The sequence below is a fragment of the Thalassophryne amazonica genome, chromosome 12, assembly GCF_902500255.1.
Source record: "Thalassophryne amazonica chromosome 12, fThaAma1.1, whole genome shotgun sequence".
In the NCBI taxonomy this organism is placed as follows: domain Eukaryota; kingdom Metazoa; phylum Chordata; class Actinopteri; order Batrachoidiformes; family Batrachoididae; genus Thalassophryne; species Thalassophryne amazonica.
In genome coordinates, this window is record NC_047114.1 from 12648816 (window position 1) to 12792994 (window position 144179).

The 144179-nt window shown below is 42.6% G+C and overlaps 2 protein-coding genes and 1 long non-coding RNA gene across 4 annotated transcripts; 2 read left to right on the forward strand and 1 right to left on the reverse strand.

Annotated features, from left to right (window-relative positions):
• Window positions 1–24732: 24732 nt before the first annotated feature.
• Window positions 24733–97783, reverse strand: retreg1 (reticulophagy regulator 1). Of its 2 annotated transcripts, XM_034183362.1 has the most exons (9): window positions 97623–97783; window positions 94538–94644; window positions 79114–79144; window positions 31927–32044; window positions 31499–31583; window positions 31296–31418; window positions 28856–28926; window positions 27545–27668; window positions 24733–25478 (listed from the first exon to the last, which is right to left on the reverse strand). In XM_034183362.1, the coding sequence occupies exons 1-9, from the start codon at window positions 97748–97750 to the stop codon at window positions 25015–25017; spliced, it is 1251 nt and encodes a 416-aa protein (XP_034039253.1). In that variant the 5' UTR covers window positions 97751–97783; the 3' UTR covers window positions 24733–25014. The 2 variants fall into 2 exon arrangements, with proteins under 2 accessions (XP_034039253.1, XP_034039254.1); XM_034183363.1 differs by lacking the exons at window positions 79114–79144; window positions 94538–94644; window positions 97623–97783 and adding an exon at window positions 50492–50702.
• Window positions 97784–105087: 7304 nt separating this feature from the next.
• Window positions 105088–107717, forward strand: LOC117522297. Its single transcript, XR_004564192.1, has 3 exons — window positions 105088–105315; window positions 107130–107134; window positions 107706–107717. It is a non-coding gene; the product is annotated as an uncharacterized LOC117522297 (long non-coding RNA).
• A 23567-nt stretch (window positions 107718–131284) lies between these two features.
• On the forward strand, window positions 131285–132188 carry rnf182 (ring finger protein 182). The gene has a single exon (XM_034183774.1). The coding sequence runs from the start codon at window positions 131285–131287 to the stop codon at window positions 132128–132130; it is 846 nt and encodes a 281-aa protein (XP_034039665.1). The 3' UTR covers window positions 132131–132188.
• Window positions 132189–144179: the final 11991 nt, after the last annotated feature.

The window sequence follows — 144179 nt, forward strand, 5'->3', positions numbered from 1 at the left end:
TCACAGGAACACTCTCTCTCTCTCTCTCTCTCTCTCTCTCTCTCTCTCTCACGAACACTTTCTCTCTCTCTCTCTCATTCTCACAGGAACACTCTCTCTCTCTCTCTCATTCTCACAGGAACACACACTCTCTCTCTCTCTCTCTCTCTCTCACACGAACACTTTCTCTCTCTCATTCTCACAGGAACACTCTCTCTCTCTCTCTCTCTCTCTCTCTCTCTCACACGAACACACTCTCTCTTTCTCTCTCTCTCTCTCATTCTCACAGGAACACTCTCTCTCTCTCTCTCTCTCTCTCTCTCACACGAACACTTTCTCATTCTCACAGGAACACTCTCTCTCTCTCTCTCTCTCTCTCTCTCTCTCTCCCACGAACACTTTCTCTCTCTCTCTCATTCTCACAGGAACACTTTCTCTCTCTCTCTCTCTTTCTCCCACGCTCTCACACACACACTCACACACACACACACACAAACATTTTCTCTCTCTCTCTCTCTCTTGGAAGGTGGTGTGAACGTTGTAGTATGTACATAATGTTCTTTTGTCAATTGAAGAATTTTTCCGTATTTTGAAAGAGTGTAAATTTGGTGATATAGTTTGATGTACTATGTGTGTAATTGGTGTCAAATGGTGAAATGTTCTTTGCTCAAGAACTTGAGTGTTGTATTTGATACTGTTCCTTTCCAAAGTAGAAGTGGGGCCTAATATAGCTGTAAATGGTTAACTTTATCTGTAAAAGTGCTGATTTTGAGAAGGACATGAAATGATTATTGTGGAATTGTAGTAATTTTCCGACTGTTCACTTGAATGCCTGTACTGGACAAGGCAAGGGAATCTATTGGCACAGCAGCCCCACCAAGACTGTTTTTCACCAGCTGCCACTGGATTTACATTCATTGCATATTTGTAATAATTAACATTCAAAACAAATATGTGGAGACATTTTCACAAAGCATTTGTGAGTCTTTACTTGAGTCTTTTAAAAGTGGCAAGGAAGCAAAATATGACTGTATTTCAATTTTAAACAGCAGAAGGGATGGTTTTCTACATTGCCATTTACTTTTATGTATGTGGTATTTACCTGTAATTGTAACAATATTACAGAGTCTCGTTATCTCTTTTGGCATTTTGTCTATACCATAAAGAATTTCTTCCAAATTTAGTTGCTGTTGTATGGCTGGGGGGCCTGGCTGCCTTTTTGTTTCTGTCTTTTGTTTTTCCTTCCAGGTGGCTTGCATTTGGGACTGAGTGGCTGTGTTGCTGAGGTTATCAGGACCTCACCCTGATCACCTGCGGCTCGTCAGGACTCACAGCTGAGGTGCATCTATATGGATTGGAACATGGTGGCATTTAAGACTGGAGTATACAGTGTGTATTTGCCAGAGACCCGACCTTGTGACCAGACGGGTGAGATCGTCGTCTCGGGAGCCATCTCATCATCAGTGGATGCAGAGAACGTCCAGGGTTTGATGCACGGTCTGTGAAAGAGGAGGGGGTGAGGTCTCACGCTCGTCAGCACACTTCCTGAGGTACGTTAGATTTTGTGACTAACATTTATACAGTCAGTAAATGTGGTGTCCCTCACACCTTTTTATATTGAGCTGTATGTTAGTCATGTATCGGCTTCCACTGCAGTGGAGTTTTGTGAACTGGATGTTCCATGCCTGCAGGTTGGGAAGCTGATTAGTAATCAAGCCAGGAAGTGTTTGCTATTTGTACACCTTTAAGTGTTCTCTCTGTGTGTAGAGTGTGGACTCACATAATGGTTCCTTCTTTCACAGACTCGGTTTGTTGCGGCCACCTGGGGGGTGTCGGCGGGGTCCTTGGGTCCGAACAGCTTCTGGCTCCGGACCGTTAGCACTGCTGGGAGCGCACCACGCCAGACCGACTTTCTTTTGTTATTTTTTGTATCACTGTTATGTATTAAATTCAGTTAGCCTTTGTACCGTGCTCTGCTTATTTCATACTGGGTCCTTCAAACGCTGGTCGGTTCTCCGAGCTGCGTCCGACACATAACAGTTGCAGTATTTTGTCTGTTTTGATTTGCATCCACCTTTTAACGTCATTCCAAAAGGATTTTGGAACAGGAGAAAAACAGATGTTCAACTGTTTCCTCCTCTTGAGAGCAAAAGCCACACAGCTCCACCTCAAACCCAAACCTTTTTTTCAATACATTTGCAACTGGGTAATAACCATGCAAAATTTTAAACTGCATTTCTTTAATTTTAGGAGGTACTGGCCATTTCAAAAACTTCATATAGTTGTTTGTAATTTTGTCTTCCCTTTTGTAAAATCTTGTACTTCTATCCAAATCGTGAAATAGTTTATGTTCAAATATTTGATTCATCACTTTATTATTCATATTTTTATCTTTAAGGTAACTTTATATGGTAACAGTGTTTGTTCTTTATGATAATTTAAATACTTTTGAATCATGTTTAATAAAGCAATAGGTATAGCTTTACAAACTCTGTTAAATTCCCTATTAGAACTTTTTGTACTAAATTTTGACTCAAACGCTGACAAACTAAGAAAGTGACCATCTATATCTAAAATATATGTGACAAATATATCTTTTTCATACCATTTCTGAATAAACGTTTTCTTGTTAGACGTAATGATTCTATTGTTCCACAAGGTGGAGCCATGTGGCGTGAAATTATGTTTAAATATCATCTTCCAAAAGTGCAGAACTTGTTTATGATATTCAAATAACTTTATATGAACTCCATAATATGACCTAAATTGTCATCCTCACGACGGGGAGACACTTCGCCCTCAGCATCCTTTTTAATGTGCTTAAACTCCAGATGATGTCATGCTGGGCAGCTGCAGTTCTCTATATGTCCTTGTGCGCCCAAACCATGATGATACACTCTGACCACATCCATTTCTAATGGGGAAATGTATCACACTGTCTCCTGGTTTGTTGACTAATAGCCAACATTTATGTGTCAAGACAATATTGAATAACTGAGTGCACATTTTACAAATTGTGGCCATGTTTAAGTAGATCGTGTTTATTCTTTTCAAACAAATTAACAGTTTTAGATTGTTATATTTTACTCGCTTGCAGAAGCTGAATGTTTCAACATGTGATGTTCCATTCATTCTTTTGTTAGTCGTTTTCTCGTCTTTATTTTGTCTTGAAAGGAAACCACTGCCTCTTGTATCTTGATCTGAGTTCCTTGTCATTCATTGTTTAATCTTATCCATGCTGTGACTGTAGCAATTTCATACTGACCTCCATGTGCTTTACTTACATGTTTCTTTTTTAAATCCCTACACAGGTGAATGTAAAACCGACTTCTTTTCCTTTTGTGGCCTTGAATAATTTCATTTATTAAATCTTGAAGATTCTTTAGATACAACACAAAACTGGCTGCACAAAATCCATTTATTTGGACTGTTTCGTGCAACAAAGTGATGTGTTCTGGAGACAGTGTGGAGATTTCTTTTATGGAACAACAAATAATTTAAACTCTAAACTGGAACATTTTCTGAAGGCCTTTTTTTTATAGATCAGAGCCACAGTTTTTCACTTTACATATGGCAAATATGGACAAAAATGTGGTTTCTAAACTCCTTTAGGCCGCATTAGCTGCAAGCAACAGATGCAAAATGACAACTTGCCATTCATTTTCAATCACAGTGGGTGTTTTGTGGCACCCAACCGACAAAGGTCACTCTGCCTCCACCTACGGGGGCCAAAACAGAACCAAAGTCTATCTTATGCAAATACTGAACAAAGCAACACCACAACTGTCAGTCAGAGTGAACATGCAGCGTGACGTCAGCTGGTTGTTCCCTCGAAAAATAATCTAACATGGAGGAAAACAGTCCAAAACTGCTTATTTCTGTATAAATGTAACATGTTTCTCATTTTATCACACAGTTGGTTTTGTTGCTTGATGGGCGTTCCCTCGGTGTGCCCCCTACATCTCCAGAAGATGTCTTGTAAATCACTTCAGAGCTGTTATCTGGTTACAAAAACAGCATTTTTAGATTTACTTCTTACTAACTTTGATAAAATGAGAAACATATTAGATTTATACAGAAATAAGCAGTTTTGGAGTGTTTTCCTCCAACTGTGTGTCGCTGTTGTTTGTAGCTAATATGACCACAGAATAAGGCCTCACTCTCACTGTCTCCGATGCACTTACCGAGTCTGCGGGCTCAGTAAGCACCGCAGCAGGCCACTCACACCACCCCCCTGTCTGCTGTGCGGAGCTGCAGTCAACTCCGGCAACAGGTCCAGAGACTGCACTTGCTGTTTTGATGCGGAGCGCTCCGGCAGCTAGCAAGGATACACTTCTTGCAGAAAAATCCACAGTGCTGCAGGGTTTCGGTAACCGCAATCGCAGAGCTCCGTGGCCACTGAGAGAGCTTTGTATGTTTTTAATGACTTGGATTCTCTGCGGGTCCCACATCCATACCCCGCAACGGTAACACCGGGGGCAGTGTGAGCAAAGGTCCAAGTCTTTGGGTCCTGGTGCTGCCCGTCTTGCTGTATGGTTGTGAATCTTTGACGCAAACCAGTGACCTAAGACAGCTACTGGATGTATTTGGTATTATGTGCTTTTGAAGGATCTTTGGGTACTCCTGGAATGACTTTGTATCAAACAAGCAGTTACTACTACAGGGCCATATATAGGAATATGAAGGGGGGGTTCAAATCCTTCAGTTGGGGGTCCAGTGGGCCGCAGGGCCCCCGGTGGGGTCGAGGGGCAACGCCCTCGTGGAGGGCTCAGGGGGGAAAAGCCCCCCGAAGCAGAAGCTTTTTGAGGATTTCGAGGGGTAAAAAGCTACATAAATTTAATTTGAAACCCAAAATGTATCATTTTAGGAAATACATTTTTATATACAAATAGTCCTTTCTTGGGATTGGATCAGTTGCCATAAGAACCATCCAGGAAGAACCAAGATAACATTAATGCAAACTTTATACCTGCCTGTCGGTTGCGAATGACGCAACCGACAGGCGTGAAAAAACTCACGCATGCGCACGAAGGTTCAAGCTTGGCTGATGCAAGCGCACATGATTCAAATCCATATAGTTTTTGCAAAAAATAAAAAGGTCGGATAGTTTTCTAACAGACCTCGTATTTAGTGGTATTAATATTCGCGTTTACATTATGAATATGTACGTATATGTACGTTATGTATTAAAATAGCGGTATTTAATTTGGCGACCTTGTTTAACTCACGAAATTCGTATAATAAATCCCACGCAGATATTTGCACCTTTACAGTATTTGCAACAGGAAGGAGAAGCTCCCTTTATTTCTCAGCTTATACATACAAACATGTTTTTACAAACCAGACAAGTGTAATTGTGTGTCTACATGGGTATTTACAAGCCTACTAATCTGTTTGATATCAGAGGAGGATAGGGACCAGGGAGCAAAAATTCTCAACCCCCATGGGAAACGTTTATCTACCAGTTTCCCCTTTCATCACTTAAGGGATTACTCTGGCAGAGGAAATTCAATTCAATTCAATTCAATTTTATTTATATAGCGCCAAATCACAACAAACAGTTGCCCCAAGGTGCTTTATATTGTAAGACAGCCATACAATAATTACGTAAAAACCCCAAAGGTCAAAACGACCCCCTGTGAGCAAGCACTTGGCGACAGTGGGAAGGAAAAACTCCCTTTTAACAGGAAGAAACCTCCAGCAGAACCAGGCTCAGGGAGGGGCAGTCTTCTGCTGGGACTGGTTGGGGCTGAGGGAGAGAACCAGGAAAAAGACATGCTGTGGAGGGGAGCAGAGATCAATCACTAATGATTAAATGCAGAGTGGTGCATACAGAGCAAAAAGAGAAAGAAACACTCAGTGCATTATGGGAACCCCCCAGCAGTCTAAGTCTATAGCAGCATAACTAAGGGATGGTTCAGGGTCACCTGATCCAGCCCTAACTATAAGCTTTAGCAAAAAGGAAAGTTTTAAGCCTAATCTTAAAAGTAGAGAGGGTGTCTGTCTCCCTGATCTGAATTGGGAGCTGGTTCCACAGGAGAGGAGCCTGAAAGCTGAAGGCTCTGCCTCCCATTCTACTCTTACAAACCCTAGGAACTACAAGTAAGCCTGCAGTCTGAGAGCGAAGCGCTCTATTGGGGTGATATGGTACTATGAGGTCCCTAAGATAAGAAAGGACCTGATTATTCAAAACCTTATAAGTAAGAAGAAGAATTTTAAATTCTATTCTAGAATTAACAGGAAGCCAATGAAGAGAGGTCAATATGGGTGAGATATGCTCTCTCATTCTAGTCCCCGTCAGTACTCTAGCTGCAGAATTTTGAATTAACTGAAGGCTTTTCAGGGAACTTTTAGGACAACCTGATAATAATGAATTACAATAGTCCAGCCTAGAGGAAATAAATGCATGAATTAGTTTTTCAGCATCACTCTGAGACAAGACCTTTCTAATTTTAGAGATATTGCGTAAATGCAAAAAAGCAGTCTTACATATTTGTTTAATATGCGCTTTGAATGACATATCCTGATCAAAAATGACTCCAAGATTTCTCACAGTATTACTAGAGGTCAGGGTAATGCCATCCAGAGTAAGGACCTGGTTAGACACCATGTTTCTAAGATTTGTGGGGCCAAGTACAATAACTTCAGTTTTATCTGAGTTTAAAAGCAGGAAATTAGAGGTCATCCATGTCCTTATGTCTGTAAGACAATCCTGCAGTTTAGCTAATTGGTGTGTGTCCTCTGGCTTCATGGATAGATAAAGCTGGGTATCATCTGCGTAACAATGAAAATTTAAGCAATGCCGTCTAATAATACTGCCTAAGGGAAGCATGTATAAAGTGAATAAAATTGGTCCTAGTACAGAACCTTGTGGAACTCCATAATTAACCTTAGTCTGTGAAGAAGATTCCCCATTTACATGAACAAATTGTAATCTATTAGATAAATATGATTCAAACCACCGCAGCGCAGTGCCTTTAATACCTATGGCATGCTCTAATCTCTGTAATAAAATTTTATGGTCAACAGTATCAAAAGCAGCACTGAGGTCTAACAGAACAAGCACAGAGATGAGTCCACTGTCTGAGGCCATAAGAAGATCATTTGTAACCTTCACTAATGCTGTTTCTGTACTATGATGAATTCTAAAACCTGACTGAAACTCTTCAAATAGACCATTCCTCTGCAGATGATCAGTTAACTATTTTACAACTACCCTTTCAAGAAATTTTGAGAGAAAAGGAAGGTTGGAGATTGGCCTATAATTAGCTAAGATAGCTGGGTCAAGTGATGGCTTTTTAAGTAATGATTTAATTACTGCCACCTTAAAAGCCTGTGGTACATAGCCAACTAATAAAGATAGATTGATCATATTTAAGATCGAAGCATTAAATAATGGTAGGGCTTCCTTGAGCAGCCTGGTAGGAATGGGGTCCAATAGACATGTTGATGGTTTGGATGAAGTAACTAATGAAAATAACTCAGACAGAACAATCTGAGAGAAAGAGTCTAACCAAATACCGGCATCACTGAAAGCAGCCAAAGATAACGATACTTCTTTGGGATGGTTATGAGTAATTTTTTCTCTAATAGTTAAAATTTTATTAGCAAAGAAAGTCATGAAGTCATTACTAGTTAAAGTTAAAGGAATACTCGGCTCAATAGAGCTCTGACTCTTTGTCAGCCTGGCTACAGTGCTGAAAAGAAACCTGGGGTTGTTCTTATTTTCTTCAATTAGTGATGAGTAGTAAGATGTCCTAGCTTTACGGAGGGCTTTTTTATAGAGCAACAGACTCTTTTTCCAGGCTAAGTGAAGATCTTCTAAATTAGTGAGACGCCATTTCCTCTCCAACTTACGGGTTATCTGCTTTAAGCTGCGAGTTTGTGAGTTATACCACGGAGTCAGGCACTTCTGATTTAAAGCTCTCTTTTTCAGAGGAGCTACAGCATCCAAAGTTGTCTTCAATGAGGATGTAAAACTATTGACGACATACTCTATCTCACTTACAGAGTTTAGGTAGCTACTCTGCACTGTGTTGGTATATGGCATTAGAGAACATAAAGAAGGAATCATATCCTTAAACCTAGTTACAGCGCTTTCTGAAAGACTTCTAGTGTAATGAAACATATTCCCCACTGCTGGGTAGTCCATCAGAGTAAATGTAAATGTTATTAAGAAATGATCAGACAGAAGGGAGTTTTCAGGGAATACTGTTAAGTCTTCAATTTCCATACCATAAGTCAGAACAAGATCTAAGATATGATTAAAGTGGTGGGTGGACTCATTTACATTTTGAGCAAAGCCAATTGAGTCTAATAATAGATTAAATGCAGTGTTGAGGCTGTCATTCTCAGCATCTGTGTGGATGTTAAAATCGCCCACTATAATTATCTTATCTGAGCTAAGCACTAAGTCAGACAAAAGGTCTGAAAATTCACAGAGAAACTCAGTAACGACCAGGTGGACGATAGATAATAACAAATAAAACTGGTTTTTGGGACTTCCAATTTGGATGGACAAGACTAAGAGTCAAGCTTTCAAATGAATTAAAGCTCTGTCTGGGTTTTTGATTAATTAATAAGCTGGAATGTAAGATTGCTGCTAATCCTCCGCCTCGGCCCGTGCTACGAGCATTCTGGCAGTTAGTGTGACTCGGGGGTGTTGACTCATGTAAACTAACATAGTCATCCTGCTGTAACCAGGTTTCTGTAAGGCAGAATAAATCAATATGTTGATCAATTATTATATAATTTACTAACAGGGACTTAGAAGAGAGAGACCTAATGTTTAATAGACCACATTTAACTGTTTTAGTCTGTGGTGCAGTTGAAGGTGCTATATTATTTTTTCTTTTTGAATTTTTATGCTTAAATAGATTTTTGCTGGTTATTGGTGGTCTAGGAGCAGGCACCGTCTCTACGGGGATGGGGTAATGAGGGGATGGCAGGGTGAGAGAAGCTGCAGAGAGGTGTGTAAGACTACAACTCTGCTTCCTGGTCCCAACCCTGGATAGTCACGGTTTGGAGGATTTAAGAAAATTGGCCAGATTTCTATAAATGAGAGCTGCTCCATCCAAAGACCAGGTTTTCCCCAGAAGCTTTGCCAATTATCTATGAAGCCCACCTCATTTTTTGGACACCACTCAGACAGCCAGCAATTCAAGGAGAACATGCGGCTAAACATGTCACTCCCGGTCTGATTGGGGAGGGGCCCAGAGAAAACTACAGAGTCCGACATTGTTTTTGCAAAGTTACACACCGATTCAATGTTAATTTTAGTGACCTCCGATTGGCGTAACCGGGTGTCATTACTGCCGACGTGAATTACAATGTTACCAAATTTACGCTTAGCCTTAGCCAGCAGTTTCAAATTTCCTTCAATGTCGCCTGCTCTGGCCCCTGGAAGACAATTGACTATGGTTGCTGGTGTCGCTAACTTCACATTTCTCAAAACAGAGTCGCCAATAACCAGAGTTTGATCCTCGGCGGGTGTGTCGTCGAGTGGGGAAAAACGGTTAGAAATGTGAACGGGTTGGCGGTGTACACAGGGCTTCTGTTTAGGGCTACGCTTCCTCCTCACAGTCACCCAGTCGGCCTGCTTTCCCGGCTGCTCGGGATCTGCCAGAGGGAAACTAATGGCGGCTAAGCTACCTTGGTCCGCACCGACTACAGGGGCCTGGCTAGCTGTAGAATTTTCCACGGTGCGGAGCCGAGTCTAACGATACCCAAAAGGAACTGGTTCTCGATACCCATCCCTCGTCGCAAGTGTTGCAAATAGCAAATTTCGTGTCTATTTTTGACACTGCAAAAAAAGTCCAGACCGGCGAAGCCATTTTGAAACTACACATGCTCTTGACTGGGCGTGTCATGACAGGACCAAGCGCTCCCTGCGCTACTGCCTGCACTGTTGTGATCGGTCCTTTTGATCGGTGCATTTTGCCGATCACCGATCAAACCGATCAAGGCGTGATCGGCCGATAATGATCGGCGCCCGATCGATCAGTGCACCTCTAATTTCAATTTAATTTCAATTTAAACTGCTTATAAAGTGCCAAATCACAACAAAATCTAAATATACTAAAACAAATACATCACAATTGTACAGTTGTGATAATTGTACAATTGTGATGTATTTGTTTTAGTATATATAGTCATGGACATGATGAATATTGTTACCTGCTGGACTGTTCCTAATTTTGGTAGACATATTATGTGTGCAAGAGACCAAGTGGAAAGGAAGTAAGAGCAGGAGCATCGGCGGTGGGTACAAGTTGTTGTACCATGGTGAGGACAGGAAGAGAAATGGTGTTGGGGTCATTTTAAAGGAAGAGTATGTTAAAAGTGTGTTGGAGGATAAGCGAGTGTCTGACAGGGTGATGAGTGTGAAGTTGGAAATTGAAGGGGTGATGATGAATATCATCAGTGCATATGCCCCACAGGTAGGTTGTGAGATGAAGGAGAAAGAAGATTTCTGGAGTGTGTTAGATGAGGTGGTGGAGAGTGTGTCCAAGCATGAAAGAGTGGTGATAGGAGCAGACTTCAATGGGCATGTTGGTGAAGGGAACAGAGGTGATGAGGAAGTAATGGGTAGATATGGTATCAAGGATAGGAATGGGGAAGGACAGATGGTAGTTGATTTTGCAAAAAGGATGGAAATGGCTGTGGTGAATACCTACTTTAAGAAAAGGGAGGAGCACAGAGTGACATATAAGAGTGGAGGAAGGTGCTCACAGGTGGACTACATTCTTTATAGGAGATGCAAGCTAAAAGAAATCACAGACTGTAAGGTGGTAGCAGGAGACAGTGTCAGTAGACAGCATAGGATGGTTGTTTGTAGGATGACTTTAGAGGTAAAGAAGAAGAGAGTGAGAGCTCAACAAAGGATCAGATGGTGGAAGCTGAAGGAGGAAGACTGTTGTGTGAAATTTAGCGAGCAGGTGAGAAAAGCACTGGTTGGAGGGGAAGCAATTTTGGACAACTGGAAAAGTACTGCAGATGTGGTGAGGGAGACAGCTAGGGCAGTACTGGGTATGACATCTGGACAGTGGAAGGAAGACAAGGAGACTTGGTGGTGGAATGAAGAGCTCCAGGAAAGCATAAGGAGAAAGAGGCTGGCGAAAAAGTTTTGGGATAGTCGGAGAGATGAAGAAAGTAGACAGGAGTACAAGGAGATGCGGCGTAAGGCGAGAAGAGAAGTGGCAAAAGCAAAGGAAAAGGCATATTGCGAGCTGTACAAGAAGTTGAATAGTAAGGAAGGAGAAAAGGACTTGTACCGATTGGCCAGACAAAGGGACAGAGCTGGAAAGGATGTGCAGCAGGTTAGGGTGGTAAAAGATGCACATGGTAATGTGCTGACAAGTGAGGAGTGTGTGCTGAGAAGGTGGAGGGAATATTTTGAAGAGCTGATGAATAAAGAAAATGAGCGAGAGAAAAGGCTGGATGATGTGGTGCGAGTAAATCAGGAAGTACAAGAGATTAGCAAGGAAGAAATGAGGGCTGCTTTGAAGAGGATGAAGAGTGGAAAGGCAGTTGGTCCAGATGACATTCCAGTGGAGGCATGGAAATGTCTAGGAGAGATGGCAGTAGAGTTTCTAACCAGATTGTTTAATAAAATCTTAGAAAGTGAGGGGATGCCTGAGGAGTGGAGACGAAGTGTGCTGGTTCCTGTTTTCAAGAACAAGGGTGATGTGCAGAGCTGCAGTAACTACAGAGGCATAAAGCTGATCAGCCACAGCATGAAGTTATGGGAAAGAGTAGTAGAAGCTAGGCTTAGAAAACAGGTGAAGATCTGTGAGCAGCAATATGGTTTCATGCCGAGAAAGAGCACTACAGATGCAATGTTTGCTTTGAGAATACTGTTGGAAAAGTACAGAGAAGGACAGAAAGAGTTACATTGTGTGTTTGTGGACTTAGAAAAAGCTTATGATAGGGTGCCAAGAGAAGAGTTGTGGTATTGTATGAGGAAGTCTGGAGTGGCAGAGAAGTATGTTAGGGTAGTGCAGGACATGTACAAGAATAGTGTGACAGTGGTGAGATGCGCAGTCGGAATGACAGACTCATTCAAGGTGGAGGTGGGATTACACCAAGGATCAGCTCTGAGTCCTTTCTTGTTTGCAGTGGTGATTGACAGGTTGACGGATGAGATCAGACAGGAGTCCCCATGGACTATGATGTTTGCAGATGACATTGTGATCTGTAGTGAGAGTAGAGAGCAAGTTGAGTCTAGTCTGGAGAAGTGGAGATATGCTTTGGAGAGAAGGGGAATGAAAGTCAGTAGAAGCAAGACTGAGTACATGTGTGTGAATGAGAGGGAGCCCAGTGGTATAGTGCAGTTACAAGGAGCAGAAGTGGTGAAAGTAGATGAGTTTAAATATTTGGGGTCAACTGTTCAAAGTAATGGACAGTGTGGTAGAGAGGTGAAGAAGAGAGTGCAGGCAGAGTGGAGTGGGTGGAGAAAGGTGGCAGGAGTGATTTGTGACCGAAGAATATCAGCAAGAGTGAAGGGGAAAGTTTACAAAACAGTAGTGAGACCAGCTATGCTGTACGGCTTAGAGACGGTGGCACTAACAAAAAGACAGGAGGCAGAGCTGGAGGTGGCAGAGCTGAAGATGTTGAGATTCTCTTTGGGAGTGACAAGAATGGGCAAGATTAGGAATGAACATATCAGAGGGACAGCTCAGGTGGGACGGTTTGGAGACAAAGTCAGAGAGGCGAGATTGAGATGGTTTGGACATGTGCAGAGGAGGGACCCAGGGTATATAGGGAGAAGGATGCTGAGGATGGATCCACCAGGCTGGAGGAGAAGAGGGAGACCAAAGAGGAGGTTCATGGATGTGCTGAGAGAGGACATGCAGGTGGTTGGTGTGACAGAGGAAGATACAGAGGACAGGGTGAGATGGAAATGATTGATCTGCTGTGGCGACCCCTAACGGGAACAGCCGAAAGACAAAGATGATCAATGGAAAATGTCTTCTGTGAACTGTCTGTATCTCAATATGTTATTATTAAGAATATATGCAGTCCTATTTTTTATTGATTTTATCAACTAAAAAAAAAAAAATCATATATAGATTCAGGTATAATTGAAAGATTTTGGCAATAAATTTGATCCTGTTTACAGTCAATTTTTGTTATAGTGTTTTTTAGGACATCATATTTATAAAAAGTGTTCACTATGGTCCATGAAGTATTATAAATATATTAAAAGAAGTGTGATAGTGTATGTTGCACAAGAATGAAAGATTATTGAATAACGAGACGCGTATGATTTTTATTTTATCATTGGGCAAAAATGCATCTGTCAGATTTTCACTCTGGATCCAGCCCTGGTGTGGTAGGCCGAATAATCCATCAATCAAATCCTTTCAGGGTGCAGGAGAGACTCAGGAACTGAATAACAGGCTAAAGGTCAAACGTCAGGCGGCAGACAACTCCCAGAACAAACAGAGTTGGTGCAGAAACAGACCGACCAAGAAACCCTGCAGAACACAAAACTTTAACAAACTGACAGCCTCCTCGGTAAAAACAGCTGCCTTAAAAAGCTGAGGCCTGATGTGACAAGATGCAGGTGCACATGGTCAGAAGCTGCACCAAGACTACCAGAGGTCAATCATGACAAAACAGACCAAATGAACGACGGTGAAAAAAATGTCCTCGTTGGTGGAGGTTAAAAAAAAAACTACCAAACTAATTGTTCGTGGCAGTTGTACATGGATGGGGAGAAATGTAGCAGGTCCTGTTTCACTGTCATTTCTGGGAAACACACACTTCGTGCCCTGAAGTGGTGCTGTGGTGACGCCTGTGTTGGAACATTACATTTGTTTTGATTCTTATAATTTTACAACCCTGACTGTCAAAAGCGGATGATTTATGTTATATTAATCAGCTCACCTATTATTTATAGAATAAGTTTCTAATTAATATATAGGCTGTGGGTGGAGAGACTCAGTCCAACAAGCTATATTCTATCTCTGAAGTCTTCCCATTTTCAATTTTATTCACAAATGCACTGACCCGTATTTACATTTGACCATAAAAATCCCTCAGATTCATGGCAGATCTCTCCTGAAAGCTGTTAAACTTTGTTGGAATGATATAATTTAATACATACGTGACCTTTGATGGGCACCAAAGTCTGTTTAATTTTACATCAACAAGGACAAGCTTTTAATTATTTTGATTCCAGACCCTTTTTACAAGTTCCAATTACTTGACAGCAGACTATACTCTTATTTACAGGACTGATAGCCTTTATTGCACAGCAACAAGCAAGTGCGAAGTTAGAAAACATAATTCGGGATTCTTTATATTAAAATTTCAAAAATTATCACCCTTAAACTCAAACCCAGAGCAAATCTCTACAATTTGTTAAAAATTAAATAAAATGATCAAAGCCAAGATGATGGCTTGCATCAGTAATGGGACCCTTTGGCATAACACACACAAATCATCAGTTTTATTGCCAGTTTTCTACCCATGTGTGTATGAGAGAGACAGAGGTAAGCTGGTGTGGCATGCATATGGCAGACCTGGTGTTGCCGACTGACTGTGAAAATTTGGTGGCTTATAATAGAAAGTAAAAGTTAGTTAAGCTGGGCAGACACTGTACGATATTTTCAATCGTTGTACTTGGCTCCAGCTCAAACTGTGCGACAAAACCGCAGGGTTTAAAAGTTCAGAGCGCATGATTCATGTTCTCACACTGTACGGCCCGATGCTCTGATGCGATCTGACTGTTCACATTGTACGTTCAAAAACCACACGTCGGGAAGCAAAATGTAACAGAAGCTTTTTTTTTTCTTTAAAAAAAAAATTTATTTCATGCCTATCAGCGCGCACAGTGAGTGAAATCAGGTGGGGGGAGATTGAGCGCAAATGCGCGCGCGCACACAGCAGGCAGTAACATGATTCATGAGAGGGTGGTAAAAAAGAAAACAAACATTCATAACAGGTGTTGCTACTTACACTGTTGTATAAATAAACTATATTTCATACGGAGTCTTATACAGCTGTGCTCATCTGTCGTAAATCCTGTTGTCTGCTGTGTGTGCGCGCGCGCATATACGTTCAGTCTCCCACCACCTGATTCCACTCACTGTGCGCGCTGATAGGCATGAACTTTAATATGATATTAGGTTATTGCAAGGGAACGCAATAAAAAAAATACACAAGACTTACATGAGATCACTGTTTGCTCTCTCCGATGTTTGCACATGCACAGTGCGCAAGGTAATCAGTGCACAGACGCTTGCAGCGCTGCTTCAACAGCATGGAACCCTCACGAGTCATGACCAAAATATCAAACAGGTTTGATTTTTATCGGACCATATGATTCCCCATTGGAAGGTGGTCGTGAGATGTTAAACGCAGCTCATTACTCCACGTAGAATGCACGATGCAGGATGCACAATTAAGATGAAACTTGGCGCGATCCAAAATATTCTCGCACGACTGAAAAATCGTCTGAAAAAGGGCCAAAACTCGCAGTGTAAACCTAGCCTTAGTTAAAACAAGAACAGTATTGTTAACTCACCAGTAGACCGCTGGCGTACAGTGTGAGACCCTGAATCATGCGCTCTGAACTTTTAAACCCTGCGGTTTTGTCTCACAGTTTGAGCTGGAGCCAAGTACAGCAATTGAAAATATCGTACAGTGTATGCCCAGCTTAAGTCAGTGAAGTCTGTAAATAGCTGGAAGAGATGGTACTGTACTACAAATGTTAATACGGCTGACATCCGGGCATATCAGGCATGTAACCTGTTATTCCCGGCCCTATTTACCATTTCCCTCTTTGCTCTATCTTCTTGAAAAAATATCTGTGAGCTTTGCACACTTGGCAGCATCTTCCTCCAAAGCTTTTCTTTTTCTTAATCTATCGTTTTCAGCTCCACCTGGCTTTTTTCTGTCCATCTTTTCATTCACGGGACACTCCTCCTATACTTGCTAGTAGTGCAAGTCCCATCTGAGCGCACCGGGTTTGATTGGACTGAACTAACTGTAATGAATGTATAGGGGTGTTAAACGTGTAATGGTATGTCCCTACCTTAGGCTTTGGAAAAGATAACAGTGTTGCAAAAGAAGCAGTCTTAAGTTGTTTTCTTGTGAATTTTTGTGATTGTAAAACATTTATAACACTTAATGTCTTCTCTTTAAGATACAGCAGCCCAAGTGTCTTTCACATCAGGCGTGATCAGACGCTACAAATTCGCGGGGGTCGCGTGGCGATGGACGCGCCTCCTTCGCCCGGTGTGTCGCTCTGCTTGCGTGGACTTTCGCTGCGAAAATTCGCCCCGGTGCGTCATCAAATAGGAGGAGCTTCCATTCCGCTCGGCGTCAAGTCATCATGACGGACCTTGATCACACGGAGCGAGTTGTTGTGAAAAGCTCCCAATACAGAGAGTATTATTATTTGCTGCAGGAGCTGCGTCTGGATGACAACCGCTTTCAGCGGTCCATCCGCCTCTGCAGGACCCAGTTTGAGGACCAACTGTCCCGTTCACACGCGCACATGTAAACAATAAAAAAAAAAAAAGAAAGAAACTCCGCTGCTTGCTGCAGCTCGCTCTTCCCCCAAAAAACTCTGGCATAATTGTGTTTAGAAACCAGTCACCATTTGTTTTATTATACATCTGTGTAGTTAATTAATAAAATATTCTCCACACAGATGATTCGCTCGCGCGGCGCGCACGTAAAAAAAAGAAAGAAACTCTGCGGCTTGCTGTGAGGCTGCTCCTCGCTCTTTCCCCAAAAAAACTGTCATAATTGTCTTTAGAAACCAGTCACCATTTGCTTATTATACATCTGTGTAGTTAAGTAAAATAATCTCCATGGATGATTCCCTCGCGCGCGCACGTGAAATAAAAAGAAACTCCGCTCGCGCTGCTGTGGGGCTGCTGCTCGCTCCAAAAACTCTCTCATAATTGTGAAATAAAGGAAAAAAGTGACATAAGTCCTGCTCACAGGCTGCTACCAGATACAGGACATGTTCACATCTTCAGTCAAACTCCAGACATCTCCACGTCACTACATATCCAGTACCTGATTGGTCATCGCGGCGCGACGAGACAAAAAAGTTCAGATTTTTCAACTTGGGGAGGAGGGCAACACGACTTGACGCGACGCAATATCATATTACAAACGCGCAAAACGCTCAAAATCGCTTCACTCGCGTCGCGTCCATCGCGTCGCGTTGCGCGGTTTGGCGCCAAAACGCGTCCTTACATAGGGATTTTACATGGCAACCTGTGGCTGCAGTCGCTCGTGTCGCCCGGTGGTGGTCATATATGTATGCATATATTAACACCCCCTCACAACGGCCCCAGGTTGGACCAGCCCACTGGGAAAACTCCCGAGTCCCGACTCCCGATTACACAGCACGCGGTAGGTGGTGGCTACAGTACACCAGGGTCAGTGCGAGGTCCGACTACGAATGAGTAAGATACCCAAATGACCACAGACCAGAAAATAAGTTTTTACGTTGCCGGCTTATTACTTATAGACACAGTTGACATACAATTGACAAAGATTTCAATATCTCAGAGAAATGTAATAACTGTTCCCATTCCGTTCAATTGCTTTTTGATTTAAACCTTGTATTTGGCTTTAAAAGGATATTAATTTCAACATGGGTTGTTTTATTCTGGTTTCTCCTTTCAATCTATCAGAGTTATCCTGCGTGTGTGTGTTATCTCCAGAATCAAACATAACAGAATTATCTGGTCACATAACATCACATTGACGCATGCATTGTCAGGTATTTTGAAGGCCATCGTGATACACTGTAAAAAATGACTTGTTTTTACAGGGAAACACTGGCAGCTGTGGTTACCAGGGAATTCCTGTAAAAATGCAGCAGCACAGTAGATAACATTACAGAAATAATATGTATATGGATTTACAGTGAATGAACCATGGCTGACTCACATTAAACAAACTGTTAAATCTACAAACAAGAGCTCTCTTTTTTTGTACATTTAACTGCTGTATTGTTTTACAGGAATTCCCTGGTAACCAGCTGCCAGTGTTTCCCTGTAAAAACAAGTCTTTTTTTTTTACAGTGTATGGTCTAAAATATGAATGTTGTCTTCAAAGGTGTGTCCTTTTTCCTGGTCCTCCTGTGTTGATCCGTTTTTACTTGTTGAGCAGCTGTTTGGTCTGGAGTTTCTCAGAAATTCCAAACATATACATAATTACAGTTTTATTCCTTTTGTTCTTCTTTCCTTGGAGCCGTTTTCACAAAGGTCCACTTTTGATGATTAATTTTAGAAACAAAGAAGCATTGTCTGAGACACATACACACATTTCATCATTATTAATTTTGGCAAAGTTGAAGCTATAATTATGTTGTGGGACAAAAGGACACAAACTGAGAACAGATTATTGATGAACATCATTTTAATGACATTCTTGAGTTTCTGTTACATTCTGAACCAGAGTGAGTGGATTCTTCACTGTAACTGCATCATATCAGCAGAAGGAAAATGAAGAAATCAACAGTTTTAACGAGATATTCTGTATTTAGAGAAACCTGAATTTGCCTCAAGTTGTTCTTTGGCAGATGGAAGACTTCTTTGTTTTGTGCAGTTTATTTTATATCAGTTAGACTCAACATCAGTCAGTCCAACAATCAAATACTACATCATCATCTTTCTGCTCACAGAACAGGAGCACAAGTCTCTTGTGTTAGACGGTGCCAAAAATGCCTTCCAGTGTTAAAAAATAGCAGTTACCAATTATTCAGTGGGGCCAAAAACTACTTTATATCAACTTATATACCTTTTTCTTTATAGTGCAGTAAGTAAACCAATGTTCATAAAAAATAAGTATGCGCACCTTCAGTTTACTTGATATTGAACAGTACTTATTTAAGTTATATTTTAAATGTACTTTACTTATACTGACAAGTGAACAGAAAAATCGAAGTATACCTGGTCATTATTCCCATATACCTGTCATTATACTGACAGGTATATGGGAAAGTCCAGGTATAGTTGTCTTGTATGTGTCTCATCTAGTAGTTAGCAAGGCAGAAACTTCGAACAAGAATATTCTTGGTTCGAGTGCCTGTCAGAGCAGAACATCAACTATTTTCAAAAAATAAAACTGGGCAACAAGTACGACTAAATTCACGTACAGTGAAGTATAAAATAATACAAGTTGTGCACTCAAACTTTATTTCTCTTACACTTAAAGTATGCTTTAATAAAGTACGAGGGCTGTCAATAAAGTATAGGTCTTTTTTATTTTTTTCAAAAACTATATGGATTTCATTCATATGTTTTTACGTCAGACATGCTTGAACACTCGTGCGCATGCATGCGTGAGTTTTTCCACGCCTGTCGGTGACGTCATTCACCTGTGAGCACTCCTTGTGGGAGGAGTCGTCCAGCCCCTCGTCGGAATTCCTTTGTCTGAGAAGTTGCTGAGAGATTGGCGCTTTGTTTGATCAAAATTTTTTCTAAACCTGTGAGACACATCGAAGTGGACACGGTTCAAAAAATTAAGCTGGTTTTCGGTGAAAATTTTAACGGCTGATGAGAGATTTTGAGGTGATTCTGTCGCTTTAAGGACTTCCCACGGAACGGGACGTCGTGCAGCGCTCCCGGGCGCCGTCGTCAGCCTGTTTCAAGTTGAAAACCTCCACATTTCAGGCTCTATTGATCCAGGACATCGTGAGAGAACAGAGAAGTTTCAGAAGAAGTCGGTTTCAGCATTTTATCCGGATATTCCACTGTTAAAGGAGATTTTTTTAATGAAAGACGTGCGGACGGATTGCAGCGTCGGCTCGCAGCCGCCGCGACGCTCCGCCACAGGAAAAACACCTCTGTTGGAAGCCTTAAGGACAAGTTGGAACATGTCCAGCTGTTAAACAATTTCTCATATACTCACTCCACTGAAAGCCATCAAAAGCCGCCTGGATTTTACAAATGGCTATCAACACGGAGGTGTTTTTCCTGTGCCGCCGCACCGCGCCGGCTGCGTCCCGATGCGCGGACCCGTCTGCACGTCTTTCATTTAAAAAATCTCCTTTAACAGTGGAATATCCGGATAAAATGCTGAAAGCGACTTCTTCTGAAACTTCTCTGTTCTCTCACGACGTCCTGGATTAATAGAGCCTGAAATGTGGAGGTTTTCAGCTTGAACAGGCTGACGACGGCGCCTGGGACCACTGCGCAACGTCCCGTTCCGTGGGAAGTCCTTAAAGCGACAGTATCACCTCAAAATCTCTCATCAGCCGTTAAAATTTTCACTGAAAACCAGCTTAATTTTTCGAACCGTGTCCACTTTGATGTGTCTCACAGGTTTAGAAAAAATTTTGATCAAACAAAGCGCCAGTATCTCAGCAAGTTCTCAGACAAAGGAATTCCGACGAGGGGCTGGACGACTCCTCCCACAAGGAGTGCTCACAGGCGAATGACGTCACCGACAGGCGTGGAAAAACTCACGCATGCATGCGCACGAGGGTTCAAGCATGTCTGACGTAAAAACATATGAATGAAATCCATATAGTTTTTGAAAAAAATAAAAAAGACCTATACTTTATTGACAGCCCTCGTACAGCGTGGTCCAATTTAGTCCGAACAAGTATTGCATTAGTTCACTTCCAAGTATAAAGAGGAAATAAACTGAGGTTTACTTAAGCTAATTTAATTAAATAAACTTTAAGTGTACTTATTTTGGAAGAGGGAGACTGTGACATGTCAAACTTTTTCTGCCACTTCAAGTCTGGCTCACAATGGCAGCAGGCCAAGCAGCTCATTCCACACCTCCCTATCCTTGGCCAAACCCTGTAATTCTTCCCAGGGGATCCTGAGGTGCTCCTAAACCAGCTGGGAGATATAATCCCTCCAGCATGTCCAAGGTCTTCCCCGGGGACTCCTTCCAGGTGGATGTGCCTGGAAGACTGTTGTAGGATCAGTCTGGTCTCTTCCTGGTTTTCTCTCCTCCTTCCTGCGTCTTCCTGCCAGTGGAGCTGATCATCACCTGCACCTTTGGCTGTGACACACCTACTTCAGTGGCATGCTTGTTTATGCCTCAGCTAAACTAGAGGACGCCGCAAGATCTTTCCACGTGTCCGGAGTGGTGTGTTGGCCTCCAGAAGTAGTTTCTAATCTACGCTGCATTGTTTCCCTGATCCGTTTCCCATTTCAAGTTTGAATTTAATTTGTACGTCTTTTTGTGCAATCCGCAGCCACCACCAGCTCCACTGGCCCGCCTGGCTCACCTCAATTACAACCCGTCCTCCAGTGTCTTCACCTCTGGGCCTCCATCACATCTTTAGAGCATTATCTTCACTGTTAAAATAAAGCACCTGTGTCACTGCATAATTCTGTCTGCTCCAGATCCCGATGTTACCACAACAGAAAAACCTCTTTAGGAAGAAGACTTGGGGGAATCCTCACCAGGGTCCTCGCGTACAAAGACCTGTGTGGATTTCCTACTGAAACATTGCATACAGGGGCGTAGGTTTGCATATGGATCATAGGGACAAGTCACAACCATTATTTTGGGATGGCAAAATAGTCCCTACCATTATTTAGCATTTTTGTTTATATAACAAAATCTTTCACTATTTTTTTTTTGCGAACTCGATACTATAATTTTAGTCGTCACGTTTTGTGTTTTCGACGTGCCAGAGTGACAGGGTTACCCATGTTGCAATTTCATTGGCTCACGTTCTTCTCACATGGACGTAAACAAAGCGCATCTCGTGGCAGGCAGTGCTTCATTTGTAAAGTGGGAGGTCCCGGAGCGCAGAGGATGGGTGGCTCCGGTGCAGTGTTGCCAGATGTACGATAATTATCGTATTTGTATGTACGATCAATAATGGGAAAAAATCCAATATGTACGATAATTTCAGTTGGTTGCCCAAACACGCATCTCTCTCTGACACCCAAGAATCATTTTGCAGGCGTTGCACTCAGGCGGCATCAAAGACACAACACACACAGCTTTGGCCGCCCGGGACGTCATTTGAAAGCCCGCCCCCTCTCATACAAAGTAATGAGTTCCATCCAATCTTTACAGTGACAGGAAGATTCCCCAACCAACATCTTCTTTTTTTTTTTTTAAACTTTATTTCAACAAATGCAACAACAAACGAACAAAACACAAGAGCAAAGAGATATACAAGAAAAATAAAAAAAAGTTCAAGTTCCTTATGGAGGTGTCAACATTTTTTCTGTGTTCAACAAAATCTGCACAAGTGGCATCGGATGACGACAGCGACCTCAAGGTTGAATTCGACTCTTTCTAGTCTGGTAATTAACACGTTTGTGTCCCTTCACAGAAAAAAAAAAAAAATCTTTCTAGTAGTGCGTTCTAGTTTCCCCATTACTATAATTACTGTTTAAAAATGTGACATAAAATTCTTTGGAAATTAAAAAAAAACCGCTAAAATAGCTACGTTGTATGCGTTTTGTTTGTGTACGATCATTTCTTCCAAAATACGATAATTTTGAGGTTTTGGTACGATAGTTTCATATTTCATATCTGGCAACACTGCTCCGGTGCAGAAAAACAAGAAGGGCGGGGCTTGCGAACAATGCTGTGCACACTTAAAATAAACTGCACACCCACACACACCACTAACATCCTGCCTTTTCCTCAGAAATTACTACATTTATGTTTGTTGTCTGTCTCTGTACGTTTTTGTCACTTTTGCGCTCTTTTTCATACTTTTGCCTCGTTTCAAAAGTCACCGAACGCACTTTACCGTAATATATGCAACATATAGCATGCTGTTGGAAAGCACGGGTTCTTGGCTTGCTGTCAGTGTTAAATTTTTCAGAGTGAGGGCTTACATGAGAACTTACGGTAATGAGAATCAGCGGCGCATTAGTGTGAAACTTCCGTGTTTTTCCTCTGCGTTATGACATCACAGGCTTCGTTTTACCGTAATACACCATATATATCATTGGAAATCCCTTTTTTTTCTTTTTTTTTTAACTAGGTTGCCAGATACCTACAACTGCATTATTGATGAAGAGAATAAATTATACATCTTGATTGAAAAAACTTTTTTTTTTTGTTAGCTCCACAAGTATTTTTTTTGTTGTCTTGTTCTCTCAGGTGTAGGCCTATCGAATAGATTCGTGATTTTGGGTGCAATTTTGTTATTTAAGCTATTTGTTTGTTTGCCTACACGCTTAATATTGTAAATAAAGTGTTAAATTATTCAGCATTATGTCGTCATATGTTATGTATTATGCTGTACTTGTGCGTCTAATGGTATGAGTGGGTTAGGGGGTGGTGGTGGTGGGCAGAGGGGCCGGGGGGGTGGTATTGTCCCCACCAAAGCTGAGACCAAACCTACGCCCTTGCATACACCAAAACCCAGAAACTGGTGTAAACACAAAAATTTCCAGGGGCCTCATGTACAAAGGGTGCATATGCACAAAAACATGGCACACATCCATCTCCACGCCAACAATCAGATGTATCAAAAATGGTATGACTGTGGAAATGTGTGGCGCGTCAAGCAAAAATCCTGGCTGGCGTACCGCACGTTTCTACAGCTATTGTCCCTCTGATGACACGTAGAGGTGATGCTGACAATTAACACACCCACGTTTGCAATTATATGGGAGTAAAAGCACGCGCAAAGTGATGCATAAAATGGCACTAACAGTGGTGACGGTGCCTTTACAGCAATATGTGTGCAGTTAAAAGCTCCGATTAACAGCTGTGCTTTAATGATGGAATGTGATGTACCTGGATGACATTGGAATGACTGCGTTCCACACACCTGGTGGCTCAGCTCAAGGTTCACTTGCACATTTCTGACCAATTGGTCAGCTCCCACTGGAGTGCCCCTGTTGCCAGGACGCCCAGCGTGGTCAGCACCTGTGTTGGCACAGACAACCCCTGGCTCCTCGCCGTATTGCGCTCTGGACCGGCCGCAGTTCTGCACACAATTCCAGTGACACTGGCCTTGGTGTTCAAAATCGGTTCATGAGCCAATTATTGTCATTTGCAAGTAACTCCTTACACTCCCTGAATACACGCTCACCTCAGATTGCACCATTTACAAGGTCCTCTAACGACACTAATGCAGCCACTGTTAGTGCCATTTTCCTCATCACTTTGTGCATGCTTTTATATCCACCCATATAATTACAAACATGGGTGTGTTAAGTGTTCATAAGTGTGTATCTGATGTGCACATCACGATGACTTCATGTTTTCACATTAACGGTTCCTAGCATCACCTTTACATGTCGGCAGTTGACCAATAGCTGTAGAAACGTGCGTACACCTGCCAGGATTTTTGCGTGACGCACCGCACATGTTCCCAGTCATTTCAGTTTTGATACATCTGAATGTTGGAGTGGAGACAGACGGAAAGGAGCCACCTCAGCTCCATTACCATTTTCCATCACTTGTCAGGTTGCTGCGAGTTGTAAACTAGTAAAAATACTTATACTGTGGAAAATACATCATTATTTCACACAGCTTCACATGGAACATTATGAACTGCAACTTACTGTGCATTCTTACAGCTTCAGTAATAAAAACAAATTCAGATAGAATCAAAAACCCAAAACTTTAAAACAGAGATTCTGCTCATAACAAACTGATGGGGAGAAGAAAATTCTGGTTTGAAGTTCTGCCTGTAAACAATGACGGTTTTCTGCTGAATTGCTCATAGTGATTTTATGTTGTTACTTCAGCTACTTATTAAAGTGACTTTGATATGTTGGGTAAATTTAGAAACTTCTGGATGGTGTGAAATATTTGACAGGAATCGGTTCGGCACTCACTGGGATCTGATGATCTGCGACATTAATGTTCAAAATAATCAAAAAGTTTACCTGGAAAAACAAGTTTAAAAAAACCTTCTCTGACAAACATAATCACAGCAATTGTATAAAAACAAAAAGGGGTCCTGAACCCGTGGATGATTGTCACACTCTTGTAGACTGACAGGCGTTCAAATCGATGCTTTGCAGGACAAGCAACAGAAACATTTTTGTCCTCTTGGGTAAAACCTCCCTCTCCTCCACCTGGATTCCCTCCCACCCCATGTGGACTTGGTCAGCGGCGTTTGAGGATTTTGTAGAAGAATCCGGCAGAAGATTCTGTGTCAGTCTTGACCTGCTCTCCCAGTTCCAGCTTCTCCTCCAGGTGGTCCAGCTCCGACTGATCCAGCAGCTCAAAGTCCTCGACCTCGCTGTCCGACTCTGCCGCTGGGTCCAGTGGCAACAGCCTGATGCATTCTGGGAGTGCAGACTGCCCTGTGACTCCAGCAGCTGCCTCTATTCTCTCCTGTATGGCGGCTGTGACTGCAGCCGCGATGGCGTCGCTCGCCACCTGGTTGACTAATTCAAGGGCTTTGTCAGAGATCTGACGTTTGCAGGCCGGCGGCTGCTGGAAGTGAGGAGAAGGTGAGAGAAGACCGAGGCTGAAGTCATCGTCATCGTCACCGTTGGTCAGCGAACCGTTGTCAAGTGAGGGGAATTCTGGCAGGCCACCGGCAAACACTTCTTCTTTGTCAAGATCTGCGCCATCGAGTGAAAAAGACAAACAAAAACCCAAATCACAGTCCCAACAGCGCCACCATGAGACACAGTGCTTAGTTAACTTATTTTACAACCTTAATCATCCAAACATTATTAACAGTTAAGCTCCAATGGGAACAGAGAACCGGTTCAATTTGAGATCCAGTTCCAAATTTTTCAAGCGGTTTGAATCATCTGCTTCATATTAATTCCTCTGATCAATGCTGGTATGTTTTTCTGACAGTTACTGACATCAAACGTTGCTGCACAGACAGCCTCTGCAGGCTGAGATTTTTCACACGGATAACTGATTAGGAATCAAGAAGGGAATCCATAAAGAACCAGACTGACGTATTAATCCATAATGTCATCAGTGTTGATAAAAGTCTTATCAATTCCGATTCGTGTTCATGGTACCTGGAAGAGAAACCGTGTTTTTGTTTGTTGATTTTTACAAAGTGCTTTGAGTGCTGTACGGAGTGAAGGCAGAGACTGGGTATGAATGCCGGCGTTCCTCAGGGATGTGTTGTACAAAGTTGACAGTTCAATGCTTGCATTGACAGAGTGTTGGGTCGGGTTGTGGAGACCAGGATCTTAGGTGCTTTTATTAGCGAGGAACGGTTTACTGACCTTGACTTGGTACACGATGCTGTAATCTTTGTGGAACAAGTGGATATCCTGATTACAGTGGTTGAGCAGCAGAGTGTGAAATCAGAGTCTCTGGGTTTGTGATTGTCCTGGATCAAGACTAAGATCCAGACTTTTAATGACTTCTTGGACTCGGTATGGTGGTGAAAGTGTTGAACTTGAAGAGACATTCAATCATCTCAGCAGCGACGTTCAGAGACACCTGTGAAGATTTTGTGGAGTCCAGAGATCACAGGTGTTTGGTGATGCTGATATCTTTGATATCAGGAGAACGATGGTCCTTAGGGTCCTGGAGCTTCCTATCTTACTGTATGGATGTGAGATTTGTACTCTAACCAGTGATGACTGGATGTCTTTGGTCCCAGGTCACTCTTGAGGATCCTTTGGTTCTGCTGGAGTGACTTCATGTCTCATAGTTACTTCAGGAGACTAAGCTGAGGACTATCACTTTCTCTGTGCATGATCCTGCACATAGGTGGAGTTGATGGCCCCTGTGGCTGGAGAAGGCCAAGGGGACGCTCACATTTCTCCTGGCTGTGACTGATAGACAGCTATTTTGGAGAGTTGGGGATAGACCAACTACCTGTCTGGGTGGTTGGCATCCAGGATCCAAGATATGGATGCAGCAAATCACAACACCAGACCTCACAATGCAAGTGGTCCTCCTCGTCCCAGTCTCTCTCAGTAACCACTTGTTTGATACAAAGTCATTCCAGTTGTAAAGATCCTTCAGCACTTTGTACCAAAGACATCCAGTCATTGCCTTCGGTCACTGGTTAATGTCCAAGATTCAGAACCATACAGCAAGACGGGCAGCACCAGGACCTTAAAGACTGGGACCTTTGTTAGCCTGCAAAGTCATCGGCATCCCCAAAAACCTCTGTCCAGTGAGCTTATGACTCCATAAGTTGTGCCCAGGCATCTCTACATCTGAACGCCTGAGGATCCAGAGACATGTACGTCACTGCTGAGATAAGTGAATGTCTCTACACTACAAGAACATCTCAATTATTTAATTTAAACTCTGTTGTGGTGGAGCACAGAGACAAAATTATACACCTCAAAAATAAATGATATTGCTGTCCAAATACTTATGGACCTGAAAACATTTGATATTTAGATTTTTGATCTATTGATATTGGTTGTTAAATGCTTATTTCTGTTGCTTATGTTCAGCAGTTTGGAATTTTCTGAAGGAGCAGTGTGACACGAATAAAATTATTATTGAACTGCTCCTTCCTTTTCTGGGGTGAGCTGCTGCCCTGAGTGAAGGAGCCGAGGATTACTGGGGTTCTGTGTTGGAATGTGGGATAGCAAGGTGGGCGGAACAGCGGCAGCAGCAACGTGTGCGTTTTGTTTCTAGACTGTTGGGAAAATTCTGAGCTTCCTTTAGGATTCCATGAAGCTATGAGACCTACCATCTGAGTTCTCGGTCTGTGGAGTGTGTCCTTCTGACAGATTGAAGGTGCCGTTGTCTGTCCACGTCAAATCTGATGCCTCTGTGTCTGATATAGACATTTCCTTACACACTGTGGAGTCGAGCTGTAGGAAAAAAGATCAAATTAGTAAATTTGTTTTTACAGCTCCTCCATCACTGTCTGATGCGCTGCTGCCACTGCTAAAGACAGGAGCAGACCGCAGCATATCATCCACGCAGCAGAGAAGGTGATCAACTGCAACTTGCCATCCCTACAGGACCTACACCTCCAGGGCCCTGAGGCCAGCAAGGAAGATGGTGGCCAATCCCTCTCACCCAGGACACAAATTTTTTGTCACCCTCCCCTCTAGCAGACGGCTGAGGTCCATCAGGACCAAAACCTCAAGACACAAAAACAGCTTCTTTCTGTTTGCAGCTGGATTTACTAATAATGCCAGACTCCCATTTATTCTGCCCCCCACTCCCACAAAGTACAGATCGGTCATCCCTGTACTGAAAGGTACTGTACATCTGCATGCCTTTGCACAGCCCCGTTCCACTGTTATATTTATTTGACAGTGAACATAGTTTTGCCCATTTTGTCTATTTGACTCCTTCACGTCTTACAGAAGTATTTTTTCCTTTTCTTTTTATTGTTGTTTATGCACCAATGATACCAGATCAAGTTCCTTGGATGTGAGAACTTAATTTGATCCTGATTCTGAGACACAGATTCTACTTTAGTGGCTGAGTTGTAATCTGAGAGCTTCAAACAAAAAGAGAAACTGCTTTTGTTGGACATGATAACAAAACAGCAAAAAAACAAAAAAAAAATTAAAACACAGTGTTCATTTTTAAATTTGATTATTTTGCATTTTGATAAGCACCCATTCAAAGAAGAAGAAATTTCCTGTCATCGCACTTCGTACTTTGAATGTCACAGATAACTTTAATTGCACGTGTACATTATAGACCCTGATCAATATATCAGCTGGCTGATGATCCCAGCCAATAGGAGCCTTTCACTAACATTTCGGTATTGGCGTTAATTTTGCGAATATGAAAACCTTTTCATGAAGAAAAAAAAAAAACACTTTGGCTTTTGGGAATAGTGTCACTATGTAGTTTGTCCAGCAGAGGGCACTCCATCAGCCCTGTTTCCAATGCTATCAGACATGGCTGGGAACATTACATCTCTGTTTGACATAAGCCTTGATGCTGATGTGGATCATATGTCATTAATTTTAATTAGCGTTACGTCAACAGTGATGGTCATCATAAGCTTAATTAGGTTTCGATGTGACAATCAAACCTTTGGAAACATGGAGGAGAGGTCGGACTCGATGCCCGCTTTCTCAGCCTGATGCTGTAAGAGTCTTTTCTCTGAAAAAGAGCACACAAAGGCCATTATTTTCATTTCACATTTATCGGTCATTTATTGTTTTGATAAGATGTTAGAAAACTGCAGAAAACACCAATTTTAGCTTGCCATTGGTTGTTTAATGTGACCTACAGACCAAAAGCATTTGACATAAAATGACTTCCAAACCAAAAACAAATGTACCTTCACACAGAAAAAGTGAAACCAGAAAACATTATTGTCATCATTAAATATGAAACGCTGCATCGTGACAGAACCCATAAGAACTGTAATAAATCCCACAAAGGACTTAAACTTCAGTCTGAGTATGATCATTCACAAACTTTCAGTTATTTTGGTGGCTTTGGATAAAAGTCATGTTCTTTCAAAATTATGCTCCAAATGGTTTGATTTGTTAAGTCAGAATCGTTTCCAGTGGAGGTTGGCCTCCGCCAGGGCTGTGCCTTCTCACCAGTCCTGTTTGTGATATTCATGGACAGGATATCGAGGCGTAGTTGGGGGGGTCTCCAGTTTGGTGGGCTCAGGGTCTCATCACTGCTTTCTGCAGATGATGTGGTCCTGTAGCCTTCATCGGCCGGTGACCTCCAACACTCGCTGGATCGGTTCGCAGCCGAGTGTGAAGCGGCTGGGATGAGGATCAGCACCTCTAAATCTGAGGCCGTAGTTCTCAGCAGGAAACCGATAGATTGCCTACTCCGGGTAGGGAATACGGCCTTGTCCCAAGTGAAGGAGTTCAAGTACCTCATGGAGCATGAGACTGGCTGGAGAGTCGGCGCAGCAGGGGCGGTATTGCATTCTCTCTGCCGCACTGTTGTGACGAAAAGGGAGCTGACCCAAAAGGCGAAGCTCTCGATCTACTGGTCAATCTTCATTCCTACTCTCACCTATGGTCATGAGTGTTGGGTCATGACCAAAAGAACTAGATCGCGGGTACAAGCAGCGAAATGGGCTTCCTCAGAAGGGTGGCTGGTATCTCCCTTAGAGATAGGGTGAGAAGTTCAGTCATTTGTGGGGAGTTCGGAGTAGAGTCGCTGCTCCTTCGCGTTGAAAGGAGCCAGTTGAGGTAGTTTGGCCATCTGGTAAGGATGCCTCCTGGGCACCTACCAAGGAGGTGTTCCAGGCATGTCCCTCTGGGAGGAGACCCCGGGGAAGATCCAGGACTAGGTGGAGAGATTATATCTCCACACTGTCCTGGGAACGCCTCGGGATCCCCCAGTCAGAGGTGGTCAATGTGGCACGGGAAAGAGAAGTCTGGGGTCCCCTGCTGGAGCTGTTGCCCCCGCGACCCGAACACGGAAAAGCGGTTGAAGATGATGAAACCAACATTTCTCAAGAATGTGTGAAGTTTTGACTCACTGGGTGCAATGTTAAGAAATGTTGGTTTGTCTGAATACAAAAGATGGAGAACCACAACCTACCTACACACACACACACACACCATAGAAACTCCACCCTCTTCTGTCTGTTGGTGGATGTACATACAAAAAGTTCATAAAGTATAAATACTTTGAAGTAATCAATGTAACATGACATGTACGAGCACAAAGTCAGTAATGCAAAAAAGCTTCAACATGTTATAAGTTTTAATACCTGCACCCACGCTAGCCTGAGAATCGACTCGCTGGGCTCAGCCACTGTCGGTCAAAGTGACCACACCCCCAAATATACATAACTTTATGGCTTTCTGCTTAAAACATAAGAAGCTAGGAAAAAAACCCACCCTCTGTACAGTTGCCACAGAGGGGAAACTACCTACAGAGCCCAAAACCATTTTTTTGTACCAGGCTGTAAACATGTTTAATTCTGCTCTAAAGTTGGACATTTAACATGGACTTGAATGGGAACCTGCTCACATTTGCAGCCAACCTCAAGTGGCCAGTCAAGAGACTGCATCTTTTTGTTCTTCTGGGTGGGCTTCATCTGAGCTCATCAAGGCTCACCTCTAGGTGTCATTACATCCACCACACCACAGAACCACCTTGGGTCCTGGATGACAAACAGCCAGGCAGACCACTGCTTCATCCCAACCTCTCCAAACTAACCACCTATGCTTGAGCCAGGTGAAACATGGGCGTGTCCTTGGCCTTCTCCATCTGCTGGAGTCATCAACAATGAGGTACCAATGTGCTGGACCATGCCCAGAGACATACCCCAGGTTGTCCATTAAACAAAGGGTCAGAGGGCTCAATCAGACCGTAAAGTCCACAGATTTCTTTATGTTAGACTACAAACTACTTTAATCAGTTTCAGAGCCTGGAGCGAGCGTTCTGAGTGGAAGTGCCCTGGTGGTGTAATACTTTTCAGTGACATTCCCTTTAGAACTCAGCAATCATTTGAGTGACAGAAGGATAAAGAAGACATCGCTACCTACCATGATTCTCTTTGATCTTCTGGACAAATTCCCCAATGCCAAAGTCCAACTTCTGCAGAATTGGATCCAGCCACAGTCCAACTTCACGAGACGAGATCAGAGGCCACAGGAAGATGGCCAGCACTGCAGAGTGAGACCACACATGGACTCAGCTCTGGTTTGGGTTTACTGGTCGTGTGCATAACATGTAAGAGGTGACTCACCTAGAATATACGAGATTACAATTCCTGGAATGTAACGTCCTAAAACAGCAAAGAAGGTGCACAAACTGCAAACCAGCAAGCAAAACTATGACAGAAAGAAAAACTGACAGTTACACCTTTTAATGTTAAAAAAAATGACAAAGTTCATGCAGTGTTCCATTAGGCAAATTAAAATGTGCACCAACGAGCTTCTGCAGCTTTTGTCAATGAATTTGTTCTTTAAAATGATTCAACAGCCTGTGCATGAAAGAAAATCAGTTAAAAATCCTGCATCAATGCTGTTGTCCAGCTGTTTTCTGCACTTCATCTAATCCACCAAAATATCAGATCCGCCATGTCCCACATCAGTGATGAAATCTGCCCATGTCAGAAACACTCTGAGAGACTCCGCCTGCTGTTCTGCACCTCAGGGGCGGGAAGCAGCTCACCTTGCCAGGATGTTGTTGTTTGAAAGTTGATGTTTCCTGGAGGAAAAGTTTGAGGGCATCACCAAGCTGAGGTCCAGTTCCAGACTGGTTGTTCTGGCTTGAATCTATGAGCTCCCAGCTGGAGGGAAAGAAAGGATGACGTGAGGTTTATTCATCGCTAAAACAACAATTTGCCAAAGCAGCAGCACCACCAGAACTGGACCACAGGCTATGTAGGGTCCACGTGCAATAGTAGCCATGTTGTACCTTGTATACCAGTGTGTTATACTGTATATCATAATAAAGCTCTTTATGTCCAGCTTTCCTATGTACCTATATTAAACATGTATCTTAAATAACAAAGAAACGACAGTGGACAAAGGTGGTGTACCCCTCATCACCCGAAGAACTGAGCCAAACTAGAGTATGGGTTCTGGTAGATACCAGCCTAGAACTACTATTGTTTCTCAGTGGTTTCATTGATACAATTCCATTTCATATTCTAGATAAATGGACTGCATTTATATAGCGCTTTTCCATCTGCATCAGACGCTCAAAGCGCTTTACAATTATGCCTCACATTCACCCCGATGTCAGGGTGCTGCCATACAAGGCGCTCACTACACACCGGGAGCAGTAGGAGATTAAAGGCCTTGCCCAAGGGCCCTTAGTGATTTTCCAGTCAGGCGGGGATTTGAACTCATGATCTTCTGGACTCAAACCCAACACCTTAACCACTAGACCATCACCTCCCCCTCATCACCTATTCTAGAGAACCTAAGGCTTCCAAAAAATCTTGGTTTGTTAAGATATGTCCAACCACATACTGCTTCTACCTATGCACCTGAAACAGGTGATTTCAGTGGTTACCTCATCTAACTGCCTAAAGAGTCAATGGAATCAGCTGGTTTAGTGTGTGAGTGGACCAATTACAGTAGGGATGGTGGCAGGACCTGTACTCACTAAAGCCTGGGTTGTATGTGGACCCTACAGAGCCCATAGACTAAACTGTTTGTATATACTCCCCCAAATTCAAGAACATACTTCCACCACAAGTAGTTCTGGTTGCTTTAATTTAATAAAGCTGAAGACGGGCGGCAGCCTGTTCGAGTCTCCTTGTTGGTGGCACCTCATTAGCATTCATGGTGTTTTGGATCCATTTGGAATGGACGGTCATTGGCCCATTTATTGATGTGGATCATTGCTGTGACAAATGTCATAGTCTAAATAAGCCACCATTAAACTGGATGGTGACTCGACAAACAGGTGATAGTCGCGCAATATGGCCATGCTCGATATTCTTGGCCACCCACTAACGTATATAAAGTTTCTCTTTCAGTCTGAGGGTTCTCACAAATGACTCAACCTGTTCAGATCTCACAGCAGCTGCTATGGTTCACTTCACACAACATTGCTATAAAAGGTGGTGACCTGTGTGTTGGTCATGTGCAGCAAACAGATGACACAATTCAACAAAGATAGATCATAACCAATATAGCACACAAAGGCAACCAATCTCACTTCACCTCTTGAAAGTACATTAATACATTTTTCATTGTTGTTGATATCATCCACTAAAGAATTTGTATGAATAAAATTCAATGCAGGCCTGGATATTTAAAATTAACGTGTCCTGCCTTCTGATGATATGACACAGCCACCCAATCAATAGACCGGACTGGTTCAGAAATCTCAGTGTCAAAGCTGGAAATGTACAAATTTTAACAATGAACACAACAGATTTTGCCTTCCTTTAACAACAGACTGACAAATTATGTAACAGCACATAATCTCCAGCTGCTCCAGCGGCTTTGCTCAGTGGCCAACACATCAGTATTTGGCAGCTTTCAGATTTAACGGCTGGTATGAACAGGAAAACACTTAAAAAACAGCATTAGACGCAAAGTGCACAACCCTGTATCAATATAAATAATAAATTAATAATAAATTATAGCCACTTCATAGACAGAGACACGTCTGGTTGGCTGCAGGAAAAACAGTGGGAGGAGCTACAGTGTCTCATAAACACCTGCCACCTGATGATGAAACGTGATGTCTCTGAGGAATTTGGTTTTCAGGGAAACATAGACTGGACATGTGACAGCATTACGGTGAAGCAATCCATTTGGGACGGAGGTGATAACCATTTCACTATTCCATGAACGCCGGCCCTCTCCATGGAAACACATGGAGGGTTTCTTGGCTGACGGACTGTGAAGTTTCACCACATTAAGACGCAGCAGAGCAGTTTATGAAAGATTATTACTGTACAAACCCTTCACCAAATTCCCAAAATGTGGCCGTTCTTAAACCCTTTCTTTAAGGAGGCAACAAAATGTAAAGAGAAAAACATCAACATCATCAGTCAATCGTAATCATGATCAACATCATCATCAAAGCAGCATGCAGATATGATGGAAAACCAGGATGTCACGAGTTGATAATTGACTGGAAAACAACATTGTGTTTTATATGCAAGAGCAATAAAACTGTTCTATTCCTAAAAAAGGCAGAGACTTGAGATGATTCATGACGTTTGGTGGAAGTTAAACAGTGGCTCTTACAAAAAAAAAAAAAAAAAAAAGCATCAGTGGGTTGCAAAGTACACACAATATAAATGTAAAATGGACTGCATTTATATAGCGCTTTTCCATCTGCATCAGACGCTCAAAGTACTTTACAATTATGCCTCACATTCACCCCAATGTCAGGGTGCTGCCATACAAGGAGCTCACTACACACCGGGAGCAATAGGGGATTAAAGGCCTTGCCCAAGGGCCCTTAGTGATTTTCCAGTCAGGTGTGGATTTGAACCCATGATCTTCTGGACTCAAGCCCAACACCTTAACCACTAGACCATCACCTCCCCTGTAATGTACTGGTTTTATATACGTGTAACACTTTTCAATCTGAATTACAAACTTGACAACGATGTCTCATATTCACCCATTCACACCCCAATGTCAGGCCAAGGCGCTCAGCAACTACAACAAAAGCAACATGGGGATTAAGGACTTTGCCCGAGAGCCCTTGGTAATTTCCTGGCCTGACAGGGATTTGAACCAAGGACCCTCTGGTCATAAGCCTACTGCCCAATAATGAGACCGTCACCTCCCAAGTAAATACACATCTGTCTGTCATGATGTTTTTGACTGTATGACTTCATTATATGACTTCTGTGTGACATCAATATGAAGCCATTCCTTTAACAAAAACATCAATCATAAAAAAATTTGCTGCTCAATATACGCTTAAGGGCATCCATCTAGGCTGCTTGATTTTTGAAATATACAAAAAAAGGACTCTCTGTCCACTGTCTGGGGTGTAGGAAGATGGCGTAGCACTCGTGAGAACAACACAACAGGAGCGAGACTTGACGGCGCAGCGTTTCGCTAGCTAGATTCACCCGAAAACAAACAAGAAATGGAAAAAAAAACCCCACTGGATTTAATGTAATATAAACAAATAGCAACAGAAGGAAAGCCTTCACGACACCAACTCTCTGCGGGCGTGGATATCCGGAACCAACAACAGTGGATTGTGTTGCTAATCGACAATTACTACCAAGCCTGCTGCTTGGACATGACTTCCCTGGTGTTGCAGACTGAATGCCCCACCCCTAAAAATCGGTCCGCCTTGCTTCACTGCGCATGCGTCATTTTGGACAATAGCAGCACATCTGAAAGCACATCTGAAAGGATTTCCTCACAAACGGCCCACAGTCTGTGAAACCCGGCCCCCACCTTTCCTCCAACATCACACTCAGCACCGGTTCCCCTCAAGGCTGTGTACTGACCCCCAGCAAAGACACATCCCACCCCAGCAACCACCGTTTGACCTACTACCCTCCGGCCGACGTTATAGGTCAATCAAAACTAGGACAAACAGACTCAGGGACAGCTTTCTCCCCAGAGCGATCACTGCACTGAACAAAAACAAATCACTCTAATCCACACCTTCAAGTTTCTTGTGCAGTATCTGTAAAACGTGCAATATTTCCTGTACAATATGATTCCACAGTTGTATATAATTCTCATTTTACAGTTTACTTGGTCCACATTTCATTTTATGTTTATATTAGTTGTACATATACTCTGAATAATTTACTGTTAAATTTCACTATCTTTTATTGGCTAAAAATTACTCGCACCACGAAGTTTGGAGTTGCACTCAAATCTCGTTGTAATGCAAATTACAATGACAATAAAGGCGATTCTGATTCTGATTCTGAGTCTCTTCACCCAAAACAATCAAATGGATTAGTGTGATTATTAACACCATCAACACCAGTAAGACGAAGAAGATGGTGAACGACTTCAGGAGGAAACCACCACCTCACCCACCGGTGAACATCCAGGGGGAGGACATAGAGACTGTGGACAGTTTCAAATACCTGGGTGTTCACCTCAACAGCAAACTGGACTGGACACAATGCCGACGCCCTGTACAAAAGAGGCCCGAGTCGCCTCCACCTCTTGAGGAGACTGAGATCCTTTGGAGTGAGCAGGCCTCTGCTTAAGACCTTCTCCAACTCTGTTGTAGCCTCTGCTCTCCTCTATGCTGTCGTCTGTTGGGCCCCGGGCAGCACAGAGCGGGAGAGAAAGAGACTGAATAAGCTGGTCAGGAAGTCCAGCTCTGTCCTGGGCTGTCCTCTGGAGTCTCTGGAGGTGGTGGCTGAGAGGAGGGTGTTAACCAAGTTCAAATCCATCATGAACAACTCCTCTCACCCTCTGCACCGGACTGTAGTGGAGCTGACCAGCTCGTTCAGTGACAGACTGAGGCACCCTCAGTGCAAGAAGGAACGATACCGCAGGTCGTTCCTCCCTGCTGCTGTCAGGCTGTACAATCAATCAATCAATCAATTTTTTTTTTATATAGCGCCAAATCACAACAAACAGTTGCCCCAAGGCGCTTTATATTGTAAGGCAAGGCCATACAATAATGATGTAAAACCCCAACGGTCAAAACGACCCCCTGTGAGCAAGCACTTGGCTACAGTGGGAAGGAAAAACTCCCTTTTAACAGGAAGAAACCTCCAGCAGAACCAGGCTCAGGGAGGGGCAGTCTTCTGCTGGGACTGGTTGGGGCTGAGGGAGAGAACCAGGAAAAAGACATGCTGTGGAGGGGAGCAGAGATCGATCACTAATGATTAAATGCAGAGTGGTGCATACAGAGCAAAAAGAGAAAGAAACAGTGCATCATGGGAACCCCCCAGCAGTCTACGTCTATAGCAGCATAACTAAGGGATGGTTCAGGGTCACCTGATCCAGTCCTAACTATAAGCTTTAGCAAAAAGGAAAGTTTTAAGCCTAATCTTAAAAGTAGAGAGGGTGTCTGTCTCCCTGATCTGAATTGGGAGCTGGTTCCACAGGAGAGGAGCCTGAAAGCTGAAGGCTCTGCCTCCCATTCTACTCTTACAAACCCTAGGAACTACAAGTAAGCCTGCAGTCTGAGAGCGAAGCGCTCTATTGGGGTGATATGGTACTACGAGGTCCCTAAGATAAGATGGGACCTGATTATTCAAAACCTTATAAGTAAGAAGAAGAATTTTAAATTCTATTCTAGAATTAACAGGAAGCCAATGAAGAGAGGCCAATATGGGTGAGATATGCTCTCTCCTTCTAGTCCCCATCAGCACTCTAGCTGCAGCATTTTGAATTAACTGAAGGCTTTTTAGGGAACTTTTAGGACAACCTGATAATAATGAATTACAATAGTCCAGCCTAGAGGAAATAAATGCATGAATTAGTTTTTCAGCATCACTCTGAGACAAGACCTTTCTGATTTTAGAGATATTGCGTAAATGCAAAAAAGCAGTCCTACATATTTGTTTAATATGCGCTTTGAATGACATATCCTGATCAAAAATGACTCCAAGATTTCTCACAGTATTACTAGAGGTCAGGGTAATGCCATCCAGAGTAAGGATCTGGTTAGACACCATGTTTCTAAGATTTGTGGGGCCAAGTACAATAACTTCAGTTTTATCTGAGTTTAAAAGCAGGAAATTAGAGGTCATCCATGTCTTTATGTCTGTAAGACAATCCTGCAGTTTAGCTAATTGGTGTGTGTCCTCTGGCTTCATGGATAGATAAAGCTGGGTATCATCTGCGTAACAATGAAAATTTAAGCAATGCCGTCTAATAATACTGCCTAAGGAAAGCATATATAAAGTGAATAAAATTGGTCCTAGCACAGAACCTTGTGGAACTCCATAATTAACTTTAGTCTGTGAAGAAGATTCCCCATTTACATGAACAAATTGTAATCTATTAGACAAATATGATTCAAACCACCGCAGCGCAGTGCCTTTAATACCTATGGCATGCTCTAATCTCTGTAATAAAATTTTATGGTCAACAGTATCAAAAGCAGCACTGAGGTCTAACAGAACAAGCACAGAGATGAGTCCACTGTCCGAGGCCATAAGAAGATCATTTGTAACCTTCACTAATGCTGTTTCTGTACTATGATGAATTCTAAAACCTGACTGAAACTCTTCAAATAGACCATTCCTCTGCAGATGATCAGTTAGCTGTTTTACAACTACCCTTTCAAGAATTTTTGAGAGAAAAGGAAGGTTGGAGATTGGCCTATAATTAGCTAAGATAGCTGGGTCAAGTGATGGCTTTTTAAGTAATGGTTTAATTACTGCCACCTTAAAAGCCTGTGGTACATAGCCAACTAACAAAGATAGATTGATCATATTTAAGATCGAAGCATTAAATAATGGTAGGGCTTCCTTGAGCAGCCTGGTAGGAATGGGGTCTAATAAACATGTTGATGGTTTGGATGAAGTAACTAATGAAAATAACTCAGACAGAACAATCGGAGAGAAAGAGTCTAACCAAATACCGGCATCACTGAAAGCAGCCAAAGATAACGATACGTCTTTGGGATGGTTATGAGTAATTTTTTCTCTAATAGTTAAAATTTTGTTAGCAAAGAAAGTCATGAAGTCATTACTAGTTAAAGTTAATGGAATACTCAGCTCAATAGAGCTCTGACTCTTTGTCAGCCTGGCTACAGTGCTGAAAAGAAACCTGGGGTTGTTCTTATTTTCTTCAATTAGTGATGAGTAGAAAGATGTCCTAGCTTTACGGAGGGCTTTTTTATAGAGCAACAGACTCTTTTTCCAGGCTAAGTGAAGATCTTCTAAATTAGTGAGACGCCATTTCCTCTCCAACTTACGGGTTATCTGCTTTAAGCTACGAGTTTGAGAGTTATACCATGGAGTCAGACACTTCTGATTTAAAGCTCTCTTTTTCAGAGGAGCTACAGCATCCAAAGTTGTCTTCAATGAGGATGTAAAACTATTGACGAGATACTCTATCTCCCTTACAGAGTTTAGGTAGCTACTCTGCACTGTGTTGGTTTATGGCATTAGAGAACATAAAGAAGGAATCATATCCTTAAACCTAGTTACAGCGCTTTCTGAAAGACTTCTAGTGTAATGAAACTTATTCCCCACTGCTGGGTAGTCCATCAGAGTAAATGTAAATGTTATTAAAAAATGATCAGACAGAAGGGAGTTTTCAGGGAATACTGTTAAGTCTTCTATTTCCATACCATAAGTCAGAACAAGATCTAAGATATGATTAAAGTGGTGGGTGGACTCATTTACTTTTTGAGCAAAGCCAATAGAGTCTAATAATAGATTAAATGCAGTGTTGAGGCTGTCATTCTCAGCATCTGTGTGGATGTTAAAATCGCCCACTATAATTATCTTATCTGAGCTAAGCACTAAGTCAGACAAAAGGTCTGAAAATTCACAGAGAAACTCACAGTAACGACCAGGTGGACGATAGATAATAACAAATAAAACTGGTTTTTGGGACTTCCAATTTGGATGGACAAGACTAAGAGACAAGCTTTCAAATGAATTAAAGCTCTGTCTGGGTTTTTGATTAATTAATAAGCTGGAATGGAAGATTGCTGCTAATCCACCGCCCCGGCCCGTGCTACGAGCATTCTGACAGTTAGTGTGACTCGGGGGTGTTGACTCATTTAAACTAACATATTCATCCTGCTGTAACCAGGTTTCTGTTAGGCAGAATAAATCAATATGTTGATCAATTATTATATCATTTACCAACAGGGACTTAGAAGAGAGAGACCTAATGTTTAATAGACCACATTTAACTGTTTTAGTCTGTGGTGCAGTTGAAGGTGCTATATTATTTTTTCTTTTTGAATTTTTATGCTTAAATAGATTTTTGCTGGTTATTGGTAGTCTGGGAGCAGGCACCGTCTCTACGGGGATGGGGTAATGAGGGGATGGCAGGGGGAGAGAAGCTGCAGAGAGGTGTGTAAGACTACAACTCTGCTTCCTGGTCCCAACCCTGGATAGTCACGGTTTGGAGGATTTAAGAAAATTAGCCAGATTTCTAGAAATGAGAGCTGCTCCATCCAAAGTGGGATGGATGCCGTCTCTCCTAACAAGACCAGGTTTTCCCCAGAAGCTTTGCCAATTATCTATGAAGCCCACCTCATTTTTTGGACACCACTCAGACAGCCAGCAATTCAAGGAGAACATGCGGCTAAACATGTCACTCCCGGTCTGATTGGGAAGGGGCCCAGAGAAAACTACAGAGTCCGACATTGTTTTTGCAAAGTTACACACCGATTTAATGTTAATTTTAGTGACCTCCGATTGGCGTAACCGGGTGTCATTACTGCCGACGTGAATTACAATCTTACCAAATTTACGCTTAGCCTTAGCCAGCGGTTTCAAATGTCCTTCAATGTCGCCTGCTCTGGCCCCCGGAAGACAATTGACTATGGTTGCTGGTGTCGCTAACTTCACATTTCTCAAAACAGAGTCGCCAATAACCAGAGTTTGATCCTCGGCGGGTGTGTCGTCGAGTGGGGAAAAACGGTTAGAAATGTGAACGGGTTGGCGGTGTACACGGGGCTTCTGTTTAGGGCTACGCTTCCTCCTCACAGTCACCCAGTCAGCCTGCTTTCCCGGCTGCTCGGGATCTGCCAGGGGGGAACTAACGGCGGCTAAGCTACCTTGGTCCGCACCGATTACAGGGGCCTGGCTAGCTGTAGAATTTTCCACGGTGCGGAGCCGAGTCTCCAATTCGCCCAGCCTGGCCTCCAAAGCTACGAATAAGCTACACTTATTACAAGTACCATTACTGCTAAAGGAGGCCGAGGAATAACTAAACATTTCACACCCAGAGCAGAAAAGTGCGGGAGAGACAGGAGAAGCCGCCATGCTAAATCGGCTAAGAGCTAGTAGCTACGCTAAGCTAGCGGATTCCTAAAAACACGCAAAGTGAATAATGTGTAAATAATTTAGAGGTGATTCAGCAGAAGGAGTGCTTTAGTTAAGGCACGTAAAGATTACACTGGGAAACAAATCGTAATCTAGATAACTAGATCAATCTAACTGCGCAGATTAAACAGCTAACAGATACAGAAAAACACCGCTGTGCTCCGGAACAGGAAGTGATACAATACCGCAGTGATATCCAACCACCAGTAGAGGCAAGCAAGAGAGAAATAACCACATGCAATAATATGTCCACAAATCATGTGCAATAACAACTCGTTTACAAATCCCAGCACTAATGTCACCTAATCACATCTAAACTCCATTTCACATATTGTAAAGAAGTCGCTCCCATCTCCTTTTCAATCCCAATCATGTTTATATATACACATATTCTATATATATATATATATATATACACATATATATATATACATATTCTATTTCTACCTCATTTATTTAGGTCTTGTACTGTTACAAGTATTATTATTATTGCTTATCCTTGCACACGCTGTTTGATGAACATTTTCCTCTACTTGCACCCATCTCGTGCGTTTTTTAAGAGCTGACGTGAATTTCTCCTCTGTGAGATCAATAGTTTATCTTATCTTATTTACCATCAGATGATGAAGGTGAAAGCTCTTAAATCATTCTCAAGTCAGTTTTAAGCAGACACGAGGCCATTTTAAGCAGAAATTCTGCAAAATTCCTTGATGCTTTGAAATGACCGGTGCACAGTGAATGCATCAGCTAGCAGCTCATCTAGCCGCGGCGCTCTGATCGCTTCATCTGTCTTTTATGATGAAATAATGCTGAATTTATGTGGAAATGATTGTTGTACAAAAGCTTCAGATATCGGTCGCTAAGACAGCGGACCCAAGAGCAGAAGACCTCGACCCATCATCGCCAAACTGGAACATTACAAACATAAAGACCTCATTAAAAGCAAAGCCAGAGAGCTCAGAGGGACCAACTTTGGAATAAACAATCAGTTTCCAAAAGAAATTAACAACCGCAGAAAGATTCTTTACCCAATTAAAAACAGCATAAGGAGAATAATGAACGTGTTTACCTGGTAGTAGATAAACTTTATGTAGATGTTCAGCTGTATCGGAATCCATCCACAAACCCGTGGCTTTTCTGAGGATGTCTGCAGTGTTAAGATGGATAATTTAAACACACTCCCACTGCACGCATAGTCTCACTCATTTACACTCAATATTGCACAGGTGTAATTTATGTTTTATGTATGACATACTTGTGTCTGTCTGTCTTTTAGAGCCTTCTCAATATGTAATATCAGAATTTTTTTGTCCCAGTATTTAGTCAGTGTTTTTCAGCTTGTTGTAACAGCAGACAAAGAGGAGTCAGTATATTAGTTCATAGAAGAGTTCCATTCATTCTTAATACCTCTGTGACAGATCCTGAATAATAATTAGGAGAGCTAGTTCAGCTTAACTTTGTCCCACTTATTGACAAAATCTGTAACGATTTGAAATGATGGAACAACCTCCCCATCTCCCTATTAGGGATAGCAACTATCAAAATGAAAATATTGCCACAAATTAATTACCTTTTTTCAAAATGATTCCATTCAAACTCACAGTTAAATGGTTTCAGTCTTTAGAGTCTGTCATTTCAAAGTTTTACTGTAAAAATAAAAAAGCTAAAAATTAGTATAGCTACTCTTCAGAAAAAAAAAAAAGCTCAAGGTGGTCTGGAAGCACCAGATTTTCTACATTACTAATGTGGCTAAACAGATACAATACTTGATCAGATGGATTCATCCTAATCCAGTCCACAGCTCCTGCATAGAATTTGAACAGTTAAGTCCCAGTCACACACAGCCAGAATGTGCAGGAACCAGCCCGACAAGGCAGATACTGCCATAATCGGACGCAGTCGGAAGGGAAAGAGGCGTGGTCAGCCGTGTCAGAAAGCATCCAGATTACCTCGTCCACACCTGCATGATGGTATCTAAAGCGCGTGTCCTCAACAGGTAGATGACACAGACTGCTGTCAGACGGCTATAAAAGACGCTGAAGAATGCCAGGCAGCGCTGTGTTCCTCCCGGCAGGGGCGTTTTGCACAGCCCCAATGTATGGACAGACTCGCACCATATGTGTCAAAGCTGGCATGGTGCGGTCACTCACTCACTCATGCAATCACATGTGTGCTCATCCTCCATTTCCCCACCGCTACTGACCTCACATGCATGTACGTGTGTGCGTAGAGCAGAGGTACTGGATGGATGACATGATTGCTCTGTGTGTGTGTGTTCTGTCCTGTTTTACCGCCATCAGAATATGTAAATTGCCGTCAGATGGTGCTCAGACTGCACACGGACCTCTGCTGGACAGGCGTCCCGTCTTGATGGCACACGGACGGTTTTGAACATGTGCATCACACTCAGGTCAGCCGGGTGACTTTGATCCAGTGTGTGGACTCGCGCAGATGGCTGTCAACCATGTATGGTCCCTAGTCTAATTTCAGTTTTCAGTCCTGGGTCTTAGGTGTGGTTCCCTTGTCCCATTTTCCGTCCTGGTCAGTTTCCCATGTGTTTAAGTCTAGTCATGACCCGTGTTTGATCCCCAGTCCTGGTCCTCCACCCTGGTCTGCCTCCTCTCCTGAGTAGGCATCCTTTGTGTAGTTCCTGACCTAGTTTCTAGTCCAAGTCTGGTCCCTTCATGTCTGAGTCTGGTCCCCATGTGTTATGTCCCTTAGTCTGTTCCCTAGGTATGTCAGGTCATGTTCTGCTCCACCTTCCCAGGGTGGGGTTTGTTTATTCCTGGTCCTGTTTCTGCTCCACCTTCCCTGAGTGGAGTTTTTTGTTCCCTGCCAGTTGACCTTTTCGGATCTCTCCTGTTTTTTGTTCCGCCTCAGGCCCAGGAAGGTCACACGGCACCTGTCTCCGTCACGAGCCCTGGAGGGAAGAGCAGAGGTGCTGGATGGATGACATGATTGCTCTGTGTGTGTGTGTGTGTGTCCACGATGGCTGAATGAGGAGCTATGTGTGCGCGCGTGGCGCAAATGTGCGCACATGTGAACAGGGAGCACACGTGTGCACTGTTGCCAGCTGCTGGACACAGCTGGCACTGGGCCATGCTGTCCCATACATCAGATGCAGCCTTTCCAGGGAACTTTAATTTTTTCTCACTTCAGCAGCACAACGCAACTCTGGACACCATGGTGGTTGGATTATCATATGGGATTTATTTTTGCATGGTTGATTACAGCACACAGCAGCTGGATGAGAGGGCAGGTGATGGTCTGTCTAGTGGTTAATGCACTGGGCTTGAGACCAGAGGATCCTCGGTTCAAATCCCAGCCTGACCGGAAAATCACTAAGGGCCCTTGGGCAAGGTCATGTTCTGCTCCACCCAGGGTGGGGTTTGTTTATTCCTGCTCCTGTTTCTGCTCCACCTTCCCTGAGTGGAGTTTTTTGTTCCCTGCCAGTTGACCTTTTCGGACTTCTCCTGTATTTTGTTCCGCCTCAGGCCAAGGAGGGTCACATGGCACCTGTCTCCATTGTGCGCCCTGGAGTGTAGTGAGGCTCCTGTGTTTTTTGTTCCGCCTCAGGCCCAGGAGGGTCGCACAGCTCCTGTCTCCATCATGGGCCCTGGAAGGTCGTGAGACTCCTGTGTTTTTTGTTCCGCCTCAGGCCCAGGAGGGTCACACAGCAGCTGTTCTCCGTCGTGGGCCCTGGAGAGTCGTAAGGCTCCTGTTTTTTGTTCCACCTCAGGCCCAGGAGGGTCGCATGGCACCTGTTCTCCATTGTGGACACTGGAGGGTCGTGAGGTTCCTGTGTTTTTTGTTTCCGCCTCAGGTCCAGGAGGGTTACATGGCACCTGTTCTCTGTCGTAGACCCTGGAGGGTCATGAGGTTCCTGTCCTGTGTCCTCCTCAGGCCCAGGAGGGTCGCACGGCACCTGTTCCCCATTGTGGGCCCTGGAGGGTTGTGAGGTTCCTGTCCTGTGTCTGCCTCAGGCCCCGGAGGATCGCACGGCACCTGTTCTCTGTAGGGGGCCCTGGTGGGTCGTGAGGCTCCTGTTCCTCCGTGGACCTTGGAGGGTCACATGGCAACTTCTCCGCCGTGGGGTCTGGAGAAGACGGGACTGTCTTCATCTCCCGCCCTGTCATTGTCATGGTTTGGGGTTTCGTCCAGCTCTGCCTTCCTCTCCTAGGGTGTCAGCCTCCGGCTTGGCCTGGTGAGTCGCGCGGGGTCTCCCTTTGAGGGGGGGTGCTGCTGTGGTTTGCCCCTGGTCCTGCTTGGTCTGCTGGCTTTCTTTGTCTCTGTGTTTTCAGGTGAAGCTGAGGTGGAGCTGCTGGGTGAATGTGCTGGTGTTTGGTGCGTCTGCTTTGGGTGACGTGAGGGCTCTGCACCCAGCTGTCAAGCTGCACTTTGGCTCTGCCTCATCTGTCAAGTCAGCATGTGGAATTGACAGAGCAGCGTCTCACAGCTGATCGGCATCTTCACTGAGTGGGTGCTCAGAGCTGACACTCATCCCGTCTCATCACTGCTCCAGATTTAACCCCGGACCTGTCATGGGTTCGGCGCCAGAATCTACTACTACAACAGCTGACATCTGCTGCTTCCCTCCTGAAGAACCTCCGCGTTCCTCTGGGTTGGAAACGGGTTGCCATGAGTTCCCAGCTGTGCCATGCCATCGCTCTTAGCCAGTAACCTGGTCTTATGTTTTCTCATAGCGTTCTTTGTTTGGCGTTCCTTCGCCATGGTTGGAACTCTGAGTTTTTTAGTTGCGAGCCTCCGAGCTCATTAACTTTTCCTGCTGTGTTTTTCCAGACTGAAATCTCCACGCCCCTGTAGTAACTTTTCCACTGTGGGCTCCCATGTCCACAAATGTATCTGTCTGTGTTTTTCACTGTTGCTTCTAGGCGCAGTATGTAACATACTATGTTTTTTCCTCTCGGGATTTTCCAGGCTTTCGTGAGTTACCTGTCGAGTGGAGCTTTCAAGCCTTGAACTTAATTACTGGTGTTAAGCGCTCTGGCTTAATTTACAACCTTTATTTCCTCTGCGAGTATTCCTGGTTCAGACATAACTGCCCATGTGTATCTGTGTAAGCTTTTGGGCTGTAATGTTAAGATCATTTATTGCATTCTGCTCAGTAAGTTTTCAGCTCTAAATATGATTCTGTATCATTTGTATTCCACGGTCACGCCCATCTGCCTTCTGCTTAAACTCTGGCGTAATCTGTGGGCTGCCTGGCGTGTTTCACCTGCAGCGTCTAACATTAATCAGCTCCTATTATCAGCGTCCTTTCAGTTTAGTAACCATCAGTGATTCAGTGTGTGTGCATCTGCACTGTTGTAGGAACAGAGTGCACAGCAATCCTTCTAACTGAACTGTAAGTTATTTTGTGTCTTCAGTGATCTCTGAGTGCAGCCACAAAGAGAATTCTAACTCTGCTATCCTGAATGCACCAAGAGTTTGATCTTGAACTTGGAACTTTGATTTTGGAACTAAACTTTGATTTGGAACTGAACTTTGATTTGGAACATTAATCCTGAACTTTAACTCTGCAGGAATTATTTATGTTTAACTTTGATTTTCTGGTCCAGAGGTGTTACCCCCAAATGCACCTACACAGTCTCACCTCCTCTTTCCTCTCCCTTGCAGTTCATCCAGTCCCAGTAGCTCCACAGGCTTGCTTCACCTGGACCCTGTCCATCCTTGATTCCAGTCCTGGTCCCTGTCTATAATTGATTCCAGTCCTGGTCCGTATGCCCTGTCTGTTCTGTCGGTCAGGTCTCCATCATCCATCTTGTCTGTCACGTCAATCAAGTTGTCTGATCCTTAGTCCTTCCACTGCGCAGTTCCTTGGTTCAATAAACTCTTGTTTATCACTCCTGTGTCTGCCTTACTGCTCCTGCATTAGTGCAAGTAGGTTAAAAAATGTATTTCGACCCCTGATTTGGGTCTAACACTCAACCTCGACCGTAACACCAAAAAAAGAGAATATATTCAGTGAGCAGCAGTTGTGTGGATGAAAATGCCTTGTTGATGTCAGAGGAGAATGAGCAGACTGGTTGAATGGGTAACTGCATGTTGCCATCATGTCATTATGGACCAACATATGGACAAAGGTGTTGGAATATTTCCAACACCTTTGTGAATCTATGCCATGAAGAATTAAGGCAGTTCTGAAGGCAAAAGGGAATCCAACCTGGTACTAACAAGGTATACCTAATACAGTGTCCGTGAGCATATATATTAAAAATGTCAATGATTCCAAACATTTTATTATTAAACCCTTATGGCAAAGAAATGTATTTGCGACTTGACATTTTACAGTTTAAACATAAACTTTATTATAAATAACAAAAAATATAACCACCAACCAATATATGTGATGCAGCTAGGGATGGGTACCGAATTCGGTACTTTTTTGGCACTGACCGAATTTCGTCAGTACTACAGGGTATCTGTTCACGTAAAATCAAACAGTACCATGTTTTGGTACTTAAACGCACCATTATGCTCGAGCGAGTGGGAGAGTGGACAATTTTACATGCTGAACAGGAACGCAGCACGCACAGCATAATGACGTCACAAGTGGCAGCCGCTGGTTCATAAACAAAGCAGCATAGCTGACAGAAAGCGCTCGAAAGAATGGCTCTACTTTTCTAAATGCGATGCAGATTACGCTTGCTACAATATTTGTAACGCAAAATGCAAGGCCAGCAGCGGAAATACATCTAATCTGAGGAAGCTCCTGGTTAAGCACAAGATATTTCTCAACGCTGAAGACAGCACAATTTTTTGACTGCCTGCGAGTCAGATCGGCTCCTGAATTGGGCACCGCTAGCGACTCGTCATCTGCAGCCAGCATCACTGGAGAAGATACGCTTACAACCGCTTCATCATCATCATCTATTGCAGGTAAGAAACGCTAAAGTGTAGTGTTAGATGACGTTAGCATGTTTGGAGCGGGCTTGGCTCTTGCCCGAAAAAGCTGATATGCTTGTGTTCTTGAAAAAAAAAAAACTGAATAAGGAACAATAAAACACTAAATGTAGTTCATTGCAAAAAAGTTTGCCTCACTTTTAGTTTTAGTTTGCAGCACTTTAATTTATAAAAAGTACACTTTTATTTATTTTTAGTCTAACCCCTTTTGGTTTTAATTTGTGCATTTTAAAGAAAAGCACTGCTTAGGTGTAGTTAAGAGTTTCTATGTTCATGAAATTTGTGAAACAATTGCCTTGTTACAAGACAAACAATTTCATGTTGTTTTGACATATTTGTTAAAGTTTACACTTTCAGAAATAAATCTGTTAAACTGTAATTTTTTTTTTTAGATTTTACTTCAAACACAATGCATAAAAGTAATGAAAATTGGTATTGTTGTGTACCGGTATCGATTCCCAGGTACCGGGTATCAGTACTGTATCGGTTCAAATGTGAAAGGTACCCATCCCTAGATGCAGCCTTCACTTGGATTGGCAGATGTCGTGTTGCATCGCTCAACATTTGCATGAAATAGTCTTCTTGTTTATTTTGGTACTGGCGGTATAGATACCACTTGTGTTTTGTTCCTATAAAACGCCCACTCTGAAAATAAATTGCAGCTGGTTGCTTTGCCTCTGACTTTTGTAGCTTATGTGACAAGGGATGAAAGGGGTCCCAGCCATACTTGACAGTATTGTAAACAATGCTATCCAAGCACCGTCTACTGGACAAACTACATAATGATGTCATTTTCAACAGACAGTGTCTTTCTCCATCATTCATTCATTAAAGTAAAAAAATTTCAGATCATCAAAGATAACACCGATATCGATACAAGTTCATATCGGCCGATATTACTGGGCAACCGATATATCAGATGGGTTCTAATTGACATGTTGCCCAAGACTCATGGAAGCTATAGTTGTTGATTGCTGATATACTTGTTTATCAAAATGATACTGTTGTTGTAGACTGGATTTCCTGCATATTCCCATTTTACAGAATCTTTCCACAGGGATGTTCAGTGATTGTTACATTACTGCACTTCTTCGAACATCAGTGTATTAGTCCGTATGACTTAACCTTTTTTCATCACAGTCCAACATCGTATCCTACTCTCAACACAAGACTCTGCAACAAACATGTCAGAGGAAAAACAAATATCAAAGCCGTGAATAAGTGCAGCTGCAGAACACGGGCAGCTGTTGGGCAGATACAACTGGAACAATACCAGCTGTGGTAAGCCTGAGCCTTCAACCAGGCTGGTGACAGCACAATAAAAATACAGCAAGACAAACAATGTGAGGAAAGGCACCAAAAACATCCAAGCTCCTTTCTAGCGACTGGAAACACAGGGGAGTTGGAGAGTTATTTACCCACCTGTCCGTATTGTGCCTCACAAACTTCAACTATCTCCTCTCCAAGTTATGTGAGCAGGAGATTTAGAGTGAGCCAACGCAGGCTGGGTGAGTTTACAGTTAATACCTTTGCAAAAGGCCAGTCTACACGTCAGCCAAAAGCAACCCGGTCACTGAAGAAGCCAGCGTTGTGTGACTGCCAAAAAGAAACAATGATGCAATCACGTGTACAATTTCCAAGAAGACAGATGCCCTTATCCATTTGAAGTGAATGAGATTGGGCCACAATCTGACACTGTCAGAGTGTGAATGTAACTCCTTAATTAAACTAGAGCTTGTTTTCTTACACGCCAACACCGATTGCACAATGAAAACACAAACAAGAAAGGGAAACATATTGCATAACTCCCGTTAACAAGTGTGGTAATTACAGTCAAGGAGTTAAAAGGGTAATTTAAATCTGCAAGAACCTTTTTCTCATTTACAACTACACAGATTTCAAAGAAAAAATGGCTTCAATCAAAAGTACCAGTATATACAGCCAAAATGTCATTATTTAAACACAAACAAATGAATCAAAAGTATAAAATAAAACAAGTCTAACGATCTCAAGGCCGAGTTTTTGTAGTAACGAAAAGCCAACATACACCTACAAAATCACAATTCAAAAAATTCCATAATTTTGTCAGAAATAATGTTATTTTAAATTTGGATTCCATACATCTTTGACTGATTATACAATTTGTGAATTAAAAGAAATTTTTAAAAAAAACTGTAAAATCAGGTTTGTTACCTTTTCTGTCCAAATTAAATTCCACTTAATTTTAAGTAGTGTGAAAATGTTTGCTAAAATCACAACTGGGAAAATACAACCCAAAAGGGTGAGAACATTTTCTGAGATACATGTGAATCCTTCAAAAAGTCAGAACACTCAACCTCATTCTTTGCTAGTATCGATAACAAACAGGTCCAACCATACCTTAATCCTGCCCTGTGGTCTTCAGGAGACATCTCCAGAGCTTCAAATACTCACACAAGACAAAAAAAGGCCTGCTACTGAAGGACTGCGAGTATGGATGGTAAAGATAATTCTGAGAGAGATGAAGCAAGAGAAGAAAACAATTTGTCTCTTTCAACAAATTACAAGCTGGACTAAAGTCAGTCTCGAGCCAAACTCTGTTTTGGCGTGGCACAAGAAGAGCCGCCCGTATTTACCTTCAGTGAAGCCCTGGTTGGACTATTTCAAGTGGACTGATCTAAAAATAACCTGGTCACACTACATTCCAACAGGCGGTAATCAGGTGGACAGAGGGACAGGGTGGGAAGGGGCATAAACAGCAACAACCGCCTCATGCTGGTGACATGGTGTGGAAGGTTAAAGGAGGAGGATGCATGTACAAATCTTATAATCCATCAACAGTATCACTGACATTTGTATATTATTAGTCAACCTCCACATGTTGCCAAATAATGTTCCTGACTATGTTACTGAAGATAATCTGTTAGAAAAACATCTCAACAATGTTGTGTTTTCATTCGTCAGTTGGCCACTGTTTGTTAAAGGCTTTTTAACCAAATCCAGTGGGTGGAGAGCCCCTAGTAAACCCACAACACTCTACAGGGATAATCTGGAATGGGATTCCCCAGGAGGATCTGGAGCATGTGAATGGGAAAATGGATTTACTGGTAAAGGTGTGAGAAACACACACACACAAAACCTGCTTATAAAATACTCACTATAATCCTGAGCAAATTTCTGACACTTTGCCAGCAGGGGGTGCACAAGGGCCTACAGCTGTCTTGCCACAGTGATTTTAGCAATGAAAAAAGTCATTGAGTCACTAATATTCTTTTAAAACAAATACTGAAATAGTGACGCATTTTAATTGTGTAGATATCCAGTTTTCATTCCCTGTCTGTCCAGTGTGTACACTCACCTCTGCAGCTTCGGCTCAACCTGGGCCCAGTAGGCACCACTACCAATAAACACAGGATACATCTGAATCTGTGCAGACGAGTACCAAAAGCAAAGACACCATCAGTAGTACTTCTAGCAACTAAAGAACTTCCCACGAAAATTCAAAGATGACAGGTCACATGCATGATGACAATGGGAGCAGCATCCACGGGGCTGTCGTACTACACAAATACACATCAATTGCCATTAAAAAAAAAACCTCCACCATCACAAAATAGAAGCTTTTGCGGCACACTGGGGTTTGTACAAATGTCATGTGTTAACATTCGGGTCAGAGGACGTACAAGATGGTGGTGGTGTAGTACACCCGAAATGTGTCCCTGCCACTTGCTCGCTTTCTTCTAGAATGTACTACATTTTTTAAAAACCTTTATTTAACCAGGTTAGTCCCTTTGAGATAGAAATCTCTTTTCCAAGGAAGACCCCGACAATGATAAAGTTTCCAATTCACCTAACCCGCATGTCTTTTAAATGTGGGGGGAAACCCAAGGAAACGTGGGGAGAACATGCAAACTCCACACAGGAAGACCACAGGTGGGAATCAATCCTATGACCTTCTTGCTGCGAGGAAACCTTGCTAACCACTAAGCCACGTGCTACCATGGCAGACCGATACATCAACAGTTGGGTTGTTTTTTCTAACCAACGTTAAGTAGAACAGAGATGAACAGAACTGCTCCCATTTCAATGTTTGCGTCAGCATACGAAGAACATTTTGCTTTCGGAGTTGTGACTCTGTAACATACCAAAAAAAACAAAAAATCAAGAGGCAAAGTTTAGATTCAGGTTCATATATAACAACATCAAAAGAATATGAAGCACCAACATTGGCGTCATGAAAACTACTTCATTCAAAATATCACAACGCCATTAGGCTGACCAATTGTGACTACATGTACCGATGAAGGGGTGAATCCTGAAATATATTCAGTACAACACAGGAGTCTTTTGTGGTAAAACATGTCTTTAGCAGTTCCTAAACACTATTATTGAGGACAATTTTTCAATTTATTTTCATTTATATAGCACCAAATCACAACAAAGTTGCCTTAAGGTGCTTCACACAAGTAAGGTCTAACCTTACCAACCCCCAGAGCAAGAACACAGGCCACAGTGGTAAGGAAAAACTCCCTCTGATGATTTGAGGAGGAAACCTCAAGCAGACCAGACTCAAAGGGGCGACCTTCTGTTTGGGCCACGCTACCGACACAATTTACAATGCAGAAAATTATACAGGAAATTGTGGGAGATTCCTGAGCTCTGGAGAAGTTCTCACCACAGTAGCGCACTTTAACATTCTCCATCACAGAGTGTTACCATAGTGACTAGGTCCTTTCCTCGTCAGCTTATACCTCACCACCTGAAACCAGTCAGGTGACACTTTTACTGCTGCGTGAGCAGGAAGCTTGCTTTCATAGCCTTAAGAGTGTGCATATCATGAATGCTTGGTCTTGTTGGATTTGTGAGAATCTACTGAATCTACTGGTACCTTGTTTCCCATGTAACAATAAGAAATATACTCAAAACCTGGATTAATCTTTTTAGTCACATAGCACTACTATTATTCTGAACACTACTGTAACTTTTTTGGTGCAAGTAATTTTTTTGTTACTAGCACCAGTGCAAGTAGGTTAAAAAATGTATTTCGACCCCTGATTAACTGAACATTAATCCTGAACTTTAACTCTGCAGGAATTATTTATGTTTAACTTTGATTTTCTGGTCCAGAGGTGTTACCCCCAAATGCACTTACACAGTCTCACCTGCTCTTTCATCTCCTTTGCAGTTCATCCAGTCCCAGTAGCTCCACAGGTTCGCTTCACCTTGTCCCTGTCTGTCCTTGATTCCAGTCCTGGTCCCTGTCCATCCTTGATTCCAGTCCTGGTCCGGTTGCCCTGTCTGTTCCGTCGGTCAGGTCTCTGTCATCCATCTTGTCTGTCCTGTCAGTCAAGTTGTCTGGTCCTTAGTCTAGTCCTTCCACTGCGCAGATCCTTGGTTCAATAAACTCTTGTTTATCACTCCTGTGTCTGCCTTACTGCTCTTGTCTAACACTCAACCCAGTCCTAGACCGTAACAGCAGTATGTTGATCTTAACGTGGATTTAATATTGTAGCTGTTATTATGTATCATGTTTTCTCTTGGTTTCTGGAGCACAGAGGTGCTGCTGTGGGAATTAGTGGGGTTGATGGAAGGTTAATGGTGTAATTAAAGTGTTGTCATGAAAATCCTAATGCATCACTTCTTGATAATCATGTCCTGTATCGCTGCCCTCAGATGAGCAAGATGAGATGGATCAGGGTGAAGAAGCCATCATGTGATGCCCAGTGGTAGAGAGTCACACCTGTTCAAAAGTGTGAAATGCATCCACCACCAGGACCGCCACACCCTGTAGTTGACTGCATCTTAGAGAGTGATGCAGACTCCCGTCTGTATGCAGGGATCCACTCACAGAATTTCAAACACGTCACCATCAATGCCAGTTGTGGAACAAATTCTAATGACTTTGATGAAACTAAGATAAAACTTTGTCATGGCTGATTTGGCACAGCGATTTAAAATATCACAAGCTCAGGTCAGCAGGACAGTGGGACTATGGGTAGACATTATGTGTGAACACATGAAGGATCTCACTGTGTGATTGCCTCGTGAAACAATTAAAGTAACATTGCCAAAAGCTTTTAAAGAGCACATTGCTAACACAACCTGTGCAATTGACTAGACAGACACTTTTCAAAATGCAAAAAATTTGGATTCAAGAAATGAGTCATACAGTCTAAGGCTGCAGCTATCGATTATTTTAATAATCGAGTATCCTATCAATTATTCTGGCGATTAATCGAGTAATCGCAGGGGTCGAAATACATTTTTTAACCTACTTGCACTGGTGCTAGTAACAGAAAAATTACTTGCACCAAAAAAAGTTACTTGCACAATCAAAAGTCACTTTCAGACCGGGCCCACTTCAAGTTGCAGCAGGGAGGTGAGAACGCAGCCAGTTTTTTTTTTGTTTGTTTGTTTTAATTAAGACGAAATTGAATTACAACATCTCGTAGGAGACAAATACATCAAACAAAACAGACAAAAATAAAAACAAACAAGAACAAAATCAAAAGGGGCATTACCTAGTGACAGATAAGGAGCAAGGTCATTTCATAAAAGTAACAGAGTTTATATCCTTGTGGATTTTACATGCCAGCTTAGATTTCACTTTTTGGAGAGACAAGAAAAATAATTTAAAGTCATTAACAAAACCTACAAAGGAGGTCTTATTGTTTCTCCATTTACAACAGTGAATATAATATTTACCCATGAGTATGACAATATTTACCACATCAGAAATAGAAGACTTTAGGTTGTCCATATAAAAAAAAATGTGAGAGATGACAAAAGGTAACATATCAATTATTTTCACAGATAACCACTCATTGATATCCAGCCAAAACTTCCTCGATACAGGGCATAAATAAAACATATGTTCTAAGGTTTCCTCAGCTACATTACAGAAAGCACAAGGCTCTACTTCAAACCCAAATCTTCTTTTCAGTAAATCAGCAACTGGATAGATTTTCTTTATTATTTTAAAGTGAGTTTCTTTTACCTTAGGTGAAACAGGCCACTTCACAAATTTTGTTTGAGCCTTTTCCATAACTAACAAGGAGCCTGCAGGTTCTCTGCATAGACAAGTCAGAGTGCACAGTTTGGCTGCAGCCAGACTGTGCACTCCGATTTCACTTCTAGTTTATATCTATTCTTGTGCTGAGCTGCAGGTCTGACTCTGAGTTCTGTTATAGTTTATCTTTCCTCCTGTGACCGTCAGATGTGCGTGCGTATGCACGCGAACGAACCGTCCGTGAGCAAATACTTCATGTGGACATGTCCTGTCTCTGGCAATCAGTCTGTGAGCAGGACTTATGTCCTTTTTTTTAACACAGTGATGAGAGTTTGAGCGGACAGTGAGGAACTGCCTGCAGTTTTTTTTTTTTTCCACATGCATGCGCGAACGAATAGTCACAGCAACTCGCTCCGTGTGAGTCATAAAATGCAGGAAAGATGAAGACAACACACTGGAAATTGTTTTTTTCCCTTATTTATTCCTTTATTGGTTCATTCTACTGGTGCTGATAGTTGATAAAACTTGGATAAAGTTACTTGCACCAGTGCAAGTGCAGTATAAAATTACATGCACCGCTCGAATAATATGTGCACAAACTAGCACATGCACATACTATTTCGAGCCCTGAATCAGATAAAAAGCTATCAATTATTTTAATAATCGAGTATTCTATCGATTATTCTGGCAATGAATCGAGTAATCATAAAAAGTGCATTTGGGTTTTTAAACAATATCAACAGTCCAGGGCTCTCCCTAAGCAATGGCAAAATGTTGCTGCGCCATCACAAAGACTGTCAAATTTAGTGTATCCCTTTTCTGTTTTCCTGGGTAATTATTTTGTTCACATCTTTACAGGTTTTGGATCTTTCCTGGTGTGAGGAGCTCAGCCAAAGTTGGGCCAAAGTCTTGACATTTTGCTGAAATGGTGATGGGATGTGGCTTTCTGTTTTTCCCAACTTGTAAAATTTAACCATTTATAAGTTTTTTTTGTTGTTGTTATACAGTTGGTGCACTGGGTCGCTGTGTGATTTTTTTTTTTTTTAACCCTTTCTCTGCAATTCAGCAGATGCATTTCAGCTGGAGGTTGAACATGCAAGCGTCGCAGTCAGTTTTTTTATTATTATTATTTTATTTAAGTCACCATGTTTGTGAAGCGTTGTGTGTTGCCCACAAAGGAGAAAATTAAAAAACGAAACACTCAGTGCGAGTCTGTGTCAAACACAGAAGAAAGAGAGGATCTTTCAGAGACGACGTCCGTGTGACCGGGGTCAGAGCTGTGACTCGCACGGTGTGAGTGGAGTGCTGAGCCACTCACCAGGCAGAGAGCGGCGGCCACCGCGTGAACAGTCATTCCCGAGAGTGAACAGCAGCTACTGGAGGAAACGGTGTTTAAAAAAAAAAAAAAAAAAAACACAGAAACACACTGCTTTAGTAAGCACAGTAAGCTATTTCAGATGATTAGCGTGGACACTGTTTCTCCTAAAAGGCTTTATTTTACTCTGTGTTGTGTTGAAAGGATGTAGCTTTTGTGCTAAACTGATTAGCATTTACATGGCCTGTGCGCATGCTCAAGTCTTCTTCTCTTTTTTTCTGGGGATGTTACAGCGCCACACAGGGCTGGCATATGTACTACAACATTAAATGAAGCTTCGAGGCACAGAATTTGCCTCAAAGCATTTTTTGTAATCAATTTATTCAGGTTATTTAACTAACTGTTTCAGCCCTGATACAGTCACTATTATGGAAATAACACAGTTAAGTATTTTAGTGGCTGTTTCTCTCTCTGGAATAATCATGTTTTTTTAACTGATGCTTATGGTGGAAAATGTGACGTGCAGAGCACAGATGTTTTTTTTTTAATTTGGAACCTATATTGAAAATGGAATGAAAACACTTTTTTCCTTGTAACAATAAAAAATAAACAACTGAAAGTGTTTATTTTTTTATTTCCACTTTTTATCTTCCTTCATACGCTGCTCTTTTCTTGTCTGTAACAGACATGACACCTGTTAAGTGATGACTGAATTTTTAAGAGATTCAGATATTTGGGGCAGAGCAGGACTTCTTTGCAACAAATTCATCCATAATGTTGGAAGCAGTTGTCCAGATGACCAGCTGGTGGCACATCAGTGTCAGCTGGACCTAAACAGATGTAAAAATATGGCTTAGAGTTTATTTTAATGAAGGCTCACATGTATTCTGTCACATTAGTTCATACACTATAATTAACACTGGCAGGCCCAGAGATCTTTGTTTCTGCTGCCTGCCCCCTCCTCTTTGCAAAACATGTTAATTCCTGTCCATGTGCTAACATTTGGGCAGGAATTAACATGCAGCTCAAGTGAGCCTGTCTGGGCACATTCCAAAGAAACAATAGGCCACATTTCTCTGTTGTGTCTGATTGAGCCTGAGTGCAAAAGTATTATTTCAGCTGGAGTCTGCCACCACTGCCCCTGCAACATTATTCATTTTGCAATTAATTTCATTGAGATCATATCTTATTTCATGTACTAAGAGTAACTATTTTTCATTTTATTTAGCCAACAAACAGTTTTACCCTGTTTTTATCATTTGATCCTAGATATGTTTTCTATTTGTTATTAAAAAAAACTTATTGTAACAACTGCCTGTCATTTTAAGAAGGGCAGAAGTATTTCTGATGAAAATCCTTTATGAATGGTAATTTGGTTGTAGGAAAACACCAGTTATAATGCCAATGTACTGTACTAAGCTCACAATGTCATAGAAGTGGGATTAGCACCCCTCGCCCACAATTGCCAACTTTCTTTTGATCCTGTACATGCTGTGTATAAAACATGTGCATTTGTGGCAGCCATGTCCAACAGGTTGTAAAACACAGCCATGGGCCATCTCTGTGTTGCAACATGCACGGAGTAGTTGGGTAATTTCTGGTCCATGATATCAACACCACATTTGTTGCAATCAACAACAGTGTTCGGTTTTTGTTTTTGGGTGTCCACAATTTCCACTTCCTGGTGCATGGTGCTCAGAAGACAGACAGATTTCTTTTTGTTGTTGTTGTTGCGCACACCATCAGAAAGGCACTTCCAGATGTGAACACCTGTATTGAGTACAACTGCCTGCCCGAGGTTTCCTTGGCAGTTGCTGGTAGCTCCCAATGATTTTTGCTGATGGGGCCGAGCAGAGTTGTTTTTCATTGAAGAAGCCTGTTAGCCAAAGACAGAGAGGTGAAGAAATTGTCCATAGTTACAGTCCTTCCCTGGTCCATAAATGTTCCATCAACTGCAAAACAACATTCTCTTACAGCCTCTCTCCCACCGGACGAGTGGGATCTTTTCCCAAGTAAGGGATGGCATTACACATGTATTTCATGTTCAGATCTTCTGCAATCCAAAACTTGATTCCAAACTTGTCAGGCTTGGATGCAATGTACTGCAGAAAGGGACAACGAACCTTTCACGGAAATAATTGCTCATCCATGGTACCATGCTGCCCTGGCTGTAGGACAACACACACACACAAGACACACAAGAAACCACTGCCAGATGTCAGAAATTGCTGCAAATTTGTCCATTTGTAAACGTTCCTTGCAGGTGTCCTTGTTGTTGAATCGCTTTATTTCAAGAAAGCGGTTACGAGGCATTATGGCTTTGATATCTGAGTTGCCAAATCAATTGGCCCACATAAATCGTATGGCAAAAACGTAGCCCTTGGCAGCCCTTCGGAAAAAGATTGCAAGGAACGGAATGAGCTCATAGACGTTCATCTGCAAGCTGGGGTTTGTTCTACGGCTTTCCTGGACTGTGCAGTCTCTGAAAGGTCAACAACATGCTGATATCCACCAAACACAGGAAGCTTTGAAGGCGAGTTGTGATTTTGCATTTTGCAAACTCTGTTGCAATGGTTGTGACATTGTAAAATCTGGGGTCTGTGTGAAAGGCATCCCCTATTTTTGGTTGAACCCTCAGCTCAGTAAGAGTTCAAAGGGAAGAGGTTGGTGCTGAAGTGAAACTGCCTTCATGTGTTAATTGGCACATTCCAAAGAAACAATAGGCTGCTTTTCTCTGCTGCAGGGCTGTGAAATGAAAATTGTGAAATCCGAGGAAAATTCACAGGGGACCTAGGACCTTGTGGGGTCCCAGAAACCAAATTAAATTTTCATCTACTGATACATTTTCAACATCTCCTGGAAGAACAAATCTCAAAATTAGTGCATATTTAAATGATCCTAGATTCAACCTTTCATTTGAACTGTCAATGATCATGTTGAAATAACAGAATATGAGGTGGAAGTAGGACCTGGTATGATTTTCCTTTTAATTGTAAACCAAATTATGCATGAACTCGGAACAATTAAACTACATGAAATTCATGAAAAAGACTGTTAAAGTATTTCAAAAACCACAGCTAAAGCTTGTTGAATATTTTAAAAATCAGGGTAAAATATCAATAACATACCTTATAGTGAAAAGCCACACATTCTTGAGTAAATTCCTGTAAATCCATCAAAGTCACAGTGTCTTTTTTCCCATGAAAAAAGTCTACATTAATAAAAACTAATTTACATTGTTGTGTAAATTCATGTAGCCTAAATTCATTCAAAGCCACAATGTCTTTTTTTTCAATTAAAGAAAGTCTAGATTAATGAAAGAAAAATGGCACAATCTTTTCTGAAATTCTGTTTGAACAGCACAATGTTTATTTTCCAGAGAAAGAAAAAAATTCTTACCAGTTCACTTTTCCCGTTCATCTTTCAGGTGTGTTCATGAAGTCAGCAACAATTCCACGGATTCTTGTCCTTGTCGCTCCGTGACACAGACATGCTGCAAAATTCTTCTTTTAAAAACTTTAAAGTTCTAAAAGTTTGTGATGTCCACATGCTACGTTTAGCTAAGTTTCGCACAGGAGCCACACAGTGTCACCACAGCAACCAACCAGTCCCGCTTTATGACAACTGTTGCAACAGCCAGGCTTTGAGTGGCATTTATTCTCCTCGAAACTCCGCGGATCCGAGGAAACTGATTTGTATCTGTAACACACAGATCAGTGTCCGCGGACTTATAAAACTTGCATGATGTCGTAAAAAAAAAAAAAAAGCTTTGCGATAAGCATGTTAAAAACTCAGTAACGATCATGATTAAAGAGTACAACACTAACACCCCCGCCCCCTTCCCATGATGAAATCCGCGGAATCCCGCGGATCCGCTGAGTTTTCACAGCCCTGCTGCTGAAACCTGTGTCAGCCTCCATATAGTAGAGAAGCTTGAATCTTCGACTGGACTGGGTTGCTTGACGCGAGGACGTTTCGTTTCTAATCGCAGAAGCTTCCTCAGCTAAATTTCTTGCTCTGGTAGTCTGACTTCTGTCTTGACTCTTGTTCTTCTCCACCTGGACAACTGAGAGTCTTCACAGAATCACCCTCCATATGTTATTACTTATGCAGGCAATACAAACCACACAGGGACTCAGCTAATTTATATAACAAAGGGAGAAGGTTGATTATATGCTAAACTTTAGCCCCTTTCACACCGGCCCACTTTGAGTTGCATCGTGCAGCATCATGACGATGCCACATGGAAGCATCCCAGTGCCGAGACAATGTAACTCAATGCCACACCAGTGCGAGGGACGCAAAGGATGAAGCGAATTAGACGCCAAAAATTAAACGTTTAATTTTTTCTGCATCCTGTGCTCAACGCAGAAATTAAGCGGTTTCAGCGCAAGTCAGGGCAACGCAATGGTACTCAACGTGACTGGAAGCCACACCCTCACAATACGTTACCCGACACCAATTTATGATTCCTGCTGTGTTCCATTGTTCCCGAAGTATAAATCACACAGGATTGTTTTTATACTGTGTATACAATGCAGTAAAACTACACACTCAAAAAGAGCACAGAAAAAAAAAAAGCCTGACTGCTGCTGCAGCTACTTGTTCTTCTCTCACACATGTTTAAATAAAGTCCACAAAAGTCCTGCTCACAGACTGATTGCCAGAGACAGGACATGTCCACATCCAGTATGAAGTCCGGACATCTCCAGTCCACTCACAGACGATTCGTTCGTGTGTGCACATGTGAACAATTAAAAGAAAAAAAAAAAAACTGGCTGGCTGCAGTCCTCACTCTCCCCTCAAACTCTCTCATAATTGCGTTAAATAAAGTCCATAAAAGTCCTGCTCACAGACTGATTGCCAGAGATAGGACATGTCCACATTAAGTATAACTCCAGACATCTCCACATTTACATTGGGACGGTTCGTACGCACGCGCACACATATGCGTGCGCGCAGCTCGCGGTTGTAGGAAGAAAGATAAACTATAACAGAACTCAGAGCACAGACCTGCAGCTCAGCACAAGAACAAACATAAACTAGAAGAGAAATCGGAGTGCAGTATGGCTGCAGCCGAACTAGGCACTCTGATTTCTCTGTGCAGAGGACCTCCAGACAGACTCTGCGTACTCACTGCCCCACCCGCACCCCCACCCCCCACTGCGAGCACCTGACGCAGACATTCCTACGTCGTCATGACCCACATGAAGCAACTTGAAGCAGCCCCGGTGTGAAAGGGGCTTTTGGGGGTATTTTCACTGCAGACTAAAGTTGGCTCTCTGGGCCTATTAGTGTTAACAAAAGTTACCCACCTGGTGATCTGCCTTGACCTGTGATCCATGAACACTGACTGCTTATTTCACCTGATGTTGAAACTCAAACCCAGGCTCAGTGATCTAGACTCTACGTCTGCCTTAAGGTAAATAAGTTTATCTCAAGACCTCTTTTAACAGAACGGGACCGACCTTATTACTGTGGTCCTAATACGGCTCAGAGCTTGCTACCGTATGTTATCTTAGGCAACTTCTTCATGTCGTCCTCTCACCTCTCTAGATTTGTAGACAGCAGGATTGTAATGTTGCCTCGTTTGAGTCGTGACAGCTGCTGTTTATGTCTCTAAGCCTCGTAGAAAGTAGAAACAGTTAACATGTAAACAAACACCAGTTCCGGTTTGCCCAAGTTACAGTGAGGACAATAAGTATTTGAACATCCTGCAATTTTGCAAGTTCTCCCACTTAGAAATCATGGAGGGGTCTGAAACTTTCATCTTGGGTGCATGTCCACTGTGAGAGACATAATCTAAAAAAAAAAAATAATCCAGAAATCACAATGTATGATTTTTTTAAAATAATTTATTTGTATGTTACTGCTGCAAATAAGTATTTGAACACCTGTGAAAATCAATGTTAATATTTGGTACAGTAGCCTTTGTTTGCAATTACAGAGGTCATTCATCTCTAACCTGTCAACGAGTGCAGATAACATTCTGATCACTGGTGACTTTAACGTTCATATAAATAAGCCTTCTGATCCCCTCTGCAAATCATTTATGGAAATTGTGGATGCATTAGGATTTCGGCAATGCATTCAGGACTCAACGTACATTAGTGGAAATATCCTGGATTTGGTTCTCGCACGTGGTATTGCTGTCACGAATATTGACATCATGCCTCTTACATCAATGGTCTCTGATCACTCACTTATTAAGTTTCGCTGCCGTGTTTTGTGGAACAACAACCTTATTTATCACTACGGTGATGCATCAACTCCTCAACTAAGACTGAACCTAGACTGAAGGCTGAAGCTAGACTGCCTGATGTCTTTGCATCACATTTGGCAAATACAGTCTTGTGGATAGTTTAAACTCAGTACTCAAAACTACACTCGACATGATTGCACCACCTTTGTTAAAACTGCACCCCCCCCCCCCCCCCCAAAAAAAAACCACAGTCACCTTGGTTCAACGATTACCTGCATGACCAAGCATGAGGCTAGAGGTCTAGAACAGAAATGGCGTCGTTCAAAATTAAAAGTATTCTACCTTGCGTGGTGTGATGCTTTGACAGTATCACAAATTCTGTAAATGCCGCAGCCTCAACTTTACTTAAATTCTGGGTCTTTTAGTGAAGCTTAGAGCTAGTGGCCGGCGATCAACTTCGTATTTCCTGTTTTTCTTGTTGTTTAATGCTGACAAATTATACAGTATTTTTTGTCTTTCTGACACTTGATTCTGTTTTTTTCTCTCTGTTTAAGGTGCAGCTCCATCCAGAGATGAGTGTGGTATTTGTGCTGGAGACCCTCCTGTGCATCAACAGCTTTTCCTGTGTATTTGTTTTGTAAATTGTTCTGTAATTTATGTCTAGCATGGCCCAAGCAGAGGCTCACCACTTTGAGTCTGGTCTGCTTGAGGTTTCTTCATCAGAGGGAGCTTTTCCTTAACACCGCTGCTCTGGGGGTTTGTAAGGTTAGACTTTACTTGTGTGAAGCGCCTTGAGGCAACTCTGTTGTGATTTGGCGCTATATAAATGAAAATAAATTGAAAAATTGAAATTGAAAATTTGTTGTTGAAGACCATCTTGCTCTGTGGAATACAACAAATGCCAACTTTTGGAGGCAGATATTTCAGTTGTAAGAGCTCATTATCTTCATTGATACACATTAATCGTTAGTTTATAGCACAGTCTATATTTCCAGCTGTATTTTATCAGTGGGTTTTCTTTTCCTTTAACTAACCACACTGAATCTCTTACAGTCGGTTTGTTGTTTTGTTTCCCTGCAGCTCTCCATCCAATCAGGTGCCGCCCTCTGACGCCCATAGGCTGTTTCCTGCGGTGTGATTGGTTGGGATGCTTGGTGTCGCGGCTCTAAATTGGCTGTGGTAGCGGTCAAACAGCTGTTGTGTCGTTTCGCCTGCTCCTCGCACACAAACCTCACTCCTCTTTCACAATGTTTTGGAGTTTGTTGTGGGAACAAACAGCTGCACAGCCACGTCCCCAAAGTCAGCATCATAAAAACACACACACACGCTCGTGTTACTGGACTCCATCCTTACCAGCATGACTAACACGTTTCTCACATATCTGTGCCAGTTGTCACACTGGTGCTGGTGCATCTCTTAAAAATGGTGCTCACTAATTGATCAGTGATCAATATAGTGAACAGGCAATGAAACTTCTCTCTGTTTGTTTAAAAGCCTTGCGTCGTAGACATGCTAACACATTAGCAATGGCCCCGTTTTTAAGTTATAAAATACATCTATCACCTGTTTCAGAAGAACATGTCGGTTTAAAATAAAAGGGTATATACTCACAGACATATGCTCTTTAAGGTTTTAGTGGGGAAAAATTAAGATAAAGTGAAATAAAACAAAGAACCAACAGGCCAGCGAATCGAAGCACTGCTTCATTGGTTCATGCTTCAAAGTGGAGTCGCGCTGCAGAAGCGGTTGATCACAGAGCCGCTGCAGGATCTGCAATCAACGTAGAGAAATGATCATTTTCCCAACAAACACCCTCAAAAACAACGGCCGTTCTGAAGGACCGATAAGGGAATCGTTAAGCAAAAAGACTATTGATATCGGTGAATCGAATAATTTCTTAACGATACCATAGAAGAACCGGTTTTCGATACCCAACCCTAGCTCCAATCATCCCTTTTTACCAAAATAAACAACTTTAACTTTTGACCCCTGTACAAACTGAAACTGACCTTTTCAACTCACCATTTTTGCTGTTTTTAACCACACAACATTCAGCCATCGATAGTCCAAACTATACCTTTTTGGAATTGTTATGATCAGACAAATAATGTGGTGTAGTTTTCAATACGACTGGAGCATTTTTCAATTTTAACCCCTGTGTAATTCTTCTTTGACTCCTACCTTGCTACAGCTGCCACCCTGGGATGACCTGGGATGGCCACTGTACATTTTGTCAGTCATGTTACCCTGAGGCTGAGCTGTACGTGTTGCTTGGTCTCATTAAGTGCTTGGTTCATGGACTGTTGTATGTCTGCATGGTCACAAACATGTTCTGACCTGGAATCACAGCACGTGTTACGTAACACTGATATGTCACATCCAGCCTGGCGCCTGAAAATCCCCGTCACTGCCGCTGAAGCCCAGTGAGCTGTCAGAACCAGCGCCCAGTAACACACACTGCACCCCTCCACCTCCATGCACAAATACTCAAAATCACGCAGCAGTGTGACCGTGACACCCATCACCTGACTCCCCACCAGTACCCTGCCGCCGCCTGCTGTAATCTCTGGACTTATACCAGAGCAGACTGGGACGCAAGCCAGACCAGGCTAACCGAGTCAGAACTCAGCTAGTGGACCAGATTCAAAAAAGCAAATATTCATCTGTGATCAGCAGCTTTATGTGTAAAACCACAAACAGGTTGAACAAACAAATACACTTCTATTGTAAAGTTTTTTCAAAACACACACACACACATCATGATGTATGTTGTTTGCCTGCGTCTAGTTTTGTGAAGCTCTTCCAAATCCTGTTTCCTGTTTGAAACGTTTGTTGCTGGTGTGTCACCTGCTGCCCAGGAAAAGTGCCACCAACAAGCCAGCTATCATCACAAGATTCATTACCAGGAAACACAAGTTGGCTCTGCTGAAACAGGGGAGAAACTTAAAGGGAACAAATGTTTTCATGAATGACCATCTAACGAAATACATCGCTGACACAGCCAGAAAAGCACGCTACCTGAGGAAGCAGGGCAAAAATAATGAACACATGGATGAGCAACTGTAAAACTGAACCGGCCACAAGACAAAGTGCTGGACATCAGGAGGACGGAGGAGCTGGAAAAATACCAATGATCAACATGAACTGGACGATTAGGTAACAACCATGACACACACCAGCGGATGTCATTCATCTTTATCTAAAAACAATATTAAGCACTTAACTGAGAGGATAAATGATCATCATCATCTGGCATTAACAACTGCACCTACTACAGTGACGAACAATTTAACCAGAACATTACATCAATGGATCAATTATCAATTATCGATTTCAACAGCAGAAGCCTTTTCACAGCCATTTGGTGTAATTGCTGTATCAGAAACCTGGATCAATACAGAAAAAGGAATGGACTTTGAGCTGGAAGGATATGAATTAAAGAATATAGACAGAAAAAACAAAGGTGGTAGAGGAGTTGCCATATATGTGGATAAAAACGAGCTACAGTGTGATTGTAAGCATGACAACTGTGGTAACTTACTAGAATGTATAACTATTGAAATGTGTGACGAAAAGAAAAGGAATATTATAGTTAGCTGCATATACAGGACACCAGGTACAAATACTGATACTTTCAGGGAATGGATACAGGGTGCATTTGCAAAACAAAGCAACAAAATCGTTTTCATATGTGGTGATTTCAACATTGATATATTAAATCCATATCAGGATAGTACATCAGATGACTTTATCGGTGCAATGTATAGTATGAGTCTATTTCCAAAAATCACCAGACCAACCAGAATCACCCTCAACTGTGCCACCTTGATTGACAACATATACACTAACGAACTTGAGGATAAAACAATAAGTGGTATTCTAATTAATGACATCAGTGATCATCTACCAGTCTTTATCATCTATGATTACAACCACACCAAGAGAAAGAAAAATAATCTAAAAGAATATTGAAGAATAAGGTCAGGGGAATCAATAAACGCATTCAGGAATAAATTATTAGCGCAAAACTGGGAAGCAGTATACCAAGAACAATGAGTGGACAATGCATATGAAATATTTCTGAAGGCATTTAAGCAATTATGTGACAAAAGGTGTCCAATTAAAAAATACACAAGAAGACTGAAGTATGGCAACTGTCCATGGATCACAAAACGTTTACAAAACACCTACAAGAAGAAAAATGCGCTATACAGAGAATTCATAAGACTGAGATCTAAAGAGACAGAAAATAAATATAAATGATATAGAAATAACTTAACAAATATCATAGGGTTTAGCAAAAAGCATTATTATAAGACATTATTAGATAATAACAAACATATTATAAAGGGAATGTGGGGTATACTAAACAGCATTATAAGAAGTACTTCTAAACAGTTACAATATCCTGAGTATTTTATTGATGAGGGTAATGTAATTTGTAATAACAATGATGTGGCTGACAATCTAAATAAATTTTTTGTAAATGTGGGACCTGATCTTGCAGGAAAAAAATCTCTGATGCAGGGACAGTTGGGAAAAACATGGATGTACTGATAGAACGAAATTATAATACAATGTTTCTCAAAGCAGTGGAGGAGAAAGAAATACTAGATATTGTTAAAAATGTAAAAACAAAACATCAACTGATTATAATGACATTGATATGACATCAGTAAAAGAGGTCATTGAAGGGATCTCAAAACCTTTAACATACATCTGTAATTTATCATTTCAAACTGGTTCATTCCCAAACAAGATGAAAACAGCTAAAGTCATTCCACTGTATAAAACTGGGAACAAGCATCATTTCGACAACTACAGATCTGTGTCTTTACTTCCACAATTTTCCAAAATACTGGAAAAACTCTAATAATAGATTGGATATATTCACTGAAAAGCACAAATTACTCTCCGATAATCAATATGGTTTTAGATCAAACAGTAGAACATCATTAGCAATAATACAAGCAATTGAAGAGATCACAAAAGCCACTGAACAAAAGAAATACACAGTTGGAATATTTATTGACATTAAGAAAGCCTTTGACACAATTAACCATGAAATATTAATTAGAAAACTAGAAAGATATTGCATCAGAGGTATTGTATCAGACTGGGTTAGAAACTATTTACAACAGAGACAGCAGTTTGTTAAGATGGGTGATGTCAGTTCTGAATGTTTGGACATTGTTTGTGGGGTACCACAGGGGTCAGTGTTAGGGCCCAAACTATTATATATTGTATATTAATGATATTTGTAAGGTGTCACAGATACTCTACTGGTGTTGTTTGATGATGGCATGTATATTTTCTGTTGTGGGGAGAATTTAAAAGAAATGGTAGAAGAAATCACTGAAGAAATTAACAAATTGAAAATATGGTTTGACCAAAACAAATTGTCATTGAACTTAAATAAAACAAAACTAATGTTATTTGGGAACTGCAGAACCAATGAGCAAGTACGAATACAGATAGATGGGGTGCAGACTGAAAGGGTTAAATGGTAAATGGACTGCATTTATATAGCGCTTTTCCATCTGCATCAGACGCTCAAAGCGCTTTACAATTATGCCTCACATTCACCCCGATGTCAGGGTGCTGCCATACAAGGTGCTCACTACACACCGGGAGCAATAGGGGATTAAAGGCCTTGCCCAAGGGCCTTTAGTAATTTTCCAGTCAGGCGGGGATTTGAACCCATGATCTTCTGGAATCAAGCCCAACACCTTAACCACTAGACCATCACCTCCCCTAATGAAGATACAGGGTTAATGAAAATAAATTCCTTGGGGTAATAATAGATGAGAAAATCAGTTGGAAACCACACATAAAATATATACAAACCAAAGTAGCAAGAAACATTTCAGTGTTAAACAAAGCAAAGCATGTTCTGGATCATAAATCACTCTGCATCTTATACTGTTCCATTGTCTTACCGTATTTCAATTACTGCGTAGAAATTTGGGGTAATAACTATATGAGTTCAATGAAATCACTATTCTTCAGGTCATTCATAATACGGGTCATTGGATATCAAGACCATACTCACTCTTCTTAAAATCAAAACTATTAAAATTAACAGATATAGTAAAATTCCCAACAGCACATATCTTGTACAAGGCAAAAAAAATGACCTTTTACCAAAAACATACAGAAATTGTTCAAGGATCGAGAGGGGAATATCAATTACGAGGGAAATACAACTTCAAAATGAACAAAATCTGTACAAATGATTCTGCATTTCATTCTGTGGGGTGAGACTGTGGAACAGTATGAATGAGGAGTTAAAGCAGTGTCCAAAAATTCAACAGTTTAAAACAAAATATAAAGAATGTGTTTTCATGGGATACAGGGAGGAAGTGTCAGAGCCACTAGGTGTTCACAGGAAACTGTTAATGATTATTTATTTCTGTATTTGTTTTATGGATTTATTTATGTTCATTGTTAGTTGGGTCTGTCTTTTCTGTTGTGTTTTGTTTTGTCGGGTTCTTTATGTCTTTTTTCTAAAATTGTATTGTATTACTGTATCATTATTAGGTGTGTGTTGTGCGCTCGGCGTTTTTTCATTTCAAGGAAAAAGACGGAACGACTGGAGCAGCGCCGCATCAAATTTTGCCAGAAACTGGGCGACAGCCAGGTGGAAACCATTCGGATGATTCAGACGGCTTTACAACCAGTTTAAAGACGTCCGCACAACGGTGGAGAGCGCGCTGCGCTCCGGTCGGCCATCAACATGCTGAAATGACCAGATCATTTCCAAAGTGAATGCTGTGGTGATGCTGGACCGTCGTGTGACTGTCCGAAAAATTGCGGAAGAGGTGGACACCAGCACTTTTTCGGTAGATTCCACTGTGACAGAAGATTTGGCCATGAAAAGAGTGGCGGTGAAATTCATGCTGCTGCTGACGGCGGAGCAAAACCGCCTCCATGTTGAAGTCTCACAGGACATGCTGTGACATGCCCACCTCTTCCACAATTTCTCGGATAGTCACACAACTAAAAAGTCACTGAAAGCCGTCTGAATCATGAATCAATGGTTTCCACCTGGCTGTCGCCCAGTTTCTGGCAAAATTTGATGCGGCGCTGCTCCAGTCGTTCTGTCTTTTTCCTTGAAATAAAAATCCGCCGAGCGCACTGCACACACCTCACACAAAGGCTGCTTACCAGAAAATGATGCAATCGACAGGCGCGAAAAAGTTCACACATGCGCACGAACGTTCAAGGTTGGCTCATGCAAGCACACGATTCAAATCCATCAGGTTTTTGAAAAAATAAAAAGGTCCGATACTTTTCTAACAGACCTCGTATTATTATTATCATCATGACTGTCAATAGTCGTATTTTTAAGGAAACAGGGATTGATATATAAATCATCCCACCCCTTCTCCCTAGAAGGGGTGGGATTAGATAAGTTTCGACTTCTTCTCGCTCCTTTTTGAACTAACTTTAATTTTACGTTGTCTGTTGTTTTATTTTTTCTTTTGTTATGTTCAAAATAAATCTTCAATTCAATTAAAATAAATACGCAGATTTATGAATTAGAAATTATTTTTTCCTTGACATTCACAATAATGTGTAAAGTTGCAGCTGACAACATCTCACCTGAATGTGCTTCACAATAAAAGTATTTTCACAAACCTTTAATCTGAAACTGCCAATGTTTGTAATTAGTCAGTTATCAGAAACCTGTTGAGTAAATATGGACACTTTCAAACATGTTTGTAGAGTTTTAAAACCGTCATGATGACTCCAAGCAGCGACTCACGTTAGAATTAAAAACCCTCAGATGCCGTTTTGGATCTTACCTTGTTAAACTAGAAGAGAAATCGGAGTGCAGTATGGCTGCAGCCGAACTAGGCACTCTGATTTCTCTGTGCAGAGGACCTCCAGACAGACTCTGCGTACTCACTGCCCCACCCGCACCCCCACCCCCCACTGCGAGCACCTGACGCAGACATTCCTACGTCGTCATGACCCACATGAAGCAACTTGAAGCAGCCCCGGTGTGAAAGGGGCTTTTGGGGGTATTTTCACTGCAGACTAAAGTTGGCTCTCTGGGCCTATTAGTGTTAACAAAAGTTACCCACCTGGTGATCTGCCTTGACCTGTGATCCATGAACACTGACTGCTTATTTCACCTGATGTTGAAACTCAAACCCAGGCTCAGTGATCTAGACTCTACGTCTGCCTTAAGGTAAATAAGTTTATCTCAAGACCTCTTTTAACAGAACGGGACCGACCTTATTACTGTGGTCCTAATACGGCTCAGAGCTTGCTACCGTATGTTATCTTAGGCAACTTCTTCATGTCGTCCTCTCACCTCTCTAGATTTGTAGACAGCAGGATTGTAATGTTGCCTCGTTTGAGTCGTGACAGCTGCTGTTTATGTCTCTAAGCCTCGTAGAAAGTAGAAACAGTTAACATGTAAACAAACACCAGTTCCGGTTTGCCCAAGTTACAGTGAGGACAATAAGTATTTGAACATCCTGCAATTTTGCAAGTTCTCCCACTTAGAAATCATGGAGGGGTCTGAAACTTTCATCTTGGGTGCATGTCCACTGTGAGAGACATAATCTAAAAAAAAAAAATAATCCAGAAATCACAATGTATGATTTTTTTAAAATAATTTATTTGTATGTTACTGCTGCAAATAAGTATTTGAACACCTGTGAAAATCAATGTTAATATTTGGTACAGTAGCCTTTGTTTGCAATTACAGAGGTCATTCATCTCTAACCTGTCAACGAGTGCAGATAACATTCTGATCACTGGTGACTTTAACGTTCATATAAATAAGCCTTCTGATCCCCTCTGCAAATCATTTATGGAAATTGTGGATGCATTAGGATTTCGGCAATGCATTCAGGACTCAACGTACATTAGTGGAAATATCCTGGATTTGGTTCTCGCACGTGGTATTGCTGTCACGAATATTGACATCATGCCTCTTACATCAATGGTCTCTGATCACTCACTTATTAAGTTTCGCTGCCGTGTTTTGTGGAACAACAACCTTATTTATCACTACGGTGATGCATCAACTCCTCAACTAAGACTGAACCTAGACTGAAGGCTGAAGCTAGACTGCCTGATGTCTTTGCATCACATTTGGCAAATACAGTCTTGTGGATAGTTTAAACTCAGTACTCAAAACTACACTCGACATGATTGCACCACCTTTGTTAAAACTGCACCCCCCCCCCCCCCCAAAAAAAAACCACAGTCACCTTGGTTCAACGATTACCTGCATGACCAAGCATGAGGCTAGAGGTCTAGAACAGAAATGGCGTCGTTCAAAATTAAAAGTATTCTACCTTGCGTGGTGTGATGCTTTGACAGTATCACAAATTCTGTAAATGCCGCAGCCTCAACTTTACTTAAATTCTGGGTCTTTTAGTGAAGCTTAGAGCTAGTGGCCGGCGATCAACTTCGTATTTCCTGTTTTTCTTGTTGTTTAATGCTGACAAATTATACAGTATTTTTTGTCTTTCTGACACTTGATTCTGTTTTTTTCTCTCTGTTTAAGGTGCAGCTCCATCCAGAGATGAGTGTGGTATTTGTGCTGGAGACCCTCCTGTGCATCAACAGCTTTTCCTGTGTATTTGTTTTGTAAATTGTTCTGTAATTTATGTCTAGCATGGCCCAAGCAGAGGCTCACCACTTTGAGTCTGGTCTGCTTGAGGTTTCTTCATCAGAGGGAGCTTTTCCTTAACACCGCTGCTCTGGGGGTTTGTAAGGTTAGACTTTACTTGTGTGAAGCGCCTTGAGGCAACTCTGTTGTGATTTGGCGCTATATAAATGAAAATAAATTGAAAAATTGAAATTGAAAATTTGTTGTTGAAGACCATCTTGCTCTGTGGAATACAACAAATGCCAACTTTTGGAGGCAGATATTTCAGTTGTAAGAGCTCATTATCTTCATTGATACACATTAATCGTTAGTTTATAGCACAGTCTATATTTCCAGCTGTATTTTATCAGTGGGTTTTCTTTTCCTTTAACTAACCACACTGAATCTCTTACAGTCGGTTTGTTGTTTTGTTTCCCTGCAGCTCTCCATCCAATCAGGTGCCGCCCTCTGACGCCCATAGGCTGTTTCCTGCGGTGTGATTGGTTGGGATGCTTGGTGTCGCGGCTCTAAATTGGCTGTGGTAGCGGTCAAACAGCTGTTGTGTCGTTTCGCCTGCTCCTCGCACACAAACCTCACTCCTCTTTCACAATGTTTTGGAGTTTGTTGTGGGAACAAACAGCTGCACAGCCACGTCCCCAAAGTCAGCATCATAAAAACACACACACACGCTCGTGTTACTGGACTCCATCCTTACCAGCATGACTAACACGTTTCTCACATATCTGTGCCAGTTGTCACACTGGTGCTGGTGCATCTCTTAAAAATGGTGCTCACTAATTGATCAGTGATCAATATAGTGAACAGGCAATGAAACTTCTCTCTGTTTGTTTAAAAGCCTTGCGTCGTAGACATGCTAACACATTAGCAATGGCCCCGTTTTTAAGTTATAAAATACATCTATCACCTGTTTCAGAAGAACATGTCGGTTTAAAATAAAAGGGTATATACTCACAGACATATGCTCTTTAAGGTTTTAGTGGGGAAAAATTAAGATAAAGTGAAATAAAACAAAGAACCAACAGGCCAGCGAATCGAAGCACTGCTTCATTGGTTCATGCTTCAAAGTGGAGTCGCGCTGCAGAAGCGGTTGATCACAGAGCCGCTGCAGGATCTGCAATCAACGTAGAGAAATGATCATTTTCCCAACAAACACCCTCAAAAACAACGGCCGTTCTGAAGGACCGATAAGGGAATCGTTAAGCAAAAAGACTATTGATATCGGTGAATCGAATAATTTCTTAACGATACCATAGAAGAACCGGTTTTCGATACCCAACCCTAGCTCCAATCATCCCTTTTTACCAAAATAAACAACTTTAACTTTTGACCCCTGTACAAACTGAAACTGACCTTTTCAACTCACCATTTTTGCTGTTTTTAACCACACAACATTCAGCCATCGATAGTCCAAACTATACCTTTTTGGAATTGTTATGATCAGACAAATAATGTGGTGTAGTTTTCAATACGACTGGAGCATTTTTCAATTTTAACCCCTGTGTAATTCTTCTTTGACTCCTACCTTGCTACAGCTGCCACCCTGGGATGACCTGGGATGGCCACTGTACATTTTGTCAGTCATGTTACCCTGAGGCTGAGCTGTACGTGTTGCTTGGTCTCATTAAGTGCTTGGTTCATGGACTGTTGTATGTCTGCATGGTCACAAACATGTTCTGACCTGGAATCACAGCACGTGTTACGTAACACTGATATGTCACATCCAGCCTGGCGCCTGAAAATCCCCGTCACTGCCGCTGAAGCCCAGTGAGCTGTCAGAACCAGCGCCCAGTAACACACACTGCACCCCTCCACCTCCATGCACAAATACTCAAAATCACGCAGCAGTGTGACCGTGACACCCATCACCTGACTCCCCACCAGTACCCTGCCGCCGCCTGCTGTAATCTCTGGACTTATACCAGAGCAGACTGGGACGCAAGCCAGACCAGGCTAACCGAGTCAGAACTCAGCTAGTGGACCAGATTCAAAAAAGCAAATATTCATCTGTGATCAGCAGCTTTATGTGTAAAACCACAAACAGGTTGAACAAACAAATACACTTCTATTGTAAAGTTTTTTCAAAACACACACACACACATCATGATGTATGTTGTTTGCCTGCGTCTAGTTTTGTGAAGCTCTTCCAAATCCTGTTTCCTGTTTGAAACGTTTGTTGCTGGTGTGTCACCTGCTGCCCAGGAAAAGTGCCACCAACAAGCCAGCTATCATCACAAGATTCATTACCAGGAAACACAAGTTGGCTCTGCTGAAACAGGGGAGAAACTTAAAGGGAACAAATGTTTTCATGAATGACCATCTAACGAAATACATCGCTGACACAGCCAGAAAAGCACGCTACCTGAGGAAGCAGGGCAAAAATAATGAACACATGGATGAGCAACTGTAAAACTGAACCGGCCACAAGACAAAGTGCTGGACATCAGGAGGACGGAGGAGCTGGAAAAATACCAATGATCAACATGAACTGGACGATTAGGTAACAACCATGACACACACCAGCGGATGTCATTCATCTTTATCTAAAAACAATATTAAGCACTTAACTGAGAGGATAAATGATCATCATCATCTGGCATTAACAACTGCACCTACTACAGTGACGAACAATTTAACCAGAACATTACATCAATGGATCAATTATCAATTATCGATTTCAACAGCAGAAGCCTTTTCACAGCCATTTGGTGTAATTGCTGTATCAGAAACCTGGATCAATACAGAAAAAGGAATGGACTTTGAGCTGGAAGGATATGAATTAAAGAATATAGACAGAAAAAACAAAGGTGGTAGAGGAGTTGCCATATATGTGGATAAAAACGAGCTACAGTGTGATTGTAAGCATGACAACTGTGGTAACTTACTAGAATGTATAACTATTGAAATGTGTGACGAAAAGAAAAGGAATATTATAGTTAGCTGCATATACAGGACACCAGGTACAAATACTGATACTTTCAGGGAATGGATACAGGGTGCATTTGCAAAACAAAGCAACAAAATCGTTTTCATATGTGGTGATTTCAACATTGATATATTAAATCCATATCAGGATAGTACATCAGATGACTTTATCGGTGCAATGTATAGTATGAGTCTATTTCCAAAAATCACCAGACCAACCAGAATCACCCTCAACTGTGCCACCTTGATTGACAACATATACACTAACGAACTTGAGGATAAAACAATAAGTGGTATTCTAATTAATGACATCAGTGATCATCTACCAGTCTTTATCATCTATGATTACAACCACACCAAGAGAAAGAAAAATAATCTAAAAGAATATTGAAGAATAAGGTCAGGGGAATCAATAAACGCATTCAGGAATAAATTATTAGCGCAAAACTGGGAAGCAGTATACCAAGAACAATGAGTGGACAATGCATATGAAATATTTCTGAAGGCATTTAAGCAATTATGTGACAAAAGGTGTCCAATTAAAAAATACACAAGAAGACTGAAGTATGGCAACTGTCCATGGATCACAAAACGTTTACAAAACACCTACAAGAAGAAAAATGCGCTATACAGAGAATTCATAAGACTGAGATCTAAAGAGACAGAAAATAAATATAAATGATATAGAAATAACTTAACAAATATCATAGGGTTTAGCAAAAAGCATTATTATAAGACATTATTAGATAATAACAAACATATTATAAAGGGAATGTGGGGTATACTAAACAGCATTATAAGAAGTACTTCTAAACAGTTACAATATCCTGAGTATTTTATTGATGAGGGTAATGTAATTTGTAATAACAATGATGTGGCTGACAATCTAAATAAATTTTTTGTAAATGTGGGACCTGATCTTGCAGGAAAAAAATCTCTGATGCAGGGACAGTTGGGAAAAACATGGATGTACTGATAGAACGAAATTATAATACAATGTTTCTCAAAGCAGTGGAGGAGAAAGAAATACTAGATATTGTTAAAAAATGTAAAAACAAAACATCAACTGATTATAATGACATTGATATGACATCAGTAAAAGAGGTCATTGAAGGGATCTCAAAACCTTTAACATACATCTGTAATTTATCATTTCAAACTGGTTCATTCCCAAACAAGATGAAAACAGCTAAAGTCATTCCACTGTATAAAACTGGGAACAAGCATCATTTCGACAACTACAGATCTGTGTCTTTACTTCCACAATTTTCCAAAATACTGGAAAAACTCTAATAATAGATTGGATATATTCACTGAAAAGCACAAATTACTCTCCGATAATCAATATGGTTTTAGATCAAACAGTAGAACATCATTAGCAATAATACAAGCAATTGAAGAGATCACAAAAGCCACTGAACAAAAGAAATACACAGTTGGAATATTTATTGACATTAAGAAAGCCTTTGACACAATTAACCATGAAATATTAATTAGAAAACTAGAAAGATATTGCATCAGAGGTATTGTATCAGACTGGGTTAGAAACTATTTACAACAGAGACAGCAGTTTGTTAAGATGGGTGATGTCAGTTCTGAATGTTTGGACATTGTTTGTGGGGTACCACAGGGGTCAGTGTTAGGGCCCAAACTATTATATATTGTATATTAATGATATTTGTAAGGTGTCACAGATACTCTACTGGTGTTGTTTGATGATGGCATGTATATTTTCTGTTGTGGGGAGAATTTAAAAGAAATGGTAGAAGAAATCACTGAAGAAATTAACAAATTGAAAATATGGTTTGACCAAAACAAATTGTCATTGAACTTAAATAAAACAAAACTAATGTTATTTGGGAACTGCAGAACCAATGAGCAAGTACGAATACAGATAGATGGGGTGCAGACTGAAAGGGTTAAATGGTAAATGGACTGCATTTATATAGCGCTTTTCCATCTGCATCAGACGCTCAAAGCGCTTTACAATTATGCCTCACATTCACCCCGATGTCAGGGTGCTGCCATACAAGGTGCTCACTACACACCGGGAGCAATAGGGGATTAAAGGCCTTGCCCAAGGGCCTTTAGTAATTTTCCAGTCAGGCGGGGATTTGAACCCATGATCTTCTGGAATCAAGCCCAACACCTTAACCACTAGACCATCACCTCCCCTAATGAAGATACAGGGTTAATGAAAATAAATTCCTTGGGGTAATAATAGATGAGAAAATCAGTTGGAAACCACACATAAAATATATACAAACCAAAGTAGCAAGAAACATTTCAGTGTTAAACAAAGCAAAGCATGTTCTGGATCATAAATCACTCTGCATCTTATACTGTTCCATTGTCTTACCGTATTTCAATTACTGCGTAGAAATTTGGGGTAATAACTATATGAGTTCAATGAAATCACTATTCTTCAGGTCATTCATAATACAGTTTAAAACAAAATATAAAGAATGTGTTTTCATGGGATACAGGGAGGAAGTGTCAGAGCCACTAGGTGTTCACAGGAAACTGTTAATGATTATTTATTTCTGTATTTGTTTTATGGATTTATTTATGTTCATTGTTAGTTGGGTCTGTCTTTTCTGTTGTGTTTTGTTTTGTCGGGTTCTTTATGTCTTTTTTCTAAAATTGTATTGTATTACTGTATCATTATTAGGTGTGTGTTGTGCGCTCGGCGTTTTTTTCATTTCAAGGAAAAAGACGGAACGACTGGAGCAGCGCCGCATCAAATTTTGCCAGAAACTGGGCGACAGCCAGGTGGAAACCATTCGGATGATTCAGACGGCTTTACAACCAGTTTAAAGACGTCCGCACAACGGTGGAGAGCGCGCTGCGCTCCGGTCGGCCATCAACATGCTGAAATGACCAGATCATTTCCAAAGTGAATGCTGTGGTGATGCTGGACCGTCGTGTGACTGTCCGAAAAATTGCGGAAGAGGTGGACACCAGCACTTTTTCGGTAGATTCCACTGTGACAGAAGATTTGGCCATGAAAAGAGTGGCGGTGAAATTCATGCTGCTGCTGACGGCGGAGCAAAACCGCCTCCATGTTGAAGTCTCACAGGACATGCTGTGACATGCCCACCTCTTCCACAATTTCTCGGATAGTCACACAACTAAAAAGTCACTGAAAGCCGTCTGAATCATGAATCAATGGTTTCCACCTGGCTGTCGCCCAGTTTCTGGCAAGATTTGATGCGGCGCTGCTCCAGTCGTTCTGTCTTTTTCCTTGAAATAAAAATCCGCCGAGCGCACTGCACACACCTCACACAAAGGCTGCTTACCAGAAAATGATGCAATCGACAGGCGCGAAAAAGTTCACACATGCGCACGAACGTTCAAGGTTGGCTCATGCAAGCACACGATTCAAATCCATCAGGTTTTTGAAAAAATAAAAAGGTCCGATACTTTTCTAACAGACCTCGTATTATTATTATCATCATGACTGTCAATAGTCGTATTTTTAAGGAAACAGGGATTGATATATAAATCATCCCACCCCTTCTCCCTAGAAGGGGTGGGATTAGATAAGTTTCGACTTCTTCTCGCTCCTTTTTGAACTAACTTTAATTTTACGTTGTCTGTTGTTTTATTTTTTCTTTTGTTATGTTCAAAATAAATCTTCAATTCAATTAAAATAAATACGCAGATTTATGAATTAGAAATTATTTTTTCCTTGACATTCACAATAATGTGTAAAGTTGCAGCTGACAACATCTCACCTGAATGTGCTTCACAATAAAAGTATTTTCACAAACCTTTAATCTGAAACTGCCAATGTTTGTAATTAGTCAGTTATCAGAAACCTGTTGAGTAAATATGGACACTTTCAAACATGTTTGTAGAGTTTTAAAACCGTCATGATGACTCCAAGCAGCGACTCACGTTAGAATTAAAAACCCTCAGATGCCGTTTTGGATCTTACCTTGTTGTGATGCTGCACCACAAGTGAGCACCTGTGGGGAAAAAAATACAGAAATAACACCATAATTAATACAATGCAATTCCTCTTCACTCAGTCTCTGTGTTTGTTGGATTTGGAGCTGCAGAAGGAAAAAATAAATCAATTTAAACCTTACAGTCACTAGACTTCCAGTCTGGGCGAACATGTGAAGGCAGCGTCATCTTGGTCTCTTGCAGCGACAACTTCTAAAACTACATTCTTTTTTAAAATCCCCAATCGACTTGAAGCGGAAAGTTATTATTAGACTTTTATTTATCCCCAGAGATATGTCAAAGTCATCTACAGCGCCTAAAAAGAACGAAGCGGGCGCTTCCTCGACGGACAACAGCATGACGCTAAGTAGCATAGCCGCCATGCCAGAAGACCATTGAGCGAGCATCGCAGCTGACTTTAAAGTATCGTTCACCGCACTGGAACTGAGGCTCAAAAAAAAATACAGCTGCCGATAACAGGCCACGGCCGGCAAATTAACACTTTGGAATCGCATGCTGAACTACAGGACCAAAATTCAAGCAGTCAAGGAGAAGTGTTCAGCATTAGCTGATAGCAATAGTAAGCTAACAGCTACAACCATCAATCTTGACAGCTGCAGCAAAAATATCAGGATAATTGGCTTCCAGAATCTTCCAGAACCTCAGCCTGGCGCTCGTCCCAGGCCGGTGATTCTACGACTCCACCGCTACCAGACGAAGGGACTGATCATCTGCAAGGCTTGTAAGAGATGAGGGAGTCTAAGCTACCGGGGATCATCGATTCAGATTTTTGAAGATTATACTCCAGAAGTCGCGGGCGAGCAAGCTATGTATCAGTCAGTGATGGCGGATCTCTACAAACTCTCTTTACAACCGTCTCTTCTCTTCCCGGCCCGTTTGTAGATCACTCTGGAGGGTGGCACGAGGAAGAGATTCGCATCACCCGTTGAGGCCTCCACCTTCATGGCACAATTTCAACGGAGCACCGGGAAGAGCTGAATTTCCTGTCAGCTGGTTAGACCTGACTGTGCCTGGGCTAGAAGTTTCTTATTTTTAACTTTTTCAAAATTTGTTTATTTACCTTTTTTTTCCTTGATCGGTAGTAGTTATTATTAGATTATTATGCTGAGTTAGCCCTGGCGCTAATACTGCACTGTCACTAACATGGTTTTTTTTTGGGGGGGGGGGGGGGGGTGGATAAAAATGACTAGTTTCATTTAAATTAAGGTGTTTCCAAGGGAATACCGGATTAGAGCTACAATTTCAATGAGAGTGCTTCTCCATTTTTCCTTTTTTCTTCCCCCCCTCGATTGATCTAGGGATTAGCCCAACTATTTAGTATTTAGCACCGCCTAATACGGACAGTTTATAGTTTTACTTATTCAACTTTGTGTTTGATTTTAGGCATTACACCGGTTCATATCACATTTTGTAAAATGATGCTGGGCTACAAGCGAAAATGTACAAAATTCTAACTTAATGATATAGGGGTTCTAACTTGCTAGTAAAGCTGCAAAAGCTGAGAAAGTAATGATTTGCAAATCCTCTTAAAAACTATATTTAATTGAATACACCACAAAGACAAGCTTCCACTACTGAGGTATTACCTAGATTTACAGTATCTCACTAGGCATGCTGACAAAACTCAATGTCAACAAAAAGCACAACATGTTTATTTGATCCTATACCAACAAAACTGTTTAAGGACCTGTGGCCCACTCTTGGACCAACTGTGGTAGAAATTATTAATCTTTCTTTAACTTCTGGATCTGTTCCTAAATGTTTCAAATCTGCAGTGATTAAACCATTACTTAAGAAACCTAATCTTGACCCTAGTGTATTGAAAAACTATCGGCCAATATCCAATCTATCATTTTTCTCTAAAATTCTGGAAAAAGTGGTGTCACAGCAGCTCGTAGACTATCTTATAATGACTGTACGGATGTCAATGATCTTATGCATCATTTTAACTCTCACTGTGCCACATTATTGGACTTGGTGGCCCCTTTCAAAACAATTAATGTCCGTGAGAAGTCATGTCCGTGGATAAATTACAGTATCTTGGAGTTAAGAAGACTGTGTCGGAAAACGGAGCGCTTGTGGAAATCCATGCACCTTGAGGTCCATAGGCTACATCTCAGGGACCTTATTTCCATGTTAAATAATGCATTAAGAGAGGCAAGATCTAAATATTTCCATCGCCTGATAATGTCCAATAAGGGAAATCCAAAGGTGCTTTTTAACACAATTAACTCTCTCGTGTCCCATGCTGCCTCTGCAACCTCTGAGTTTTGTAAAGCAGATGGCACTGACCTCTTGGAGTTCTTTGTTGATAAGGTCAGACACATAAAAAATGCCTTTACTGACCCCTTGTGGTCTGGCCCAGTCCGGCCTGAACTGCCACTACAGGTCTGGTCGTCTTTCAACCGAGTGTCACTAGAAGACATTGGAGCAGTTGCAACTAAAATGAACCTGACCTCATGCCCATTTGATGTCCTTCCCTCCAAGCTTTTCTTAGATACTTTTGACTCAATCGGGCCATGGGTCATGAAAATGTTCAACATGTCCCTGTCATCCGGTCTCTTTCTGAGCTCATTTAAACATGCTGTGGTGGAACCAAGACTCAAAAAGCCTAACTTGGACCAGTCTGAGCTTAAGAATTTCTGGCCAATATCGAAGCTCCCCTTTCTAGCAAAAATACTGGAAAAAGTGGTCGCAAAACAACTAACGTCTTTCCTTGAGATGCACAACATCTATGACACTTTTCAGTCAGGCTTTCGGAAACACCACTCCACCGAGACCGCACTACTGAGAGTGTCTAGTGATATCATGATGATGGCTGACAAAGGAAGATGCACGGTCCTAGTCCTGCTAGACCTGTCCGCAGCCTTCGACACCGTCGACCACAGCATTATGATCAACCGGCTGCGCGATCTGGTAGGGTTGTCGGGGTCCGTGCTGAAGTGGTTTGCCTCATACTTGGAGGAGAGGACCTTTAGTGTGTTGGCTGGCCATAAACTATCGAAAACAACTGTTTTACAGTATGGTGTCCCGCAAGGTTCTGTTTTGGGGCCACTGCTGTTTCAGTTGTATGTCCTTCCCCTCGGCCAGTTGATTCAGGGCTTCAGGGATATTTCCTACCACCTGTTTGCGGACGACTTACAACTGTACTGTTCCTTTAAGATTTCAGAAGTCCACAAATTGAACTCTTTATTTGACTGCCTGTCACAGGTGAAGAAGTGGCTTAATGGAAACCGTCTGCAACTGAACTCTGAAAAAACGGAATGTCTCTTGCTCAGCACGCAAGCAAGCTTGTGAAGAATTGCTTCTTTCAACTGCGAAATATCACCAAACTTAAACAATTGGTGTCACAGAAAGAATTAGAGGAACTCATCCATGCCTTTGTCTCCATGCGGTTGGACTATTGCAACAGCCTGTTCACTTGCCTGGGTAAGAAGGAGATAAATCGGTTGCAGTATGTCCAGAACTCTGCTGCAAGGCTTCTGACCCACACCGACAGGAGAGCCCACATCACGCCTATCTTGGAATCCCTCCACTGGCTCCCTGTTGCCTCCAGAATTAGTTTTAAAATCTTGGTTTTGACTTTCAGAGCACTACATGGTCAGGCTCCTGATTACATTGCTGACTTGATTCAGCCTTACACCTCAGCCCGCAGCCTCAGATCTTTAGGTCAGAACCTGTTGATGGTTCCTCGAACCTCCTTTAAAACTCGAGGAGACCGATCTTTTAAAGCCGTAGCGCCTCGTCTCTGGAACGAACTCCCTCTGTCCCTGCGATCCCTGGACTCTGTTGAGATGTTCAAAAAGCAACTAAAGACTTTATTTTTTAAACAGGCTTTTCATGGCCAATAATCTTTTAGTACTGAGTGTGTATTTTTACTGTATATTTTTATTGTTTTACCTTGTAAAGCGCTTTGTGACCCCTGTCTGTGAAAAGCGCTATATAAATAAAAGTTTACTTACTTACTTACTTACTGAGAATAATCTCTTTGAGCCACTGCAGTCTGCTTTTAGAAAATATCATTCCACAGAGACGGCTCTCACTAAAGTGGTGAATGATCTTCTGCTTACAAAGGATTCGGACACCAGTACGGTTCTGTTGCTGTTAGATCTCAGTGCTGCATTTGATACAGTGGATCATCATATTCTACTTGATAGGCTGGAAAATCATTTTGGGATTACTGGGAGTGCCCTTGCATGGCTGACGTCATACTTGCCCAGTCGTTCTCACTGTGTTTTGTACAGTAACACTACCTCTAACCTTAGTGACATGAAATTTGGGGTTACACAGGGGTCTGTCTTAGGCCCCCTGCTTTTCTCCCTTTATATAGCACCCCTTGGGCACATATTGTGGCGTTTTGGGATTACCTTTCACTGCTATGCAGATGATACTCAGTTATACATGCCGATAACTGCTGGTAATCTCGTTCACATAAAATCCTTAGAAGATTGCCTTGCAGCAGTGAGAAGTTGGATGTCTAGAAACTTCCTACTTTTAAACTCTGATAAGACTGAAATGATGGTTCTTGGTCCAGTGAGACATCGGCATTAATTTGACCAGTTAATGCTCAGCCTCGGCTCGTGTGTCATACATCACACTGACAAAGTGAAGAACCTTGGGGTAATTTTGATCCTTCGTTGTCCTTTGGCCTCCACATTAGAAATATTACTAGGACTGCTTTCTTCCACCTGCGAAATATTCGTCAGGATTCGTCCCACCCTGTCTATGGCTGATGCTGAGACCCTGATCCATGCATTTATCTCTTCTAGATTGGACTACTGCAATGTTCTACTTTCTGGTTTACCGCAGTCTAGCATTAGGGGTCTCCAATTGGTTCAAAATGCTGCAGCCAGACTTTTGACATGAAGCAGAAAGTTCGACCACATTACACCCATTTTGGCATCCCTTCACTGGCTTCCTATCCCAGTGAGATCAGATTTTAAGGTTCTGCTACTAACCTATAAAATTATTCATGGACTGGCACCCTCCTACCTAGCTGACCTAATTAAACCTTATGTACCGGCCCGGGCTTTACGTTCTCAGGGTGCAGGACTACCTTGTGTCCCTAAGGTGAATAAGAAGTCTGCGGGTCACAGAACTTTCTCTTATCGTGCCCCTGTTCTGTGGAATGATCTCCCTGCGTCAATTAAACAGACAGATTCTGTGGACACTTTCAAGTCCAGACTTAAGACGTACTTATTCTCCCTTTCGTATGGCTAGCATACTTGTACAGTTTTGTTTTACGCTTTTTACTCTTTTAATTCATTTTATTAGTAATTGGAGCGGGCTGCGGCCTCAACTTTACCTAAATTCTGGGTCTTTTAGTGAAGTTTAGGGCTAGTGGCCAGCGATCACCTTAGTATTTCTCTGTTTTTCTTGTTGTTTAATGCTGACAAATTATACAGTATTTCTTATCTTTCTGATGCCCGATTCTGTTTTTTCTCTCTGTTTAAGGTGCAGCTCGATCCAGAGATGGGAGTTGTGTTTGTGTTGGAGATCCTCCTGTCCTGTGCGCCAATAGCATTTCTTGTATATTCGTCCGTGAATTGTTCTGTAATTTATGTTTTGTCGCATGGCCCAAGCAGAGGGTCACCCCTTTGAGTCTGGTCTGCTTGAGGTTTCTTCCTCAGAGGGAATTTTTCCTTACCACTGTTGCTCTGGGGGTTGGTAAGGTTAGACCTTACCTGTGTGAAGCGCTTTGAGGCAACTCTGTTGTGATCTGGCGCTATATAAATGAAAATAAATAAAATAAAAAAATAAAAAAATAACCTCCAACACACTTTTAACATAATGTTGTTATTGTTGTTAAAATGACCCCAACATCATTTCTCTTCCTGTCCTCACCATGGTTCAACAACTTGAACCCACCGCCGATGCTCCTGCTCTTACTTCCCTTCCACTTGGTCTCTTGCACACACAATGGGCCTCATGTATCAATGTTGCGTACGGCGATATTTGAGCATATATGGGGTGTACGCCAAGACGGCTGCGCTACTTGACATTTATCAATGTGGTCGTTGGCGTACGCTGTGCTAAAAATATACACCAGGTCGAGAGGTGGCGTAAATTATACACCAAAATGAACCAGCGCTGGAATCCACATAAAAATGAAGATGATCAACATGATAAACAGTGCCATTATACAAATCAAAGCATATATTACATCAATCAATCAATCAATCAATTTTTTTTATATAGCGCCAAATCACAACAAACAGTTGCCCCAAGGCGCTTTATATTGTAAGGCAAGGCCATACAATAATTATGTAAAACCCCAACGGTCAAAACGACCCCCTGTGAGCAAGCACTTGGCTACAGTGGGAAGGAAAAACTCCCTTTTAACAGGAAGAAACCTCCAGCAGAACCAGGCTCAGGGAGGGGCAGTCTTCTGCTGGGACTGGTTAGGGCTGAGGGAGAGAACCAGGAAAAAGACATGCTGTGGAGGGGAGCAGAGATCGATCACTAATGATTAAATGCAGAGTGGTGTATACAGAGCAAAAGAGAAAGAAACAGTGCATCATGGGAACCCCCCAGCAGTCTACGTCTATAGCAGCATAACTAAGGGATGGTTCAGGGTCACCTGATCCAGCCCTAACTATAAGCTTTAGCAAAAAGGAAAGTTTTAAGCCTAATCTTAAAAGTAGAGAGGGTGTTTTTCTCCCTGATCTGAATTGGGAGCTGGTTCCACAGGACAGGAGCCTGAAAGCTGAAGGCTCTGCCTCCCATTCTACTCTTACAAACCCTAGGAACTACAAGTAAGCCTGCAGTCTGAGAGCGAAGCGCTCTATTGGGGTGATATGGTACTACGAGGTCCCTAAGATAAGATGGGACCTGATTATTCAAAACCTTATAAGTAAGAAGAAGAATTTTAAATTCTATTCTAGAATTAACAGGAAGCCAATGAAGAGAGGCCAATATGGGTGAGATATGCTCTCTCCTTCTAGTCCCCGTCAGTACTCTAGCTGCAGCATTTTGAATTAACTGAAGGCTTTTTAGGGAACTTTTAGGACAACCTGATAATAATGAATTACAATAGTCCAGCCTAGAGGAAATAAATGCATGAATTAGTTTTTCAGCATCACTCAGACAAGACCTTTCTGATTTTAGAGATATTGCGTAAATGCAAAAAAGCAGTCCTACATATTTGTTTAATATGCGCTTTGAATGACATATCCTGATCAAAAATGACTCCAAGATTTCTCACAGTATTACTAGAGGTTAGGGTAATGCCATCCAAAGTAAGGATCTGGTTAGACACCATGTTTCTAAGATTTGTGGGGCCAAGTACAATAACTTCAGTTTTATCTGAGTTTAAAAGCAGGAAATTAGAGGTCATCCATGTCTTTATGTCTGTAAGACAATCCTGCAGTTTAGCTAATTGGTGTGTGTCCTCTGGCTTCATGGATAGATAAAGCTGGGTATCATCTGCAAATTGTAATTTATTAGACAAATATGATTCAAACCACCGCAGCGCAGTGCCTTTAATACCTATGGCATGCTCTAATCTCTGTAATAAAATTTTATGGTCAACAGTATCAAAAGCAGCACTGAGGTCTAACAGAACAAGCACAGAGATGAGTCCACTGTCCGAGGCCATAAGAAGATCATTTGTAACCTTCACTAATGCTGTTTCTGTACTATGATGAATTCTAAAACCTGACTGAAACTCTTCAAATAGACCATTCCTCTGCAGATGATCAGTTAGCTGTTTTACAACTACCCTTTCAAGAATTTTTGAGAGAAAAGGAAGGTTGGAGATTGGCCTATAATTAGCTAAGATAGCTGGGTCAAGTGATGGCTTTTTAAGTAATGGTTTAATTACTGCCACCTTAAAAGCCTGTGGTACATAGCCAACTAACAAAGATAGATTGATCATATTTAAGATCGAAGCATTAAATAATGGTAGGGCTTCCTTGAGCAGCCTGGTAGGAATGGGGTCTAATAAACATGTTGATGGTTTGGATGAAGTAACTAATGAAAATAACTCAGACAGAACAATCGGAGAGAAAGAGTCTAACCAAATACCGGCATCACTGAAAGCAGCCAAAGATAACGATACGTCTTTGGGATGGTTATGAGTAATTTTTCTCTAATAGTTAAAATTTTGTTAGCAAAGAAAGTCATGAAGTCATTACTAGTTAAAGTTAATGGAATACTCAGCTCAATAGAGCTCTGACTCTTTGTCAGCCTGGCTACAGTGCTGAAAAGAAACCTGGGGTTGTTCTTATTTTCTTCAATTAGTGATGAGTAGAAAGATGTCCTAGCTTTACGGAGGGCTTTTTTATAGAGCAACAGACTCTTTTTCCAGGCTAAGTGAAGATCTTCTAAATTAGTGAGACGCCATTTCCTCTCCAACTTACGGGTTATCTGCTTTAAGCTACGAGTTTGTGAGTTATACCACGGAGTCAGGCACTTCTGATTTAAAGCTCTCTTTTTTAGAGGAGCTACAGCATCCAAAGTTGTCTTCAATGAGGATGTAAAACTATTGACGAGATACTCTATCTCACTTACAGAGTTTAGGTAGCTACTCTGCACTGTGTTGATATATGGCATTAGAGAACAAAGAAGGAATCATATCCTTAAACCTAGTTACAGCGCTTTCTGAAAGACTTCTAGTGTAATGAAACTTATTCCCCACTGCTGGGTAGTCCATCAGAGTAAATGTAAATGTTATTAAGAAATGATCAGACAGAAGGGAGTTTTCAGGGAATACTGTTAAGTCTTCTATTTCCATACCATAAGTCAGAACAAGATCTAAGATATGATTAAAGTGGTGGGTGGACTCATTTACTTTTTGAGCAAAGTCAATAGAGTCTAATAATAGATTAAATGTAGTGTTGAGGCTGTCATTCTCAGCATCTGTGTGGATGTTAAAATCGCCCACTATAATTATCTTATCTGAGCTAAGCACTAAGTCAGACAAAAGGTCTGAAAATTCACAGAGAAACTCACAGTAACGACCAGGTGGACGATAGATAATAAATAAAACTGGTTTTTGGGACTTCCAATTTGGATGGACAAGACTAAGAGACAAGCTTTCAAATGAATTAAAGCTCTGTCTGGGTTTTTGATTAATTAATAAGCTGGAATGGAAGATTGCTGCTAATCCTCCGCCCCGGCCCGTGCTACGAGCATTCTGACAGTTAGTGTGACTCGGGGGTGTTGACTCATTTAAACTAACATATTCATCCTGCTGTAACCAGGTTTCTGTAAGGCAGAATAAATCAATATGTTGATCAATTATTATATCATTTACCAACAGGGACTTAGAAGAGAGAGACCTAATGTTTAATAGACCACATTTAACTGTTTTAGTCTGTGGTGCAGTTGAAGGTGCTATATTTTTTTTTTTTGAATTTTTATGCTTAAATAGATTTTTGCTGGTTATTGGTAGTCTGGGAGCAGGCACCGTCTCTACGGGGATGGGGTAATGAGGGGATGGCAGGGGGAGAGAAGCTGCAGAGAGGTGTGTAAGACTACAACTCTGCTTCCTGGTCCCAACCCTGGATAGTCACGGTTTGGAGGATTTAAGAAAATTGGCCAGATTTCTAGAAATGAGAGCTGCTCCATCCAAAGTGGGATGGATGCCGTCTCTCCTAACAAGACCAGGTTTTCCCCAGAAGCTTTGCCAATTATCTATGAAGCCCACCTCATTTTTTGGACACCACTCAGACAGCCAGCAATTCAAGGAGAACATGTGGCTAAACATGTCACTCCCGGGCTGATTGGGGAGGGGCCCAGAGAAAACTACAGAGTCCGACATTGTTTTTGCAAAGTTACACACCGATTTAATGTTAATTTTAGTGACCTCCGATTGGCGTAACCGGGTGTCATTACTGCCGACGTGAATTACAATCTTACCAAATTTACGCTTAGCCTTAGCCAGCAGTTTCAAATTTCCTTCAATGTCGCCTGCTCTGGCCCCCGGAAGACAATTGACTATGGTTGCTGGTGTCGCTAACTTCACATTTCGCAAAACAGAGTCGCCAATAACCAGAGTTAGATCCTCGGCGGGTGTGTCGTCGAGTGGGGAAAAACGGTTAGAAATGTGAACGGGTTGGCGGTGTACACGGGGCTTCTGTTTAGGACTATGCTTCCTCCTCACAGTCACCCAGTCGGCCTGCTTTCCCGGCTGCTCGGGATCTGCCAGGGGGTAACTAACGGCGGCTAAGCTACCTTGGTCCGCACCGACTACAGGGGCCTGGCTAGCTGTAGAATTTCCCACGGTGCGGAGCCGAGTCTCCAATTCGCCCAGCCTGGCCTCCAAAGCTACGAATAAGCTACACTTATTACAAGTACCGTTACTGCTAAAGGAGGCCGAGGAATAACTAAACATTTCACACCCAGAGCAGAAAAGTGCGGGAGAGACAGGAGAAGCCGCCATGCTAAATCGGCTAAGTTCTAGTAGCTGCGCTAAGCTAGCGGATTCCTAAAAATACGCAAAGTGAATAATGTGTAAATAATTTAGAGGTGATTCAGCAGAAGGAGTGCTTTAGTTAAGGCACGTAAAGATTACACTGGGAAACAAATCGTAATCTAGATAACTAGATCAATCTAACTGCGCAGATTAAACAGCTAACAGATACAGAAAAACACCGCTGTGCTCCGGAACAGGAAGTGATACAATACCGCAGTGAGAGCCAACCACCAGTAGAGGCAAGCCAAGGCAAGCCAACATAAATAACACTTTCCTGATTATACTACATAATAATCAATACAAATCCCGCTTTTGCGGGATTGTTATGGAGCACGATCCGTGGCTACAGCGCTGACTGCAAAGACAGCGCTGCACGCCTTTTTCTCCAGACTTCGAGCCTGGAGCCAGAGCAGCGCTGAGCTTAACTTTATGTGGTGTGATCGTTTTAGACAATGAAATTGATAATAACTGTAGTTTCGTCATTCCCTTAATTCGCCCGTGCTGCAACCAGGTTTTGTCATCTCCATTCGGTTGTCCCAATAAAATAAATACAGAAATACATTTAAAAAATAAAGAAATCTGACAGATTAGGCGTGTCTTATTAATTGAGCGAGCAAATATCCACATGTCAAGAATTACTGACGTGAAAAGAGAATACAGTGGTCCCTCACTATAATGCCGTTCACCTGTCGCATGAGCACCTCTCGCGGAGTATTTAGTCCAATTTTGCATGCCTTTTTTTTTTACAGTGTTCTGTGTTCTGCGTATCTGTTTATAAGAATCTTGTCGCCCAGAAGAAAAAAAGAGCGCCAACAACTACTCATAACTGTGTTTGTCACACGGAAACAAACACCTGCTACAGCCAGATGTGAGTGGGAAAAGGCGCGGCGTCAGGACGCAGAGGCCCGATCTGTGAAATACTGGTCAGTCACTATTAATAATTTCTCATGTGTTCGATCTTGTTCGTTGATCGTTAAAATTCATTCGTTAGTTCTAAATGCCATCATAATTATTTATAGGAAAACGTTCTATTTTTATTTCTCAAACAAATGTTTGGGCCTGAAAACAGTTTGGTATTATTTTCCTACTAAGGTTTGAACTTTGAGAGTGTTTACACACGAGAGAAAAGTGAGAAAATGTTCATGCCTGATTAAGTGTATAAACTGTGTAGTGAAACATACCACTGTCCCAGCTTTTTTGAAACGTGCTGCAGGCATCCATTTCAAAATTAGCAAATATTTGCACAAAAACAATAAAGTTTATCAGTTTGAACATTAAATATCTTGTCTTTGTGGTGTATTCAACTGATTAAAGGTTGAAGAGGATTTGCATATCATTGTATTCTGTTTTTACTTGCATTTTACACAGCGTCCCAACTTCATTGGAATTGGGGTTGTATAAAAGTTCATGGTTGTGTTGGTTTGATAGAGGGGAGGGGAGGGAAAGAGTATCCTCATTTTACTTTGTTTTTTTTACCTGTGCTGTGTGTACTTTCACTGTTTATTGTTTTGAAACTGTTCAGAAAAGTCCATTTATATCTTGCCGCTCGCTACTTGAGACTGATCAGACAACTCTGCTGTTCGAGACTGGAATATGGCCAACGTAACTGTGGGGAGTGCTGCTAGTGGACGGGCTGTGAGGATCATTTCATTGAACACCGGTGGGCTAAATGCTGCGATCAAACGCACTAAACAGACATAAGAAAATTAAGTAGACCATGGGTCAAACAAATTTTACACTCTAAATTCAATCTTAAAACAAGGGGCACAGCCATATTAATCAGAAAAAATGTCAATTTTACTAAGGATAAAGTAATAGACTCAAACAGTTTGACTCAAACCCACACCACTGGATCTTTACCCAGAGAAATGGCTGGACTGGATGCTCGTGAGACCAGCGGGTAAGCTGTGTTCGTAGCATTAGCTGCTATCTTATTTACTCATTTTCTGGTGTTTGATACAACCAAACCCTGCATGAAATAACACCATGCGTATATTAACATTATGTAATCTTGGCATTACAGTGGTACTACTTATAGGGTAGTATTTTAACTTGATTGTGCTTTTTATATGAGCTTCAGCGGCGCTGTGCGGCACGGAGCTTGTAGTTCCTCATAGCCAAACCGTCCACGCCGAGTGACAACACAAAGTAGTTAAAAATAATCAAGAGACACTTTTTCGTGTCATCTTCCCACACTGGTATGACCCGTGGGTGAGCCAGAGTCGATCCCTTTGAGCTTTTCAAAAAGGTTTTTGTTTCTACCCATCTAATATCTTCCGTTGTTCTATATTGAAAACACCGCTCACCGGAAGTCCTAAGACAAAACGGAAATGCCTCTGTTGTAAAAGTGGGCGGGACCGAATAAGGTGAAAATGATGGCGTCGGCCCCAGAGGGTTAAACCCTTAGATCTTCAGCAAATGTATTTATAAAGAAAAACTGCATGAACTAAATCAAATCAAAATCAAATCAATTTTATTTATATAGCGCCAAATCACAACAAACAGTCGCCCCAAGGCGCTTTATATTGTAAGGCAAAAGCCATACATTAATTACAGAAAAACCCCAACGGTCAAAACGACCCCCTATGAGCAAGCACTTGACGACAGTGGGAAGGAAAACTCCCTTTTAACAGGAAGAAACCTCCAGCAGAACCAGGCTCAGGGAGGGGTAGTCTTCTGCTGGGACTGGTTGGGGCTGAGGGAGAGAACCAAGAAAAAGACATGCTGTGGAAGAGAGCAGAGATCAATCACTAATGATTAAAAGCAGAGTGGTGCATACAGAGCAAAAAGAGGTGAATAAAAAGAAACACTGGGTGCATCATGGGAACCCCCCAGCAGTCTAAGTCTATAGCAGCATAACTAAGGGATGGTTCAGGGTCACCTGATCCAGCCCTAACTATAAGCTTTTTCAAAAAGGAAAGTTTTAAGCTTAATCTTAAAAGTAGAGAGGGTGCCTGTCTCCCTAATCCGAATTGGGAGCTGGTTCCACAGGAGAGGAGCCAGAAAGCTGAAGGCTCTGCCTCCCCTTCTACTCTTACAAACCCTAGGAACTACAAGTAAGCCAGCAGTCAGAGCGAAGCGCTCTATTGGGGTGATATGGTACTAAGAGGTCCCTAAGATAAGATGGGACCTCATTATTCAAAACCTTATAAGTAAGAAGAAGAATTTTAAATTCTATTCTGGAATTAACAGGGAGCCAATGAAGAGAAGCCAATATGGGTGAAATATGCTCTCTCCTTCTAGTCCCCGTCAGTACTCTAGCTGCAGCATTTTGAATTAACTGAAGGCTTTTCAGGGAACTTTTAGGACAACCTGATAATAATGAATTACAATAGTCCAGCCTAGAAGAAATAAATGCATGAATTAGCTTTTCAGCATCACTCTGACACAAGACCTTTCTAATTTTAGAGATATTGCACAAATGCAAAAAAGCAGTCCTACATATTTGCTTAATACGCGCACTGAAGGACATATCCTGATCAAAAATGACTCCAAGATTTCTCACAGTATTACTGGAGGTCAGGGTAATGCCATCCAGAGTAAGGATCTGGTCAGACACCATGTTTCTAAGATTTGTGGGGCCAAGTACAATAACTTCAGTTTTATCTGAATTTAAAAGCAGGAAATTAGAGGTCATCCATGTCTTTATGTCTGAAAGACATTCCTGCAGTTTAACTAATTGGTGTGTGTCCTCTGGCTTCATGGATAGATAAAGCTGGGTATCATCTGCGTAACAATGAAAAATTAAGCAATGCTTTCTAATAATACTGCCAGCGCAGTGCCTTTAATACCTATGGCATGCCCTAATCTCTGTAATAAAATTTTATGGTCAACAGTATCAAAAGCAGCACTGAGGTCTAACAGAACATGCACAGAGATGAGTCCACTGTCTGAGGTCATAAGAAGATCATTTGTAACCTTGACTAATGCTGTTTCTGTATTATGATGAATTCTGAAACCTGACTGAAACTCTTCAAATAGACCATTCCTCTGCAGATGATCAGTTAGCTGTTTTACAACTACCCTTTCAAGAATTTTTGAGAGAAAAGGAAGGTTGGAGATTGGCCTATAATTAGCTAAGATAGCTGGGTCAAGTGATGGCTTTTTAAGTAATGGTTTAATTACTGCCACCTTAAAAGCCTGTGGTACATAGCCAACTAATAAAGATAGATTGATCATATTTAAGATCGAAGCATTAATTAACGGTAGGGCTTCCTTGAGCAGCCTGGTAGGAATGGGGTCTAATAGACATGTTGATGGTTTGGAGGAAGTGACTAATGAAAGTAACTCAGACAGAACAATCGGAGAGAAAGAGTCTAACCAAATACCAGCATTACTGAAAGCAGTCGAACATAAAGATATGTCTTTGGGATGGTTATGAATAATTTTTTCTCTAATAGTTAAAATTTAACTAAAATTTAACTTTAAAATTTAAAACTACACAAGTTTTTTTTATTTTCTAATAACGTTTATTCAATGAGGAGAAACAAATGCTAAATTATTGTTGTGTCGTAACTTAATTTTTGTTCAGCCTTTGTGACCCGTCTTCATGAAGTTAGATGCAAAAATGTTGAAATTGGCCCTATCCTGCAATGACAAAGAATCCTTAAAAAAATTAATGGATCCGGATCGTGTTCCGGATCATTACCAAAATTTAATGACTTCTAAGTTAGGCCAAGATAAAAATTTCATTGAAATCCATTGAGGATTTTTTGAGTAATCCTGCTAACAAACCAACCAACCAACAAACGGACGCGACCGAAAACATAACCTCCTTGGTGGAGGTAAAAATATAGAGATGCATTATATTTTGTTGTTTCAGAAGTGATTCAAAAATCACATATGTTTTAACCATTCAGGTGCACCAGCATGTGTAAGCAGGGTGTGCCTCCACGGACACACCTGACCTAAAAAATGACCTTGCGATTTTATTTTGTGTGTGCATGTGTGTTAAATAAAAATGTTCAGGTTCTACCTGTGGATGTGGACCGGAGGATGTTTCTGATGGTCACCATGACAACCAGCACAAGCAAAAGGATGGCCAGGAGGGTGTAGGCTCGGAAAGGGCTGAAGGACACGAAACTGGGGGACAAAAAAGAAAAGCCATCTTAAGACTACTAATCTTTGAGGTAATATTAATAATAACAACAATAATAATAATAATAATAATGTCAAATCTCACAAAGTGCAACAACAAAAAATGGCAATAATTTAAAAATAAGCAAAATCTAAAATTAAAATTAAGCTTGAAAAAAAATTGTAAAGTTTCATGCAGAGCTGTGGTGGGCACAGATAACCAAAAAATTAACTTCAATAACAGATAATCAGATAACTGAAAAGTTATCTTTGATAAAGATAAACCAATAAACCACACAAAAATGTATCGGAAGTTACAGATAACCGATAAATTCCAGTATCATCTCTGGTACATTTGCAACTACTAACAAGCTGAATTTGAGTTTTAACACCATGATCACTTTTGAAAGCGACAAAAGACTCAAACAATGAGTCAGCATTTCTATGTTTGAGCAAGCTGCCCCCTGCTGGAAGCTACACAGCTACAGCACTGACGCACCCTGAGAGCAGTCACAAAGCCAGCTCTCTACCAATCACAATGCTCCGGTCAGGCGGAGGTCTTGAAAAATAAAGGCATCCTGACTTATGGTTTTGTGTGAATACTGATAGAATAACGCCATTAATGTCAATTCTGTCATTTGTACAAAGTTAAAATATAACATATATCTTTTAATGTTGAATAATGCACTAATTCTGAGGTTTTGTAACACACACAGACAGATCGCAAAGGATTCTGGGTAAAATGTGCCTCTGCTAAACACTGATTGGTTCAATCATTCATTATGTAAACCAACACGTTAATGTGACGTGTGTCGTGTGTTGGTGTTTACAGATAATTGAGATAAATGTGCTTTTGTAAAATATTCCATTTTTTATTTGTAAAAACAGGCATTTTTACGGAGCCCTGGAAGTGTCATTGCAAAATGTTTTACATGTGGAGAGAATGTGCGCACGTTTTATGATGTTGTAAAACATGCACTCAATATTGTTGACACATAAATGTTGGCTTTACACTGTGCAAGAGAATTTTTTGGACCGAGTTTTAAGTTAATCGCGCATACTGCATCGTGTAGTGTACATGGAGTAACAAGCTACGTTTACCATCTGACGACCACCTCCTGATCGCCAATCATATGGTTGAATGAAAATCAAACCTATTTGATATTATTCTGGTCGGCCTTCTTGAGGGTATCCTGCTGCTGCAGAGCCTACAAGTGTCCAACCGCTCGCACTGTGCCTGTGCAAACACCGCAGAGCTGTCTTGTAATGTTTTGTTGTTGTTGTTTTGTTTTTAAACTTAATTTGTAAAAAAAAAAAAAAAAAAAATAGATGGCAGTAGAGTCCTTGAAATCTTTCCAAAACAAAATCCCAGATAATCCATCTGCTACATTTAAGATGCGTGGAATTTAACAAACGCAAATACAATAATGTCTATAAACCCAGAGAATATATTCACGAGAGTTTTAGGCACTAGAGTTTAATGCTGCTGTCCGTGGAGTCTGAACAGTTTGTCTGAAATGCATTTGTCCTGTCGTGAATACCCTGTCCTACCCATAATCCACTGCTGGGCTCAGCATGTGCTCACAAAACCTTAAAAATTAGCACATTATTTTAAAACTAAAACATATATCTGATATTTTCACGTTATAAAACTTCAGACATGACAGTAATTTTAAATAACTTGTCCAAAATTAGTGTTGTTAAAATTTGAACCATAAGTTAAAAATATATGCCTCTGGATGACTTGGGTGATATTGCCAGCATATCAGTATGGTGTTAAAGGAAATTTGTGTGTGTGTGTGTGTGTGTGTGTGTGTGTGTGTGTGTGTGTGTGTGTGTGTGTGTGTGTGTGTGTGTGTGTGTGTGTGTGTGTGTGTGTGTGTGTGTGTGTGTGTGTGTGTGTGTGTGTGTGTGTGTGTGTGTGTGTGTGTGTGTGGTGTGTGTGTGTGTGTGTGTGTGTGTGTGTGTGTGTGTGTGTGTGTGTGTGTGTGTGTGTGTGTGTGTGTGTGTGTGTGTGTGTGTGTGTGTGTGTGAGAGAGAGACTAGTTCTCCTTTGCCTGCAGAGGTAGAGTGGTTTTTCCTGGAAGTGTCTATCTACTATTTGCAGAGGGTAGAACTATATACATCTGTTAGGAAATTTTTAACAGGTAGGTCTCAACAGTTTTTAAGATTTAAAAATGTTTGCTGTTGTTCAGCTGGGTTTACTGCGTTATCAGACTAAAAGTTATCGGAGAACAATTCATCAGAAGATCATTAGCCTGATAATGGTTTTTAAAGTTATCTAAAAAGATAATCCGATAACGAAAACATTATCTTTGATAAGTATCTGTTATCGGATTATCTGAAGTGTGCCCACCACTGATGCAGAGTCACACCGAGCTGTCCAAAGTTGAAGATGGAGTGTTCACGGAGTGTTCGGTGTTTGCCTGGAGTGACCCTGAGTTGCCGAGTGCACGTCTGCGTTGCTCGAGGCAAACTCCTGTGTGCGGCATGAACACCTGAGGCAGCCGGGAGTCTGACCGAGCTCCCAAAAGATTCTAACATGGTGTGTGAATATGAACACAATGAATCAGACCTGAAATTTCACTCAAATCATTCAGCAACAACAAGAACACAATATCCGCCGGCAAAAATAGTGTCAGGACAAATGTGCGTCCCTGAAAAACAAACCTACAGTATATTGCTTTCTTGGGAAATTTCAGGTAAATGCACATATCACTGAATTACATTTTTCTAAACTTTAATTAGTTTTGCAATTGAAACAAACAAACAAATGCAGGTTTCATTATGTCTGGTAATATGAGGAGGTGGGGGGGAATTGTGATGCCTGGGACCCCCAGCAGGTTTAATACGCCTGTGCATATAATACTGTACCGACAGCAAAAGTTTTTTTTTTTTTTTAATATTATGCCGGACGCTGAAACGGAACAGAATTGTTTTGTTTGCTTGTTTGTGGTTTCCCTGAGTCACGGTACGGTGCTTACCTCAGCAGCGCGCCAGCTGCAGCCAACCGGGCCGAAGTCTGAGGCCAGATGACCGCGTGTCCGAGCCGCTTATCCGCCCCGCCGGCGCTCTTCCCGGACACGGTCCCAGCGTCCCGGCTTCCCAGCATCGGAAAGCGACTTAGGGGGTGTGTGTGGGTGTGCGTGATGCCGAAATTGTGCCCTGCCGAATCACTCACTGTTGGTCAGGTGCGCGTGCGCAGGCTGTGCGCCATCAGAGAGACGAGTGTCAATTTCACCAAAGTTCATGATAGTTCAGCTATGAGGATTTCAAAATAAAAGTCACGATCGCGGCGGGTCAGTGGATGGACGCAGGAGTGGGTGGATTAGAAAATAATTTCTGGGGATTGCAGTTTGAATTTTGACGTCAGTCGAGAAAAGAAATTAAGGAAACCCGATATTTTCAAATACTAGTAGTTAAATATGTGGGCATAACGAAAACAAATAAAAAGAAATTTGATTTATTCATGCTGCAGACCAGGTAGCTCACAGCGTCCTCGTAGCTCTTTCTGTGGGATCCCAAGCCACAGGTAGGACACAGACACACACATTTATTTGTTTGTTTCAATTTATTGTTTCAACTTTTTTTTTTTACTGTTTTGTTCTGAAAGATGAAGTAAACCAATCCTCGTATGATTAACAAAGCTCCAGACTCTGGTTTGTTTTATTTTAGCCCCACAACCAGCCCCGTGACGCTGTAATTGGAGCGACAACACACAGAAAGTGTCTTTGTCCCAGATACATCTATTTCAGTGCAGCTTCTTGTTCTGACTTTAACACGACGTTAACACCCAAGTCTTTCATCGCCAACTGTAAATGGTAATCAAACCATTCCAATCGTATCGTTCTACACGCTTCCGCAGCAAACTCCATCGTGTCCATCGTGGCTCCATCGTTTGAGTGTGGCCAGATACTGGCTATACTCTCACGAGCGCCACTACCTTAGCTTATGACAAGCCAAAAATGGACACTCTCGTTTTGGCCGAACTTCTAGCCAGTTTCTGGATATTCTGTGTTAGTATGCGCCGTTGGCCGACGTGCTTGATGAATTCCTGCGCGAAAAGTAGTTCCCAGATAATTGTGATCATTCCTGTGGAATAATGAGTATATCTCATCTAAATCAATTCTAAAATTTACCAGTAATAAAATTATAAAGATACCTGAAGAGTGGCCAGAATAAATATTTAAGAAACTTAAAGTTTATGAGCAACCTCACTTGTTATCACTCATGCACATTGTAAACATTGACACAATGGAGTTTGATGCAGAAGATTTCAGAATGATACGATTGTAATGTTTTCATAGGTAACAAAAACATTAGGAGTATTGTAAAGAATAAATGTAAATATATGCTATTTTACTCATAATTAGCTTTGCATGCTAACAATGCTAAAAGTTACCAAACTGAATAAAAGGTTTTGTGTTCATTATTTTCAAAAAGTAAAAAATGTTTAGAAGTATGTACACCATGCTGGTTCAAATGAACTAGGTATTGTATGGAATGAATAAAATTGAATAGAGTGTATACTTGTGCCATAATGTGTTTAAGGGTTTTATCATGATGTCAAATGAATGAAAATGTGTATGCCTATGCTTTGATGGGTGTTTAATTGATTTATGATGGTTTTGAAATGATACAATATTATACAGTTTGATTATTGATTGAAATATGTGCTTATGATGAATTATATTGAACATGTGGAACTGCTGACAGGTGTGCTGACTCTCAAATCAGTAAAAGTGTTTTAATTTAAGGTTTTCATAAAATAACATATGCTTAGAAGTAGGTTGTAACATGTTGGTTTAAACATGTCAGGCATTGACCATTTTGAATAAAGTCATGACTAATGCCTGACATGATGTTCCATGATATGTTCAAAGGTCATTAGGTCAAGATGTGTACTGCAAATAATATTGTTGTTGCCTCTGTTTTTAATCAAATGGTTTATTACATTCATGTTTGAACTATGCTGATCAATCATGTGCAGTTTAATGATTGTACTGTTCAAAATTGCTGCTTGCTGTATTCAGTAAAATGTGAGTGTTCTCATACTTTGACAGTGTGAAAGAGTTCTGCTTCCAGAGGGAAAACAATGGCTGAGTTATTTCTTATCTGAAGCCACCCTTGAAAGTGTCTGGAGAATACAATAACGTCACTGTGAACTGAACTCGTGGACATGCGGAGCTGTAACAACAAGCTGAAGAGAGTTACTCCTTAACACTGATCTACATTAATTAATGAGTTACACATTGTTGCAAAGACAATGTGAGGGCGTACATACTGGTGACCTCTGCGCTCAGGGTGATTATCAGATCAGTTTCCATCACAACGTCAGACGATTAAGGATTAATAACAATGTTCCATGGAGTACATTTTTGCACTCAGACCAAGGACATGTAAGACTGGATACCCCTCCCAAACAGATTTCTGGACTGAAAGGATAAGAGCTCTGAGTTCGAAGAGTGTTCATTTGCTGCACATTGCTGTGGGTATAGGCTTTTGTAGCATTACTAAAAAATGTGTATGCATTCTGAAGCCATTTTTGCACAAAGATGAGTGATTTTTGATGATTGATCTGCTCTGCTGTTTTAATAAACCTGGTAGGTTTACCTTAAATTCAAATTATTGTTGTCTGTTCTAACTTTCCACTGCCCTCGGATTTACTGGGGAACCTGAGATTTTCTGTGTTTTGACAAAAGGTTATTTTCCTCAACAACTTGGTGCCCAACGTGGGCATCAAGTAGAATTTATTAAACAATTTTACCATGTTCTCTGATTTAACCTGCTTTTATCTCTGTTTGTCAAAACTTTTAAGGAACACCAACGGACACATCTCCCGGACTTAAAGGCATCCTAATTTCTCTAAACACCACTTTAACGGGTACCCGACACAAAGGTAAGGACAAACCTTTTTAATAAAACTGTCCTATCGGCCATTTCCAAAAATTGTGGTGTTTGAGGAAAGGCAGACGTCTCGCTCGCGCTTAAAGTATATTTTACAGCAGATTAGATCATAAAACAACTAGAGACATTAATCACGAAATGCCCCGCACGCAGTATTATTTTCCATGCAAAGTGCAGTAATACGTACTTGTATGGGGTGGGTATTTGGTTGAAGCCTTATGTGTTTGATGTAAACTGGGATATACAATGAAAAAATTTGACATTGGCATAATATTTATTTAGAGGATGTGACAAAGTGACCATAATCCCACATTCACCCCTGACATCGGGGTGAATGTGAGGCATAAATGTAAAGCGCTTTGAGCGTCTGATGCAGATGGAAAAGCGCTATATAAATGCAGTCCATTTACCATTTTACCATAAAAAGCCAGTCACGGTTGCCATTCTTCAAAACAAATGCAACCACTGGTGACCTTGCTACGTTGTGGCAAAGGATTTGACAGTTGTAACCATTGGTGACCTTGAAAAGTAGGTCAAGGTCACTGGCCTTCAAACCCATGCGAAGTACTCGTCCAAGGTATGTACCCACCAAATAAGAAGTTTCTACGAGCAGTAGGTGCAAAGCTACATTGCGGTGAAGGATTTGACAGTTGTGACCTTGAAAAGTAGGTCAAGGTCACTGGCCTTTGAACCCATGCGAAGTACTCCTCCAAGGCATGTACCCACCAAATATGAAGTTTCTGTGAGCAATAGGTGCAAAGCTACATTGCGGCAAAGGATTTGACAGTTGTGACCACTGGTGACCTTGAAAAGTAGGTCAAGGTCACCGGCCTTCAAACCCATGCGAAGTACTCCTCCAAGGCATGTATCCACGAAATATGAAGTTTCTGCAAGCAATAGGTGCTGAGCTATGTTGCGGCGAAGGATCTGACAGTTGTGATCACTGGTGACCTTCAAAAGTAGGTCAAGGTCAGTGGCATTCGAACCCATGTGAACTACTCCTCCAAGGCATGTACTCACCAAATATGAAGTTTCTGCGAGCAGTAGGTGCGAAGCTACATTGCAGCGAAGGATTTGACAATTGTGACCATTGTTGACCTTGAAAAGTCAGTCAAGGTCACTGGCCTTCAAACTCATGCGACGTACTCCTCCAAGGCATGTACCCACCAAATATGAAGTTTCTGCGAGCAATAGGTGCAAAGCTACATTGCGGCAAAGGATTTGACAGTTGTGACCACTGGTGACCTTGAAAAGTAGGTCAAGGTCACTGGCCTTCAAACCCATGCGAAGTACTCCTCCAAGGCATGTATCCACCAAATATGAAGTCTCTGCGAGCAATAAGGTGCGAAGCTACATTGCGGCGAAGGATTTGACAGTTGTGACCACTGGTGACCTTGAAAAGTAGGTCAAGGTCACTGGCCTTTGAACCCATGCGAAGTACTCCTCCAAGGCATGTACCCACCAAATATGAAGTTTTTGTGAGCAAGCCAAGCTACGTTGCGCGAACGAATTGCGGCCGGATGGACGGACGGACAGACAGACGAACTGACGGATGGACAACCCGGATGCTATATGCCTCGCCTTGCGGCGCATAAAAAGCTAAAAGTGCCAAATTCGATGTGTGATCCTGAAACTCAGGTGTTCAATCTTGGAAGGAGGATGTTTCATCCCTCATTAGAGGCACCTTCGGGTTTCTTCCCGAAGTGGAGTGTTGTGTGGGTCGCTGAAGAGGAGGTACTGCTGGCCCACCACCACAAGATGGCGCCCTGCTTGAAGTGCGGGCTTCAAGCACGAGAGGGCGTCGGAGCGACCGGGAGTGACAGCTGTCACTCATCATCCGTACCAGCTGTCACTCATCCACTACTCATCACCAGAACTCACACTCATCAGGACTGTCTCTGTTCTCTGCCAGCAGTACCGGGTCTGACTGCTGAAGACAGCGGCCACCTGGGGCACAGGGCTTGGCGGCTCCGGTGTTCTTCAGCTCCGTTGGTGGTGGAAGCTGTGTAGGATCCGGCTCTTCTCTCGCCAGGCGTCTTCTATCATCGAGCCTGCCCACACGTCACCTGGTGTATAATTGACAGTCCACCGTATTGTTATTGTCTGTACGTCGTTGTGCGATTCACAACATTAAATTGTTACTTTTGGCTTATCCATTGTCCGTTCATTAACGCCCCCCTGTTGTGGGTCTGTGTCATGACACTTTCACAACATGGAGTGTGTGATCTCTGACACATGTCTTAAAAGATCGTATGTCTCAAAAACGATTCTGGATAAGGCGTAAAATAATTCATTATAATAAAATTAGGTTCAGAAAAACTGAAAGAGAACAAGTATCTGTTGATCCGTTGGTCCTCTGTTATATTATAATTGCAATTTTGTTTGGGTCTCCCCACCGTCTCCCCATGGGGATATTGGTGGTGGCCTGAGGGGCCAATAAGATCCTCTACTCCGCAGGGTCCATCAGCCCAAGGGAAACCAAAAGAAAAAACAAGCAGGAAGGAGGATTCAGACAGTGATGATGTCAGATTTGACTTGACAGGACTGGAAGGTGGAACTTACGGGGGAGACTTGTTTGACCCTGACTTGCATAAATTTCTCAGACAAGTAAGACAACACAATAAACATAAACGTGAGGAGAAAGTACATGAAAAAAATGTATCAGAAATTAGAGAAGCAACATCTCAAACACATGAAACAATACAAAATTGACTCAGACAAAGAGGACGTCAACCAGTGTGGAAGTCCACCCCATGTTTCTGGAGTGGTTAAAATAAAGGGTCCAAAGGTGTACAAACCATGAAGAGGGCTAGAAAAACAATCTGAAGGAATCAATGAGCTGTCTCTGGAGGACAAGAAACAGATACTCAGAGATACCGAAGAAGAAAAATACCTCCAGAAAACAGCAAGAGACAGGAGTTGTTAGATCTCATACACCTAACAGATGAGGACAGACTCCAAATGTAGTCCCCCATCATGTTTTCATTGTAAAATCCCTGATATCTGTGTTCAAAGTCCATTATGTCTTGGTGGGAGCTCTCCCCATGTTTTTCTGAGTATGCCCCCGTGTTGTCCTTGAAGTTGTCAAGGTGAGCATCCAGAATGTGGACCTTTAGTGACATCCTGCAGCCCATTTGGCCATAGTTTCTCACCAAAGTCTCAACCAGTTCCACATAATTGTCAGCCTTGTGGTTGCCCAGAAACCCATGGGCAACATCAACAAAACTTTTCCATGCCTCATGTTCCTTTGCTGTCAGTTTCTTTGGAAATTCAGGGCACTCTATGATTTTCTTGACTTGTGGTCCAATGAAAACACCAGCTTTCACTTTTGCCTCTGACAGCTTTGGGAAAAAGTCTTGAAGATACTTGAATGCTGCAGACTCTTTGTCAAGTGCTGTGACAAATTGTTTCATGAGACCCACTTTGATGTGCGGAGGAGGGAACAAAACCTTGTGAGGATCCACCAATGGTTCATGTTTAATGTTACAGCTTCCAACTGAGAATTCAGTCCTTTCAGGCCATTGCTTTTGGTGATAATGTGCTGTCCTGTCTCTACTGTCCCGGAGGCAGAGAAAACGGGGAAACTTGGTGAAACCTCCCTGGAGTCCCATCAAAAATGCCACCATTTTGAAGTCCCCATCCATACTCATCATAGTTCAAAGCTTCCAGCAGATATTTGACACTGTAATCCTCCTTGAGATGGACTGAATGAGCCAAAGGAATTGATGGATACTCGTACTTGTTCCCATTGTGCAGTAGCACAGCCTTCAGGCTTCTGGATGAGCTATCAATGAAGAGTCTCCACTCATTTGAATTACATTCAATTCCAGTTGCATTGAACAGTCCTGAAATGTCACAACAATAGCACAAACTCTCTTCCTTGGCAAAGAAGCTAGAGAAAAGTTGGTGACGTTTTCTTTGGCTTGTTACTTGCACACTTTCATCCAACAAGTCCCACTCCTTCAGCCTTGAGATCAAAAGCTCAGCATTTGACTTTGTCAATCCAAGATCTCTGATGAGGTCATTCAGATCTCCTTGACTTGGGAAGTAAGGATTCCTCTCACAAACTGTATCTGTAATGTCACAGTCCACTTCACTGTTCTCCCCATCCTCTGATTCAGTGCTTTCTTCTTCTGATGGTTGTTTTCTTTCTGGAGGTGAAGGTATATGAAGCTCAGCACTATGTGGCACTGGCGCAATGGAAGATGGAATGTCAGGATAAGGAATAGCAGGTGCATTCTTCCCACTTTGGCGTTTGGAAGCTAAGTGAGGTGCCCAGTTCTTATCTTGGTCTCCAACTGGCATTCCAAAATAAGCTTTGTAAGCTTCACACATTTTGCTGGATGCTGTCGGTCTTTGATTAAAGAGTGAAATATTCATGAACAAAGGAGATTCTTCAAACCTCAGTAGATTACTCTCCTGTTCTTGAAAGTTCTTGCTCACTCTGTACAAATGAGGAAGGTTTTCATAAATATAATTGCTTTGTCAACATTGTATTATGTTTGAAATGATATTTGAACACTTTTGATATGATCCCAAAAAAAATATGATGACCACAACTCTGATAAATGGACTTCACTTTTCCAGAAATTAGTAGTGACCACTCAGTGAATGTGAAAACTGGTTAATTTGCAATTTCAATGTCCTGACCACAAAACCAATGTTTGGAGGTCAAGACCACTCTTTTCTCTTTTGATTGGTTGTGAAGAAATGGGAAATTATGGTTTTAACCCAGGAACAAGACAAAAGTGAAAACTTGTTACTTAGTATGTAAGGTGCGAGTATTATGCTGCACTCAGAGATAAATACCCTTACAATATAACATCTGGCACAGCCTCTTACTCACCAAAAGAAGTCCCCTGAGGGATTCATACAAAGAGCCGTAAATCACTGGATTGACTTAACTGGCCGACATCCGGGTGCAGGTGACGCTGGTGCACAGATCCTGTTTAAACAGGCTGTGTTTTCTGATCTCCCTGCTCCTGTAAAGGCTACATTGGATGACACACCTGAGGTTTCTGTCATGCCGTTGGATAGGTGGAAATTACATGTAATACACTTCCTGAAAAATTTCAGTGCAAGGCAAGCAGAGGATCAGAGTGAGAAAACAAAAATGGAACTGAAGTTGCTCAAAATGCAACTCAAAGAAGCTGAAGCCAAAATCAGCAAAAAGGATAACAATGGTTCGGATCAGCTTCAGATGGCTCAAGTGCCACAACCTGTGGCTGGGGCCTCTGGACAGAACTAGCCATATCCACCTTATGTACCACCACCTTCATGGACCGGCCAACAGCAATGGCCATCAGGCATGAATCAAAATAGGTGGAAAGGGTAGAGGCCGTTTCCGCACACGAACAGGACGTGGGGATCGAGGAGGTTCTATGAGGGGAAGACGGACAGGTCAGGGTGGACCACAGCCAGGCGTCTGTTACAACTGTGGTCAACCAGGAAACTGGGCTAAGAACTGCCCACAAGTTGACCAGGATTATGTACAGCAACCTCAACAGGACATGGCACCATCAGCTGGCAATCCCTTCTGGTCACCACAAGGAGGCCAGTTTCCTCAATAGGGAGGCCTAGAGAATCCTACACAGGGAGCCTTAGCCCCTCCCATGCTGACCGTGTCTGTGAACAACAGGGAAGTGTATTTCATGGTGGACACTGGTGCGACCTACTCCACGCTGACCAAGGCTGACTCCAGTATTCCACTATCCTCTACTGCTGTGAGGGTCACAGGGTTCGCTGGGAAATCTGCGGCTATACCAAAAACTGTGCCAGTTCAAGTGACTATGGGAAGCCAGAAATTCATGCATCAGTTTCTGGCATCAACACACTGTCCTGTCAATCTTTTGGGAAGAGACATCATGGTAAAGTGTGGTGTGGTAGTGTCCTGTTCAGAGGCTGGGACTATAGTGACTCTGAGAGATGGCAAAGTGTTGCCCTGCCACTCACAGCTCAATGGAGGGATGATGCTGCTGCAACCTGACACTGCACCCACTATACCCAACGAACATGCTGAGATCTATTGGGGACTGCTTTGTTCAGAATCTACCACGACCACAGGCATATTGACTTTCTATCATAAGTGGGAGCCCTGGATCAAGTCTCTCCAACCTTATGTTCCTCCACCAGACCCTTTTCATGTCACCCTAAATTACACCAGGCAGACCGACCTTGTGTATAAAGAAGCATTTCAAGAGCAGCTTGACCAGACACGGTGGTTCATTGTCTCTGATGGGTTGTTTGTCGGTCCTGAAGGTGTTGTTGCAGTGGTGGAACTAGATGCAGAACAAAATGAGTGGTTTGCACTCTCTGATGTTTCTTACCCTCATGTCTCACTTGCATTGCATTCTGGACACCAAGCAAAAGAATTGGGTCCCATGACTAAGAGGCTAAAAGAAACCACGGACTGGCAGAACTCTCAGTTGCACCAAGTCAAGTACTCACTGTCCCAGAAAGCCTACTACATTCCTTGGTCCTTACGTGATAGTGTATTTTTGGAAAAACAGTTTTTGGAATGACATCATGGTGCCGAACAAACTGACCATGAGAATACCAAACCTCTGTTGGACAGCATGCCTCAGAAATTGTGGGCCACCTCTCCAACAGATGTTGGACACACTGATGTACCACCTGATATGTTTGAGGTCAAACCTGGTCCACCTGTTTGGATTCCACAGTATCCCATTTCAGACATGGCTGCACAAGGCATAAAGACCACCACTGAAGGGCTAATTGACTCTGGTGTTTTGATCGAGACGGAACACTCCTATTTTACCTGTTCCAAAACCAAAAACAGACAAATACCGCATGGTGCACAATTTGAGACGTATTAATGACGTCATTCAGACAAAGTGCCTCCCTGTTCCTAATCCGTACACAGCTTTGTCATTGCTGACACCAAAACATAAATTCTTCACAGTAATTGATCTGTCAAATGTGTTCTTTTGTGTTCCTTTGTCAGTTCAACTCCAAAGATTTTTTGCATTCACATATTTGTGAAAGCAATACACATACACTTCTCTACCACAAGGATTTGTATTGTCTCCAGGTTTATTTAGTCTTGCTCTCAAACAGCTGATTAAAGATGTACAGCTGCCCTCTGGAGTGCTCCTTGTCCAGTATGTAGATGACATCCTTATTGCAGCTGAATCAGACAGCTCCTGTTTGAAAGCTACACGCGTCGTCCTGCAAACATTAGCAGACAAAGGTGTTAAGGTCAGTAAGGCCAAACTACAAGTGGCAAGACCTCAGGTTTCATTCCTGGGCAGAGTAATCTCTGCTGCTGGTTAATCAGTTTCCTCCGGACAGCTGGAAACTATTCTGCATCACAAAAGACCGAAAACAGTGAAAGAGATGCTGTCATTTTTGGGACTGACTGGATACAGCAGAGATTACGAACCATCCTATGTGGACAACACTGCACTCCTCAGGGGACTGGTAAAAGAAACTGGGCACAGAAACCTGAAAGCAGCTCTGAACTGGATATCGACTGAACCGATATCGGACCCGATCTTCCCCTTCCGACAATCTTAAGGACGCCCCGACAATCATGATGACGCTAAATATAATCTTATCAGATATTCCTGCAGTGTGTGGTTTGTAAGAGCGCTCTGATCTGCTCAGAAGGACGTGAGGAGCTAAATGTGACATGCAGCCAATCCAAAAGCGAGGTGTCTGACCTGGGAATGTGTGTGTGAAATCTGTTTGTGTATGTTGTTTTTACCGTGTGGCTGACACCACACACTGTACAACTAAACCTGTCAGATGTATGATTTTTTTTTTTTTTTTAATCTCCACGTGTGTGGTCTCTCAGGCTTTGGAAACCTATAGATAATTTTAAAATCCTGCGGTCGATAACACTGTGATATAACCGGTCGCCAGTAGATGGCAGTGTTCTATACATTTTGATGCCGGTTATATCACACGGCCTGAACAGACTTTTCAGCTTTTGGAGAAGCAACCGGGGCTTCTGCTGGCATTTTTACATAAAACAAACACAATAACGTCTATAAACCCAGAGAATATATTCACGAGAGTTTTAGGCACAATATACAAAGAGTTTAATGCTGTTGTCTGTGTGGAGCCTGATCAGAGCATCTCAAATGCATTTCTCCTGTTGTGAATACCCATAATGCACTGAGTACAGCTGCAAGTCCACACTAAAACCTTCAAAATTAGTGCATTACTTTAAAACTAAAACATATATCTGGTATTTTCACTTTATAAAACTTCAGACATAACGTTAATTTAAATAACTAGTCCGAAATTAGTTTGGTTAAAATTTTAACCATAAGTTAAAACTGTATGCCTCTTGGGACTTGGGTGCTATTGCCAACATATTAGTATGGGTTCAAAAGAAATGAGTTTTTTTTCTTTTCTATGACCAGTTCTCCTTTGCCTGCAGAGGATAGAGCAGTTTCTTCTAGAACCAGCTCTCCTCTGTTTGTAGAGGATAGAACTGCGCATCTACTACAAAAAACTACGTCTGCAAAAATGTTAGCAGTCTAAAAATTATCAGACCAAAACGTATTGGAAGATAATTGGTCCGATGATGGTTTTCAAAGTTATCTGAAAAGATAATCCGATAATGAAAACATTATCTTCGATAATTAGCAGTTAGCCGATTAGCGGAACTGTGCCCACCACTGATTTTAAGTATCATTATTTCCTAATTGTTTAACATTTGTTCTGTCACGCACTTTCCTCTTGTGCTGCTTTTGTCTGACACGCCCACCTGTCACTCCACTCTTGTCTCCTCCAGCCATGTCTTTGTGGTTGATTAACCTGATTAACCTCTGTATTTAAACCCCTTGTTTTCCACAGCTCACTGCTAGTTCGTTGTGCATATTGCCTCGTTCCAAGCCCCTCGTGTTTTTTTTTTTCTGCCATGGCCTGTTTCCTTGCCGTGTATGACCCTCACCTGTTTTGACCTTGTCTTTTGTCTGAGCCAGTTGACCTGCTTCTCTGTGCCTGAACCCTGCTTGTTTTTGACTCTGTTTTTGCCTCCTCCGATACACCTGTTTGCCCGTGCTTGAACTCTGCTTGTTACTGACCATGCCACCGCCTCATGACCGCCTGTAACTCCACCTGCCTGTTTGTCACCCAGTGTATCGACCTCAGCCTGTTTGTGATTAAACCTTTCCCTACTTCCCACCTCTGAGCCATCAGTCTGCATTTGTGTCCGCCTGCCTGTCATGCCATGTCCTCACACTTCCTGACAAATTCAGAGACCTTCGACACGAGACAAAACTTTTCGTCTACGAAGCCATCATCATGCCAACCTGCTGTACAGATCTGAGATCTGGACCACCGACTGCCACCACCCGAAGACCCTGGAGCAATTTCACCAACATGTTGCACCAACATATCCTCCACATTAAGTGGGAAGTCTACTGTACTGATATCTGCATCGTGGCTGAAGCCAAGCTACAGAGCATCAAGTATGTCATCATCAAGAAGCAGCGCTGGTGGGTGGGTCACGTTGTTAGGATGGACGACAGCCATCTTCCCAAGCAGATCTTCTACTCTCAGCTGAGCGAAGGAGAACGGTCCAGAAGAAAAGCTACAACGACATCCTGAAGCACAACCTCAAGAACTGCTCCATTGACCCTGGAGGCCTGGGAAAAACACATGAGGGAGCAAGGCAGCTGGCGAGCACTGATCCACATGAGAGTAGAAGTCTTTGAAAACAAAATGCAGATGAACAACACAGAAGAGAAAGACGAAGGAGAATGAGTAAGATCCTGACTGACAGAAGCTTCCTGCAGCAACCATGTGCTGCATCTGTAAGAAACAGTGCATGTGAAGACTGAGCCTGTTCATTCAGTTTGCAACCACCATCTTGTCCAAGGGATTGCCGCAACAATGACTCTCCTACATTAATGGTTGTATCTAATTATGTCTACTAGGAGAAACCCATAATTAGGTTTAGTCAGTGTTCTTAATAAATTAAAAAAAGGTTACTGGTGAAGACTGAACAATTTTTTGTGAAATACATCTGTGATTAGGTTTAGTGATTTGTAAAAATGGAGAAAGTAGAAATGTCTACACTCATGATACTGTGGATACAAACCCCAAAATTACAAATAAATATGGTTTGTATTTTGACCATAGAGTGTAGAAGCAGTGGATAGGTTGAAAACTTTCCCTTTTGGGAGGAGGTGTATTTTGGCCCGTTCATGACCTAAGAGCTTGGTCCCATAGGGAAAAAGTGAGTATATTTCTGATTCCAGTAACTTTCAGGGCTGATAATAAAGTCGGCACTGCTCCCCACCCCCCACCCCCCGAGCCTAACCCACAGAACACGTTTCGAGCAGATTGGCCCACCGTCCGCTGAGAGGTAGTCCGGAAACCTCTGTGTGACACACACACAAAAATGTAAACCAGCAATTGTTATACAAATAATGGATGGTAAGGAGTCCAACATAGAGAAATATTGGATTCAGAAACGTTATATTGGACTCGGCTGCACCTCGTCCAGTGTAACTTTTCTTTATCCAATATTTCTCTATGTTGGACGACTTGCCATCCATCAATTGTTATGTTCTCCACCCCCTCCCAAATTAAGCAAACAACAAAGAGTCAAGTAAATTAGATCAATTTATTTTGTTGTGAACAGCATATGATTGATTCTGATGCGATGAATGCTTCTAAAATGTCAGTAGCGTGCTTGTCTACCTTCTTAGTGTTTTTGGCATCCTTGGAGTTCAACATTTCCACCAGTTCCTCCTCTGTGAAGTCAGCAAACCTCGCTGGCAGACGATTTTCTGCTGTTGTTGACATGTTTGCTGCCAATTTTTCAACCAGCGTCTGTCAGCTAGTTCCTGACCTTCGTATGCCGTGCTCTGATTGGCTAGCTGTTGGCAGTAAGATCTAACGCTATTGGTCAGTGGGAACTGATCCAATATAACTTTTGGTCCTAGCCCTTTTGGATCCAACATAACTTTCTGATGCCAAGCATGTCAAAATACAGGTAAATGATGGACAGAAAGGCTAATCTGTGATTGGCTATTGTAATCTGAGTTTAGAACATAATAAGATATTGATATTAGGGCTGGGAACGTTAACGTGTTATTATCACATTAACATATTAAACAATTTTTTTAATCGCACAGTAACGCAGTTGTTGTTTTTTTTATCATAAGAGTCTGTTGCTCACAGGCTTTTCTTTTGCAAGTCTGTCGCCGACTGCTGAAACCAGTGTGACGAGTCCCTGACCGAAAAAGAAAAGAATTGGTGGATAAACCAACCAATCTGGAGATGGGCACGGAACTTTACATGGCCATTTTCATTTTAAAGTGCTTCCAGATGGCGTAGTCGACAGAACCAAAGTTATTTGCAGCCACTGCAAAGCTGCATTTTCTTATCAGCGGAGTACTTTGAGTCTTAAATATTACCTAAATGCAGCACACACAGCTGATACCAGCAAATCATTCAACGAAACAAACTGCGGCGCGAGGCTTTGGCAGACTACGTTGATGCAATGTGTGGGAGAACTATTGATAAACAAAGGCAAGAGAAGCTCGCAGAGGCAACAGCAAAATGGATTGCTACAGACGAGATTCCTTCACGACGCACCATAAAGGAGAGGACTGCAAAAGCCACAACTTTAAAACCAGTGGCGCAGATAACTGTAACAGTTGTTCATTTCTGGAAACAAGCGCCAAAATTGGAACACATACTCCTCAAACATTACTCTTTCGAAAATATTTGTCATAAGAGACCGGATTTAATTAGCAAATTTAGATCAAATTAAGGGCTTTGACGGGCAGCTCCCACTCAAGCGACCATCCTGCTCGGTGCTCTCACGTGACTCAGCACGTGCACGTTTAGTGCAGCAGATAACAGAATATTTACAGAGGAATCCTTCAAATCTGGAAACAAGCACCAAAGTTGGCACAAATACTCCTTAGACATTACTCTTTTGAAAAAACTGAGTATCCACTTGAATTTTCAGTAGGCAGTCAATTGAAAAATTACACAGGGGTCAAAATTTAAAAATGCTCCAATCATATTGAAAGCTATACCACATTATTTGTCTGATCACAACGATATCAAAAAGGTATAGTTTGGACTATCTACAACTCCTGGCAAAAATTATGGAATCACCGGCCTCGGAGGATGTTCATTCAGTTGTTTAATTTTGTAGAAAAAAAGCAGATCACAGACATGACACAAAACTAAAGTCATTTCAAATGGCAACTTTCTGGCTTTAAGAAACACTATAAGAAATCAGGAAAAATAATTGTGGCAGTCAGTAACGGTTACTTTTTTAGACCAAGCAGAGGGAAAAAATATGGAATCACTCAATTCTGAGGAATAAATTATGGAATCATGAAAAACAAAAGAACACTCCAATACATCACTAGTATTTTGTTGCACCACCTCTGGCTTTTATAACAGCTTGCAGTCTCTGAGGCATGGACTTAATGAGTGACAAACAGTACTCTTCATCAATCTGGCTCCAACTTTCTCTGATTGCTGTTGCCAGATCAGCTTTGCAGGTTGGAGCCTTGTCATGGATCATTTTCTTCAACTTCCACCAAAGATTTTCAATTGGATTAAGATCCAGACTATTTTTTGATCCTGTGTGTCTTTTTGCAAGGAATGTTTTCACAGTTTTTGCTCTATGGCAAGATGCATTATCATCTTGAAAAATGATTTCATCATCCCCAAACATCCTTTCAATTGATGGGATAAGAAAAGTGTCCAAAATATCAACGTAAACTTGTGCATTTATTGATGATGTAATGACAGCCATCTCCCCAGTGCCTTTACCTGACATGCAGCCCCATATCATCAATGACTGTGGAAATTTACGTTCTCTTCAGGCAGTCATCTTTATAAATCTCATTGGAACGGCACCAAACAAAAGTTCCAGCATCATCACCTTACCCAATGCAGATTCGAGATTCATCACTGAATATGACTTTCATCCAGTCATCCACAGTCCACGATTGCTTTTCCTTAGCCCATTGTAACCTTGTTTTTTTCTGTTTAGGTGTTAATGATGGCTTTCGTTTAGCTTTTCTGTATGTAAATCCCATTTCCTTTAGGCGGTTTCTTACAGTTCGGTCACAGACGACGCCAGTTTCCTTCCATTCATTCCTCATTTGTTTTGTTGTGCATTTTCGATTTTTGAGACATATTGCTTTAAGTTTTCTGTCTTGACGCTTTGATGTCTTCCTTGGTCTACCAGTATGTTTGCCTTTAACAACCTTCCCATGTTGTTTGTATTTGGTCCAGAGTTTAGACACAGCTGACTGTGAACAACCAACATCTTTTGCAACATTGCGTGATGATTTACCCTCTTTTAAGAGTTTGATAATCCTCTCCTTTGTTTCAATTGACATCTCTCGTGTTGGAGCCATGATTCATGTCAGTCCACTTGGTGCAGCAGCTCTCCAAGGTGTGATCACTCCTTTTTAGATGCAGACTAACGAGCAGATCTGATTTGATGCAGGTGTTAGTTTTGGGGATGAAAATTTACAGGGTGATTCCATAATTTATTCCTCAGAATTGAGTGAGTCCATATTTTTTTCCCTCTGCTTGGTCTAAAAAAGTAACTGTTACTGACTGCCAGAGTTATTTTTCCTGATTTCTTATAGTGTTTCTTAAAGCCAGAAAGTTGCCATTTGAAATGACTTTAGTTTTGTGTCATGTCTGTGATCTGCTTTTTTTCTACTTCTACTTCAACTGAATGAACATCCTCCGAGGCCGGTGATTCCATAATTATTGCCAGGGGTTGTATGACTGAATGTTATGGAGTTATGGTGTAAAAACAAGAATGGTGACAAAGGTCAATTTCAGTTTGTACAGGGGTTAGAAGTTAAAGTTGCTCCAATTTTTGTAAAAAGTGGTGCAAATTATTGGTTGAACTAATAGGATTAATAAATGAAATAGTTTTGACTGTGTTGAATGCTTGGTCTGCAAGGTAAAGGTAGAGCAATGTCGATGTCCATTGGATTCTATGACATGTGACATATGTTACCCTGTAACATAACTAAGCATGCCACATAGTGCAAACTATTCCTTTTTAAAACCCTATTAAGTCAACCAATAATTTGCATCACATTTTACAATATTTAGAGCAACTTTAATATCTGACCCCTGTACAAACTAATGCTTACCTTTGTTACAATTCTTGCTGTTTTTACCCCATAACTCCATAACATTCAGTCATAGATAGGCCAAACTATACCTTTTTGGTATCGTTGTGATCAGACACATAATGTGGTATAGCTTTCAATATGATTGAAACATTTTTAAATTTTGACCCCTGTGTAATTCTTCAATTGACCCCAACCTGGCCGCCTACTGAAAATTCAAGTGGATACCCAGTTTTTTCAAAAGAGTAATGTCTAAGGAGTATTTGTGCCAACTTTGGTGCTTGTTTCCAAATTTGAAAGATTCCTCTGTAAATATTCTGTTATCTGCTGCACTAAACGTGCACGTGCTGAGTCACGTGAGAGCACCGAGCAGGATGGTCGCTTGAGTGGGAGCTGCCCGTCAAAGCCCTTAATTTGATCTAAATTTGCTAATTAAATCCGGTCTCTTATGACAAATATTTTGCATTTAGCGACAATAAGTGTTTCTGTGCTGGGTTTGTTACTCATTTTGGAGCAATGACAACTAGAACAGCGTCTGCCAAACACACTGCTACGGCTACAGCTAGCGGAGCTAATCCTAAACCCGCTAGCCAAACCACAGAAGCAAGTGTTCTGCTTGAAATGCAACAGTCTCTCAAGAAAGCCACTGAGGAAATGGGAAAAGTTGGGCAGCTTCTGACAACCTTGCAAGAAGAGGTGAATGAGGTAAAAGAAGCTAACAAAGAGATACGGAACGATGTTGACCAGATCATGCTACGACTGGACGAGGCAGAAAGCCACATCTCCCAGTTAGAAGACGAGAATCTCAGGCCGTGCGCGTCTGCAGAAAAGAGTGCTAAAAAGTGCGCGGAGCTTCACCAAGCCATTGAAGACGCAGCTAATCAGGACAGGAGACAAAACCTGTGCGTAATAGGTCTGAAAGAGAAGTCTGAGGGCGGAAAGTTGGACGAGTGTGTGAGACAGATCATCTCTGAGGCGCTCGGTGTTGAGCTTGACCGCACGTAGCTGCAGCGGGTCCACCGCACCGCTGGACCAGTCCCTGATGAGGACACACCTCCCAGACCCATTGTGATGCGATTCCAAAGTTTGCTGGAACAAGAGCGGGTGCTGAACGCGGCAAGAGAGAAGTATAAAAAGAAAGAAACCATTGCGTGGAGAGGCTGTCTTTCTTTCCTGACATGACGAGAGAAACAGCAGAGAAACGAAAGAAGTTCACGGATGCCAGGAGGAGACTACATGAGCTGGATGTGCGTTTCACGCTGGCTTATCCGGCTGAGCTGCGCATCATGTGGGAAGGCAAATGAATGAGATTCACCGATCACCGTAAAGCTCTGGCCTTTCTAAACAACACTCACACTGAAGAAGAGGAGCACCAAGAATGACGTGGTTTATGGACTAAATGGCAGACAGCGAGTAAAGCCGGTTAAATAGGAGATTTTTTTTTTTTGCTGCAAAACACGGTTTTATATTGAGAGAAACGATTTAAGTTTTGTTTTGCAAAGACTACAATTTCTTATAATCAGTTATTTACAGTTTCATTAAAATTAAGATTATGACTGTTATATTGCTTCTGCAATACACCTAATTGTAGGTATTTTATTTGTCGTTATAATCCTAAGTTTAGGAGAGACAAAAGAGGGGGGCTTCAATTGGGCGATCACATCGTGTGTCTCATGGGCTGTGTTTATGGGAGGGATTTCTCTTACGTGAGAGAAAGGAGAGGGGAGGGGGTTTCCATGTTCACGAGTTTATTTCAGTTTAGGTTTTCCTGATGTGTGTTTACATCAGAGGATGGTTTTTGTTTTGGCAATAATGGCACATTTGTTTTATTTAATAGCAGAACTGTTACCAAGTCACAAGAGTAGAAATGGCTAACTGTTTAAGATAGATCCTGGAACGTGAATGGGCTGCAAAACCCAATAAAGCTAAAGAAATGTTTGACATATTTAAAATCCCAACAAGCTCAATTAACATTTATACAAGAAACACATTTATTAGACTCAGAAGCAATTAGATTAAAAAGAGACTGGGTGGGGCAGGTTTTCCATAGTTCCTACACTAATAAAAAACATGGAGTTGCTATTTTAGTGCATACAAAACTGAATCTTACTGTCTTAAAAGAGCAAAAAGACTTAGATGGCAGAGTGATATGCTTAGAAACTGTAATTAATGGAGTAAAAGTTAATTTATGCAATATTTATGGACCAAATCTAGAGGATGCAGTTTTTTTCCATTACATAGACAAAATGATCGGGGACATAACGACTAGTAAATCTATCATTGCAGGAGATTTTAACCAGGTCATTGATGGGGTTTTAGACAAAACTGTTGTGAAAGTGTAGGAACACGGACCCACAACAGGGGGCGTAAAATGAACGGGCAATGGATAAGCCAAACAGTAACAATTTAATGTTGTGAAGTGCACAACGGAATACAGACAAATACAGTTTTGGTAGTACAGACAATTATATGTTGAGTGACGTGTGGGCAGGCTTGAGGATAGGAGACGTCCGTCCAGAACCGAGCCGGATCCCACACGGCCCTCACCGCCAACGGACCTGAAGAACACCGGAGCCGCCAAGTCCTGGATCCCCAGGTGGCCACTGTCTCCAGCTGTCAGACCTGGTACTGCTGGCAGAGAACAGAAACAGTATAGATGAGTGTGAGTTCACACACTCAGTAATTCCACAGTCTGTGTTCCTTTGGGAGGGAGCACCTCCAATCACACACACGTGCTGCTCCTGTCTAACCACTTATCTGGTTGGGGTGTGAAGCGAAGCCGTCGCTGATCACACCAAACGCCAATCCCACAGATAAGGAAACACTTACAGGAAACGGCTGCAAAGAAGTTCAGACTATTAGTCAGTGTTAAGTTCAGACACAGCAGAGAATATTACCTCTTCTGATAACTGATTTCTCGGCAGGGAGGTGGAGTGGCAGTCCAGCCTTTATGGTGATGGTGATGTGTGATGAGTGACAGCTGGTGCTGATGACGAGTGACAGCTGTCACTCCCGGTTGCTATGACGCCCTCTCGTGCTTGAAGCCCGCACTTCAAGCAGGGCGCCTCTGGTGGTGGTGGGGCCAGCAGTACCCTCCTCTTCAGCAGCCCACACAACAAAAACTACCTACTCTAAAGGCAAACCCAAGGACAGAATGGCGATCGAGTTAATGATGAAAGATCTCAACTTAGTAGATATTTGGCCGGTGATTAACCCTAAAGAACGAGAATATACATTCTATTCTCATATGCATAAATCTTATTCCAGAATCGATTACTTTTTAATTAGCAATAACTTGGTGGAAAATGTTTCAGACTGTTTAATAGGACCAATTGCATTGACAGATCATGCTACCGTGCACTTGGGTTTGATTTTGGAACCGGATTTAATCAAAAAGAGTAGGTGGAGACTAAATGTATCTTTATTGCAGGATACTGAGTTATTTAAATACTTGGAACAGGAGCTTGAGAATTTTTTTGAGTTGAACATGGGTTCAACAGAAAAGGTTGGTACAGTTTGGGAGGCATCAAAAGCCTATATACGGGGGAAATGATTGCATATACGACAAAAAAAAAAAAGAGAACAAATGCAAAGAGTAAATACAATTGAAACTGAGCTTAAGAAATTGGAAAAAAGGCTATCAGAATGTTATGATGACATAATATTAAGACAAATTTGTGATCTAAAATTACAGATAAATGAAACATATAATAAAAAAGTGGAATATGCTTTATTTAGGTTAAACACCAACTTTTATGAGAGTGGTGAGAAAGCTGGAAAACCCCTGGCGAGACAGCTTAAGAAAAAAGAGGCTAACTTTACAATACCAGCCATAAAAGATGAGTCAGGGGTTCCAAGGACTGTAATGGGTGCTGGAAAGTGTGCTAAGACAACAATCTGGCGAGGAAGTGAAGAACTGTGGGGTTTAAATACATGTGGACTAATTAGTGACAGGTGGTGTAAACAAGGTGCACTTGAAAGGAAGGATCCAGAAAGGGGGCGTGGCTCATGAACAAAGACACAATGTTGTGCAAGACAGTGAGGGAAGAGAGCACAAGATGGAGAGAAGAAAAGACAGATGTGTGAACAGGAGTCAAGAGTGTGACTAAAGGGAGTGAGCACAGTGGCGTGACGTAATAGACAAAGACAATGGAACAGGTGCAAGAGCGTGAGTAAAACTAAGCTGGACTGACTAAGAAAACAGAGTGATAAAACAAACCAAAAATAGAACAGACTAATGAAAACTGACACCAAAGCACAACAGATAATATAACAAATGAGAAGGACAAAATAAACAAATGGTAAACAATGGAAAAACAAACTGGCTGAACAAAACAAGAACAAAACTGGACAATGGCTAAAGTATAAAAGTAGCAAAGAAACAAAGTGACAAAGCAAAATAGAACATAGCAGAGTCACATGATGAAAATAAACCACTAATAAATCAAAGCGGGAACAGAAGATGCCGCAAAGAAAGGGGCAAAAAAGGGATCAAGGCCCGGACAGGGCTGGTCATGACAGAACCCCCCCCCCCCCAAGGCAGCCAACCCCTGGAGGCTGCCACAACAACTCCCCCACAACGCCGCACACCCCAGACAATGGGCGGGACGGCGGGGGACCCAGGACGGGGGGAACATAGAGACAGGGGGCACCCCACCAGGCCCAAAAGGCTGGAGACCCCGAGGAAGACCGAGAATACGACCAAAAACAGGCCAGGGAACCAGTGGGCGGAAAACAGGGCAAACAACTGTAGCAGGTGGTGGGCCATACGATGGGACCCGGGGCATGAAAGTGTTAGGGGGCCGACCTAAGACAGGGTCCGGGGGGCGACCATGAGGCCTAGTAAAGTGCATGACCAAAACAGGAGGCTGACAATCAGGGACACAGACCTTCATGGAGGAACCAGAGGGACCTTGGGGAGTAAAATCGGAACAAAAACACCTGTAACCACACAGGGCGAGAACCACTCGCTTTAGGGCGGAGCCCATTAATTGGAGAACCCACTGTAGCCGAAAAAGGAACAGAGTCAAAAACATACCGCATATCTAATGAGCGGGGGAACCCCAAATTGTCTCTAGGTTCCAGTCGCAGCTGCCAGTAAACTCCAACGAGTATAGGAACCAGATATACAATGAGCTTAATTGGGATTTTACTGATTCAATTAGGGAACCATAGAAAGTATCAAGAGAGAGCCGAAATGAGACATTCAGATGCGTAATCCACGAGCGTAAAAAGTTCAGCATCACAACGCATGACTTGTTAACCAGCTGCAGGAAAGAAAACCCATCATCTAACGAGTTAATTACATCTCTCCACCCTTGTGCAAAGAAAAAGGGTCCCTCAGGAAAGTCCAAAACAATGTTTGAACAGAAAAGCTTAGCAAGGAACCCGTGCAGGGACTCAGCCACTGCAAAAATGAAGTTAATTCCCACATGAAGACAAAAACTTCCTAGAACGAACCCGAAGACAGAAATAAAGTCGTAGCTCATTATTAAACATATGGCATTCAGTAGTCCCATAAGAAGCCTACATGAAACATGTCTCAGATATGGAAATTTTATCAAATGCACAACAGATTTACAAGAAGACCGTCTCAGTTTTGAACATGATGCTTTAAACAATCTTCCAACATATTCACAAGAAAACCATCTCCGGATCAAATGTGGTTAATAGCTCAGGCTCTGCTAGAAAGATTTGATCGAGAGCTGAAAAAATGCACTGTTTGCTTCGCTGACTGCGGCAGTCCTGATAATCAAAAAATAGGTCTTGTATCTTGAATAAAGACATAGCCATGTTCTGTAGAACTACCTGCTCGGACTCACAATCTTCATCTTCGTCCATATCCGTCCAGTCAGATTTGTCGTCCTCTGATGGCAGATAGGCCTCCGGATGCTTCATCCAATCTGGACGCTTCTGTTCACAAAATACATCGTCCAGGCTCAGCAGCTCTGGGAAATAGTCAAACAGCCATGAGTTTGAATTCACTAGATTCCAGGCCTGATCCAGGTAATCAAACTTTTCTCTTGGAGCATAACAGTCACGAAAACAGACAAAAAAAAAATGAGAGGTCAGAAAAGATCCTCTTAATCACCTCAGTATCTGGGAGTACAGCAGCAGTTTCCATGGCAGGAGTGGAGTCTGCAGAGTCCATGTTTTGGCCAGATTGTACTGTCAGAACGGGCGGGAGCCCGTCACCAGGAGCGGTTGGACCCGCAATACAGACTCCCAGACTTGACTTAGGTGAAAGAGAAAATGTGGTCTTTATTTCAGGCAAAGGTTCAGTACACATGTGGTCAGTCAGCGTGGCAGAGGTACAAACAGGATCAGGCTGAGACGTAGTCACAAACGAGCAGGGTTCAGAGGCACGAGCAATACCAGACATCCGGGATAAGGCAAAAGGCATGGTCAAGGCAACAGAGCAAGGTTCCAAAACACAGCAAGACAAAAAACAGGACTGTAATGGGTGCTGGAAAGTGTGCTAAGACAACAATCTGACGAGGAAATGAAGAACTGTGGGGTTTAAATACATGTGGACTAATTAGTGACAGGTGGTGTAAACAAGGTGCAGGTGAGAGGAAGGATCCAGAAAGGGGCCGTGGCTCATGAACAAAGACACAATGTTGTGCAAGACAGTGAGGGAAGAGAGCACAAGATGGAGAGAAGAAAAGACAAAGATGTGTGAACAGGAGTCAAGAGTGTGACTAAAGGGAGTGAGCACAGTGGCGTGATGTAATAGACAAAGACAATGGAACAGGTGCAAGAGCGTGAGTAAATGGAACACAAAGCAGACATAAACAAGGTGGGAGACAAAGACATGGGGCAGGTGTAGTGAAGTGAAGTAACATAAATAACTGGGCATGAGACGAGGAGCAAAGACTTGCTGGGAGGTGCGGAGTGGAAACAAATGGCAAAAGCAGAACAGAGCTAAAATGGGAATCAGGGGCAGAATATAACACAATAGCAAACCTGACATGAACATGAGAACTGAAAGAAAACAAAGATAAAACTAAGCTGGACTGACTAAGAAAACAGAGTGATAAAACAAACCAAAATAGAACAGACTAATGAAAACTGACACCAAAGCACAACAGATAATATAACAAATGAGAAGGACAAAATAAACAAATGGTAAACAATGGAAAAACAAACTGGCTGAACAAAACAAGAACAAAACTGGACAATGGCTAAAGTATAAAAGTAGCAAAGAAACAAAGTGACAAAGCAAAATAGAACATAGCAGAAACACATGATGAAAATAAACCACTAATAAATCAAAGCGGGAACAGAAGATGCCACAAAGAAAGGGGCAAAAAAGGGATCAAGGCCCGGAACAGGGCTGGTTATGACAATGGCAAAATCGCAATAATGATACTCCTGTAGTGGCCCTGTCACTGGATGCTCATAAGGCCTTTGACAGGGTAGAGTGGAGCTTCCTCCAATACACTTTGAAAGCATTTGGATTTGGGGAAGGCTTGATCAAGTGGGTTAGTGTGATCTATGCAGACCCTAGGGCTGCTGTGTCAACTAATGGGCTAGTTTCACCTTTTTTCAAATTACAATGCGGGACAAAACAAGGAGACCCGTTAAGCCCCCTTTTGTTCATCCTTTTTTTGGAGCCTTTAGCTGCTGCAATCAGACATGATAAAAATATCAAGGGAGTGGTGCAGGAGTCAAAAGAACATAAAATGTTCTTGTATGCTGACGATGTTCTGCTTCTTATTAGAGATCCTTCCACCTCGGTCCCAAAGGCCCTGTCTACAATCGAACATTTTTCAAGGTTATCAGGGTACTTAATCAATTGGCAGAAGTCTGAGGCCATGCCGGTTTCAAAGAATTGTTTCCAAGCTCACCTCTCACCATTCCACTTTAGATGGACCCCCGCTGGTATGAAATACCTTGGTATCAAATTAAGCCCAGAGTTGAATGATATAATCTCAATTAACATAGAACCACTGCTCCATAACTTAAAAAATAATATAGATAAGTGGAAACTATTAAATCTTACCCTGTGGGGTAAAGTTAATACTATTAAGATGCTGGTTGCCCCACAGTTCAATTATATTTCAATGATGGTACCCCTAACTATTAATAACACCTGGTATAAGAAATATAATGAGCTAATCAAAATATTTTTATGGAACAGGAAGAAACCGAGAATCAGTCTGAAAAAACTCTTGGCTTTGAGAGAGGCAGGAGGGCTGGCACTCCCAGATTTGGAACTATACAATATTGCATTTGAATTGAATAAATTATCCAAGCATTGGAAAAAGCAAGATTTGAACAAGGGATGGGTTAAAGTTGAAAGGGCATTGGCGGCTCCTTTGAAGTCATCAAATTGCTCTCTCACAGGCCTGAAAGTGAATTACAACACAACACAATTGTACAACATTCTCAGTGGGCATGAAGTAAGGTGCACAAAATATTGGGCATTTCCTCTTATGAACAGACTTATTCTTCAGTTTGGAACAATCCAGCAGTGCGTATTGGGAAATCTATTTTTTTGGAGAAAATGGTTGATGCGGGGGGTTCAGAAGATTGAGGATTTGTACAGGGATGGCAGTTTCATGTCATTTGCAATGTTGAGAGACACCTTCAACCTTACAGACAAAGGGGATTTCTGGAAATATTTACAAATTAGAAGTAGTGTAGGATCAGTTTTTGAAATCGGAGCACCTGGAGGACACCCACGCAAAAGCAGGTAGAACATGCAAACTCCACACAGAAAGGCCAGAATCGATCCCATGACCTTCTTGCTGTGAGGAAACATTGCTAACCACAAAGGCCCCGTGCTGCTAGGTAAAAACTAGATCTGAAGCAAAAGATTATGATGCGAGTAAGGATTTTCCATCATCCAAATATTACAGTCCAACCACCAAACTTCCCACATTACAAAGAGTGACAGAGATGCTCAGGTACCACTAGAACATGTAATGAAAGTGTGTTATGGAGTATTACTAGTAGAAAATAAGCAGCAAAAATTATTCAAATAGTTAGCAAATGCGGCTTTGTCTCAGTTTTGACTGTGAATGTTGTGGTGCTTTGGTGTTTCTCTTTCTCTCCCTCTTCCCCCGGTGCCTGAGCAGCAGAGCTGACCAATCACACCTGCAGCTGTTGGGACACCTGCTACTAATCACTCTGCCAGCATAAAACCCTGGTCTCTCCACTTCACCTCCACCAGAATCTACAGTTCTGTTGTGCAGCAGCCTGGCCTCAGTATTGTTCCTTGTTATTTATCTTGCTTTCTGTCACACCCACCATGTCTCTTCCCACTCATCGTCTCCTTTACCAGTCAGCTCCGCTGTGTCCACTTGGCCCTGTCTCCACAGTTCCTGCCTGACTAGTCTATGACCAGTGTCTCCTCCTCTGGTGCCTCCACCACCAGCAATCCAATCTACAATAGTAATCGACCTTTAGTTAAATAAACTCTTTCTCATTTTTACCACTGCCTCAGCGCACAGAGTTGACCTTCTTGACCTCTGAACTTAACAAAGAAGGAGTGAGATTATTTAAGCGATAACTGACATCTTGAAAATAAAAATGAAATTCAGAAATATGCCAATAAATGTCTGAATCACCAGTAATCGTAAACAAAAGGCTGGACAGGGTATTCAAAAATCTGAAATAACCAAAAAGAAGCAATTTTTGGGTATAGTTTTGAATTTCAAAAGTTTTTTAAGAGATAAAGCATTACATTCGGTAGTAACACCACATTGGTAGTTAATCTTTTCCAAAGTGGATGTTTTCATTTCATCACCCTTACAGGGCTCCATGTCGGTTGCCCACCTCCTGTCCCACTGAGCTACCTGATCTGCTACCTGTCCAACAAACCTCAAACTTTGCTGTGAGTATAACAATGGGACATGAAAACCTGACAGGTCAGCAGGCGGCGCTGTTACATACACAACAAAATCAGATTTAGTGAATAATGGTGGAAATATGAACTACAAAGAACCAGTGACCTATTTTTTTATTGAAGCCTGCCCTGTTCTGGTCACAAATCCAGATCAAAGCTCGGTGCCAAATGTGACATTTCCAACAATGATCTGTTCCACTTTCCTGCTGCCGTCAGTTTGCACCCGTCTCAGAGAGCACGTCTATAATGTGCCGGGTCAATTCATAGCTGTAAGGCTGATAAACATTCATTCATTTAATACTGTCAAATGCAAATTCAGCAATAAAGAGTGTCATTTATTTATTTTATTTATTGTTTATTTGATGAGGACAGTGCACATTAATGAACACTTTGTACATTTTCATGCCTTAGTGTAAATATGCTATACTCTAGTCTGGTTTTGGTCTCAACTCTGTCTCACACCTCTGAAGAGTCAGTCAACACAAAACCTTGGGACTTCAGAGTGCACAAAATCGAGGAAAGAGTGACTCTTTGGGGTTGGTGAGACCATGACCAAACATGACCAGACTCGAGTACTGCAGCACACTGCTAATCTTAGTTCATTTTGATCCATGTCATTATTAACTTTACACTTCCTAGAAATCTTGGAAATATGCCTGGAAATATTTTCACGCTGGGCAAACTAGAACTTGCATTTTGCTGTTGTTCAACAATAATGTGTAGGTAAAGGACTGAATTAGTCCTTCCTGCATAAAAAACGCAAAGCTAAAATACCCTCGGCCCTATGAGTCTTGTGTTCTTTATAATTTGCAGTTGTTTAATTAATTATTAAGATCCTGTTGTCTTACATACAATTTGTAAATGTTCATTGAAGCCCCTCTATTAATCTGTCAATCAAAAACAATATTGAGTTATGTGTGGGGACGCGGCTCAAGGAGCGGTCCAGCGTCTGACTGAACCCAGCGCTAAATAACCAGAAGCAGCTCCAAAAGAAACAATTTTATTTTCTAATCACCCTTCGGTACTGTACAAGAAATACAAATTAAATAATACTGGTGGGGTGAAGAGGCTGCGCGCTCTCTCAGCGCCTCAACGGACCGGAGCCCGAACGTTCTGGACTCAGGTCTTCCGCCGACACCCCCCAGGTGGCTTTTCCCAGAACTGTACTCTGTGGAGGGGGAACAGAGGTGAGATTATTCGATACTATTACCAGAAAGCTATTAAAGGCACACTTATCAGCAACACGTTCAGTTCAGGTTTCAGAGTTAATTCAGATGAACAGCTGCTCATGGCTTGTGTAGGTTTATTATTCCGCACACCACAGCCGCGAGGAGCAAACAAGACAATTTCTTCAATGTTCAAATTTAGCTGTGCAAAAACACCACATTATATTCACAAATAAGCCTTTAAAGATAATCACCTCTGACGTGTGCTGACAGCTTTTGCCTCTCACCCTAGTCCTCCTTCACAGACGTAACGTCAAACTCTGGAGCGGCCCTCAGCGTCCCCAACGGTCGATACAAGGCCGTAACAAGGTTGTATTCTCCGGCAAACAGCCCTCATCACTGCTGGCTTAAATGCAGCTCCTCATTTCTTCATTGACGCCAGCTGAGAGTCCTTAGTCTGCACGTGAATGTCACAGGTGTTGCAGATCATCCTGATAAAGAGCCGCACGAGGATGCAACAGGTGCAACCAATCATCACAGAGGTGAGAGACTCTTCTGCAGCACAACTTTCCCAGAGGTCAGTCCCAGACCACCTAGGAAGGAAAACAAACACAAACCCAACAAAACAGTGTCCAGCCAAGCCCCCCCAACACACAACAGTACCCCCCGTTAACGGGAAGCCTCCCGGCGACCGCACAGACCTGACCCGAAAACCGTCCCTCTAGTCGGGGTCCAAACAGGAAACAGGCAGCAACGACGCCCACAGGGTCCACAGCAGGTAACAGGGCCAGGAAACGCGGCCGGAAGGCAGGCTGGCAACAAAACAAAAACACCCCCAAAAACCCCAAAAGAGTCCCAACACAACCCCACATAAAAAAAAAAAAAAAAATACAAAAAAAAAAAAAAACCAGCATCCCCCCCAGAGAACACCATCAACACATCCCAGGGAAGCACCCCGGGGAAAACACAAAAAGAAAAACATAACACCCACCCCAACACCACCCCAGGGGACCGTCCCATCAAACCCCAGGGGACACTCCCACGACCCAGAAAAACCCCCACCACCCAAGCCAAACTCGGCCAGCTGACTCCACAGTCAACCTCCCCCCCCCCCCCCCCCCCAGAGGACCGTTCCATCAAAAACCCCAGAGGGGGAGGACAGGAGGAACACAAACAACATAACATTCACAGAACCCCGGGGAACACCAAAAACCACCCCAGGGCAAACAAAACAAAGGACAAGCCCCGTGGACCTCCCCAGCACACCGAAAACCCCGGAACACCCTCAGAGTTGGTCGGCAAGTACGTCATGGCGAACAGCTCAGGACCACTGAGCTGGGGAAGACGACGGGGGAAAAAACAACCCAGCTCCATCCCCAAGGGCAGGGGAAAACCGGCACCAAGGCCGGCGTCGTCTCTCCGACCATACTCCAGCCTATCAAGAGGGGGGGGCAACAGAAAAGGCGTACGGCTCTGATCGGCCCCACCACTCCGACCGGAGTATATCCCCACTGCCCAACACCTCAGCGATTCCAATGGTGGACGGTCAGAGGCTCACTGAGGCTGGAGTGGAACCGGGAATCAACTAAACTCAAACAAAGGACCCTGGACCCCCCCCAGGTGCAGAGGTTTTCATGGGAACGCCCAGCGTAACCAACCTGCACCACCCCACAACACCAAAGACAGATGGCCAGAAGTGTGTGAGGCAGGGGTAGGGGACAGGGAAATAAAAAATAACAAAACAAAACAATCCACCCCACTAAAAAAAAAAAATTAAATACTATAAACAATAAAAAAAAAAACTCCTACTCACCTGAGTCCAAACGAACTCCGATCAGCCTGTTCACTCCACTAGGACTACATACAAATACTGTGCCCATAAATCAAAATACCGATTTTTTTTTCCCCATTTACATCTCAACCCCTCCAAAAAACACCTGGAGCAACATCACTGAGCTGTTTCCTGTCGCTCAGTCGACCGGGGCAATATAACAGTTCTATTACTTCCGAGTTGCATCGGCTCCTCCACTAGAGGAGCTAGAGGTCCCGTCGGAGGAGTCTCAGTGGCACGAAGAAGAGGCGGTCCGGACTTGTGTCGAGGAGAACCCCGAGACCCAAAACTCCGCTCGGACACTCGCCCTCTCTCCCGTCCACGCTCATTAATCCGATCGTCCAGACGGATAACCAAGGATATCAACTCATCTAATTCCTTCGGTTCGTCACGGACCGCTAGCTCGTCTTTCAGGAAATCGTTCAACCCGTCTATAAACACCCCCCTCAAAGCAGCAACGTTCCACCCAGACTGTGCGGGAAAAAATCGAAAATCCACAGAATAGTCTGCTGCGCTACGTCGCCCCTGTCGGAGATTCAGCAATCGCTGAACCGATGTATCTGTCTTCACCGGATGATCAAAAACCAAACGAAATTCACGGGAAACTTCATCGAAGGTTTCCAACAGTGGTGATTTGCTGCTCCACAACGCAGTGGCCCACGTCAGGGCATCACCCCGCAGCAGATTTAGAACGTATGCAACGCGGCTACTCTCAGAAGAAAAAGATGCCGGTCGCTGAGAAAAAACTAAAGAACACTGCATTAAAAACGGAGCACAAGCCTCTACATTTCCCGAATAAGGCTCTGGGTGACAAATAACCGGTTCAACTGCCGAATCTCTAGACGGCGAACTTATCTGCCCCGGGCTTGATGGAACCGGAGCTGCAGCCGCAGGAAGCGGAACAGCCTGCGCTACAAGCTCCGTCACTCGGGCGTCTGTCTGCTTAATTTGGATTGAAAGGTGCTGTACTTGCTCCCAAATCATCTCCAGGTGTTTCTGGACTCTCTCCTGAAATGGAGCTGCTTCTGCCGCTGGGTCCATACTGGTGTGTCCGGAGAATTCTGTTATGTGTGGGACGCGGCTCGAGGAGCGGTCCAGCGTCTGACTGAACCCAGTGCTAAATAACCAGAAGCAGCTCCAAAAGAAACAATTTTATTTTCTAATCACCCTTCAGAACTGTGCAAGAAATACAAATTAAATAATACTGGTGGGGTGAAGAGGCTGCGCGCTCTCTCAGCACCTCAACGGACCGGATTCCGAACGTTCTGGACTCAGGTCTTCCGCCGACACCCCCCAGGTGGCTTTTCCCAGAACTGTACTCTGTGGAGGGGGAACAGAGGTGAAATTATTCGATACTATTACCAGAAAGCTATTAAAGGCACACTTATCAGCAACACGTTCAGTTCAGGTTTCAGAGTTAATTCAGATGAACAGCTGTTCACGGCTTGTATAGGTTTATTATTCCGCACACCACAGCCGCGAGGAGCAAACAAGACAATTTCTTCAATGTTCAAATTTAGCTGTGCAAAAAACACCACATTATATTCACAAATAAGCCTTTAAAGATAATCACCTCTGACGTGTGCTGACAGCTTTTGCCTCTCACCCTAGTCCTCCTTCACAGACGTAACGTCAAACTCTGGAGCGGCCCTCAGCGTCCCCAACGGTCGATACAAGGTCGTAACAAGGTTGTATTCTCCGGCAAACAGCCCTCATCACTGCTGGCTTAAATGCAGCTCCTCATTTCTTCATTGACGCCAGCTGAGAGTCCTTAGTCTGCACGTGAATGTCACAGGTGTTGCAGATCATCCTGATAAAGAGCGGACGAGGATGCAACAGGTGCAACCAATCATCACAGAGGTGAGAGACTCTTCTGCAGCACAACTTCCCAGAGGTCAGTCCCAGACCACCTAGGAAGGAAAACAAACACAAACCCACAAAACAGTGTCCAGCCAAGCCCCCCAACACACAACAATTGACGTTTTAATAGTGTCTGCAAGAGGGCTGTGTGTGTGCGTGCACATGAACGTTTGACAAAAGCAGAAGTTATGCAATCAAGGAATATATAGTTAGCTTTGAGTTCGCGGAAGTTACGTGCACGCTAATGCCACAAAATGTGTTATCAGGTTACAAAACTGTGTTTTCAGTTTTAGAAATGTTTATTTCTCACAATATTTTACATAATATATAACAATGAGGACATATTTACACACAAATGAAACAGTTTTGCAGCTGGTTACCAGTATGTGATGTCACCATGCTAACATCCACAAAATAAATTCAGAGGTGTTATTAGATTCCAAAACGGTGTTTTCAGTTTTAGAAGCATTTATTTCTTGCTAGCTTTTACATAATATATGAGAGACATGTATAGAACACAAAGTAAGCAGTTTTGAAGAGACCAGCCACTGATGTCACAGTGCAGCTCTACTCTGATTGGCTGTCATCCCCCGCCACTCAAAAACAAAGCAGAACAGATTCAAACAGAATGTGACTTTTTAACCTCTTAAAATATGTCAAGGTTGGCCATCTTTGAACTTGTCCAAGGTCTGTGTCCCAATAATGATCCCTGTGAATTTGAAGACTGTGGCAATAACAGAACTGCACTCGTGGACTCTAAAACCTGCTGCTGCGTTTAGTTATGTCCACTTGCTACCTCTTTTTAACATAAAGCGCTCTTACAAGTTTTGGATGTTTAACTCAGTTGAGTGGACATAACTAAATGATGGTCATATGTTGGCCTTAGGTAAAAAGTCTGGGAATGAGGCAGATTAAAGGATTTGGTTTGGCATGTTGTTATGATTAAGACTCTCAAAGGTGATTCTCGATTTGCCTGTCTTCACCTCTGCTCATGAACTTTGGGTAATAACAAAAAGAACAAGGGGCAGAAATGAGATTACTCCTGGACAGGGTGAGAAGCTCAAATATCGTGGAGAGACTTGAAGTAGAACTGCTGCTTCTTTGCACTAAAAGAAGCCAGTTGAAGTGGTTCAGGCATCCGGTGCGGATGCCCTCTGGTGGTCTCCCTTGGGAGGTCATTCAGGCATGGTCAACTGGGAGGAAGCTCCGGGGAAGACCAAGACTATGTTGGAGAGATTATATTTCCCGGTTGGTTTGGGAATAACTCAAAATCCCCCAGGAAGATCTAAAGGACTTGGCTGTGGATAGGGAAGTGTGGGATGAGCTGCTTGGTCTACTGCCACTGTGACCCAGACCTTGATAAGTGGAAGAACATGAATGAGTGCTGTCATTGTGATAAGAAAGGTTTTTAGGAATGAGAGAATGTATTATGTTTATGACAGTCTCCACTAGGATAGCTAACCAGTGTGTGTGTGTGTGTGCACGCGCACTAACTGGACTGAATTTCATTGAGCAACATAAGAGTTGACCTGAAAATTCCTGTTCTGGTTTGTACAGACTCTGCTTTGTTGTCTCTTTGGCTCTGTTCTCTTCTAATGCCGTGTTAACAATTTTCTCTCTCTCTCTTTTGAAAGGCTTCCCTCCTCTCTCCCCTTTCCCCAAATGAGGCATAGTTATTGCAACTGGTCAAAAGCAGGCAAATGAGGTCAGATCTCATTCGGGCTCATTAAGTCCCTCATACTGGACAGACATCGATGGAACAGCTTCAGTGATCTTCAAACCAACAGCGAAGTGGATTGCTGCTGTCATCTTCTGTGGGAAAAGCCACAGTGTTTCTGTCAGCTGAGCCTCGATTGCTTGGAGTATTGTATCGATTTTACAAAAGACCAGGAATGAGTTTGGAGGTAGGTTGATGACGATGCAAGGCTCCGAGGATGGCGGTGGCGATGGTGATGGAGGCGGTCATGTGGACACACTGAGCACAGAGGAACTAGAATGTAAGATCTGCTTCTGTTCATACAGCCTGGGGAGTCGAAGGCCAAAGGTACTTAAGTGCTGCCACTGTCTGTGCGCAAAGTGCCTTGCAAATATCATAGACCTTGGGGAGTCAACAACCAATACTGTGGTGTGCCCCTTCTGCCGGACCATCACCAGAATGCCAGGGGAAATGGTTAACAGCCTGCCAGATGACTGCAACATGGTGATGGCACTGGCACTTCAGAGCAGGAGGTTCCACTGCTACCCAGAGACAAATACAGAGTTGGTCCTCAGCCCAAGACATCTTAGCTCGCTGATGGACAGGAACCCAAGTCTGACAACACATTCCTCTACTTCCTCCTCCACCACTTACTCCTCCATCCGAGGCTCCCCAAACATTGTGGTCATCACCATAATGGAACCACCACCTGTGCATACCTCCAGCCAGGACTTCCACCTTCACCACCAGCTTGGATACCACACGCCGATCCACAGCTATCACTCATCCAGTCTAGACTCATTGGCGTCCATCACTCAGAGGTGGAGAGTGTGGAACTGTGCTGCCCTTTTGTGGCAGACAATAGCCAGGGTCTTGGTGTGGGTGCTGGGATTGCTGTACTTCAGCTCGCTACCGATGGGGGTTTACCTGCTCATCATGCAGAGGACCACTGTTGGGATGGTCCTGGTGAGCCTGGTTCCTGCCAGTCTCATCATGATCATGGTCTATGGGTTCTGCCAGTGTATCTTCCATGAATTGTGGAACTGTATGCCACCACAATGGGGGTGACATGAATATATGAATATGGAATTGTGTACTCTGGACAAGTCAGACAATAGACCTGGAATTCACTAACAGGGACGATGGCACCATGCTACTGAAATTATAATTTTATGCCAGAAGAATTATTTTCCTGCATTAATGCAAAGAAGAGATAAAGATCAGATGTACATGGCAGTAAGAACTCACTAGTTAAGACACCAATGACAATAATTTTTTACCTTGATAACAGACTAACTATAACACTGTTCAATAGCAAGGACTTGGGTTCAAGGACTGTATAGGTTCTAGCTCTGGGATTGATATCCACCCCGGGGTGTCGGTAAGGAACACAGACAGGATGCTGGAATAACTTTAGGCTCCTTTAATCATCGACATACAGCAGCTCACTACCTTTGCACTGTCAGTGTACATGTGGTGGTCTATAAAAAGGAAAATAAATTACAAGTGCACTCTATTACATGCTGATACAATGGCTTATTATACCTACAGCTACAACATTCACATAGGAGAACTGAATTATAATAAACTACCGTTAACACTTATCACACCTGAACAAAACAAAGACTATACGGCTAGCACTGCACTGGTCATTACTAGCATTAGCATGTAGCTCCTACTGCTAAATGGTCTCAAATACAACAGAACTAAGAACAAAAATATTATGAAACCCAAACTACACATTGCTCATACAGTGACAAACATAACAATCATTCATGCAGCTCTCATGATATTAAACTTACCTTTGTCAGCTACGCACATATAACTTGAGTTGCCAATGTGGCTGCACATGGCCACATGCACCCTGCACAGCGCGCCGCTCTCATTGGACCAACATCTCTGCTATTATGGCATTGTGGGATAGCTCGCGTCCATAGATTGAGCTCGCCGGACTACTTCCGCTACACTGCTCAGCGTGCCGCTCTCTTTGGTGCGACAACACACAGAAAGTGTCTCTTTGTCCCAGATAGATCTCTTTCAGTGCAGCTTCTTGTTCTGACTTTAACACAAAGTTAACACCCAAGTCTTTCATTGCCAAGTGCCGCATCAAACTCCATCGTGTCAATGTTTACAATGTGCTTAAGCAATAACAGGTGAAGGTGCTCATAAACTTTAAGTTTCTTAACTATTTATTACGGCCACTCTTAAAACTTTAGTTCTCTTTATAATTTTATTACTGGAAAATTTTAGAATTTTGAGCTGTTGCCCCAGCGACCTGACTCCGGATAAAGCGGAAGAAAATGGATGGATGGATGGAGATATACTCATTATTTCACAGGAATATATCACAATTATCTGGGAACTACTTTTTACGCAGGAATTCATCAAGCACGTTGGTCACGGGCGCGTACTGACACAGAATCCCCAGAAACTGTGGAAAGTTGTTCGGCCAAAACGAGAGTGTCCACTTTTAGCTTGCCATAAGATATGCTCGTGGCACTCGTGAGAGTGTGGGCCACATGTTGAACTTAATTACAGTGTTGTGTAAGTCTGAGATAAAGAGCGCACTTACCAGTGCTCGCCACCAGAGGTCTCACTACACCTTACTATATCGAGAACATCTCTCAGTGAACTCACTGCCTTTCCAACAAACACATTCAGCTCTTCCCTCCAAGAATTCCCCCCAGTCTGCATATATAGTAATGGTAAATGCCACACTGGCAGAACCATTTATGTACATTAATAAACATATATGCAATTTATTCTTGCAAGACAGAAGGTATGTATTGCGTGAGTGAACGTGGTGTGCGTGTGTGACCCCATCCGCCCTTCCCGATCAGCCTGCACCATCCTACTCAAAGGCCAACCGACAACTTCTATCAGGAAGGGCCGACCACCAAAGCAACACGAAGACAGATAAGAACGAAAGACAGGTGGTGAAGACAATAAATGAGAAGTTATGAGAAGTGAGACACCGAGGAGTCGGGACCCCAACCATACAACTTACCAGGACAAACAACCACACATGAACAAGCAGTGACAGCAACACACTGTTGTCTAATTAGTGAGCATCCGTACCCTAGTCTAGAACACTGGAGTCTTGCTCCCCTTAAGAGCACCCAAAACTGAATAGTGGTGACGGCCACAAACACACAACCATCCACACACAGAGACCCAGATCACAGCTAAATATCTGATCACGACTGTGGCTGGTGTGTTGGGCCAAGACTATGAGGGTGATTCTTTAACTACGGGCACTATTGGCCTTGTAAATGTAATTTCCACCACACCATTGCCTTACAATATAAAGCGCCTTGGGGCAACTATTTGTTGTGATTTGGCGCTATATACATGTGCTCTGATGTCACTGTTTATCTCCATAGAAACTACCCAAACAATCTTTCATACAAACTGTTTAAAGGGACATTACAGTGTTGTGGTGGAAATTACGGCAATAGTGTGGGACAACTACATTTTGTTTAAAAAAATCACAACAGTTGTATGACATTGAATACTCCAATTATGTTTTGATTATTTTACTGATATTTTATTCAGAGATATTTTAAAACATTAGAAAAAACGTTTCTTTGCCATTCATTTTTATCATTGAAGATCAAAAAGCACAAAACGGCAATATTTGCATATAATGATGCTGAAAAAAGGTGAAAAAGTCATCATAGACTACTAGAACAAATTTCTTAACACACTTTCATTGTAAAGATAACTATAAAAGTGTGAAATTTCCCCTTTTTTCTGTTTTTCATACAATATGATCAAAGGACATAATAAGTGCCCGTAGTCTAAGAATCACCCATGACGTGGACCACTCTGGCACGTCAAAAGCCATACAGCCGACTGCACGCAACAGACAGAAATGGGTCCAAGACGCAGGGCCCCAGGAGAAACCAGGAGAAAAAGTGCAATGGAAGGGAATAGGGGCCAGGAAGGGCAGCCACCAGCCAAAAATGTGTGTGTGTGTGTGTGTGGGAGCGGGGGGAGTCTGCCTCGCGCCACACACACACAATTTTTCACATTTTTTATTTACAGCATATAATCAGTCTCAGAGTTTGTGTTCATCTCACAATATTTTGTGAGACTTTCCTATAGTGTTGTAGTACTCATGTCCAGTCTTGGTCTCAAGGCAACCTTTTCACTTACTCTGCTTTGTCTCGGGACTGAAAGCAATTGTACTCACTCTTCACTCAGCCCAAGACTAGAAAAAAATCTCAGTCTTGGACAAGAATAGCTCTTAGTTTCAGACTACAACAAGCCTCAGTCTCTGACTAGAATAGTCATCACTATAAGATGTCTTGTTAGAGGACAAGTTGGGACATGCCTATCTCGGGTTTCAGTGCTTACCAGTCGAGTGAGTATAAGAGAAATTGTGGAGAGCTGGGCATGTCCCAACTTGTCCTCTCTCGCTCTCCATAATTTCTCTTATACTCACTCGACTGGTAAGCACTGAAAGCCGAGATAGGCATGTCCCAACTTGTCCTCTGGCAATCCAAAACGGAGGTGTTCCTTTGTCTGGCTTCATCAGTGAATTGGTTGTGACACGCGAAGCTTCCGCGCGGCTTTCCATGACAAAATCTCTTCTTAAAAGTGAAATCTGCCGGAAAATGGCTGATGTCCAGCTCTTGTGATAACCAGAGAAATTGCACACGACGGTCCCGGCTCCACACAGCGATCCGTTTAGATCTGGTGGTTTCTGCCTCGTCGTCACAGCTCGGAGTGCGGCACGCCGAGCGCCATTGTGGGCTGTCCTTAAAGCTGTAGTAACAGTCCTTATTCTCTGTGAAGCCCGTAAAATTTTCACCGAAAGCCAGATTTTTCGAATGGTTTCCAGCTGCATGTGTCTAACAGTTTCTGAAAAAATTCTGATGGAAAAAAAGTCCAAATCATTCCGCCATTTCCTGACAATGAAAATCCGACGAGGGTGTTGTGTGTTGGGGGGTTTGGCTGGATGTTTTTGTGTTGTTTTCTTTTCTTTGCTCTCCAGGTGGTATGCAAACTGGTTTTTGTCTGTGGAGAAGGTGCTGGCAGAAGAGTCCTTCACCCTCATCAGCATGATTTGCAGCACCTGTGGATGATGCTCACGTGCAAACTAAAAGACTTTCAGCTGAAGCAGATAATGAGATGGCGTTCTGCATTTAAGCCATGAGTGATTCAAGCAGAATTGCCGGGAACTCGACCTTGTGACGTTCGTTTGTGAGACGCTGAGGACCGCGCCTGGGTTTGACACATCGTGCCTGTGAAGGAGGACGGGTGAGGGACACATGCTGTCAGCACACATCAGAGGTGATTGATTGTCTGAATAAGTGTTAATAGTAATTTGGTATTTTGTTACGCAGTATATTTGAACATTGATGAGAATTGTGCAGCTTGCTTCTCATGGCTGTGGCGTGCGGACTGATGATCCTCCACCTGTTGTGAGAAGCTGCTCATTTACATAAAGCTTAAATTCAGACCTGAATGTGTTGCTGATAGTGTGTGCCTTTGAAGGATATTAGTTGTAGCTGTTGACTTACCTCACCTCTTCTATCCTTCACAGAGTCAGTTTGTCGTGTCCACCTGGGGGGTATTTGGCGGTGAATGTGAGTCCAGAAGCGCCGGGCTTCGATCCCTTTGGGCGCTGGAGAGCGCGCCGTCCTTCACTCCGCCAGATAAACGCACTTTTATGTTGTACACGGAGTATTGCACAAGAAGGGGAAAATAAAGTTGTTTTTTGGAACGGCTTTCTGGTTATTTAGCGCTGGGTTCAGTCAGACGCAGGTCCGCTCCTCAACCCGCGTCGGCACATAACAGTAGTTCCCGGCCATGCTAAAATGGACCCAGCGGCAGAAGCGGTTCCATTTGCTGAAAGAGTTCAAGAACACTTGGAGAAAATATGGGAGCAATTACAGCATCTCGCAAACCAAATTAAACAAACAGATGCCCGCGTTACGGAGCTTGCAGCGCAAGCCGTTCCGCTTCCTGCTGCTCCAGCTGCGGCACCATCGATACCGGTGCAGATAAGTCCGTCACCCAGAGATTCGGCTTCCGAACCGATTATTTGTCATCCGGAGCCTTATGCGGGAAACGTTGAAGCCTGTGCTCCGTTTTTGATGCAATGTTCTCTGGTTTTTGCTCATACCGTTGCCCAATGGTTGCTGAATCTCAGGCAGGGGAGGCGGAGTGCGGTGGATTATTCTGTGGATTTCCGAATTTTTTCTGCTCAGTCCGGTTGGAATGCCGCAGCTTTAAGAGGAGTGTTTGTGGATGGTTTAAACGATTCATTAAAAGACGAGCTAGCAGTCCGTGACGAACCAAAAGATTTAGATGAGCTAATATCTTTGGTTATTCGTCTAGATGATCGGATAAAGGAGCGTGGATGCAAGAGAGGGCGGACATCAGAGCGGGTCTTTTCGTTTCGGGGCATTCCCCGACACAGATCTGGGCTGCCTCTTCTTCGCCCCACTGAGACTCCTCCGACGGGACCTCTGGCTCCTCTTGCGGATGAGCCCATGCAGCTCGGACGAGCTGAAGCCGCCATATTGCCCCGTCACATAAACGTCAAGAAAAACAGTGATGACGTATCTCCAGGTGTTCTGGGACAGGCAAAATAATGGACACAAAAAAAAATAAATAAATTATTTGGGCTGTTTTTGTGTTTTTGTAAGGGGTTATAAATTGTTTGGGGATTTAGAGGCGGTTCTGGTGGAGTGAACGACTGGCGGTTCGGAGCTCGGCTGGACTCAGTCGATCATTGGTTTTTATTATTTGACTTTAGGTATTTTCTGTTTGGGATTGGGTCGTTTTGTTTTGTTGTTTTTTATTTCCCTGCTTCCCTAACCCCAACCTCACTTGCCCTAAGACCGTTTGTCTTGTGGGTTGTGGGGTGGTGCAGGTTGGTCACGCTGAGTGTTTCTCAGAAGACCTCTGCACCTGGGGGGGGTTGTCAGGGGCGTTTTTTTTTTTGTAGGTTTGGTTAGGGCCCGGTTCCACTCCAGCCTCGGTGGGCCTTTGACCGTTCGTCATTGGTGTTACCGGGGTGTGGTGCAGCGGGAACATACCTCAGTCGTAGGGGTGGGCCGATCTGTTGCCGTTCGCCATTTCGGTAGTTCCGCCCCTCCTGATAGGCTGGGTGGTATGGTCGCGTAGGGGCACCGGACGTATTTCCGGTTTTTGCTGCGCTTCGGGGTTGGGACCGGGTTATTTTTTCCTGTTCCTTCCCCAGCCTGGTAGTTTTGTGCCGTTCGCCAAATTGAGCCGACGATGGGCTCTTGGGAGTGATCTGGGGTCTTTCAGGGTGCTGGGGGAGGTAACAGGGTTTGTCGGTTGTTTTATTTGCCCCCGGGGTAGTTTAATGAAGTCCGCCGGGGGTTGGCTTTTTGTGTTTTTTATGTTTCCTTCCAGGTTCCACCTCCAGGGTTGATGGGACGGTCCTCTGGGGGGGGGAATTGGCTTGTGGGGCCGACTAGCCAAGTGTGGCCGGGTCTGGGTTCCTGGGTTGTGGGGAGGGTGCCTCCTGGGGTTGATGGTATGGTCCTCTGGGGGGCGCTGTTGCTCCATGTGTACCTGGGGACCTCTGTGGGATTCTGGCTTCGGCTGTTTCTCCTGGAACTGGCGGGTAAAGGTCTTCTGGGGGGTGTTGGGCTCTGCAAGTCGTTCTGGGGGGGGTTGTTTGTTATTTTTCTTTGTGAATTTATGTTTGTATTGTGTTGTTGGGGCTGTGTTGGGTTTTTGCTTTGGGAGTTTTTCTTTTCTTCCCGGGGTTGGATGGGACGGTCCCCTGGGGAGGTTTTGGGTGGGTTTTGTGTTTTTCTTGTATGTTGGGTTGTATATGGGGCTTTTTTGGGGTTTTGTTGATGCCAGCCGGCCTTCCAGCCGTGGTGCCCTGTCCTGCCGTCTGCTGTGGACCTTGGGAGCGTTACGCCATCTGCTTGCTGTTATGGACCCCGGAGGGAGGTGCTGTTCTCGGGCCTGGTTTGTTCGGTCGCCGGGAGGCTTCCCGTTGATGGGGGGGTACTGTTGTGTGTTGGGGGGTTTGGCTGGATGTTTTTGTGTTGTTTTCTTTTCTTTGCTCTCCAGGTGGTATGCAAACTGGTTTTTGTCTGTGGAAAGGTGCTTGCAGAAGAGTCCTTCACCCTCATCAGCATGATTTGCAGCACCTGTGGATGATGCTCACGTGCAAACTTAAAGACTTTCAGCTGAAGCAGATAATGAGATGGCGTTCTGCATTTAAGCCATGAGTGATTCAAGCAGAATTGCCGGGAACTCGACCTTGTGACTTCTGAGAAGCTGCTCATTTACATAAAGCTTAAATTCAGACCTGAATGTGTTGCTGATAGTGTGTGCCTTTGAAGGATATTACGAGGGCTGTCCATAAAGTATAGGTCCTTTTTATTTTTTTCAAAAACTATATGGATTTCATTCATATGTTTTTACGTCAGACATGCATGAACCGTCGTGCGCATGCGTGAGTTTTTCCAGGCCTGTCGGTGACGTCATTCGCCTGTGAGCACTCCTTGTGGGAGGAGTCGTCCAGCCCCTCGTCGGAATTCCTTTGTCTGAGAAGTTGCTGAGAGACTGGCGCTTTGTTTGATCAAAATTTTTTCTAAACCTGTGAGACACATCGAAGTGGACATGGTTCGAAAAATTAAGCTGGTTTTCAGTGAAAATTTTAACGGCTGATGAGAGATTTTGAGGTGATACTGTCGCTTTAAGGACTTCCCACAGTGCGAGACGTCGTGCAGCACTCTCAGGCGCTGTCATCAGCCTGTTTCAAGCTGAAAACCTCCACATTTCAGGCTCTATTGATCCAGGACGTCGTGAGAGAACAGAGAAGTTTCAGAAGAAGTCGGTTTCAGCATTTTATCCGGATATTCCACTGTTAAAGGAGATTTTTTTTAATGAAAGACCCGTCCGCACATCGGGACGCAGCCGGCGCGGTGCGGCGGCACAGGAAAAACACCTCCGCGTTGATAACCATTTGTAAAATCCAGGCGGCTTTTGATGGCTTTCAGTGGAGTGAGTATATGAGAAATTGTTTAACAGCTGGACATGTTCCAACTTGTCCTTAAGGCTTCCAACAGAGGTGTTTTTCCTGTGGCGGAGCATCGCGGCGGCTGCGAGCCGACGCGCGGACCCGTCCGCACGTCTTTCATTAAAAAAATCTCCTTTAACAGTGGAATATCCGGATAAAATGCTGAAACCGACTTCTTCTGAAACTTCTCTGTTCTCTCACGACGTCCTGGATCAATAGAGCCTGAAATGATGATGGCTCCTGAGAGCGCTGCGCGACGTCCCGCTGTGTTGGAAGTCCTTAAAGCGACAGTATCACCTCAAAATCTCCCATCAGCCGTTAAAATTTTCACTGAAAACCAGCTTAATTTTTCGAACCGTGTCCACTTCGATGTGTCTCACAGGTTTAGAAAAAATTTTGATCAAACAAAGCGCCAGTCTCTCAGCAACTTCTCAGACAAAGGAATTCCGACGAGGGGCTGGGACGACTCCTCCCACAAGGAGTGCTCACAGGCGAATGACGTCACCGGACAGGCGTGGAAAAACTCACGCATGCGCACGAGGGTTCAAGCATGTCTGACATAAAAACATATGAATGAAATCCATATAGTTTTTGAAAAAAATAAAAAGGACCTATACTTTATGGACAGACCTCGTAGTTGTAGCTGTTGACTTACCTCACCTCTTCTATCCTTCACAGAGTCAGTTTGTCGTGTCCACCTGGAGGGTGTTTGGCGGTGAATGTGAGTCCAGAAGTGCCGGGCTTCGATCCCTTTGGGTGCTGGAGAGCGCGCCGTCCTTCACTCCGCCAGATAAACACACTTTTATGTTGTACACGGAGTATTGCACAAGAAGGGGAAACTAAAGTTGTTTTGTTTTTTGGAACCGCTTTCTGGTTATTTAGCGCTGGGTTCAGTCAGACACAGGTCCGCTCCTCAACCCGCGTCGGCACATAACAGTGGGAGCTGGACCACTCCTCCCACAAGGCGTGCTCACAGGCGAATGACGCAACCGACAGGCATGGAAAAACTCACGCATGTGCACGAAGGTTCAAGCTTGGACAGACCTCGTATGAGGGAAAAACAAGCTAAACATACTAGATTTATACGACCTACATCTGTAAATGGGTGCTGGCCTTGCTTTTGGAAGTAATCTGTATCAAACTGGCGTCCCATCCAGGGGGAGTCTTAGAATCTCATCTGCTTCATGCTGCAGATTCTGGAAATAAGCACGGCCCCAGGGGGCATATTTTGGACTTCTGTACTTCTTCTTTTTCTGAGAGCAAAAGTAGAATTAATCCCTATGTAGGCCTCATGGTCCATTGCTGTTCCTGTTTATTTCCAGATTCTGTAGCATGAAGTGAATGAGCGCGTCTATAACTCCACCTGGACAGGGCGCCTCTCTGACACCTGTATTTTCCTGCCAAGGTCAGCACCCATACAGCTGGGTAAACTGAGACAATGTCTTCCAAGGAAAGAGACAGGTAGCATGGCCAGGAATCGAACCCAGGTCTACATATTGGTAGCCCAACTCCTTGTCCCACTGAGCTACCGCTGCTTATGTCGGGAGGTTGAACTAAATCTTGAGCACTGTTGTACTACAAATTTTTAGTTGTAATCGCAGTGGGAAATAGATGAGGATGAAACCTTGCTGGTGTAGAACATCTGTTGTCATCACCATTGTCACAAATAAATGCATCACAACGACAGGGTTATTTTACTTAGTAAAGTAAATAATTACCATGCTTGGTCTTCCAGACATTTGACCTCTGGGGGTGGATTTTGTTGGTGAAAACATCATCAAACTCAATACAGATGCATGTAATTTGGTCACTTTTCAAAGGGGTCAGACTCATCAATAAAGTCAATTGAATGTACAAAGGTTCATTTCAGGTCAGCTTGGTGTATAAATCTCACTGTTCCAGGAAATGTCTGCTGGCTGATAGAAACAAGCTAGATATAAAAGCAAACCGGCTGTTTCAATAGAACAGCATACAGCCTGAGCATGTTTTCACTGAGCGGCCAGTCACAGACGTATGAATTTTACCTTCAGATTGACCACTTTGCCAGAGTAACGTGGCGCCGACCTTGAGAAAATGTTAGCGAGCCAGTAGCCCCAGTGAACTGGTGAGTGTTGAGGCAAATAAAGGACTTTTGACTGTCTGAGGCTGTTTGTGGAAATAAAAAGTCAAGAAATTGACAGATTAAATAACAGGTTTTTAATTTGAGGCCTCGAAGACACACGCAAAGTCCAAAATTAGAACAGCAGAATTTTGAATAAGTGTGTGCACCCAGCAGCTGTAAGGGTGCTCTTTTAGTACATTCAGAGAAAGGCGGGGGCACAGCAAGCAGACACATGAATACATTTCAGCTTTTCTCATGAAAACTCTTGCTGAACAATTAGGAATAACCCTGTTGTGTCTGATGGTTTGCACATGTTCATGCTGGTTATACGGTCGCAAATAGAGCTTTACTGGCGACGCATTAGCAGAGCCGGTAAAATGGCTATTTGTGACCGTATAATAGCATGAACGTCTGCAAATCATCAGACACAAGGGGGTTATACCTATTCTAATTTAATTCCATCCTTCCATTCTCTCACTCTCAGCTAACAGCACTAACAGCGAGCGCACCGACAATATTGCACATGCATGCGCATGTGCAGTTGCACGGAGGACAGTGTTGGGAAGGTGTCGTGACACGGACCCACAACAGGGGGCGTTAATGAACGGACAATGGATAAGCCAAAGAGTAACAATTTAATGTTGTGAAGCGCACAACGAAGTACAGACAATAACAATATTGCGGAATGTCAATCATACACAAGGTGACGTGTGGCAGGCTCGAAGATAGAAGACGTCTGGAGATAGAAGAGCCGGATCCCACACGGCTTCCACCACCAACGGATCTGAAGAACACCGGAGCCGCCAAGCCCTGCGCCCCAGGTGGCCACTGTCTTCAGCAGTCAGACCCGGTACTGCTGGCAGAGAACGAAACAGTTTTGATGAGTGTGAGTACGCACACTCAGTAATCCACAGTCTGTGTTCTGTAAGGGAGGGAGCACCTCCACCTCCAGTCACACACTCGTGCAGCTCCTGTCTAACCACTTATCTGGTTGGGGTGTGAAGCGAAGCCGTCGCTGATCACACCAAATGCCAATCCCACAGATAAGGCAACACCCACAGGAAAACAGCTGCAAAGAGGTTCAGACTATTAGTCAGTTTAAATTCAGCAGAGAAATTACCTGTATGGTAGCTGATTTCTCGGTGGGAGGTGGAGTTTGCAGTCCGGCTTTTATGGAGGTGACGTAGATTGAGTGACAGCTGGTGGTGATGATGTGACAGCTGTCACTCCACTGGTTTCGGCGCCCTCTCATCCTTGAAGCCCGCACTCCAAGCAGGGTGCCATCTGGTGGTGGTGGGCCAGCAGTACCTCCTCTAATCGATGCATGGACGGAGGTCCGCCGTCCTTCTTACCCACAAAAAAGAAACCGGCGCCCCATCGGGGGAGGTGGAGTTCCGGATCAACCCGCAGCTAAGGAGTCCCGGATGTAGGTCTCCATTGATTCGCGTTCCGGACGTGAGAGATTGTACAGCCTGCTGGACGGATACTCAGCGCCCGGGATCAAATCGATGCGCAATCGTACGGTCGGGTGCGGGGGAAGGCGAGTGCCAGATCTTTGCTGAAGACGTCAGCAAGATCGTGGTACTCCTCCGGTACCGCCGTCAGATTGGGGGGGGACTTTGACCTCCTCTTTAGCTGTCACACCGGGGTGAACCGAGGATCCTAAACACTCCCTGTGGGCAGGTTTCGCTCCACTGCGTCACACACCCCAGATGCCAGTCAATCCGGGGGATTGTGTTTCAACACCCATGGAAAACCAAAATCACTTGGGAGGTAGAAGGTGTTACATAAAACACAATCTCCTCCCTGTGATTCCCAGACACCACCAATGTCACGGGCTGTGTCTGCTGGTGATTAATGGAAGAAGGGTGCCATCTAGTGCCCGTACCTTCAAGGGTGAAGGCAGAGCCACCAGAGGGAGCCCCACTTCCTTTGCCCATCTGCTGTCTAGCAGAAATTCCCTTCCGACCCCGTGTCTACGAGTGCTGGGG

Bases quoted from the DNA above. Each gene is read 5' to 3' on its own strand.
- retreg1 (XM_034183362.1), bottom strand. From the start codon at position 97,750: ATGCTGGGAAGCCGGGACGCTGGGACCGTGTCCGGGAAGAGCGCCGGC. The intron at 32,045-79,113 runs GTAAGATCCAAA...CTTTCCCTCCAG, and splicing joins TGGTGCAGCATCACAACAAG to CTGGGAGCTCATAGATTCAA. The intron at 27,669-28,855 runs GTTTGATTGTCA...TTTTTCCTACAG, and splicing joins TCTCCTCCATGTTTCCAAAG to CTCGACTCCACAGTGTGTAA.
- rnf182 (XM_034183774.1), top strand. From the start codon at position 131,285: ATGCAAGGCTCCGAGGATGGCGGTGGCGATGGTGATGGAGGCGGTCAT.